Here is a 144,179-nt window from a genome sequence, read left to right as displayed (position 1 = left end):
GGGGCGCCATGAGAGGAGTCGCAGGCAGCGGCACCGCACAGACAGACAGCTTCCTCTCAACTGAAGCCGCCCCTCCTCCCTTAACCTGCCCTGCACAGTGCGCTCCGTCTCCCCCTGTGAATCTGATTCAGCCGTGTTCTCCTGGCTTGAGGCTGAAAGGGAACGGCGTTCCTGCCATGAAAAAAGTGCAGGAACGCCGTTCCCATGCGTTCCCCCTCCACTCGACCCCTGTTTACACTGTGGTGCCTGTAGTGGCTAAAATTGAGTAAAATGAAACAACGTTATTTAGAGTGACTGAAACAAAGGATACCAGAGAAATGGACATGCATTAGCAATTCAGATAGTGAGAAAGCCAACATCTTTTCTTTATAACGTACAGAGAGTTGACATCATTCTTGGCATTTACAGTGGGACTTTTTGTAAAGAATACAACAAAAAGAAGGGTTATATTGGTTGCAACCTTGAAATTTGTGTCTTAGAATAACAGTATCAAATAATATCTTCAATTGCTGAAAAGCGAATTCATGAATAACAACAAGACAAGAGTGAACGGATTCTAAATTAATTAAATTCTTTAAGAATTTCCCTAAGACTTTAGTTTCCAATGGATATACGAGTCCAGTGGCTGTATTGCTGTTTTTTTTTTGTCCATACTTTCAAAAATTACTTAATAAGTCAATCATGGAGTTATGTGTACCATTATGGTGCCATTAAAAAACTTTTACTTGTGCCACAAAAATCAAGCCCTCTTATGACTACATTGAAAAGTAAAAAAAGTTATAGTTTTTGGAATGCGATGATGAAAAAGAGGGACAATAAGGGATTAATTTACAGAGATAGGTTTTAGAGACTGGACAGGAGTTAGTGTGTCATACTGTAACTTAGGATGCCTCAGGCAGGTTGGCATTCAGTTTATTGAGAGTTGCAGCATTTAAAGATTAGTACTCAGTTTATTATTAATGTGAATCACCCAATCATCATTACATTAAGCATTTTTTGTTAAAAACATTTCATAGTTAATTTAAAAAAGTCATAATTTGATAAAAACGTGCTTGCAGCATGACATATTGCTTTTGTGCATCATAATGTACTGTCCATTAGTCCATTTTTTTTTTTAAACAAAAAAAAAAAATTTACAGACCCATTCAAGTTGCCCGTGCATTGGGGACTGCAAATTGCGGTCCCCAATACATGGAATGGCCGCACAATAGCCAGGTACATTAGGTCCAACTTAAATGGGTCTGTGATCCGTCTGCATCGTGGTGTTTCTGTCTGTGCCTCCGCACCGCAAAAAAATAAAACATGTTCTATTATTTTGCGGTGCAGACGGATCACAGACCCATTCAAGTTGGGTCTAATGCCCATGGCCATTGTGCTGCCTTTCCATGCTTTGAGGACCGCAATTTGCAGTCCCCAATGCACGGGCAACTTGAATGGATCTGTGAATGTTTTTTTTTGTAATGGTCAAATGGACAGTACACTATGATGCACAAAAGCAATATGGCACACTGCAAGCACATTTTTATCAAATTATGACTTTTGTAAATTACTATGAAATGTTTTTAACAAAAAATGCTTAATGTAATGATGATTGGGTGATTCACATTAATAATAAACTGAGTACTTCTCTTTAAATGCTGCAACTCTCCATAAACTGAATGCCAACCTGCCTGAGTGAATGGGTCCTCAAGTGAATGGGCCCGAATCCGTAATGCAGGGAGCACACAGCCGGTGCCCGCATATTGCGGACCCTTCTGTTTGCAAACCGCAATACTGCTATGACCAGGCAAAGGCTGTGTGCATGAGGACTGATACAAATGTACCAGGGAATACAACACACATAGACTAACCCACAATATTCTTAACTACAGTTAAAAATGAAACATTATATGATAATAGATGAAGCATAAAGCATTCATGAATATGTACTAACTCATTATCATTCTACGAATTCAAATGGCAAAATGAATAATAATTAGAAAAATTAAAATGCTGTCTTCTCAAGCCATGCGTTCATTCTCATGTATTTTAGGTTTCTTAATAATGGCTTCAAAAGGACAATGCTGAATTTTTAAGTAAAATATTGTATCAGCTCATATTGATACAGTCCAGGGAATGTTTTTTTTTTTAAATGTTTTTGAGACAAAGCCAGAAATTGATTCAAATGGAATGGGAAATATAAATTAAGACCTTATTCTTCTCCTTCTTGCAGGATTTTCTTTTGGTTTAGACAAAATACATGAATAAATCACAGCGGCATAAAAATAAAATAAAACACAAAATGAGATCCCTTTAAGATATTTAGATGATCTGTTACATGATGGTGAAGTCATAGCAGGTTTCATTGCAACATTTGCAATATAATTTTATATGGTATTTTGCATTGGATCATCTAATTTATAAAGAAACACTAAACTAAGAGATGAATGCTAAAAATACAGGTGTTAATTTTGCCTGATTCTATATATGGACGACAGATGGCTTAGGAGGTGGGGGAAGGATTTAATATTCTGTTAGATAGAGCAGAGAGCTATTTCTGAAGTCAGTTCTCTAACAGCAAGACACTAGTTTGTCAGAAGGAGGCACCTGATCTCTTGTAACACATGCCATATAGCACAATTCTTAACTAATTTGTCATCACTTTGATGGCAATAGAAGGAGACAGAATTGGATAAAGGGAGAGCAATATATTAGGAAGGAATTTATGAGATTTTCTTTTAACTGTTTATGTTTTTTCTTTGTATTTTCTTTCATTGTGTTTTACACATTTTCTGAATCCAGTAAGAACTCTCACTTATTGAAGATAAAAAGGATGTAATTTACCTAGATTGGTAAGACCAAATAATCAAATCTAGATCTAGTTAGTACTGGCATGAGATGCACCAAACAGAAGTCCACACCTCATAGATTTCAGAGGTAACTTAAGTAAGTTTTCTGACTCAGGATAAGGGCTCATGCACATGAACGTATTTTTTGTCCATGTTTGTTCAGTTTTGTATGCAGAACCCTGCAGAACCATTCACTTTAATGGGGCTGGAAAAAATGAAAATTACTCTGTGTGCGTTCCATGTCCGTATGTCCATTCCGCAAAAAAATTGATCATATCCTGCTATTGACTGCATTACGGACAAGGACTGTTGTATTATGATCCGGCTGTTCCGTTCTGCAAAATGCAGAATGCATATGGCCAGTATCAATGTTTTGTAGATTGGCAATTTGCGGACTGCAAAACACCAATGGTTGTGTGTATGAGCCCGATATCTGCCAGGCAACTTCTGTCCCACCCATGCCCCATCCAATAATTAAAAAGTGGTGAGTGTGGTATGTGCAGGTAAAAAGTAGTAATGGTAGCAAATATTCGAATCACACATTTTAATTGTGAATATGGCACTACAAAAATTTGCGAATATTTAGAATATAGTGATATATATTCATAATTTTGAAATATTCTAGATTTCTCTTTTCAACAGTAACCCCCCTTTCTTGCTTGTGGGCCAATGAGAAGGCTACAATTTCTTTGTCTGAGTTTAGCAATATCCCTAGCATCCAATAGAAAAGCTGTCTACCCCTTACCATATAAGAACCTCCCCAGCAGCGATTTTATTTAGTTTTTTAAAGTTCTGAGAGAGACAGCAGTGTCATTGCTGTGCTCTGTGCTTTCCACACTACATTAGTCAGTTAGTTAGTTAGGGTACTTTCACACTTGCGGCAGGACGGATCCGACAGGCTGTACACCATGTCGGATCCGTCCTGTGGCTATTTCGCCGTGCCGCCGAACCGCCGCTCCGCCGCTCCGTCCCCATTGACTATAATGGGGACGGGGCGGAGCTCCGGCGCTGCACGGAGAAAGGCCGCCGGACTAAAATTACTGCAGGTCAGGCTTTTTAGTCCGGCGGCTTTCTCCGTGCACCGCCGTGCTGCGCCGGAGCTCCGCCCCCGTCCCCATTATAGTCAATGGGGACGGAGCGGCGGTCCACGGGCATGACGAAATAGCCGCAGGACGGATCCGACAGGGTGAACAGCCTGTCGGATCCGTCCTGCCGCAAGTGTGAAACTAGCCTTAGATAGCTTTTATAATACAGATAGTTAGTGGGAGATAGTCAGTGTAGGTTATATCCTGATATAGTGTAGCTGTTGCAGTGCAGTTTGTTAGGTAGTGTGATAGGTTCTGCTGTCCATATATACAGTGGATATAAAATGTCTACACACCCCTGTAAAAATGTCAGGTTTCTGTGCTGTAAAAAAATGAGACAAAGATAAATCATTTCAGAACTTTTTCCAACTATAATGTGACCTATAAACTGTACCACTCAATTGAAAAACAAACTGAAATCTTTTAGGTGTAGGGAAGAAAACAAAATAAACTGTGCACACCCTCTTAAAACTGGGGATGTAGCTGTGTTCAGAATTAAGCAATCACATTCAAAATGTTAAATAGGAGTCAGCATACACCTGCCATCATTTAAAGTGCCTCTGATTAACCCCAAATAAAGTTCAGCTTCTCTAGTTGGTCTTTTCTGAAATTTTCTAAGTCGCATCCCACAGCAAAAGCCATGGCCCACAAAGAGCTTTAAAAGCATCAGAGGGATCTCATTGTTAAAAGGTGTCAGTCAGGAGAAGGGTACAACATAATTTCCAAGGCATTAGATATAACATGGAACACAGTGAAGACAGTCATCATCAAGTGTAGAAAATATGGCACAACAGTGACATTACCAAGAACTGGACACCCCTCTAAAATTGATGAAAAGTTGAGAAGAAAACTGGTCTGGTAGGCTACCAAGAGGCCTACTGCAACATTAATGGAGCTGCATGAATATCTGGCAAGTACTGGCTGTGTGGTACATATGACAACAATCTCCCATATTCATATGTCTGGGCTATGGGGTAGAGTGGCAAGACGAAAGCCTTTTCTTACGAAGAAAAACATCCAAGCCAGGCTACATTTTGCAAAAACACATCTGAAGTCTCCCAAGCATACATCCAAATCAACAAAGGAATGGCTTCACCAGAAGAAGATTAAAGTTTTGGAATGGCCCAGCCAGAGCCCAGACCTGAATCCGATGTCCTCGCTATCTGACAGATTTGGAGTGTTTTTGCAAAGATGAGTGGGTAAATATTGCCAAGTCAAAATGTGCCATGCTGATAGCCTCATACCCAAAAAGACTGAGTGCTGTAATAAAATCAAAAGGTGCATTAGTTTAAGGTGCAATAAGTTACAATTCGGATTACCAAATGTAATGGTCATGTCTGAAATTTTCCGCAAAGAAACTGCAGGGAACACGATTTTACATGCCAGTAATCATCATCCTATACATTCTATACATACAGGAATCCCTGTAGGAGAATTCCTAAGAGCACGCAGAATATGTAGTACAGATGCAGCGTTTTATAGGTAATGTCGTAATATCCGCTCCCGTCTCAGTCAAACAGGTTACGCGCGATCGATTTTACAGAGAGCTATGAATATAGCATCCAGTAAATCCAGAATAGATTTATTGTTCAAAACGGAATTTCATGGTAGTGCACCACCCAACCAGGTGAGAAAGAGGAGTGTGTTTGGTTCCAGGAAGGGAAACTTCAATATTAGTCAGCCGCAAGCACGAAAAGGGCCCCAATATATTATAAAAAAAAATAAAGAGAACTTACTGACCCTGGTTCTTATGTACAGCCGACAATTCACAGAAATACGGCGCATCATCAATAATTTTTTGCCAATATTATATGATGATGATGTTATATATGACATCTTGAAAGACGGCTGCAGTATTGTTTCCAGGAGTGCTCCTACCATTGCCAATTCATTATCACCTTCCTTGTATCGATCTACCAAAATTACATCAGGTTCTTGACTTCAATACGAGGGTTTCACCAAATGTGGCTCCCATCCTTGCAAAACTTGCAATTTTGTCAATTTTCAAGACATTCCAGCGGATCCTTCTTTCACCTTTCTGATCAAAACATATATAAATTGCGACAGCATTGGTGTTATTTATGTGATTTGCTGCACATTATGCGATTTAATGTATGTTGGCAGCACATCACGTCAATTTAAAAATAGGATTTTAGAGCATTTAAACTATATATCTAAACCTACTATATTGAATATCTCTAGAGCTGCCAAACATTTCATTATTAAACACGATCGCAAGGTTAACTCCTTCCTTGCCTTTGCTATTGAGAAAGTCTCCTCTCATCCCAGGGAAGGCGATCTTAAAAAATCGATTCTTTTAAGGGAAGCTTACTGGATATTTAGACTAAACACTAGAATGCCTTCTGGTCTTAATTTAAAAAGAGAACTTATGCATTTTTACCAATGAATTGTTTTCATGACCTGTTCATGGTAATCATGATTCGGAATCCACTTTGCCATTGTATTTCGATGGACCAATCACAGATTTTAATAGTGTATTTTTTACATTGTCTTTTTATGTGTCTGCTCACACCATGTGGATTTTGTTGCACTAACATAGAAGCACATTATTGCAGACCATGTTTCATGGCATGCTCATCAGTGTTACACCCACATGTGATTGCTATCAGGTGTTCTGATATTGGTGAGACTATTTTCTCCTTTTCCACCCCCACTTAGTGGGAGTGGCATTTTTGAAGGAAGTATTTATTGTCTCACTTTAGTAACAACCTGTGTTACGACTAAGGACTTTGTCCGAAACCCGTCAATGAACTACCGCTTGTGTTTGAATTGTCTGTATGTGGACTTATGTTGCTTCAATAAACTGAAGATTTCTTCTACAAAGCATTTACAGTGCCGGATTCTCTCTTCTTTTTCCTATTAGTTTAAGGGTGTGCACACTTATGCAACCATATTATTTTATTTATATATTTTTTCTTCCCTCTACCTGAAATAATTCAGTTTGTTTTTCAATTGAGTTGTACAGTTTATAGGTCACATTAAAGGTGGAAAAGTTCCGAAATGATTTATCTTTGTCTTAATTTTTTACATCACAGAAACCTGACATTTTAACAGGGGTGTGTAGACTTTTTATATCCACTGTACATGCAGATCTGCTAAAATCTCAAGTTTCATGTATTGCGCTAAAATATTTACATCATTAGTGCCGATTAGCGCAACCGTGAATATATTGGAGCACTCTAACTGCATATAAAGTTATTTTTAATGTTCTGCCATGCCAATCATTTTATCCAGTCTCTACAAACTTATAGCAGCTTGGAAAATGTAGAAAAAAGTGACCCACACCTGTATTTTGCGCACATTAAGAAAATAATCGTGAATTCTCGAATTCGCCCAAATATTTGTGAAATATTGCAAATTGAAATATACCCCCTGACGCACATCACTAGTAAAAAGTCACATATTTTGCAAAAAAAAGGAACTTATTTAAAAACCTGTGATTTTTTGGTCCCATTTTCACTTTTCTGATGCAGGGGGATTGAAAAATCCTCATATCATCATTTGTATTTCAGTTGTATTGTGGTAAATTTACAAGTGAATAAGTGTTTTTAATATAATTAGATAAGACAAGACCTTTGTTGCCAAACTACAACCTATCAAGGTATAGTTTAGCGCAAGTGCAATTTTTCACTTTTCCTCTGTTTTACACAGCTCACACAATTTTTGAAGGGGACATGACCTAGAGATGGCCTTTCAGTTCGCCCGGCGGTCGTTCTGCGGCAAACTTTGCTCGTTCACTGTTCGCCGAACGGGCAAACATATGCCGATATTCGCTCCCGCCATATTCTTTCACATTGTAAAGAACTTTGACCCATGACACATCCATCAGGTGGTACAGGACAGCCAATTGAGACGTTTCAGCACATGGACATACCCACTACCTTATAAATAAACCTGATCTGGGCGCCATTTTACATTCAGTCTTTTGACAGTGTAGGGAGAGGTTGCTGTGTGGAGCAGGGACAGACTATTAGGGCCACAAAATGCTAGCTAATAGGGCCACAAAAGTCGTTTTAAGGACTGGTATAGATTTGCTATCAATAGGTGTGACTTACTGAGGGGTGTAATATACTTAAAAATATACTTTCTAACATAAAAAGTATATTATAGTGCAATTGTATTGTGCAGCAGTTGTGTGCAGTTCTGCTGTGACAAACGCTATTGGAACAAATAATTTCTACTAGTGAGATTTACCAGTCGCCCCCCCCCCCAAAAAAAAACAAAAAAAACTGATTGAGGCAGGGGTGTTATATACAAATAATATACTTTCTATATGGTGCATTTAGGTAGTGCTGCATTTGTTTGCGGTGTTGCTGCATTACTGCATCTACACAGAGTGACAAACGCTATTGGAACATATCATTTCTACTGGTGTGTTTTCACCAGTTGTCCCCCAAAAAAATTGATTGAAGCTGGGGTGTTTTAAACCGATGCTATACTTTCTATATAGTGCATTTAGGTAGTGCAGCATTTGTTTAAAGTTTTGCTGCGTTACCACATCTACACAGAGTGACAAACGCCATTGGAACAAATAATTTCTATTGGTGTGATTTACCAGTTGCCCCCCCCCCCAAAAAAAAATGATTGAAGCAGGGGTGTTATATACCAATAACATACTTTCTATATAGTGCATTTAGGTAGTGCAGCATTTGTTTGCAGTTTTGCTGCTTTACCACATCTATATAGAGGCTCTACTTGTATAAGCCGTGTAAAAGAACAGGTTATGTAGACATCTATGTGGAATCAGCTGACAAGGGTGTAAAAGGCGTGCACTTATTCTTGACACTAACATCGAGCTATAAGGCAGAGTTCATACTTGAGTTATTAGGCCAGGTTTGGCAAATTTAAGTATATTTCTTATAATTTTAATCAAGTTTTGGTTTAATAAAATTCATGTTAAAATATTTACTAAATTTAATAATATAAATTTTATGTTGCGTAAGACAGGAGAGAATCGGCCAGTCTTCTGTTTATTCAATGATGTGGTGTTGTGATAGAGAAAGCATTAAAAAAAAAAAAAATTACTCCAAATCCTGTCAAGATTGATGCAAGTGTGGTATTGGCTGCACATCCAGCAAGATACTTCTGGGGGAACCTGCCTGCCATGCTTAGGCCTCTACTAGCGACAGACAATGAGAAGAAGACAAAGCTTCAAGATTGCTTGGAGCCCGGAAGAGTTGGGAATTTAATCATGATTCAAACCAACCAGGGCCCAGTCTCTTCATCAGGGGTTCCCAGTCATCATGGAATGGAAAGGAGGGCATCCTTATTATAATGAATACATTTATTAATAAAATGTTTAATACATTTTATAATAAAAATTAAATTTTTCCTAACACAGGAGGAAGAGGACATCCTGTGGCGCACAGAGATGGAGACGCATAAAAATGGCCCCTGATTAAAATACATATTTTTTGTGGGAATTTTTGACATTGATCCCCCTCTGGTATGTCACTGTCCATGTTGTGGGATGATTTGTGCACTTCTTGCAATTATTTGGTGGCTGCAAATATGAGCTGAAGGTTTTTCAGGTTCACCTGCCATTAAAGTGAATGGGGCCCACCGCGAACTTGCGGTTCGCGAACATTTGATCACATTCGCAAACCGCCCCGACCGATGTTCATCCATCAATACCTACCGCAGCCCCCCAAAAATTGCAATAATTTACATCAGAATCTGATCATTGCCATAATTGCCATAGATTTTCTTTTCTGGTGGGTAAGCTGCCAGAAGATGTGACAAATGTATCAAAACACCTTTGTCTCTTAAAGAGCATCTGTCAGTAGATTTGTACCTATGAAACCAGTTGACCTATTACATATGTGCTTGACAGCTGAAGATATCTGTGTTGGTCCTATATTCATATGTGCCTGCATTGCTAAGAATTGGTATATCACACCAGTTATAATTATTTTTTCCAATACCATTTGTATTGGAACACTATTTGCAACGGGTGTAATATAGCTGTTGCCCCCCCCCCAAAAAAAAAAAAAAACCTGCTTCCACAAAATACTGATTAAGGGTTTTTTATATACCTGCTTCCAAAAAATATTGATTGAGGGGTGCGATATACCTGCTTCCACCAAATATTGATTATGGGGTTTGATAATATACCTGCTTCCACAAAATATTGATTAAAGGGTGCGATATACCTGCTTCCAAAAAATACTAAATAAGGGGTTTGATATACTTGCTTCCACAAAATACAGATTGAGGGTTGCGATATACCTGCTTCACCAAATATTGATTATGGGGTTCTATATACCTGCTTCCACAATATACTGATTAAGGGGATTGATATACCTGCTTCCACCAAATATTGATTGAGGCCTGCGCTACACCTGCTTCCACAAAATACTGATTAAGAGGATTGATATAACTACTTCCACCAAATATTGATTGAGGCCTGCTATATACCTGCTTTCGTAAAATACTGATTAAGGTGTTTGATATCCCTGCTTCCACAAAATACAGATTAAAGGCTGCGATATACCTGCTTCCACCAAATATTGATTAAGAGGTTCTATATATTTGCTTCCACAAAATACAGATTGAGGGGTGCGATATACCTGCTTCCACAAAATACTAATTAAGGGTAATGACATACCTGCTTCCACAAAATACTTATTAAGGGGCTTGATATACCTGCTTCCACCAAACATTGATTGAGGCCTGAGATACACCTGCTTCCACAAAATATTGATTACGGCGTTTGATATACCTGCTTCCACAAAATATTGATTAAGGGGTTCTATATACCTGCTTCCACAAAACACAGATCGAGGGGGCAATATACATGCTTCCACAAAATACTGATTGAGGGTTTTTTATATACCTGCTTCCATAAAATACTGATTGAGGGGTGCGATATACCTGCGTTTACAAAAAAATGAATAAGGGGTTCTATATACCTGTTTCCAAAAAATACTGATTGAGGGGTGCAATATACCTGCTTCCACAAAATACTGATTAAGGGGTTTGATATACCTGCTTCCACAAAATACAGAGTGAGGGGTGCGATATATTTTCTTCCACCAAATATTGATTAAGGGGTTCTATATACCTACCTCCGCAAAATACTGCTTAAGAGGATTGATATACCTGCTTCCACAAAATACGGATTAAGGGGTTCTATATACCTTCTTCATCAAAATATAGATTGATGGGTACAATATACCTCCTTCCACCAAATATTGATTAAGGGGTTCTATATATCTGCTTCCACAAAATATTGATTAAGGGGATTGATATAACCGGCTTTCACCAAATATAGACTGAGGGGTGCAATACACCTGCTCCCACAAAATACTGATTAAGGGGATTGATATACCTACTTCCACAAAATACTGATTAAGGGGATCGATATACCTGCTTCCACCAAATATAGATGAGGGTTGCGTTACACCTGCTCCCACAAAATGTTGATTAAGGTGATTGATATACCTTTATCATAGAGGTCGGGTGCCGGCTATTTCACTCCGGCACCCACCTCCTGCATTTGTATTAACATTGGTGGCGCAGTGCGCCCCCCCCAGTATAATATACATTGAGTGCGGCCACCCCCCCCCCCCAGTATAATATACATTGAGTGCGGCCACCCCCCCAGTATAATATACATTGAGTGCGGCCAGCCCCCCCCAGTATAATATACATTGAGTGCGGCCACCCCCCCCCCCCAGTATAGTATACATTGAGTGCAGCCCCCTCCCAGTATAATAAACATTGGTGGCGCAGTGGGAAGTGCCAATGAGGGTTAAAAAAATAAATAAAAAATTAACTCACCTCCTCCAATTAATCGCGTAGATGCCGGTCTCCTGTTCTTTCTTTAGGAACTGTGAAAGGACCTGTGGTGACATCACTGTGGTCATCACATGGTACATCATATGATCCATCACCATGGTAATGGACCATGTGATTAGTTCAGTGACGTCACCACAGGTCCTGAAGCAAGAAACAGGAGACCGGCAGCTGCCGATCAATAGGTGGAGGTGAGTTAATTTTTTATTTATTTTTTTAACCCTCATTGGCACTTCCCACTGCGCCACCAATGTTTATTATACTGGGAGGGGGCCGCACTCAATGTATATTATACTGGGGGGGGGTGGCGGCACTCAATGTATATTATACTGGGGGGGGTGGCCGCACTCAATGTATATTATACTGGGGGGGGAGGGGCGCACTCAATGTATATTATACTGGGGGGGTGGCCGCACTCAATGTATATTATACTGGGGGGGCGCACTCAATGTATATTATACTGGGGGGCGCACTAAATGTATATTATACTGGGGGGGGCCGCACTCAATGTTTATTATACTGGGGGGGGCGGGACCTCACATACGGCTCCATGTGGATGACTTATCCACATGAACGAGCTTGCAAGGACTGAGCTCTCAGGGTGAGTCATGAGGAGGCGTGGCCAGCCTTCACTCAACTACAGGAGCCGAACCAGGAAGTTATCAGGACATCTACTGCTGGTAAGATTAAAAAAGCAAAGTGGGACAACCCCTTTAAGGGGATTGATATACCTGTTTCCACCAAATTTTGATTGAGGCCTTCAATACACCTGCTTCCACAAAATACCGATTAATGGGTTCTATATACCTGTTTCCACCAAATATTGATTGATGCCTGTGATATACCTGCTTCTACAAAATACTGCTTAAGGGGTTTGATATACCTGCTTCCATAACATACTGCTTAAGGGTTGTAATATACCTGCTTCCACAAAACATTGATTAAGATGTTCTATATGCCTGTTTCCACAAAATACAGATTGAGGGGAGCGATATACCTGCTTCCACCAAAAATTGTTTAAGGGGTTTTATATGCCTGCTTTCACAAAATACTGATTGAGGTGTGCAATATACCTGCTTCTACAAAATATTAATTAAGGGGATTGATATACCTGCTTCCACATAATACTGATTGAGGCCTACAATATACCTGCTTCCACAAATACTGCTCCTCTCTAGAGACTTTGGCACAGGGTCATTTTGAAAATGACAAGCAGAGGAAGAGGTAGTCCGTTCCGCAGGGGTTGAAGGGGTCAGGCATGTGCACCAGGCTGGAGCCCAAGTGAGAAGTTTTAGACAGTGCGTGCAATTATGTCAAAGGACGCACCAGAGTTGGTTGAGTGGCTCACTTAGCCTTCCGCTTCACTACCCTACTCATCCTCTGTATCTACACCCTCTTCACTGTCTGCTATGTGAACCCCTAAAGACACCACCACCACCATAGCCCCTCCACTCGAGTCAGAGGAATTATTTTCGGAACCATTTAGTTAACACATGGCTCCGCAGTGTGGGATTCTTTTTGTTAACGTGTCAGCTTACAATAGTGTTGCCATCTGCAGCCTGTGCTGTCAATGCATAATTTGCGGTAAGCCCAACACTCACCTAGGGATGACTAGCTTAAGAAGGCACCTGGCCTCCCATCATGAAGCCCAGTGGGAGCAACCCAGAACCCACAAAGCCACACTCCCTGCACTCCACGTCCTGCCTCTTCTCCTTCACCTCTCTACTGCCATTTTACCTCCACTCCACCAAGCCGTCGTTGCGTTCATCTGGCAGAAGGTATGCTTCCGCTGCCCAAATGTTCGAGCTTAAAAAGTTGATGATGCCGTATAACCCTCTTGCGCAATGGCTGACCACCTGCTTGTCGGAACTGCTAGCCCGCCAACTACTGTCATATAAACTGGTGGACTCTGCGGCCTTTAGAAAATGTGTGGCACCGCAATGGAAAGTCCCCGGAAGGAAATAATTATCCCAGAAGGGCATCCCAGAGCTATATGGCCACGTTCAGCGGCAAGTAAATATATCTCTGGCACACAGTGTCGGTGCCAAAATACGTCTGACCACAGACACGGTGGTTTCTTTTCACCGCGCCAGTAGCTGCTCATGCGCGATGCATGCAGACTTCTGCAGCCATTTGATGAGATTACTAAACTTGTCAGTCGCATTCAGGATGCCATCAGTGACATTGTACCTTACGCTTTCATTCTGGAGCGTGCATTGCATTGTGTCATTGATCAAGCCATCGAGAAGCAGGAGCTGGAAAATGAGGAAGTCTCAATGCTGAGTTTCTCAATACTAAGTTAGTAGGAGTGTGAAGAGGAGTCAGAGGAGGATGGGGGATGGGGGAAGGAGGAGGAGTAGGGGTATGAAGAGCAGGCTTTGAGAAGGACTTTAAAATTTTCAGAGATCCCTTGTGTTGTCCGTGGCTGGGGGGAGGAGACCGAGGACGACATTCTCCTGGGCGATGAGCAGGAGAAAGGGCGATCAACCACTTTCAATTTAGTGCAAATGGGGGCCTTCATGCTCCAGTGTTTGAAGAGAGACCCCCGTATGAAAAGCATTTCAGATGGCCTTTCAGATTGCAGCATTTCCAGGCCTTGTTATGAGAGATGCTGCATTCTGCCATAGCGGGCGCTGGCAGAGGAATTTCTACCCACAGAGAAACATGTGCGGGTACCAATCCTACCGCGCTTGCAAGAAAAGGGCTGTTTGAAGATATGTTGATATGAGATTATTCTTGCAACCAACCCATCGAGAGCCGATCTCCGGATCCAGCCTCAGGGAATGCCTAGACCAACAGGTGTCCGACTAAATCGAGTTAACGGATGATCAGGACGCTCTAAGAAGCGAGGAACCCGTGGACTTCAGGGTGTGCAGGCTTGACATGTGACCGGAGATGGCAAAATTTGCCATGGAACTCTTGGCTTGCCCCTCATCGAGTGTCCTGTCCGAAAGGACATTCAGCACAGCAGGGGGGATTGCGACCGATAATAGCACCCGCCTACCTCGCGACAGTGAGGACTGCCTCACATTTCTAAAAATTAATGAGGCATGGATCTTGGAGGAATTCAACACCTGTGATGACCACGTGTAACTGAATTTCCTCATGCCAGCCCACATATATCTGCCACCACCCAGAACAAAGAATGGTCCTTGTCTTTTGTATATACAGCGGCATAAAAGGCCTTTTCTGTCAGATGAATGCCTAATTTTGGGGGCCTATACTCCACTGGCCTACAGTAAAATTGTTATAAAGTGACCGCCTAATGTACCTCCAGCCACATAATCACTTGTTTTTTTTCTGTAAGGTGAATGCCTAATTTTTGGGGCCTGTACAGGCCTAGAGTAAAATTGTTATCCACAGACCATCTAATATACCTCCAGCCACATAATCACTTGTTCTTTTCTGTCAGGTGAATGCCTAATTTTTGGGGCATTTACTCCACTTGCCTACGGTAAAATTGTTATTCAGTGACCACCTAATGTACCTCCAGCTACATAATCACGTATTCGTTTCTGTAAGGTAAATGCCTAATTTTTGGGGCCTGTATGGGCCTACAGTAAAATTGTTATCCACTGACTGTCTAATATACCTCCAGCCACATAATCACTTGTTCTTTTCTGTCAGGTGAATGCCTAATTTTTGGGGCCTGCAATCCACCGGCCTACAGTAAAATTGTTATTCAGTGACCGCCTAATGTACCTCCAGCCACATAATTACTTGTTCTTTTCTGTCAGGTGAATGCCAAATTTTGGGGGCCTGTACTCTCGTGGCCTAAAATAAAATCTTTCTAGGCTCCAGCAGGGCACATTTTTGAGAGTTTCCCTTTAAGACACCTAAAAATGGCTCCTGATTAAAATACATATTTTTTGTGGGAATTTTTGCCATTGATCCCCCTCTGGTATGTCATTGTCCATTTTGTTGGACTATTTGTGCACTTCTACTGACTATTTTCTGGCTGAAAATATGACCTGAAGGTTTTTCAGGTTCGCCTGCTATTAAAGTGAATGGTGCCCTTCGCGAACACACGGTTTGCGAACATTTGATCGCGTATGTGCGTTCGTGAAATGTCCCGGCCGATGTTCGTCCATCACTATTTACAATAATAGGTCCACAAATCTGTGCTTTTAAATTTGTTTGCATGTGTGCTTGGCAGCTGAAGGCACCTGTGTTGGTCCCATGGTCATATGTGCCTAAATTGCTGGGGAAAAAATGAAGTTTAATATCTAGGAGTAATGAGGGTGTTGCCATTACATCTAGAGACTCTGCCCTGTCAATCAAAGTGGAAAAGGCATGGCAATTGCAGAGAGCCTATAGGTTGTAACGGCAATGCCCCCATTGCTCCTAGAGGCTCATATATTACAACATAATTTTTCTCAGCAATGCAGAGACATATGAACATGGGACCAAAACAGATGTCTTCAGCTGCCAAGTACACATGAACAGATCAGCCAGTTTCATATCTACAAATCTGCTCGAGATGCACTTTAAGCTAACAATGCACTTTAGGAATATGTCATCCAAACCCATTGATTTGGCTAGACTGACACACCAGCTGATATGTATGGTGACTATCTAATTCTTTCCTTACAACAGATGTTTCAGGAGTTAAGGTGAAATCCAACTGCATGAGAAGTTCACTGTATACAGATTTACACAGCTCCCAGTGAAGTCAATGATAACTGTTACCCTGGTGGTAAATGCTGAATACTTTAATTATAGGGTGAATTGACACCATAATCCCCCTAGTGCATATCTCTGGGTAAAACTAAATAGCAAAATAATAAGTGCAACCAACAATGATTTTTTCATCTTAAAGGGAACCTGTCACTGGGATTTTGTGTATAGAGCTGAGGACATGGGTTGCTAGATGGCCGCTAGCACATCCACAATATCCAGTCCCCATAGCTCTGTGTGCTTTTATTGTGTAAAAAAAAAACGATTTGATACATATGCAAATTAACCTGAGAAGAGTCCTGTCCCTGACTCATCTCAAGGAAGGGACTCATCTCAGGTTAATTTGCATATGTATCAAATCATTTTTTTTTACCCAATAAAAGCACACAGAGCTATGGGGACTGGGTATTGCGGATGTGCTAGCGGCCGTCTAGCAACCCATGTCCTCAGCTCTATACCCAAAATCCCAGTGACAGGTTCCCTTTAAATATAATCAAACATTAATAACTGACATGCTACCTGGAGACATAACCAGTTGTTACATATGATATCAGCTATAGTATTTCACAGATTTGTCCAATACACCGTACAGTAGTACTAGGTCAAGTACATTCATTTACATTCAACAGTGTGCTGGAATTAATAACAAGGAATTTTCACATTGTTCTTGCAACCTCTTTATTTTTGGATGCTTTTGCATTGCTTTTCATCTATTGCTCTTTATTATGGAAATTTCAGCCTAAGTACAATAAGTAAAAGAAAACAAAGCATAAAACTGCACAAAAGAACAAGGGAACCCATGTGACAGTTCATACTGCACGACTGGTATATTATTTATCAGTTTCCTTTGCACGCTAGTGTTAATGGAGCTAAAGGAAGTATAGAAAATCAGTATAGAACAGTAAGTAGCCTTACAAAGAAAGCCTAGACATATGAGTCTTGAACCTTAGTATATTGTTATTAACTGAATAAGAGGAATAAAAGGATCTATTATTCACATCATATCATGTATTACATATTTGATAACCACATTTACCATTCAGCATCGATCTTTGTACTCTGGCAGAAAAATTTGTCAGGGATAAATATTAAGCTTTTCTTAAAGGCAACGAGTAACTACAGTACTGCATGAATAATATACATGACACTGAGGTCAGATCAGTAATGTTATCTCTATACTCACTCTGGTTTCCCCACTGTGCACCCACACTGCATGTTTTTTACCTAATGCCTTGCTACTGTCACTTGGAATTTCTACTCTTCTGCATTGGCTGTTGCTAATAGCAACTACTTCAAAGGTAGTGACCAGTGGAAAAGTCCATTTTTCCTTGGGGAATTAAAACAGATTACCAGCATTACTGTATTAAGAAATATGATCATGTAGTTGCCTACCTTATGTACAAGTTCTCAATGCATATTATTTTTTTTTTATGTCGACTCTCCTGACCCATTTTCACCATGTAAACAAATCCCTCTGGTTTGTTTCCGGGGCATAGCTATAGAGGGTGCAGCGGTAGCAGTTGCTACCAGGCCCAATAGCCTGATGGGGCCCAAAGATCCTTGTACCACATACAAAGACGTTGGTATTATATAAAGTGCACACTGGGAAGACTCTGTCATAGATTTTGTACTGGGGCCCATAATCTTCAAGTTTCACTTCTGTCTGGAGGAAAGGGGTTGGGTCAATTGGGTCGGTTTAAATTTTTGCCTCAGGTAACAGGAAAACTATATGCTTCCCTGCCCCTGGCCACAAAGCACTGAGGTAAGGGGGCCCAAGCTGAACTATTTCACCAGGGCCCATGATCTTTTAGCTACGTCCCTGATTGTTTCCATCCTGTATGTAGCACTTCCTATTGTTGTATCCAACCAAACCTATGATACACTTCTTATTCTACCACAGCTCCAGCATACTCCTAAAAACACCCAGCTAGTTTATAGTTCCTACCATGCAGCTAGTAACATAGATGCTCCCCTATCAGTGCCCTTGTTTCTTTGACATGCCCATGGACATAGCATCACAGGAAATAAGAAAAAGCTGCATGGACATAGTCATTTTACCACAACCCAGACTAAAATAAAAGAGCAGTAAAGAAAAAATAAATATATTACAAAAATATGTAGCTTATTTCATATATGATTATTTTAAAGGGTACTGATTAGAGATGGAAAAATTGATTTGACACTAAACAAATTCATTTTGAATTTTCCAACAATGCAGATGTCAGCCAAATTCAAGTCTTTTTTGTTTTCATTCAGATGAAACTCTAAAAATGGTGGCCACCATTTACAAATCAGAAAGCAGAAGGCATCTGCCACAAATGTAATACTTTGTACTACTGCTGAAGGTTAATAGATGAAATGAATTAACAGTGTTACAAAAAGTCTAGGTCTACCGGCAGGCTCAGAGTCTGCTGCCTTAAGCCAAATCTGTTACGTGGTTCCACCGCACCAGTAGCTCAATGTTACACCAGGAAACTCAAAACAGCTAAGGACCATAAAATAAGAAAGAAGATCTCGAAACGTTATTTATTCAAAGTTTTCTCATCTTCTTACCGATAAACCAGTGTAGTTTCACATGGTGACATGTGCTTAATTATAATTATGCAGACGGGAAAATGAAACACAACTATTAATTAGCCTTGAATATGATTATTAATTGACACAGCAAGTTAAACTCCTAATTAGATCAAACCAGTTACTTCTACTAGTTATATACAAAGAATGAGTTATCCTCTAATACCTTCAATAATGAAAGTTAATATATGTACTACATTCTCGTTCATTACATGTACTTTAAATTAAAAAAACTTAATTAAAGAAAAAATATATAATGACAGTATTAGCTCTAAATTTACTTGAATTATGTCCTTGGTTAGACACTCAAAACTTTTCAGATTTTAATTGCATTCTTGTAATAAGAAAAGATTTGTATGATAAAGAATAATTACTTGCTGAACAGTCTTGCATTTCAAGGGCCTAGGCTAGGTTCACATCTCTGTTCTGTAAAAGCATGCAGTGGGTTTTTTTTGACAAAAAAATTACTGAATGGAGATATGAACAGGGCAGGGTTCATTTACTAATCTGAAATACACCTAAATTAACAGATGGTTGCACTGCTATCTGCGACTTTTCCTTGCTCATGCCAGGTCTAAAATTGTGGGTGTGGTGTGGGCGGGGAAGTTTACCATTTTCTACCCCTGTTTTAGGCATAGAAAATGTTCTAAATGTAAGATCCACTGCCAGCTATGGGCCTTTATTAAGACCGGGATCTAAAACATACCCCCGAGTCTAGTTTTGTGGCTATACTTTTGGTCTTTATGTTATTGTTTTGTTTTTGTTATTTTTGTGCGGTGTGGGAGGAAATTAATCAAAAATGAAATTAACCTGTATGCTTGTTTGCTAGCATGAAAGCAGTTGACATAGTGAGGCAAATTATGGCAAAGCTGACTCCTACAAAACTCACTGTATAAGTTCACCTCATGATAAATGTCCCCTACTGTGTTAAGGCTAGTGCGTGGCCTGAGGAGGCTTTAACACACATTTTTTATTTAACATAATACTGTGCATCAGATTTCCCTAGTTTGTTGCTATAAATTATATGAACAAAACTTGAAGAATCAAAGTGCAGTCTTGAAAAATACTTATTGCAAAATTTGTACCTTCTTGCTTATTTTTATATTATGTTGATACTAATATAAGAGATGAAAGAATTTTTAAAAAATTTGATTCGGTCTTTTTTTATCGCTATTTCCTGGCTGCAGAGAGCCTTTATAGTGGTGTAGAATAGTGATGAGAGGCAGGGGCTATATTCAAATTTTCTATATTTCCCGAATATTTTGGCGAATATTCGTCATACATTCGCAAATTTGAGATTATTTTCTTGATCACGAAAAATCGGCAATGTAATATTTGCATAATTCACGCAAAATACAGGCGTGGCTCACTTTTGCTAGATTTTCCAAGCTTCTAGAAGTTTCCTGAGACTGGAGAAAATGGTTGGCACGGCAGAACATAAAAAATTGCCTTATTGTCACGACCTTTGGTCATGGTCGTGACTTCTTGTGACCGCATGCAGTTGCCTGCGGTCTAGGTGTGGTTGCCGCTGGCAACATTGGATATGTGGCAGCAGCGCTGCCTGAGCGGTGTTAGGCAGCTTGCTGCGGTAGGCATGCAGTTGCACCTGGCAACCTCTCCTTTAGGTGTGCCTTTTATTGGTGGGCACAGTGTGTTTGTTGTGTGTGGACACTGTTCCTTTTAGTTGCTGTCTTCCCTTCCCTTCTGTGGTGTTGGAAGGGTTAATTCCCTTCCCAGTGTGTCTGTGAGTCACTGGGTGTGTGTGACCGGTGGGTGGGGCCACTTGACCTATAAAGCCTCAGTTCCTGGCTTGGTTCAGTAGGTTGCTCTCAGCCATGCTGGCTGGAGCAGCCTCCTGTTTCCACCATCTACCAGTGGGGACCATCCTTCTGGTCATAAAATCTCTGTTGGGAATTTCTATGTTTTACGGTGTTATCTAGGTGTGTGTGGGGTTTTCTTGTTAGTGCAGCTTATGGTCCTGGGTTCCTGTGTGATGTCTGGTGTGTGCTGTGTTCGTTGGTGTCTGAACTGCAGCACCTGCACATGGGATCCAGGGTTTGTTGTCTGTGGCAGGTGAGTGATGTGTTGGTCCTATTTGCCTGTCACTGCCATAAGTCTGTTATTGTATTCCCCTGTGTTGCTTGGCCGTTGAGACTCCTGCTCCCCCGTGCCTAGGTGGAGCAGGTCGTCTCACTCTGTCCCCTAGTACAGGGCCGACTTGAGGGCTCGTAGGGACTTTAAGGTTCCGGCGTATGAGTCCTCCTACCACCAAGGTCGGCTCATACAGATAGGAGACAGGGTCAGCGTTAGGGACGCAATAGGAGGTGACCTGCTCCCTAACTCTGTGGTACGGCCAAGGGGTAACCCTACCATATCCTGGCACTGCACGGCTGGGGGGTTCCCCCACCGCCAGCCGTGACACTTATATGCAGTTAGTGTGTTCCAATATATTCGCGATTGCGCAAATCGGCACTAATGATGCAAATATTTTGGGACAATACGTGAAACTTCACATTTTAGCAGGTCTGCATATACAGTTGCAAGAAAAAGTATGTGAACCCTTTGGAATGATATGGATTTCTGCAAAAATTGGTTATATAGTGTGATCTGATCTTAATCTAAGTCAAAACAATAAACAATCACAGTCTGCTTAAAATAATGACACAAATAATTAAATGTTACCATGTTTTTATTAAACACACCATGTAAACATTCACAGTGCAGGTGGAAAAAGTATGTGAACCCTTGGATTTAATAACTGATTCAACCTCCTTTGGCAGCACTAACGTCAACCAAACGTTTCCTGTAGTTGCAGATCAGACGTGCAAGAACTGTCAGGAGTAATTCTTGACCATTCCTCTTTACAGAACTGTTTCAGTTCAGCAATATTTTTGGGATGTCTGGTGTGAATCGCTTTCTTGAGGTCATGCCACAGCATCTCAATCGGGTTGAGGTCAAGACTCTGACTGGACCACTCCAGAAGGCATATTTTCTTCTGTTTAAGCCATTCTGTTGTTGATTTACTTCTATGCTTTGGGTCGTTGTCCTGTTGCAACATCCATCTTCTGTTGAGCTTCAGCTGGTGGACAGATGGCCTTAAGTTATCCTGCAAAATGTCTTGATATATTTGAAATATTTTGCCAGTACTGCTGTGGAACATCCAGGTGCTCTTGTGCAAACTGCAAACATGCAGTAATGTATTTTTGGACAGCAGTGGCTTCCTCTGTAACATCCTCCCATGAAATCCATTCTTGTTTAGTGTTTTACGTATTGTCAATTCGCTAACAGGGATGTTCGCATATGCCAGAGACTTTTGTAAGTCTTTAACTGACACTCTAGGATTCTTCTTCACCTCATTGAGCAATCTGTGCTGTGCTCTTGCAGTCATCTTTACAGGACGGCCACTGCTAGGGAGAGTAGCAGCAGTGCTGAACTTTCTCCATTTATAGACAATTTGTTTTACCATGGACTGATGAACAGCAAGGCTTTTGGAGAAACTTTTATAACCCTTACCAGCTTTATGCAAGTCAACAATTCTTAATCGTAGGTCTTTTGAGAGCTCTTTTGTGCGAGGCATCATTCACATCAGGCAATGCTTCTTGTGAAAAGCAAACCCAGAACTGGTGTTTGTTTTTTATAAGGCAGGGCAGCTGTAACCAACACCTCCAATCTGATCTCATTGATTGGACTCCAGTTGGCTGACTCCTCACTTTAATTAGCTCTTGGAGATGTCATTATTCATTAATTCTTTGTGTGTTATTAGTTTAAGAAGACCGTGATTGTCTATTGCTGTGACTTAGATGAATATCAGATCACATTTTATGACCAATTTATGCAGAAATCCATATCATTCCAAAGGGTTCACATACTTTTTCTTGCAACTGTATGTATGGACAGCAGAACCTATCACATTACCTAACACCTTGCACTGCAACAGCTACACTATATCAGGATATAACCTACACTAACTATCTGTAATTTATATATATATATATATATATATATATATATATATAATGAGCCATCTAACTATCTATCTACTGTAGTGTGGAAAGCATAGAACACAGCAATGACACTGCTGTCTCTTAGAACTTTAAAAACACTGTAGAAAATGACTGCTGGGGAGGATCTAATTTTGTAAGGGGTAGGCAGCTTTCCTATTGGTTGCTAGGAAGGTTGGTAAGCTCAAGACATTGCAGCCTTCTCTTTGGCCCACAAGAAAGAAGGGAGGTTACTGATGAAAAAAAAAATAAAAAATACGAATATATCACTATATTCTAAATATTTGCAAATTCTCAAAGTTCCAATATTCACGATTCAAATATTCATGATCAACACTAGTGTAGAACACTGTGCCTTGCAGTAACACGCATAGGGAATCTGCTTTGGTAGTGAAACAATTTTGTGAGTCAGTATGACATGCAGATGACAGGCGTCGCTTCTAGAATCACTGCACATTTAACTTATTTGGGCAGTTACGGGGCCAAAATTGACCGAATAACTCAAGAGTGAGCTCAGCCTTACAGGTCAAATTTAAAGTCAGCTGATTCCACATAGATGTCTACAGAACATGTTCTATTAAACGCTTATACAAGTAGAGCCTCACCAACAGAGTGGAGAGGGTGTCAGCAGTAAGTTTGTGTTAACATCACTGATTATTTTGCCCTTCCTCTGATCCATCAGAACAATAAACCCCAAAAACACAGATCCTGTCTGTGGAGCATCACATCGGTCAGCATTTTCTCAGTAAACCATTAGTATTGCTAAAAAATAAAATAAAACAGGATTGGATCCAAAACAAAGATGACGCGTGAATGTAATATTTTCATGTCTTCTGTGTTTTCTACCCACTCCTGCTTTTGGCTACCAAATCATAAGGCAATTCTGATGCAAAATATGTCATGCAGGCCTTACAGCTGTTACATAGACAGGTTCTGTTATGCGTCTCATTTTTCCTTCCTTCTGACAGATCAGAAGAAGGGTCAAATAAATGATGATATCAGCCAGGCCGAAAGGCAAACTATTGGCCCAGTCATGAAGTGTGGAGGGTGGGAACAGCATAAGAAGACCACAGAGTGGCCCAATGACAGAGTCTGGAAGTGGCAGCAGCATCAGGAAGAGGTAATAGAGTGGCACAATGACAGTGTAAAGGTGGCAGCATCAGGAGGCCACAGAGTGTCACAATGACAATGTGGAGGTGGTGGCAGCAGTAGCATCAGGAAGAGGCCACAGAGTGGCACAATGACAGTGTGTAGGTGATGGCAGCATCAGCATCAGGAGGAGGCCACAGGGTGGCACAATGCAAGTGTGGACATGGCAGCAGCACCAGGAGGCCACAGAGTGGCACAATAATGGATTGTGGAGGTGTCAGCAGCAGCATCAGGAGGAGGCCACAGAGTGGCACAATGACAGTATGGAGGTGGCAGTAGCATCAGGAGGCCACAGAGTGGTACAATTACAAAGTGTGGAGGTGGTGGCAGCAGCAGTATCAGGAGGCCATAGGGTGGCACAATGACATTGTGGAGGTGGCAGCAGCATGAGGAAACCACAGAGTGGCACAATGACAGTGTGGAGGTGGTAGCAGCAGGAGGAGGCCACAAGGTGGTGCAATGACAGAGTGTGGAGGTGGAAGCAGCATCATCAGGAGGCCACAGAGTGGCACAATGACAGAGTGTGGAGGTGGCAGCAGCAGCATCAGGAGGAGGCCACATGGTAGCACAATAACAGTGTGAAGGTGGCAGCAGCAGCATCAGGAGGCCACAGAGTGGCAAGGTGACATAGTGTTAAGGTAGCAGAAGCTTTAGGAGACCACAGAGTGGCAAGGTGGCATAGTGTGGAGGTGGCAGCAGCATCAGGAGACCACACAGTGGCAAGGTGACATAGTGTGGAGATGGCGGCAGCATTAGAAGACCACAGAGTGGCAATGTCATATAATGTGGAGGTGGCAGCAGCATCAGGAGACCACAGAGTAACCCGGTTACATAGTAGGGAGGTGGGTGGCAATACCAGTACCAGCTGAAGATGGTGGGTGAAAGAAGTAGCACTTGGCATCCAATGTGTGACATAAGGCAGGTGGCAGCATCAGAATAGTAGCTGAGGCAGGTAGTCAGAAGAAACCGGTTTCTTTTATCAAAGTGTTGGTGTGGCACCATGGATAATCTAGTCTGATGCATCAGGCATTCGAGGGTAGAAATCCTGGCTGATCCACGCCTGATTCATCCACCTCATCCTGATTCATCCACCTCACCAATATATCATAGAGCCACTCTGGCTGAGCGGGACAGCTTTTCCAGGGCAAACTGTGCCAGTTGCAGCCACAAATCCAGTTTTGCTGCCCAGTAATCCAGTGGATCTTCAATGTGACATGACAGGGTGATGTCCAAGTATGCCACCACCTGCTGGTTCAGATCCTTCTCCAGGTCTAGCTTCTGCTGCTACTGGCGAGTAGTTTCTTCACTAGGCGGAGGAAGAAAGCTGCTCATTAGCGTCTCTAGACTCAAGTTGCTGCTGATGGAACTGGAACTGATCCTACCGCCCCACCCTTTCACAGCAGCCATGGCAGAAGAACATGAGCGCAGAGGGCCCCCCTCGATCAGACCTGCATGAGGATGGACGATGGCACAGATAGGCAATGGCCAACTGACTACATAGGATGCCTGTATAGTAGTTCAGTTTGTCCTCCCTCTCAGCGGGTGTAAAAAAGGCCCCCATTTTGGACCGCTAGCAAGGGTCCAACAAGGTGAAGAGCCAGAAGTCTTACCTCTGTCAAATGTTGACAATTCATCTGTCACTACGCAAGCAAGTGAGCATGCATCAGGCCATTTTTGCAAGTGACTCGGAGGGACTCTCTGCCTCCATCTCCACTGCACACTGCCACAGTGTGTCTGGGTCCTCTCCCTCATCTTCCTCATCACCCTGTAGCTCTTCTGGGTGCTCATGCTTCTCCTCTCTTGTCACCTATGTAGAAAACCACCCATTTTGCTACACATTTCTTGTGCTCCAATGTCCTCCTCCTCCTCAAGTTTAGCCCCCACAGGGATCATGTGGCCATGAGATCTAGGCGCCACGTCTCCAGTCCGCTGACCATCCAGATTTACCAGCATCTGTTCGAGGACATGAAGCAGTGGAATGACGTTGTTTATCTGGCAGTCCTGGCAACTAACAAATAATGTGGCCTCCTCAAAGGGCCTAAAAAAACAGCAGGTGTCACACATGAACTGCCACTGGCTGAAATCAAAGTTACACAGTGGAGTACTCCTGTCCGCTTGGATCATCAAGAAAACGTTTATGGCCTTTCTCTGTTCGTATAGTCGGTCCAACATATGGAGGGTGGAATCCCAACGGGTGGAAACATCGCAAATCAGCCTATGTTGAGGGATGCTGTTCCGCCTCTGCAGTTCAAGGAGGGTGTGCTTTGCAGTGTACTAGTGGCTGAGATGCATTTTAACTTTCCTGGCCATTTTTAGGATGTCTTGCAGATGGGTGGAAAACTTTATGGAACCGCTTGGCAACTAGATTGAATACTTTTGCCATGCAGGGAGCATGGCTCAGCCCTCCTTAACGTAGCGCTGACACCATGTTCTTCCCATTGCGGTCACCATGGTTCTGATTTTCAGTTGTCCAAGAGAAAGCCAGGATTTGATTTCTTGATGAAGGACACAGAGCAGTTCCTCCCCTATGTGACTCCATTCACCCAAGGAAACAAGGTGCAGAACTGCGTGACACCGCCATGTGGGGGGCACTGTGAATTGTCCCTGCAGTGGAGGCTGAGGACACGGTGGAGGATGAGAAGGCAGATGTGGACATTGACGGAAGGACCAACTGCGTGAGAACCTGCAGGCAGTAGCGGAGTCACCTGGCCAAGTTGCTGGTGTTGCTGTGCAAGAACCACATTCACTCAGTGGGCTGTAATCGACATGTATTGTTCTTAAACGTAGTTACAGCTCCACACGTCAGCGCTGCCATGCACTTTGGCAGACACCGACAGGCTCAAGGACTGGCCCACCTTCTGCTCTACATATGTGTGCAGGGCTGGCACTGCCTTTTTGGAAAGGATGGTACTGTAGCACCAGCAACTTGACCAGGAGCACATTCAGCTTCTGCGCCGTCGGATGAGTGTACGCATAATGTTGTCTCTTGGCAATCGCTTCAGTGATCGATTGCTGATGGAATGACTGACGAGGAGTAGGAGGAAGAACAGGAAAATCAGGACCAGCAGATGTTGGGAAGAACAGACAGCTCTCTTCGGCTGAGGTGGTGGAGCCTTGACTGACTGAAATCGGGTGCATGCCACTTGGTGATGCAGCGGTTGCTGCAGCAGGCTTGACCACCACTTTGGAGCCACTTTCTCCCAGGCCACTTTATGGTGACGCTGCATATGTTGATGCAGGGCCGGTGTGCCAACATTGGCACCCTGGACACGCTTCACCTACTGCCCACAGATTCTACAAATAGCCTATTCACCATCTTAACAAAAAACTGCCACATTGCCGAGTAGGTGATTTTACCACGACCACTACACACTGACTGATTGCTACCGCCGCTGCCTCCGTGAACCCCTGCGCCACTACTTCCCGAACACGTTTGGCTCCTGAACTCCCATTGCTGCCACCCTGCTGACTCCCAGCCATGTTAGCAACTTGCTGGCTTCACCGCTGCCTCATGGGCACGCTGCCACCCTTTTCTCTCGATGATGATGAAGCCCCTAATTCACCCGACTCCCAAGTATGATCAGCTACATTATCATCATCGAGTACTGTCTGCACATTACTGATGTCCTCCTCAACGGTCTCTGGGTCAGGAGCCTGACCGCTCTCAAGGCCAGATCCAACACCTTCTCCTCCTCACTACTTGCCCGCCTACCAGAGGAAGCGATGCATATATTGCAGCTAAGCCCACAGCATATAATACTTCTATGGCTGAGGAAACAGAAAAGGACAGAGGCAGGTTGAATATAGGTGACGGCACAGGGTCTGCTCCTAGGTAAAAGGGCTATAATTTACTCACTTCAGCACACAACGGCAAATATTTTTTTGTGCCGCTAATACACGCAAAAAAGGGTTTTAGTACATATAACTGCACCGCTGAACAGCAAATATATATTTTTTTGCCACAAATACATGACAAAAAGGGCTATAATTTTCTAACTTCACCACACAACAGCAAATACTTTTTTTGTGCCACTAATACATGCCAAAAAGGGCTTGAACCTGCACCGCTGAATGGCAAATAGGCTTTTACTTTTTTCCACTTATACACTCCACAAAAGGCTGTAGAATATATAACTGCACTGTTGAACGGCAAATAGACCCTTATTTTTTTCCACTTATACACGACAAAAAGGGCTTTAGAACATATAACTGCACCGCTAAACGGCAAATAGACCCTTATTTTTTTCACTTATACACTCCATAAAAAGCTTTAGAACATATAACTGCACCACTGAACGGCAAATAATATATATTTTTTGCCCCTAATACATGCCAAAAAGGGCTTTAGAACATTTAACTGCACTGCTGAATGGCAAATAATATATCATTTTTGTGCCACTAATAGACGCCAAATAGGACTTTAGAACATATAACTGCACTGATGAACAGCAAAAAATATATATTTTTTTGCCACTAATATACGCCAAAAAGGGCTGTAATTTTCTCACTTCACCTCATAACGGCTAATACGTCCTTCTTTTCCCACTAATACAAGCCAAAAAATGCTTTAGAATATATATAACTGCACCGCACAAGGACAAATAAGACGTAAAAATATTTCCTCGTAATAAACCCTGTTTATGGCTTTATCAAACAGCACTTTCACCCCAATAACAAGAACGGTTTGCTGGAATTATAGAGCTGTATAATGGCAATTTGGATCCGCAGTCAGTGCAGCAAGGTGTAATAGGATTGTTCATATTACCCAGACGGTCTGCTTCAATACTGTGGAATGATTCCTTCGTATCCTTTCCCTGAATTTCTATACAGCAAAATAAAAGATTGGCTGCATGCATGGCATTGAGGGTGATCCCTCATTCCTTGCTCCATGTCCTAACACGTGCAGCAGCCATTTTAGGAAAATATTTGATTCGTTACCACAAAGCGTGAGAAAATTCGGATTCGGTGCAAATCTAATTTTTCCTGAAAATTGGATCGAATTCCACTTCGTCAACTTCGATTTGCTCCTCTCTAACTAATATTAAAGTCTTTTTGGTACTTAAAATTGTCATAGAAAGAAAATCTGGCTTTGAATTACAGCCTTTTGTTTATTTTTTCAATTTTTTAAGGTTGATTGCTTTTTGCACTCCCAATTTTGTTACCTGAGTGCCCCAAAAATAAGTTAACCGCAGTTTGTCCCACTTCTAGGATCCCAGCAATCAGCTATAATTTTGGAGAAAATTTGACAGATGGAATACACCTTTCATTACATTGCCACCACAACAAAAATCAAAGCATTAAATTGTGTCCATTGAAATCAATGAAATGTCTGTGTTATGCATGGGCATGATGGGTCCTCCAGATAAAGAGGCAGTCTTTGAAGCTGCTCTGGCTATGGGCACTGATGTATGGGTCAAATGAAGGACCTATTCTTTAAAGGCTTCTTTCACATCTGTGGTCAGGTGTTCCTGCTGGCAGATCTGGCAGATTTGGCAGATAATGCATGCAACTGTTTTTGTCAGGCTGATTCATTATGGTCAATGAAGTCCGGTGGGAAGGCAGTAATATCTGGTAATGCTAGATCTGAAGAGCTACACAGTCTGTTCTCTACTAGAATGCCCTGCTGGAGTTCCCTGATGCAGAAACAAAGCTAGCCTAACTCAGAATGTCAAAATCTGAAGATAGGTTTTGTAAGACATACAGCCATTTTAAATGATAAAAGGATCAGGAACAATAGGCATGTAATGTAATGATCAGTAAATGCAAACCCACTGTCCCACACAACCAACCTCATTAGAGTTGCTCTCGTTCTTCAAGATACCTCTGACGGTGATAAACTTTCTCGAGTGGTACACCAGGTGATACCTCTGAGGAGGGTTGGAACACAAGGGAATTGAACCTGGGTGCGTACGGTACACCCATAGGGCACTGGGAGGCCAGATGGTGGCAGTATGGCGTAGTCCATAAACGAGATCCGAGGTCATGGCAGGAGGCAATATAGAGAGGTCAATAAACGAGGTACAAGGACAGGGGCAGGCAGCAGACAGGCAGAGATCCAAGTATACAGTAATGGTAAGAATCGTAGCAGCATCTTTGCTGAACAGAAAATAGACTAGGCTAAGAACCAAAGTTGCTCAGGCGTCTTCCTGTAGAAGGAAGAACCTTTAAATACATCCTGCAGACCAGCCATAAGCTGGGGAAGATACATACACCCTATTTTCACACAAGTAACTATGAGCCAGAGAGCAAGCTCTATTTAAAGCCAGGAGGGCGATGCTGGTGGCAGGAGCACAGACCACAGTTAAGAACCCCCCTGCCCACATCTGTCAGCACAGCAAGCAGCAGTGGGGAGGAGTGTGGAAGCCAGGCACCCATACCTGCAAGTGGGGAAAGAATCATAGGGTCTGGGAGCCAAGTAAAGAAGACACTACCAGACAAGCTGTAGATGTAGCATTAGTCTCACAAGAAGGGCCATTCGTCTTGTAAAGTAAAGTAGGCAAAGTCATGTTTTTAAAAATGTGGATTTTATGCTTTTGGTTGTGTCTATTGAGTGACTAACTAGACAAGCACACAAAGGCTAATCCTTGGTATAAATATAGGAGAAATTAGGAAGGTCATATTTAAGGTTTCAATCTTATGGCATAATGCTTTACATTTCTGTACTGAGCTATAATAAGCTGCCATAAAATCATATGAGTACTTCTCCGTACATCTATAAGACTAATTTAAAATCAGTGTCAGAGGCTCCTTTCTGGGCCACCATCACAGATTGTCTTAAAACCAGCTGACAAAAAGAGTCTTGCACGAAGGATTTTTTGTTCCCAAATGGATCTCATTATAGTTGGCACCATTTGGTTCAGTTATGTGCCACATCTGGCAATTTCATTATTTTCATTGTTCTGCCCTTATAACGGAACAGAACAATGGAAATTGATAACACTGGTGTAAACCCAGCATAAGTAGTCAGTTTTATAAGGAAAGTTTTTTTTTTGAATCCATATGAAGATGACTGAAATAGTGGTATGACCTCTCAGATGCTTTATTGCTTTTAGGGCAGAATATACACCAAGCACGAGGGCATTTGTATGGCAGTCAGTGAAAGTAGTATGATGCCTTATCTAAGAGTCCTAAATGGTTCATGCTCTAATTTAGTAGAATCTTCTATTTAAAAAATAATCAGATTTACGCATTTGCAATATCTGCAATAAGATAAAAGGTAGACAGCACAATTTTATATGAATTGAATAGTGCTTTGATAGTGCTTTGTCAATCTATTGACAAATCATACTGTTGAATCATCAATAGATTAAATGTGAAGTTAGGTATGTATGTGATGTACAGTCTAAAGTCTAACAACGTAAACTGTCCTAAACGTGTAAAATATAGATCTCATTTCTGAAATCCATTTAGTATTTAAAATATTTTTACAGTTTATGTTCTTTACATTTTTAAAGGAGAAGCAAGTTCAATCTCATTTATGAAAGACCATAAGATATTTATTAACCCACACCCCAAAGGCATCAGTTAATTAAAATGAAGCAAAATTTAGGGACCCTTTCGACTCACATTAACAAAACATGTTTGAAATCGTCAGACACAAGTCATTATTTGGCTTTTTATTATAATTAAACTATACATTTGAATTACATTCATCTTCTGCATTATCGGCTAAATCAGGAAGCTCAATTAAGACAGGCACACAATGCTTAAGTCTCAGGGGCTACAACTGAATAGAAATATTACAATTCTCAAGAGATTTCTTTCAGTTTTTCTTTTTTTAATAACTTTATTATATTGTGTGTTTCCAAATTCATATTTTATATGAAAGGTTGATATGACATAACATATAATTGCTAGTCATGATAAAAGATTATATTAAGGATGTCTTCCCGACGTACAATGAACCAACATATACCTCTGATGGATTCTATTATATCGACATACAGTGGCATCTCTTGTTCATAGGCTTCCATTGAAAAAAATTATATCATGCATGAAATTTTTTTTTTTTTACAGTTTTTTTTTTACTGCTATTCCATAGCAAAAAAATTTAAATCTACACATATTGTCCCAATGGAGCTCAAAAGGATATTCTTTTTGTGTCAATGGGGGACTATATATATGTTTTATATATACTCTAAGACTTTTTGTGCACTAGGCAAGCAGACACTGCAAAACCCAATGTGAAAGCACCTTTTGCTCATAAAGGTTTTAACCATACTAACTTATAATTGAGTGTATATAGCTGAAAAGAAAGAAAACAAAATAGGGGGTGATCCCTACTGTAGTATGTCAGGATTAAGGATTAGACATACAGCCTTTTATCCCTAACTCTGTGGATGGAGATGCACTAAGTTGATAGAGTTTTGCTAAATTAGCACTACTTTACGTGATGCTTGTAAATACTTATATGTGAGACTTAGTTAAGAGGGCAAATGCTTGAGCAATTCCAAAAAGCAATGTCTGATTCTGATCAGGAACTTCAAATCTATCCAAGATGAGCGATGACAATGGTGGTGAGCAGAGATTAGTTGTAAACACATCAAGAGTATAAAAAAAGACACTTTAGTAATATATAGGCAACACATTTCAGTTAAAAATATAAGTTAAGTATATATATATATATATATATATATATATATATATATACAGTATAGACCAAAAGTTTGGACACACCTTCTCATTCAAAGAGTTTTCTTTATTTTCATGACTATGAAAATTGTAGATTCACACTGAATGCAACAAAACTATGAATTAACACATGTGGAATTATATACATAACAAAAAAGTGTGAAACAACTGAAAATATGTCATATTCTAGGTTCTTCAAAGTAGCCACCTTTTGCTTTGATTACTGCTTTGCACACTCTTGGCATTCTCTTGATGAGCTTCAAGAGGTAGTCACCTGAAATGGTCTTCCAAAAATCTTGAAGGAGTTCCCAGAGATGCACTTGTTGGCCCTTTTGCCTTCACTCTGCGGTCCAGCTCACCGCAAACCATCTCGATTGGGTTCAGGTCCGGTGACTGTGGAGGCCAGGTCATCTGGCACAGCACCCCATCACTCTCCTTCATGGTCAAATAGCCCTTACACAGCCTGGAGGTGTGTTTGGGGTCATTGTCCTGTTGAAAAATAAATGATGGTCCAACTAAACATAAACCGGATGGAATAGCATGCTGCTGCAAGATGCTGTGGTAGCCATGCTGGTTCAGTATGCCTTCAATTTTGAATAAATCCCCAACAGTATCACCAGCAAAGCACCCCCACACCATCATACCTCCTCCTCCATGCTTCACGGTGGGAACCAGGCATGTAGAGTCCATCCGTTCACCTTTTCTGCGTCGCACAAAGACACGGTGGTTGGAACCAAAGATCTCAAATTTGGACTCATCATTTATAAGGCAAGAAATCCCACTTATTAAACCTGACACGGCACACCTGTGAAGTGAAAACCATTTCAGGTGACTACCTCTTGAAGCTCATCAAGAGAATGCCAAGAGTGTTCAAAGCAGTAATCAAAGCAAAAGGTGGCTACTTTGAAGAACCTAGAATATGACATATTTTCAGTTGTGTCACACTTTTTTGTTATGTATATAATTCCACATGTGTTAATTCATAATTTTGATGCCTTCAGTGTGAATCTACAATTTTCATAGTCATGAAAATAAAGAAAACTCTTTGAATGATAAGGTGTGTCCAAACTTTTGGTCTGTACTGTATATATATATATATATATATATATATATATATATATATATTATATCTAAGTTAAGTAGTCATAAATATAAAAATACTTTTCTAGCTAGAATATTATTCACCTGGTAGCCTGTGTCACATGGCCTGTTATAGGTGAGGCTCACAGACTCCTCCTCCCTCTCATTGTATTAGTGATCCTACTATGGAGGTATGTAGGAGTTTGACTTGAGTCGGGACCTTAGCACCTATCAGACTGTGTTCACACCCGATAGGTAGTTTAGCAGTAGGACCCACGCCACACTGAGACACCTTGACAGTGTGCGCAGGGCTCTGATATGTTCCTGACTGGAATATATTGGCTAAAGTCTCAGATTTTAGCATCAGAGGGTCTGGCCAGTATGGTCAATCGCATATTATTATAGTGCACCCTTTTTCAGTGATTTATTTATAATATTTTTACAAACAGTTAATTTGCCAATTTAGAGCTAGTAAAAGAACAAAGGAGACCTCTATAGTATAGTATGCTATGACCTGAAGAAAGCATTGGTATCTTGCTGAAGTATACTGACTTAATGTGTACATGCTCATCTCTGCCAAATACAACTGTCAGTGCCCATCCTGTGAAGAGTTGATATAAATAAGTCATTGCTTTAGGAAAAAGTGTTCTTACTTCACCCTTTCATAAAACATAAGATAGACCTGCTTACCCAGAATATGGAACGCAAAACCCAGACACTTTGCTTTGTTTGTGCTCCTGCCAAGAGATTAAAATTTGATTATTTAAACTGACCTACCTGTGCACAGATCCACCTATGCACTCTTTGATTCACTAAATTACCATATCTAATATTTATAGTGGCTTGGTGGTTAGCACTGTTGTCTTGCAGTGCTTTCAGTCAAAATGTTACCAAGTAAGAGAACCAGTTGATGACCAGCTGACTAGGATCAACACTTTTAGAACACCAACACCTTTGCAACTAAATACACCTAACCCCACCTATTATTATAATCAAGGTTTGCTATATCATACAAGCATGTTACTTAGTATAAGGAAATCTACTTACTGAAATATTCAAACATGAATGATTGTATTTGTAAGCTACTTCAATTAATGTAATTGAAATTGCTGCCAATGGAGGGTGTGTGCCTTCTTACTTCACATAACCATATCATTTAGTGTTGTTGGGTTGTTGAAAAAAAAAAATCTGTGCATTGCTACTGGGAAATAAGGGAATGTATATGTGGTTGGCAATGCATGCCTCAGCATAATTTTCAGATACCATCAAAATGTCCCTATTATAGCAAATCTTCAATACAGAGAAACCATATACAATAATGCCCTTGAAACAAAAGCTGCCTCAAAGGGTTGGTCTGAGTTCAGTAAAAATTTCGGCAACCCCTGTGTATGTGGTAAAATAACAAAACAACTGGTTCCTGTTTTCTACCCATCACTTACAGTGCTAAGTTTCATATTCTTCCTGGCTGCAGCAGTGAGGTTCCATGCATACAGGTGACCACTGCAGCTATTCATTAGTCTCAGCAGTGCTGTCCTGTATACTGTTGAGATCAGTTATTGGCTGCATCATTGACTTATGTGCACATAATGAAAATTCTAGAAAGATATCAGAGGGGAAATGACCACAGTTAAGTGCTGGAGTTTTTGTTTTACTTGGACAACCCCTTTAAATCAGTGTTCCTCAACTCCAGTCCTCAGGGCCCACCTGCCAGTCATGATTTGAGACTATCCCACAGAATGAATACCTATGGTAAGTCCTGATACACTGACTACAATTATATCACCTGCTCAATGCTAAGGAAATCCTGAAAACATGACCGGCAAGTGGATACTGAGAGCTGGAGTTGAGAAACACTGCCTTAATTAGTTATAACATCATATGTACTACCACTGGTTGAAAAACTTGTCTATAGCAAGAGAGGGTTACAGAAAGGTGTTTAAAGTCGAAAATCATAGGAAAGCAAATAACATGTGTACAATAGAGTTGAGCGAACACCTGGATGTTCGGGTTCGAGAAGTTCGGCCGAACATCCCGGAAATGTTCGGGTTCGGGATCCGAACCCGATCCGAACTTCGTCCCGAACCCGAACCCCATTGAAGTCAATGGGGACCCGAACTTTTCGGCACTAAAAAGGCTGTAAAACAGCCCAGGAAAGAGCTAGAGGGCTGCAAAAGGCAGCAACATGTAGGTAAATCCCCTGCAAACAAATGTGGATAGGGAAATGAATTAAAATAAAAATTAAATAAATAAAAATTAACCAAAATCAATTGGAGAGAGGTTCCATAGCAGAGAATCTGGCTTCCCGTCACCCACCACTGGAACAGTCCATTCTCAGATATTTAGGCCCCGGCACCCAGGCAGAGGAGAGAGGTCCCGTAACAGAGAATCTGTCTTCATGTCAGCAGAGAATTAGTCTGCATGTCATAGCAGAGAATGAGGCTTCACGTCAGCCACCACTGCAACAGTCCATTGGCATATATTTAGGCCCAGCACACACACAGGCAGAGGAGAGAGGTCCCGTAACAGAGAATCTGGCTTCATGTCAGCAGAGAATCAGTCTGCATGTCATAGCAGAGAATCAGGCTTCACGTCAGCCACCACTGCAACAGTCCATTGTCATAAATTTAGGCCCAGCACCCAGGCAGAGGAGAGAGGTCCCGTAACAGAGAATCTGGCTTCATGTCAGCAGAGAATCAGTCTTCATATCATAGCAGAGAATCAGGCTTCACGTCACCCACCACTGTAAGAGTCAATTTTCATAAATTTAGGCCCAGAACCCAGGCAGAGGAGAAAGGTCCCGTAACAGACAATCTGGCTTCATGTCAGCAGAGAATCAGTCTTCATATCATAGCAGAGAATCAGGCTTCACGTCACCCACCACTGTAAGAGTCAATTTTCATAAATTTAGGCCCAGAACCCAGGCAGAGGAGAAAGGTCCCGTAACAGACAATCTGGCTTCATGTCAGCAGAGAATCAGTCTTCATATCATAGCAGAGAATCAGGCTTCACGTCACCCACCACTGTAAGAGTCAATTTTCATAAATTTAGGCCCAGAACCCAGGCAGAGGAGAAAGGTCCCGTAACAGACAATCTGGCTTCATGTCAGCAGAGAATCAGTCTTCATATCATAGCAGAGAATCAGGCTTCACGTCAGCCACCACTGTAAGAGTCAATTTTCATAAATTTAGGCCCAGAACCCAGGCAGAGGAGAAAGGTCCCGTAACAGACAATCTGGCTTCATGTCAGCAGAGAATCAGTCTTCATATCATAGCAGAGAATCAGGCTTCACGTCACCCACCACTGTAAGAGTCAATTTTCATAAATTTAGGCCCAGAACCCAGGCAGAGGAGAAAGGTCCCGTAACAGACAATCTGGCTTCATGTCAGCAGAGAATCAGTCTTCATATCATAGCAGAGAATCAGGCTTCACGTCACCCACCACTGTAAGAGTCAATTTTCATAAATTTAGGCCCAGAACCCAGGCAGAGGAGAAAGGTCCCGTAACAGACAATCTGGCTTCATGTCAGCAGAGAATCAGTCTTCATATCATAGCAGAGAATCAGGCTTCACGTCACCCACCACTGTAAGAGTCAATTTTCATAAATTTAGGCCCAGAACCCAGGTAGAGGAGAAAGGTCCCGTAACAGACAATCTGGCTTCATGACAGCAGAGAATCAGTCTGCATGTCATAGCAGAGAATCAGGCTTCACGTCACCCACCACTGCAACAGTCCATTGTCATAAATTTAGGCCCAGCACCCAGGCAGAGGAGAGAGGTCCCGTAAAAGAGGATCTGGCTTCATGTCAGCAGAGAATCAGTCTGCATGTCATAGCAGAGAATCAGGCTTCACGTCAGCCACCACTGCAACAGTCCATTGTCATAAATTTAGGCCCAGCACCCAGGCAGAGGAGAGAGGTCCCGTAACAGAGGATCTGGCTTCATGTCAGCAGAGAATCAGTCTGCATGTCATAGCAGAGAATCAGGCTTCACGTCAGCCACCACTGCAACAGTCCATTGTCATAAATTTAGGCCCAGCACCCAGGCAGAGGAGAGAGGTCCCGTAACAGACAATCTGGCTTCATGTCAGCAGAGAATTAGTCTGCATGTCATAGCAGAGAATCAGGCTTCATGTCAGCCACCACTGCAACAGTCCATTGGCATATATTTAGGCCTAGCACACAGGCAGAGGAGAGGTTCATTCAACTTTGGGTAGCATCGCAATATAATGGTAAAATGAAAATAAAAATAGGATTGAATGAGGAAGTGCCCTGGAGTCCAATAATATATGGTTATGGGGAGGTAGTTAATGTCTAATCTGGACAAGGGACGGACAGGTCCTGTGGGATCCATGCCTGGTTCATTTTTATGAACGTCAGCTTGTCCACATTGGCTGTAGACAGGCGGCTGCGTTTGTCTGTAATGACGCCCCCTGCCGTGCTGAATACACGTTCAGACAAAACGCTGGCTGCCGGGCAGGCCAGCACCTCCAAGGCATAAAAGGCTAGCTCTGGCCACGTGGACAATTTAGAGACCCAGAAGTTGAATGGGGCCGAACCATCAGTCAGTACGTGGAGGGGTGTGCACACGTACTGTTCCACCATGTTAGTGAAATGTTGCCTCCTGCTAACACGTTGCGTATCAGGTGGTGGTGCAGTTAGCTGTGGCGTGTTGACAAAAGTTTTCCACATCTCTGCCATGCTAACCCTGCCCTCAGAGGAGCTGGCCGTGACACAGCTGCCTTGGCGACCTCTTGCTCCTCCTCTGCCTTGGCCTTGGGCTTCCACTTGTTCCCCTGTGACATTTGGGAATGCTCTCAGTAGCGCGTCTACCAACGTGCGCTTGTACTCGCGCATCTTCCTATCACGCTCCAGTGCAGGAAGTAAGGTGGGCACATTGTCTTTGTAGCGTGGATCCAGCAGGGTGGCAACCCAGTAGTCCGCACAGGTTAAAATGTGGGCAACTCTGCTGTCGTTGCGCAGGCACTGCAGCATGTAGTCGCTCATGTGTGCCAGGCTGCCCAGGGGTAAGGACAAGCTGTCCTCTGTGGGAGGCGTATCGTCATCGTCCTGCCTTTCCCCCCAGCCACGCACCAGTGATGGACCCGAGCTGCGTTGGGTGCCACCCCGCTGTGACCATGCTTCATCCTCATCCTCCTCCACCTCCTCCTCATCCTCGTCCTCCTCGTCCTCCAGTAGTGGGCCCTGGCTGGCCACATTTGTACCTGGCCTCTGCTGTTGCAAAAAACCTCCCTCTGAGTCGAAGAGACTGGCCTGAAAGTGCTAAAAATGACCCCTCTTCCTCATCCTCCTCCTCCTCCTCCTGGGCCACCTCCTGTTCCATCATCGCCCTAAGTGTTTTCTCAAGGAGACATAGAAGTGGTATTGTAACGCTGATAACGGTGTCATCGCCACTGGCCATGTTGGTGGAGTACTCGAAACAGCGCAACAGGGCACACAGGTCTCGCATGGAGGCCCAGTCATTGGTGGTGAAGTGGTGCTGTTCTGTAGTGCGACTGACCCGTGCGTGCTGCAGCTGAAACTCCACTATGGCCTGCTGCTGCTCGCACAGTCTGTCCAGCATGTGCAAGGTGGAGTTCCACCTGGTGGGCACGTCGCATATGAGGCGGTGAGCGGGAAGGCCGAAGTTACGCTGTAGCGCAGACAGGCGAGCAGCGGCAGGATGTGAACGCCGGAAGCGCGAACAGACGGCCCGCACTTTATGCAGCAGCTCTGACATGTCGGGGTAGTTGTGAATGAACTTCTGCACCACCAAATTCAGCACATGCGCCAAGCAAGGGATGTGCGTCAAATTGGCTAGTCCCAGAGCTGCAACGAGATTTCGCCCATTATCACACACCACCAGGCCGGGCTTGAGGCTCACCGGCAGCAACCACTCGTTGGTCTGTTGTTCAATACCCCGCCACAACTCCTGTGCGGTGTGGGGCCTGTCCCCCAAACATATGAGTTTCAGAATGGCCTGCTGACGTTTACCCCGGGCTGTGCTGAAGTTGGTGGTGAAGGTGTGTGGCTGACTGGATGAGCAGGTGGAAGAAGAGGAGGAGGAAGCCGAGAAGGAGGAGGTGGCAACAGGAGGCAAAGAATGTTGCCCTGCGATCCTTGGCGGCGGCAGGACGTGCGCCAAACAGCTCTCCGCCTGGGGCCCAGCTGCCACTACATTTACCCAGTGTGCAGTTAGGGAGATATAGCGTCCCTGGCCGTGCTTACTGGTCCACGTATCTGTGGTTAGGTGGACCTTGCTACAGATGGCGTTGCGCAGTGCACACTTGATTTTATCGGATACTTGGTTGTGCAGGGAAGGCACGGCTCTCTTGGAGAAGTAGTGCCGGCTGGGAACAACATACTGTGGGACAGCAAGCGACATGAGCTGTTTGAAGCTGTCTGTGTCCACCAGCCTAAATGACAGCATTTCATAGGCCAGTAGTTTAGAAATGCTGGCATTCAGGGCCAGGGATCGAGGGTGGCTAGGTGGGAATTTACGCTTTCTATCAAATGTTTGTGAGATGGAGAGCTGAACGCTGGCGTGTGACATGGTTGAGACGCTTGGTGACGGAGGTGGTGGTGGTGGTGTTGGTGGTACATCCCCTGTTTGCTGGGCGGCAGGTGCCAACGTTCCTCCAGAGGCGGAGGAAGAGGCCGAGGCGGCAGCAGCAGAATAGGCCGAGGCGGCAGCAGCAGAAGAGGTAGCAGGGGGAGCCTGAGTGACTTCCTTGGTTTTAAGGTGTTTACTCCACTGCAGTTCATGCTTTGCATGCAGGTGCCTGGTCATGCAGGTTGTGCTCAGGTTCAGAACGTTAATGCCTCGCTTCAGGCTCTGATGGCACAGCGTGCAAACCACTCGGGTCTTGTCGTCAGCACATTGTTTGAAGAAGTGCCATGCCAGGGAACTCCTTGAAGCTGCCTTTGGGGTGCTCGGTCCCAGATGGCGGCGGTCAGTAGCAGGCGGAGTCTCTTGGCGGCGGGTGTTCTGCTTTTGCCCACTGCTCCCTCTTTTGCTACGCTGTTGGCTCGGTCTCACCACTGCCTCTTCCTCCGAACTGTGAAAGTCAGTGGCACGACCTTCATTCCATGTGGGGTCTAGGACCTCATCGTCCCCTGCATCGTCTTCCACCCAGTCTTGATCCCTGACCTCCTGTTCAGTCTGCACACTGCAGAAAGACGCAGCAGTTGGCACCTGTGTTTCGTCATCATCAGAGACATGCTGAGGTGGTATTCCCATGTCCTCATCATCAGGAAACATAAGTGGTTGTGCGTCAGTGCATTCTATGTCTTTCACCGCTGGGGAAGGGCTAGGTGGATGCCCTTGGGAAACCCTGCCAGCGGAGTCTTCAAACAGCATAAGAGACTGCTGCATAACTTGAGGCTGAGACAGTTTCCCTGGTATGCATGGGGGTGATGTGACAGACTGATGGGGTTGGTTTTCAGGCGCCATCTGTGCGCTTTCTGCAGAAGACTGGGTGGGAGATAATGTGAACGTGCTGGATCCACTGTCGGCCACCCAATTGACTAATGCCTGTACCTGCTCAGGCCTTACCATCCTTAGAACGGCATTGGGCCCCACCATATATCGCTGTAAATTCTGGCGGCTACTGGGACCTGAGGTAGTTGGTACACTAGGACGTGTGGATGTGGCAGAACGGCCACGTCCTCTCCCAGCACCAGAGGGTCCACTAACACCACCACGACCATGTCCACGTCCGCGTCCCTTACTAGATGTTTTTCTCATTGTTATGGTTCACCACAACAACAAATATATTATTTGGCCCAATGTATTGTATTCAAATTCAGCGGGATATAAATTTGAGGCCTAGTATTTAGGCGCTGGGTGACCGGTATGGATTTAGTGACAGAATTAGACTTGGAAATGCACAGAAGCGTGTGTGTGAAGTTATTCTGAATGACCCAATGTGCACCTTGAATATTATATACCCTTTTTGGGATAGATTTCAAATAGCTCTGATATAGCAGAAACCACTAAATTATGAAATTGCTAAATTGGGAATTGTACTTCAACCCAGAACAAAAAATGTGCTTTGACGGACACTAAATAACTTTCCCAGCTACAACAGGACAGCGGTAACGAGAGATTTAGAGGGATTTAAATTTGAGGCCTAGTATTTAGGCGCTGGGTGACAGGTATGGGTTTAGTGACAGAATTAGACTTGGAAATACACAGTAGCGGGTGTGTGTGAAGTTATTCTGAATGGCCCAATGTGCACCTTCAATATTATATACCCTTTTTGGGATAGATTTCAAATAGCTCTGATATAGCAGGAACCACTAAATTATGAAATTGCTAAATTGGGAATTGTACTTCAACCCAGAACAAAAAATGTGCTTTGACGGACACTAAATATCTTGCCCAGCAACAACAGTACAGCGGTAACGAGAGATTTAGCGGGATATAAATTTGAGGCCTAGTATTTAGGCGCTGGGTCACCGGTATGGATTTAGTGACAGAATTAGACTTGGAAATGCACAGAAGCGTGTGTGTGAAGTTATTCTGAATGACCCTATGTGCACCTTCAATATTATATACCCTTTTAGGGATAGATTTCAAATAGCTCTGATATAGCAGAAACCACTAAATTATGAAATTGCTAAATTGGGAATTGTACTTCAACCCAGAACAAAAAATGTGCTTTGACGGACACTAAATATCTTGCCCAGCAACAACAGTACAGCGGTGGGTAACGAGAGATTTAGAGGGATTTAAATTTGAGGCCTAGTATTTAGGCGCTGGGTCACCGGTATGGATTTAGTGACAGAATTAGACTTGGAAATGCACAGAAGCGTGTGTGTGAAGTTATTCTGAATGACCCTATGTGCACCTTCAATATTATATACCCTTTTAGGGATAGATTTCAAATAGCTCTGATATAGCAGAAACCACTAAATTATGAAATTGCTAAATTGGGAATTGTACTTCAACCCAGAACAAAAAATGTGCTTTGACGGACACTAAATATCTTGCCCAGCAACAACAGTACAGCGGTGGGTAACGAGAGATTTAGAGGGATTTAAATTTGAGGCCTAGTATTTAGGCGCTGGGTCACCGGTATGGATTTAGTGACAGAATTAGACTTGGAAATGCACAGAAGCGTGTGTGTGAAGTTATTCTGAATGACCCAATGTGCACCTTCAATATTATATACCCTTTTAGGGATAGATTTCAAATAGCTCTGATATAGCAGAAACCACTAAATTATGAAATTGCTAAATTGGGAATTGTACTTCAACCCAGAACAAAAAATGTGCTTTGACGGACACTAAATATCTTGCCCAGCAACAACAGTACAGCGGTAACGAGAGATTTAGAGGGATTTAAATTTGAGGCCTAGTATTTAGGCGCTGGGTGACAGGTATGGGTTTAGTGACAGAATTAGACTTGGAAATACACAGTAGCGGGTGTGTGTGAAGTTATTCTGAATGACCCAATGTGCACCTTCAATATTATATACCCTTTTTGGGATAGATTTCAAATAGCTCTGATATAGCAGGAACCACTAAATTATGAAATTGCTAAATTGGGAATTGTACTTCAACCCAGAACAAAAAATATGCTTTGACGGACACTAAATATCTTGCCCAGCAACAACAGTACAGCGGTAACGAGAGATTTAGCGGGATATAAATTTGAGGCCTAGTATTTAGGCGCTGGGTCACCGGTATGGATTTAGTGACAGAATTAGACTTGGAAATGCACAGAAGCGTGTGTGTGAAGTTATTCTGAATGACCCTATGTGCACCTTCAATATTATATACCCTTTTAGGGATAGATTTCAAATAGCTCTGATATAGCAGAAACCACTAAATTATGAAATTGCTAAATTGGGAATTGTACTTCAACCCAGAACAAAAAATGTGCTTTGACGGACACTAAATATCTTGCCCAGCAACAACAGTACAGCGGTAACGAGAGATTTAGAGGGATTTAAATTTGAGGCCTAGTATTTAGGCGCTGGGTGACAGGTATGGGTTTAGTGACAGAATTAGACTTGGAAATACACAGTAGCGGGTGTGTGTGAAGTTATTCTGAATGACCCAATGTGCACCTTCAATATTATATACCCTTTTAGGGATAGATTCCAAATAGCTCTGATATAGCAGGAACCACTAAATTATGAAATTGCTAAATTGGGAATTGTACTTCAACCCAGAACAAAAAATGTGCTTTGACGGACACTAAATATCTTGCCCAGCAACAACAGTACAGCGGTAACGAGAGATTTAGAGGGATTTAAATTTGAGGCCTAGTATTTAGGCGCTGGGTGACAGGTATGGGTTTAGTGACAGAATTAGACTTGGAAATACACAGTAGCGGGTGTGTGTGAAGTTATTCTGAATGACCCAATGTGCACCTTCAATATTATATACCCTTTTAGGGATAGATTCCAAATAGCTCTGATATAGCAGGAACCACTAAATTATGAAATTGCTAAATTGGGAATTGTACTTCAACCCAGAACAAAAAATGTGCTTTGACGGACACTAAATATCTTGCCCAGCAACAACAGTACAGCGGTAACGAGAGATTTAGAGGGATTTAAATTTGAGGCCTAGTATTTAGGCGCTGGGTGACAGGTATGGGTTTAGTGACAGAATTAGACTTGGAAATACACAGTAGCGGGTGTGTGTGAAGTTATTCTGAATGACCCAATGTGCACCTTCAATATTATATACCCTTTTTGGGATAGATTTCAAATAGCTCTGATATAGCAGGAACCACTAAATTATGAAATTGCTAAATTGGGAATTGTATTTCAACCCAGAACAAGAAATGTGCTTGAACGGACACTAAATAACTCGCCCAGCTACAGCACTAGGGACAGATTTAGCTGGATATAAATTTGAGGCCTAGTATTTAGGCGCTGGGTGACCGGTATGGATTTAGTGACAGAATTAGACTGGGATATGGCCAAAAAATAAACAGACTATTGCTGGTTAAATGCACTTGGTGTGACAGCTTCACCCTGATGTAGGCTTTAGCCAAAAAACAACCACACCATTGAGGGTTAAATGCACTTGGTGACAGGCGCAGCTTGCCCCTGATTTTGTATATGGCCAAAAAATGAACAGACTATTGCTGGTTAAATGCACTTGGTGTGACAGCTTCACCCTGATGTAGGCTTTAGCCAAAAAACAACCACACCATTGAGGGTTAAATGCACTTGGTGACAGGCGCAGCTTGCCCCTGATTTTGTATATGGCCAAAAAATGAACAGACTATTGCTGGTTAAATGCACTTGGTGTCACAGCTTCACCCTGATGTAGGCTTTAGCCAAAAAACAACCACACCATTGAGGGTTAAATGCACTTGGTGACAGGCGCAGCTTGCCCCTGATTTTGTATATGGCCAAAAAATGAACAGACTATTGCTGGTTAAATGCACTTGGTGTGACAGCTTCACCCTGATGTAGGCTTTAGCCAAAAAACAACCACACCATTGAGGGTTAAATGCACTTGGTCGCAGCTTGTGCTGGCGCACCACAAGACACAAAATGGCCGCCGATCACCCCAGAAAAATGAGACTGACAAACGGTCTGTGCAGCCTAAAAACAGTGAGCAATTGAGGATCAGCAGCTCAATGATCCACAGCTGCAGATCGATCAGTTAATCAAGTCCTTTGGAGGAGTTAATCTGCCTAATCTCGCCCTACTGTCGCAGCCGCAACCTCTCCCTACGCTAATCAGAGCAGAGTGACGGGCGGCGCTATGTGACTCCAGCTTAAATAGAGGCTGGGTCACATGGTGCTCTGGCCAATCACAGCCATGCCAATAGTAGGCATGGCTGTGATGGCCTCTTGGGGCAAGTAGTATGACGCTTGTTGATTGGCTGCTTTGCAGCCTTTCAAAAAGCGCCAAGAAAGCGTCACAAAAGCGCCAAGAAAGCGACGAACACCGAACCCGAACCCGGACTTTTACGAAAATGTCCGGGTTCGGGTCCGTGTCACGGACACCCCAAAATTCGGTACGAACCCGAACTATACAGTTCGAGTTCGCTCATCCCTAGTGTACAATAAAAAATACAAATACAAATATAGAAAGTGATGAAAAAGAAAAAAAATATAGCTGAATAAGTATTCTAAAGGTCTGTTATTTTATTTTGTATGATTTGTATTTTCTGTACATGTAAAAATGGAATTCAGTCAGCGCAGCTACATTCATTCCCTACAGAATGCTTGTGACCAGTAATAAATCTGTGTCAAGGTAATAGTTTTTATTTAAAGCTTACATTGAACAATACCACATTCTATAGGGAATGCACAGTGTATAACCCTTTCTGTTTTGGCTACGGCTTATATTTCAAAATGTCCAAGTTACCTGTGAATAATAATAGGTCATATTAAACACTGTATTTTATAGAAGGATGGCAACTTTAACCAACTGAACTAGAATACTCTATAAGGCTCTTGACTGAACTGAAATTATTAGCACATCTACTGAACAGACATGTAAATTTTTCTCTATTTTCTCATTATTGGCCATATGCACTTTACAGTGTTGGGGTTCACCTTGGAATTTTTGACTAATCTAAGGGAAAGTAATTACATAGTATGCTTTTTACAAGTGCTAAAACTAAAGCATGCAGGGCATTTGTGCTGAGAGGGTTGGGTGCCAGGAAGTTCACCTTTACCAGGGATTTTAAAAGCAATCCTCTGACAGCTACCTTACCCTTTGCTCCAAATGAAGGAAAGCCTGACTATGTGATGAAAGGTAGATGGTAATGTGTTGGAGAAGACACCAATAGGTTACATCACCAATATGTTACATAGTTAATACTGTTGAAAAAAGAAATATGTCCATCAAGTTCAACCAAGGGATAGGTGAGGATGCAAATCCCAAAAGGAATATAGATTAGAGATGGCCTTGCAGTTTGCCCGATGTTTTTTTGCGGTAAACTTTGCTTGTTCGCGGTTCGCCGAACGGGCGAACATATGGCGTTGTCCGCTGGCACCATATTCTTTTACATTGTGAAGAACTTTGACCCATGACACATCCATCAGGTGGTACAGGAGATCCAATTCAGACATTTCAGCACATGGACACACACCCTACCTTATAAATAAACCCGATCTGGTCGCCATTTTACATTCATTTTTTTTGCCAGTGTAGGGAGGGTTGCTGTTAGAGACACCAAATGCTAGCTAATAGGGCCACAAAAGTCCTTTTAAGGACTGGTATAGGAGTGCTGTCGATGGGTGTGACTTACTGAGGTGTGCAATATACTTATAATATACTTTCTAACATAGAAAGTATATTATAGTGCATTTGTATTGTGCAGCAGTTGTGTGCGTTTCTGCTGTGATACTGCAGCTATACAGAGGGGCAAACTCTCTTGGAACAAATAATTTTAACTGGTGTGATATACTAGTTGCCCCCCCTAAAAAAAGTGATTGAGGCATGGGTGTGATATACCTATCATATACTTTCTATATAGATAGTGCATTTGGGTAGTGCATCATTTGTTTGAGGTTCTTCTGCATTACCGCAGCAACACAGAGTGGCAAACACTATTGGAACAAATAATTTTTACTGGTGTGATATACCAGTTGCCCCCTCCCCCAAAATAAAATTGGGGCTGATTGAGGCAGGGGTGTGATATATATTCTTTTCCACAAATATTGTTCTTCTTTAGGGACTTTGTCACAGGGTAATTTTTTTAATTAAAGGCACTGGAAGAGACAGGCCATTCTGCAGGGATGGAATGGTTCGGGCAGGTGCACCAGGCCGGAACCTAAGTGGGAAGTTGCAGATGGTGCGTGCGATTATGTCAAAGGACGCACCAGAGTTGGTTGAGTGGCTCACTCAGCCTTCCGCTTCTACACCCTCCTCATCCTCTCTATCTGCACCCTCTTTACTCTCTGCTGCGTGTACCCCCAAGTACACCACCACCACCATATCCCCTCTGCTTAAATCAGAGGAATTATTTTCCCATCGATTCCAAGACCTTACCGATGCGCAGCCATTCTTGGCATCGGATCAGGATAAGGAGGTATCAACGGTCGACACCCAGCGGTCTGACGACAGTACCCAGATCAGCCCAAGGAGGGTGGTCCCCGCTGTCGCTGCCTACTCCGAGATCTCTAATGTCAGTGTTGGTGAAGGTGACGATGATGACGTGTTAATGGACATCACGTGGGTGCCCACAGGAGAGGAAGATGAGGGGAATTCAGAGCGAGAGAGCAGCAGATAGGGAGGAGAAGGAGCAGAAGCCGGCAGAACTCGCAGTGCACAGGAGGTTCGTGAACATTTGATCATGATTGCGTTCGCGAACCGTCCCGGACGATGTTTGTTCATTACTAATTGAGACTCGGATTTCTACACATTTTCATAAGCATTCATGTTTTTTACCATTAATAATTCGTCTAAACCCTTTTTGAAACTGTCTACTGTTCCTGCTGTGACCATGTCTTGAGAAAGTCTTTTCCACAGCTTCACAGTTCTTACAGTAGAGAAGCTTTGACGCTTCCGGAGACTGAACTTTTTCCTCTCCAATCGGAGGCAGTGCCCCCTTGTCTTTTGAGCACATTTTACATGGAACAGATTTTCACTGTATTTTTTATATGGCCCATTTATATATTTGTATAGGTTAATCATGTCCCCCCTTAGACGTCTCCTCTCAAGACTAAATAAATTGCATATTCCAGATGAGGCCACACCAATGCTTTGTAAAGTGCTACTATTACATCCCTGCCCTGCGAGTCCATGCCTTGTTTAATGCATGACATTATCATTATCCTGGTGGCCTTAGAAGCAGCTGATTGACATTGTATGCTGTAATTTAATCTACCATCCACAAGGATACCAAATCCTGCTCTATAAGTGACTCTCCCAGTGCTAAATCACCCAGGAAATATGAAGCACAGAGATAATTACTACCAAGATGCATAACTTTACATTTGTCCACATTGAACCTCATTTGCCAAGTTGATGCCCAATCACTCAGAGTGTTCAAGTCAGCTTGTAGTTTATGGACATCTCCCATAGACTGTACAGTTCTACACAGCTTAGTGTAATCAGCAAAAATATATATGGTGCTTTTAATCCCATCCTCAATATCATTAATACATACATTTAATAATACAGGGCACTGAAACGTTGGGTACACCACTTATAACCTGGGACTATTCTAAATAGGAATCATTGACCACAACTCTCTGGACACAGTCCCTCAGCCAGTTTTCAATCCAATTACAAAGTATACTTTACAAGCCTATAGACCTTACTTTACCTATTAAGCATCTATGAGGGACAGTATCAAAAGCCTTTGAAAAAAACAGATACACTACATCCATAGATGCCCCTGTGTCCAAGCTACTGCTTACCTCCTCACAAAAACAAAGCAGGTTAGTCTGACAACTTTTGTCCTTGCTGGTTATCACTTATCATATTATTTATAAACACATACTCCTGTATATAGTCCCTTAAGAGTCCTTCAAACATTTTTCCCACAACAAAAGTTAAACTAACTGGTCTATAATTACCTGTGGAGGACCATGATCCATTTTTGAATATGGGCACCACGTTTGCCTTGCACCAATCACTTGGCACTGTACTAGTCCCTAGAGAATCTAAAAAATATATAAACAGGGGCACAGCAATGACTGACCTGAGCTATTTAAGCACTCTTGGGTGTAATCCATCTGGACCCGGAGCATTGTTCACATTTACCCTATTTAACTTCTCTTGGACCATATCTACAGTTAGCCAATCAAGTATATCACTGGATGTACTAACAGCCCCGGCGCCAAAGAAATCTGCTCCTTTCTCTTCTTTTGTATATACAGAGCTAAAAAACGAAAATCCCTCTCTGAGATGATACTGAGAAAGGCCACGGTCCATATAGGACTGAACTTTTTTTTTCAGATGGTACATTTCCATTTGCTGATTTGTGTCAGCCTGGTGCACCACATGAAAAACTGTTCAATCATGTTCATGAGACTTAACTGGCTGCTGCCACAGATTCTGTGTGCGGCAAGCTGCATGCACAGCGTATTCTGGTAATACTGGAATTTGACCTCCCTTTCAGCAACAGGAAAACATTAACCCATTTTGCTTTTATATTGAGGGTCTAAAAGCATTGCTATCAGTTAACATTAGATTGCTTGATGCTAATGATATGCCTTTCAGTATGTAAGAAAGCAAGCTTTCTCTTTTGGCCAGCGTTCCCGAGGACCCAGTTCTTTTCAGATTCAACTGCCACTGTGATGACTGGTCATCATGGTCATTATTGTCATCAGCATCAGCCTCGTGCTCCTTCAGAACCTCCAGTGTTAGTATCTCTTCCTCCACTTTCTTTTTTACACTGACCAAAAATATAAACGCAACACTTTTGGTTTTGCTCCAATTTTGCATAAGATAAACTCAAAGATCTGAAACATTTTCTACATGCACAAAATACCCATTACTCTCAAATATTGTTCACAAATCTGTCTAAATCTGTTAGTGAGCACTTCTCCTTTGCCGAGATAATCCATCCCACCTCATGGCATATCAAGGTGCTGATAAGACAGCATGAATATTGCACAGGTGTGCCTTAGACTGCCCACAATAAAAGTCCAATCTGAAATGTGCAGTTTGATCACACAGCACAATGCCACAGATGTCGCAACGTTTGAAGAGGCATGCAATTGGCATGCTGACTGCAGGAATGTCTACCAGAGCTGTTGCCCATGCAATGAATGTTCATTTCTCTACCATAAGCTGTCTCCAAAGGCGGAGAATTTGGCAGTACATTCAACCGGCCTCACAACCGCAGACCACGTGTAACCACACCAGCCCAGGACCTCCATATCCAGCATGTTCACCTCCATGATCGCTAACAATGCTGGCGGCAGAGTACGTAGTTTCTTGGCCAACGGAGGAGGGGAGACAAGAGGAACACACATCAGTTCCAACAGAGGCATGGCAACACTCTCCAAGGCCTGGGACAGTTTTATGACACCCCGCCAGCACCCTCAACCCGATGAGGGACAAATTTTGGAAGATGGTGAAGGAGTTTGTGGCAGACCGTGTCAGCGTCCTCAGTGATCCCTGTGTATCTTACAACTATTTGATGTCCAAGTTGGATACGTGGCACAAACTGACGCTCTACGCCTTGAAGGTGCTGGCCTGCCCTGCCACCAGCGTTTTGTCACAGCGTGTATTTAGTGCTTCTGGGAGCATAATATCTGATAAGCGCATCCACCTGTCAACTGAAAATGCTGAACGGTTGACTCTTATAAAAATGATTAAAGCCTGAATTGGCCCTGACTTCTCTACTCCACCAGAGAAAAGCAGCTGAACATAAAGGCACTCTTAATGTGGCTTTTATGGTGTATTTAATACACTGTATTCCCATGCACCCCTTCCACCACTAAAAAGGGTATATGGTTCAATCTCCATTTTCTGGTCCTCCTCCTCCATCATATTAACATGTTTATTAGGCTGACCTCGCTCCTAATGTTTTAGAGGGTCAGCTCAGCAGCGGGCTCTCACCAATAATGTTTTAGAGGGTCATCAGCAGGCCCTCACACATAATGTTTTTGAGGGTCACCTGTAGGCCCTCAACCATACTATTTTAGAGGGTCAGCTCAGCAGCAGACCCTCACCCCTAAATTTTTAGATGGTCAGCTCGGCAGCAGGCCCTCGCCCACAACATTTTTTAGATGGTCAGCTTGGCAGCAGGCCCTCACCCACAACATTTTTTTGATAGTCAGCTCGGCAACAGGCTCTTACCTACAAATTTCTTTAGATAGTCAGCTCGGAAGCAGGCCCTCGTCCATAATTTTTTAGATGGTCAGCTCGGCAACAGGCCCTCACCCACAACATTTTTTTAGATGGTCAGCTCGGCAACAGGCCCTCACCCACAAAATTTTTAGATGGCCAGCTCAGCAGCAGGCCCTCACCCCTAATGTTTTAGAGGGTCACCAGCAGGCCATCAATCATAATGTTTCAAGGGTGTGTATGATGCCCTCCTTTATGTACCGGTTCCTTGCAAATTTTGGCAGCTCTTTCCCTTAGTGCATAGGCTTTATGAGTGTAGGAGTCTTACTACCTGAACAATTGTACCTCAATGTCAATGAGGCCCTTCTTTATTTGATATGCGGTGTGCCTCTTCCTTGGAATTTCTGGCAGCACTTGCACTTTATATACAAGTAAATATGCAGGAAAGAATGTTTCCTAACAATTTTTCCTCTAAAATTGATTTTATCTTCGGTTTGGTGCGTATTATTGTCAGTCTGTAAAACTGGCGTACTATTCGGACAACATCGTTCCCAGCAACGACCTGGGAGTCCAAGATGCATACAGATATCCTCCCCATGCTGTTTCCAAACCATTTAAGTGGTGTTTCAATCAATTTCTGACCTTTTTCTATGAACCAGATACCCTCCCCTCTTTAGAGAAGGGGGTGCCTGGTTTAATGCTTCGGTCCTCCCATTGACTTCCATTGTGCTCGATAGAGCACCCAAGCATCCCAAGGACCTCTACTCAAGCACCCAAGCACTTTGGGGCTCTACCAACACTAATACTTACATTTAATATGCCTTTAAAGAAAAACACTTGAGCATTAGTGATTGGCGCAAATATTTTTAATCGCGAATATCGGTACTTCGAGAATTCGCGAATATTTAGAATATAGTGATATACTGTATATTCATAATTTTCAAATATTCTAGATATATTTTTTTTATTTAAACCCATGATTCCTCCCTGCTTCTTGCTTGTGGGCCAATGAGAAGGCAGCAATGTCTTTGTCTGAGCTTAGCAACATCCCTACCAACCAATAGGAAAGTTGCCTACCCCTTACTATATACAAACCTCCCCAGCAGCCATTTTATGCAGTATTTTGCAGATCTGAGAGAGACAGCAGTGTTATTGCTATGCTCTCTTCTTTCCTCTGTCATTACATTAGATAGTTAGTTATCTTTTATATATATATATATATATATATATATATATTACAGATAGTTAGTGGGAGATAGTGTAGGTTAGATAGTGATATAGTGTAGCTGCTGTCCATATATACATGCTACATAAATAGTGCTGTATGTATGTTACATACATACATACATAGTGCTGTGATGTCACAAGTTCACAACAATACTTAGTGCACCAATCACTAATATGCAGTCAGACCTGTTAAAATGTAAAGTTGCTTGTAATGCGCCAAAATATTTGCTTTATTAATGCCGATTTCGCTATCGAAAATATATTGGAGCACTCTATCTGCATATAAAGCTATTGTAATGTTCTATCGTGCCAACCATTTTCTCCAGTCTCATGAAAATTCTAGCAGCTTGAAAAATGTAGCTATAGTGACCCACGCCAGTGTTGCGCACACATTACGCGCATATTTCATTTCCGGTTTTCGCAATCAAGACCATATTTGCGAATTCTACCAAATATTCACAAAATATTGCAAATTTGAATATTGCCCCTGCCGCTCATCACTATTGAGCATATGAATAATTATGTAGGATAGTATGTTTCTTGGTCTAGTTAGCAATTCCACAGGTATTGTCTGAAACTTTTGTTTCCAAGCAAAATAGTACTACATCATTAAGCATTTCACAGCATAAATTATAATAGATTATGCTTCAACAATCTTTTTATGTTGTAATTCTGATTTCCCTTGGGAAATGCAGAGCATTTGCTATCAATCCTAAAGAAACCTTGTTCTTCCACGTACAATATATATCTAAAGCTTACATTTGCACTTAAAAAGCAATTAAAAGAAACGTTCCAGAAAAAAAAAATATATATATTTTTTTTTTTCATAAGGAGGCTTAGTTGAAGGGTAATTTATTTAGAACTAGCGGGTTTTGTGCTTTGATTACATATTCACATGGATGAGTACTGCTTTCTTTCTCATCATTTATATAACCCCATCGTATTTCATACTGATATACACCATTTATTTAAAATAGTACCATATATTGTATGTACAGTATGTATGTACATATATGTTGTTAAAAAACATCTCACTTTCCCAAGTTCTGACGTAAATATTGCAAATAATGTTATAACACTTTCCCATATACCATAAAGTTACTTATCAGAATCTTACTATATGGCATATTTCAGTAGCTATTTGTTTCTCAGATCATTCGGATAGTATGAAGTTATCACTAAATGCATTTTGAAAATATTGCTTTGTCTTTTATGTCATCTGTTTGTCAAAGCCAAGAATGGCTACTAGAGATGGTCTTGCGGTTCGCCCTACGGTCGTTTTGCGGCTAACTTTACTCGTCCGCTGTTCGCCGAACAGGAGAACATATGGCGATGTCTGCCGGTGTCATATTCTTTGCGTTGTGCAGAACTATGACTCTTGACACTTCCATCAGGTGGGACAGGACAGCCAATTGAGACGTTTTAGCACATGGACACACCCCCTACACTATAAATAAACCCAATCTGGCAGCCATTTTACATTCAGTTTTTTTGCCAGTGTTGGGAGAGGTTGTTTTGTGGAGCAGGGACAGGCTGTTAGGGACACCAAACGCTAGCTAATAGGGCCACAAAAGTCCTTTTAAGGACTAGTATAGGTGTGCTATCGATGGGTGAGACAAACTTAGGGGTGTAATATACTTATAATATACTTTCTAACATAGAAAGTATATTATAGTGCATTTGTATTGTGCAGCAGTTGTGTGCGGTTCTGCTGAGATACCGCAGCTATACAGAGGGAAAAACATCATTGGAACAACTAATTGCCACTAGTGTGATATACCAGTTGCCCTAAAAAAAATCTGATTGCGGCAGGGGTGCGATATACCTAGAATATAATTTCTATATAGTGCATTTGTATTGTGCAGCATTTGTGTGCGGTTCTGCTGAGATACCGCAGCAGTACAAAGGGAAAAATGCCATTGGAACAACTAATTGCAACTGATGTGATATACCAGTTGCCCCCCAAAAAATGTAATTGAGGCAGGGGTGCAATATACCTATAATATAATTTCTATATAGTGCATTTGTATTGTGCAGCTCTTGTGTGCGGTTCTGCTGAGATATTGCAGCTATACAGATGGACAAACGCCATTCAAACAACTAATTGCAACTGGTGTGATATAACAGTTGCCCCCAAAAAATCTGATTGAAGCAGGGGTGCAATATACCTAGAATATAATTTCTATATAGTGCCTTTGTATTGTGCAGCATTTGTGTACGGTTCTGCTGAGACACCGCAGCTATACAGACAGACAAACGCAATTTTAACTAATTGCAACTGGCGTGATATACCAGTTGTCCCCCAAAAATCTGATTGAGGTAGGGGTATGATATACCTATAATATAATTTCTATATAGTGCATTTGCATAGTGCAGCATTTGTGTGTGGTTCTGCTAAGATATCGCAGTTATACAGAGGGACAAACGCCATTGGAATAACTAATTGCAATTGGTGTGATATACCAGTTGCCCCCCAAAAAATCTGATTGAGGCAGGGGTGTTATATACCTATAATATCATTTCTATTTAGTGTATTTATATAGTGCAGCATTTGTGTGCGGTTCTGCTGAGATCCCACAGCTATACAGAGGGACAAACGCTATTGGAAGAACTAATTGCAACTGGCGTGATATACCAGTTCCCCCCCCCAAAAAAAAGAAAATGAGTAAGGGGTTATATATACCTGCTTCCACAAATACTGTTCTTCTCTAGGGACTTTGGCACAGGGTCATTTTGAAAATGACAGGCAGAGAAAGAGGTAAGCAATTCCACAGGGGTGGTAGGGGTCGGGCAGGTGCACCAGGCCAGAGCTTAAGTGGGAAGTTGGAAAAGGTGCGTGCAATTATGTCAAAGGACGCACCATAGTTGGTTGAGTGGCTCACTCAACCTTCCGCTTCTGCACCCTCCTCATTCTCTGTATCAGCACCCTCCTCACTCTCTGCTGTGTGCACCTGCCCAAAGACACCACCACCACAGCCCCTCCACTTGAGTAAGAGGAATTATTTTCCCATCAATTTCAAGACCTTACCGATGTGCAGCCATTCTTGGCATCGGATGAGGAAGAGGAGATAGCAACAGCCACCACCAAGCAGTCTGACAACAGTACCCAGATCAGCCCAAGGAGGGTGGTCACAGCTGTTGCTGCCTACTCCGAGATCTCTAATGTCAAAATGAGAGATGTAGCCGCAGATAGCGAGGAGAAGCAGGCAGAACTGTATCTGGAGCGAGCCATCCACCATGCACGGTCACATCTTGCGCTCCCAGGATGCCGGCACTTGGCTCTGCAGTGTGTGCTTTTTTAACATGTCAGCTGCTGATAATAGTGTTGCCATCTGCAGCCTGTGCTGTGTCAATGCATAAGTCGCGGTAAGCCCAACACTCTCTTAGGGACGACCGCCTTTGAAGGCACCTGGCCTCCCATCACCGAGCCCAGTGGGAGCAACGCCGTCTGAACCCACAAAGCCACACTTATGGTGCTCCATGTCCTGCCTTTTCTCCTCCACTCTCCTCCCACTCTACCTTCCACCGTGCCATTGTCATGTTCATCTGGCACAAGGCAGGCTTCTGTGGCCCAAATGTTTGAGCGTAAAAAAAATTATGACGCCGGATAATCCTTTTGCTCAACATCTGACTGCTGGCCTGTCGGAACTGCTAGCCCGCCAACTACTGCCATATAAATTGGTGGACTCAGAGGCCATTAAAAAATTTGTGGCCATTGGCACACCGCAATGGAAGGTCCCCAGAAGGAAATATTTCTCCCAGAAGGGCATCCCTGAACTATATGGCCACGTTCAGCGGCAAGTTATTATATCTCTGGCACACAGTGTCAGTGCCATGATACATCTGACCAAAGACACGTGGTCTAGCAAACACAGGCAGGGAAGGTACATAACTTTTACTGCCCACTGTGTGAACCTTCTGACAGCTGTCAAGTATTTAACCCGTGGTACCCGTGTGGATTTGATGTTACCGTCACGGATTGCATGCAGGCCTGCCTCTTCTTCTCCTCCTTCTCCTACTCTTACTCCATCCTCTGTCTCTTCCTCGGCTGACTCCTCCTTTTCAACTGCTACCGCCTCTTCCACTGCACCCCTCAAGCTCACCACAACCTATTCTACGTCACAGGTGAGACGTTGCCATGCTGTGCTGCGGCTCTTGTGCCTGGAAGCCAATAGCCACACCGGTCCTGCACTCCTTTCAGCTCTGCGGTCACAGGCCAATCAGTGGCTAACCCCGCTCAATTTGACAGTTGGTAAAGTGGTGTGCGACAACGGTGCCAATCTGCAGAGCATGCTGAACCAGGCCAAAATGACACACGTGCCGTGAATGACTCACGTCCTTAACTTATTCGTGCAGTGATTCGTTGACAAATACCCCGGGGTCCAGGACGTATTGCGGCAGGCCAAAAAATCTCTGGTCTTTTTAGAAGATCTTACACTGCTATGGCTCATCTTGCTGACGTTCAGCGGCGACACCACTTGCCCTTCAGACATCTGACTTTTGACTGCCTGACGCGCTGAAACTCCACCTTGTATATGCTTGATAGGCTTCTCCAGCAGAAACGTGCCGTTAACGATTACCTGTACGAACTCTGCAGCAGGACAGATTCAAGGGAGCTTGTTTTTTTTTCACCACACCAGTGGCTGCTCATGCGTGACGCATGCAGACTTCTGCGGCCATTAGATAAGATCACCAAACTGGTATGTCGCAGCCATGGCACCATCAGTGACATCATACCTTATGACTTTGGAGCGTGCATTTTGTCATGTCATTGATCAAGCCGTCAAGGAGCAGGAGCAGGAAGGAAGATGAGGAAGTCGCAATGCTGAATGAATTCCCAGAGGCTACTCCATCTGAGACAAGTCAGCAGGAGTCTGAAGAGGAGTCAGAGGAGAATGGTGACTTTGGGGAGGAGGAGAAGGCGGAGCAAGATGAGCAGGCTTTAAACTATTCTGGGATCCCTGGTGTTGACTGTGGATGGGGGAGGAGACCGAGTATGACATTCTCTTGGATGATGAGCAGGAGCCAGGCTGCTCCACCACTTCCAATTTCTAGCAAATGGGGGCCTTCATGCTCCAGTGTTTGAAGAGGGACCCCGTATAAAAAGCATAAAGGGCAAAGACCACTACTGGGTGGCAACGTACTTAGACCCCCGGTATGAACACAAAATGGCAGACATGTTACCAGCTTCACAGAGGGCTGTCAGAATGCAGCATTACCAGGTCTTGCATTACCATTCTGTTGTTGCGGATGTTAGCAGAGGAATTTCCACCCACAGAGGAACAGTTGCGAGTACCAATCCTACAGCGCATGAAAGAAGAGAGCGGTTTGTAGATGTGTTGGTCACTTCGGATCTGAGATAATTCTTGCATCCAACCCATCGACAGCCGCCCTCCGGATCCAGCTCAGGGAACGCCTAGACCGACAGGTGTCCGAATACATTGGCCAATGTGGACGCTATGAGAAGCAAGGAACCCCTTGACTACTGGGTCTGCAGGCTTGACCTGTGGCCAGAGCTGGCACAATTTGCCATGGAACTCTTGGCTTGCCCCTCATCGAGCGTCCTGTCCAAAAGGATGTTCAGCGCAGCAGGGGGGGATCATGACCGATAAGCACACTCGCCTAGCTCACGACAGTGTGGACTACCTCACAATTCTAAAAAAGAATGAAGCATGGATCTCATAGGAATTAAACACCTGTGATGACTACGTTTAATTGAAATTCCTCATGACAGCCCACAAATATCCGCCACCACCCAGAACAAATAATGGTCCCTGTGTTAGGTAAATACAGCGGCAGAAAAGGCCTTTTCTGTACATTGAATGCCTATTGTTTGGGATCTCATATGAATTAAACACCTGTGACGACCACGTGTTATTGGTGTTCAATTATTATCATTTGTTTTTTTTTCAAGAAGGGGAATTTCGTTAGCCATGTTTTTACTCCAATTTTATATTTTTTGTTCTTTTAAACATATGTATTTGATACTGGCCTGCAGTAAAATTGATATCCAATGACCGTCTACTGTACCTCCAACCACATAATTACTTGTTCTTTTCTGTTCGGTGAATGCTTAATGTTTGGGGCCTGTACTACACTGGCCTGCAGTAAAATTGATATTGAATGGCCGTCTAATATACCTCCAGCCACATAATCACTTGATCATTTATGTATGGTGAATGCATCATTTTTGGGTCTGTAATCTAACTGGCCAACAGTAACATTGTTATACTGTGACTGCCTAATGTAACTACAGCCACATTATCAATTGTTATTTCTGTACGGTGATTAATAATTTTTGTGGCCTGTATTCCACTGGCCTACAGTAAAATTGATATCCAATGACTGTCTAATATACCTCCAGCCACAACATAATTACTTTTTTCTTTCTGTTTGGTGAATGCCTAATGTTTAGGGCCTGTAGTCCACTGGCCTGCAGTAAAATTGATATCCAATAACCATCTAATATACCTTCAGCCACATAATTAATTGTTTATTTCTGTCCGGTGAATGCCTAATGTTTGGTGCCTATACTGCAGAGGCTTACATAAAAATTTGTATTAATTGACCACATAATGTACCTCGAGCCACATAATCACAATTTATTTTATGTCAGGTGAATGGCTAATTTTAAAGGACCGTACTCACGTGGCCTAAAATAATTTTTTTTCTAGGCTCCAGCAGGGCACATTTCTGAGAATTTCCCTTTAAGACACATAAAATGGCCACTGATTAAAATACATATTTTTGGGGGGAATTTTTGCCACTGATTCCCCTCTGGTATGTCACTGTCCATGTTGTGGGATGATTTGTGACTTCTTGTAAGTATTTAGTGGCTGCAATAATCACCTCAATGTTTTTCCAGGTTTTCCTGCCGTTAAAGTGAATGGGGCCCGCCGTGAACTTGCGGTTCGCAAACATTCGATCACGTTCGATCGATCGCGTTCGTGAATCATCCCGGCCGATGTTCGTCCATCACTAGTGGCTACAATAAATATCTCTCAATCTGGAGGATCTGCGTTATATGGACAGACCTTTAATTTGAATATAAATTATAAGATATATGGAAAGACATCTAAAGGGGTATATATGCCCGTGATGAGAACATAGTCCTGACACTTTACAAATTACTAGTCAGGCCACACATGGAGTACTATGTACAGTTCTGGGCTCCTGTAAACAAGGCAGACATAGCAAAGCTGGAGAGGATTCAGAGAAGGGCAACAAAAGTAATAACTGGAATGGGTGGACTATAGTACCCTGAAAGATTATCAAAATTCGGCTTCATCACTTTAGAAAAAAGACCACTAGGGGACATCTAATAACAATGTATAAATATATCTGGGGTCAGTACAGAGATTTCTCCCATCATCTATTTATCCCCAGGACTATGATTGTGACAAGGGGACATCCTCTGTGTCTGGAGGAAAGAAGGTTTGTACACAAACATAAAATAGGATTTTTTACGGTAAGAGCATTGAGACTATGGAACTCTCTGCCTGAGGAGGTGGTAATGATGAATTCACTAAAAGAGTTTAAGAGTGGCCTGGATGTATTTCTGGAGTGTAGTAATATTATAGGTTATAGTTACTAGAAATCTGGAGAAGGGTCATTGGTTCATTGAGTAATTCTGATTGCCTGATTGGAGTCAGGAATTAATTTTTTTTCCTATAGATGAGGAAAATTATTATTTTTGTATTTTTGCCTTCCTCTGAATCAACTTTGCAGGATAATAGGTCGAACTGACTAGACATATGTTTTTTTCAGCCTCACAAACTGTGGGCAAGATTTGTGTTAAAAAGTTGCATACCCCGAGTTTGTGAGTTTTTAAATGCCATATGTGTAAATTTTATTTGCACAAGTGGCATTTTACTGTCACCCTCACCACTTTTAAAACAGGAGTGTGATAGGGCCATGGTGTGGGCAGGGAAATAGACTTAGGAATATTTGTCATCATTTCCATCAGTTCCCTGTCATATAATGGACTGAAATGTCCACCATGTACACTAATCTACAGCTATGAGCTAGCGCATATTTCATTCCAGACGTTCAGGGGAGAAAATGTTGGTCTTCATAAACCTGCCCTTATTTTGCTGTGTAATGCTTTATTTCCCCCATGGTGACACTGCAGGAGAATACAGAACTTGCTGCTTGGTTTCCCTTTAGATTACAGTTCATTGCTGGGGTTCCAGTAGGGAGAACTGATCAGCTTCTTGTTAATGAATCAAAGTAAGATTTTTTAAAGTGACGATGAGATGCCTCTTCGGCAATATTTTATGTAGGAGATGAGATGGCACTGTCAGCTGGTTCTTAGAAAATCAGATGATAACATTTATATGTATTTTCTCACCACAGTTGCTTTTAGACATCTCAGTGGTCAATTGAATAATAAAGTCATTTAAACAATTGCAGTTACAAGTTGACCAAGTGACTACATTTGTAGGCTCAGATTTCTTAACCATTAGTCTCCATGCTAAAGACATTAAACTGAAAGTAATGCTTTAGGTATCATGCCTGAAAACCAACTTAATATAGGTAAGGGCCATTGTTACACATGAAAGCCAAGTATATCCCCAAAGTGTCTATAAAAAATAGACATGCTTCCAACATGTATCTTATCGAGTATCTTATGTCTCAAGTTTATTTATTGCATATTATAGAGGTTTTCCAAAAAATAGGACATTTTCACCAAAGCCACAGGATTGATGATAAATGTCTGCACACTGGTGGGTGCCACTGCTGGGACCCCAACACGCCTACCTTCCACCTCGCTGCATTATTATAGTGCACATAGCAATGCCAGCTGTTAACAAGACTGCAGAGCTGGATTTCACCTATAGCACTTTCCTTTATCAAAGTACTAACTGTGGCTCATGTTACTAACATACTCCAAGGACATACAGTAGGGCTCAACTGCAAGATTTATATATTAATACTGGCAATTAAATACACCGCAATAATTTACCAATAAATGATAGAACCCAAAGATGATAGTCAGGGATGGAGATGATGGGAGTCTGGCAACGAAGTAGATGGTGAAGGGTAATGCCATACATGTTGAAACTGGATTAATGACAGTGAATAGAAATAAAGATACATTGTTCTGGGCTTGCTCTAAAAAAATAATCCAGCAAGATTACTTAGATAAACTAAAAACAAACTCAGCAAAAAATGTATAGCTACCTAGCTAACTAGAAGTGCAAAGTGGATAGATGATAGATAGATAAATAAATAGATATGATATGGATACATAGATAGATAATAAGTAAATTGGATTAGATAGATAGATAATATACAGTATGAAATACAGATATAAAACAGATAATAGATATAATTTAAAATCTGTCTACATCTTCACACATTGTGTAACATAAATATATGCAGTCTAAAATTACTTTCCCTGCAAGATCACAAAAAGTTAACCTACCATCCATTATGTTGAAACTTTGCATCATAAATATGCAATTACTATTCAGATTAAGATATTGGAACTCATAAATTAGAAGGAACAGAGGCAAATAAAATCGCATTTGCAAAATCTTTTTAGATCTTACATTTTAGACGCGTTTCTACCAAGTTTGCAAAAGTACAAATGGAATGTCAACAGAGCTTTCTTTCAGCAGACGAATGACTGATCAGCTGCAGTGTTTCAAGCTGTTAGCTTTGATTTCACATCCTGAAGGTAGCTGTACAAATCACCATAGTGGCATATAATTGCAAGGAATTGCTTGGTTGAATTGAGAACCGCTAAGCCATTTCCAATTTTCATGTCCTTGATACGTGTGGTATGTAAGGAAAAACAGTAAGACATTATGTTTGACTTTGTATACAGGATTTACTTGCAAATGGGAGGGTTATTGTAGTAATTGATGACTCATTTATTGATAGGTTAATATAACACAATTGCTTTCTGAATAGCAACAATTACAGGAAAACTATCTTTTTTTCCTCTTGAATTTTTAATTTGAATGCTGTATATTCTTATAGTATGTGTAAACAACTTTATAGCTTAACCCTAAATGGGCACTAACTTTTCAAACAAGTTCTTCTCAAAGGTAACTTTAGGTGAACCTGAACAAATCTGTAAATCACTTTGATTTAACATTTGCATGTTATTAACCTTAAAAACACTTCTACCAATAGTGGTCTCCCTTCCGACAATTTTGCAGAGGCCCCTTCCCCAACCAGGGATCAGTGCTTGAACACTGCAGAATGCTCAGCATCTCAGATTTTTCTGTGTATAGACAGCCACGTCTTTCCTCTAGTACTTAGTAAGTACATTTCTTACTGAGGTCAAAATATAATTTGTTGGTTTTAGCTTATTTATCAGTCCGTATCCCTCAATAGACTGACTCTGGATCAGCTTACATAGATCTTGCCCCATCTGTCCTATAATCAATGTGTCTCTGTGTTCTGGAACATTTCCCTCGTTAACTCTCCCCCATAAACTGTCTTCTGTGACCTGAAATTATCCCCCCCCCTTATGATGTCATGATAATGTGTATTCTGAGTCCTAGATATGTGTGCTATAAGCATAAACCATCTTTCACACACCAAGTATGTTGAGGATATGGGTAAGTATTAGGATAGGGCTCACTGGTGATTGACCTAGAAGTGTGGGAAAGTCTAGACTAGTATAGTACTGGCAGACTATCTGTATTTAAACATACCCCCAGGCTTATGGAGAACTGCTATATGCTGGAGTAGCACACTGGGGCCAGCTAGAAGTCAATATTAGCAGACCAGAGCACTGGGAGAAGCTGAAATAGATCCTCACACTGTCCCCAGCAAAAGCAGAAATTAATTTCTTAGAAGCTCTAAAAATTAGTTGGGGCATTTCAGGATTATGTTATTAATAGTCTATCCTTAGGATATCAATATCTAATTGGCGAGGTCTAATACCCTGCAACCCCACTGATCAGTTGTTTCAATGTAGCTCTGGCACCAGAATTAGGTGTGTGGGCAGGAGGAAATCAATGGAATCACTGCTGCAGTATCCAGCTCTATCCACTACACAGTGGACAGAGCTAAGTACAGTATTTATGGCACCTACACTGTAACAGCTGATTGGCAGGGGTGCAAGGTATCAGAGGATAAGCCATCAAAAACAAAATACTGGAATTCTCCTTTAACTTTAACAATTTAAACCCACCACACAGACACGCACACACACACACACACACACACACACACACACACACTTTTAACTACCTATTCCAGGTTTCCAATGACAAAAGCCATGTGTTCATATTCAGGTAAACAATGGCACCTCAGCAGTGTCTTTTATTTTTTGCCTTTGCTTTGTTTCTTTCTGTTTTTGAACTACCGATATAGATAGAATACATACAGTCTATTTAGTGAACTATTTAAAAACATCCAAAGAGAAGCTGAATATTAGAATTAGAGTGGCTTTTTTCATTAAGGCAACCCTTTTCACAAGTCTTACTTCTGGAACCAACAGGAAACAGATGATACATATGTCCCTGTACTAACTTTCCCTCAAACTTAGGTTCTAGTGTTTAGCGAGCATGCTCGGCAGAAAAGCTGTTCGGCTTGAGCATCGCTATGCTCTGCCGAATACTGCAGGTGCTTGAGTACAATTTTATACAATGAAAGTCAATGGAAGACCAGAGCATCAAACCAGGCACCCCTGCTCTGAAGAAGAAAGGGTGTCTGCCTGTCTGGTTCACAAAAAAAGGTTAGAAATTGATGGAAACCCCATCAAAATGATTTGGAAACAGCATTAAGAGGATGGCTGGATGTTTCTTGGACTCCTATTATCTATGACATACAATAGACAACCACACAAAGGCTATATGCCAAAAGCCATGTATGTGCAAGCTATCAATCTATCCATGAGACAGATAACAGGCTTAGTCAGCATACCTTACAATGGTAGCCTTGTGCACTATGAGACATTTCAAACCAGCTCTCATCTGACTGAGAGACAGTAAGCCTCAAAGTTACTTTAGATCTGTTGGATGGCTTGGGTGGACCTGCACACCTAGATCAATATCAATAGGGGGGCAAAAAGTTTTCTGATTGTCCTAACATAATATTCAATAACCTTTCTATACAGTTTTGTCATGTAAAAACTCATTTGCATAAACATGGGTATATGGAAAAGACATGCAAATGAGCAGAATCTAAAAAAAACATTTGCATGGAAAATTTGCTATCTGCACGACTCATGAACAGAGCCATTTATTGGTGTCATAGTCTTATGACAAGAGTAAGTCTTGTCATGAACAGCGCCATCTATTGGTTTCATAGTCTTATGACAAGACAATTACTCTTGTCATAAGACTATAAAACCAATAGATGGTGCTGTTCATCTTGTTGGGGCGCTAGTAACTAGAGTTCACACACCGGGTAGCACTCAGCCTATAATGGCCTGCGCTAACACTGAGGTGTATATCAGATTGCTGCTATCATTCACACATCTTCTAGCACTTTATCTGCAGTAATATAATCTTGTTAGGGAGTATCTGAGGACTATTGCCCTGCTTGTAATGACTCATGAACAGCGCCATCTATTGGTTTCATAGTCTTATGACAAGACTATGAATCCAATAGATGGCGCTGTTCATGAGTAATGTAGATTGCAAATATTCTAATAGTGAATTTTTATTGTGAATTTTCCATGCAAAAGGCTACACTAATAATCTTGTCATAAGACTATGAAACCAATAGATGGTGCTGTTCATGATTCATGAATAGCACCATCTATTGGTTTCATAGTTTGACAAGACTATTACTCTTGTCATAAGACTATGAAACCAATAGATGGCGCTGTTCATGAGCAGTGTAGATCAAGAATTTCCACGCAAATGTTTTTTTAGCTGAAATAGGACCACAATATCATATGTTTTTTTCAAATCTGGTCATCTCACTCCCCACACCTTGCAATATGTCAAGCTAAATCTCCAGTAATATTCCAGCATTGTTATTTGGCCCATCCCAGTTCAATGCATCCATGCATTTTGAACTACCTTATGAATAGCTGTTTCATGTGATCCCATGCTGACCACCAGTTCAGAGCATTTCTTCTTGTTTAGACAGGAAATCCGTCTCTGTGTTTAGCTCTCTCTTACATTATTCCTTATCATGCTGATTTCCCCCTGCCTCCTGCTTTAAATTGATAGATTTCTTCCTGTCATCTCTTATAAGGAAGAGGCAGGAGACAGGAATGTGAAAGTGCATCTTATCGAATACACTGGAGATTCTGCTTTATTAAGGATACAATTTATAAGTAAAGAACAGAAGTCATTGTTTTTTTTTTCTGTTTGATAGGATTTAGAGCAGAGTAAGTGCAAAGCAATAAGGCTATGTCCTTCTACTTCTAAAAAGCCAGAGGCAATAATCTGAAACATAGGCTACAAGGTTGTATTTGTGACTCCAAAGGAAGAGCAACATCAGAGGAGAAGAAGGAGCCAAAATAACAGACATTTCATATATTGATTATCAATTAGAACAGGTATACCCAAGATATACACAAGAGCCTCTATTATATAGACAAAAAATAGCACCATGTGTGCTCCTTTAAATGTCGCTTTATTAGGCTATGTTCAAACTAATATCAATGAAAAGAATCAGAACCAGCGCATACCTCTGGTTGTGTTTTAACTGTGCCATGACAAGAATGACAGACTGGTTTTTAGATGAATTCTAATAGACACCACTGACATCATGATTACTGAATTTTTTACAGTAAAAAGAGATTTGCATACTATGTCATACTTATCATGACAATAGTGAAAATCCTGACAGCAAACATAAGACACAAGTGTGAACAGTGCTTTTTTTTTTTTTTTTTTTTTTTTTCTAAATGTATTTTACCGTTATATTTTTCCGTCATTTTTATTATTTTAACAGTGATTTATTATACCTATTTGAGTATCAAAATTTGCCTTATGGCTGCATTCATCACTGGTCAGTTTCCATACTAAGCAATTTTACAAGCAGGATTTTGTGTTTCACAATAAAGAGTGCATTGAAACAAGGATAACACCACTAACACCGAAAAGTGTTCTATTCAGCACATTGACTTACTATTTAAAATCCTTCATATAATATGTAGGTCAAGTGAGAGAGGTTGACTAATGACTGAGCCAGAGTGATTAGAAAAATGAACTTGCCTGCTGCTGTCGCTATCATTAAACCAAATCTCTAATATAAGTCATTAACAAAACAATCAGAATTACTAATTCAGTATTCATATAATGACTTTGATCATACAAAAAAAAATTAATAAAGAAAGATAAGAAGCTCACTTCCTTTGTAGAATATGCAAATATGAAGCTAAAGAACAAGTACATTTTAACCCTCTTTATTCAAAAAAGATAATGTACTGTACATAATATGCAAGTGGCTTACTACCCACTACTAGGACAACATTACATTAATATGTATTACACAAGGAGTAAACCTCCCTAGACAGGTTCTGTCTCCTCAGATGGCTCTCTCTCTCTCTCTCTAGTGCATATCTTGCACACTTTATTAGCCAAGTAATTAGCTGGACTGTGTTACAAAGAACACTTGGACTGTTCAGGAATCGAATATTAAAAAACTTTATTGAGATTTTAGCTTCCAGGTTCTAAGTAAATTATTTTTTCATGAAATGGTAAAATGTCTCATTTTCAACATCTGATATGTGTTCTATGATCTATTGTGTATAAAATATGGGTCTATGAGATTATAAAATCATTGCTTTCTACTTTTATTTGCACATTACTTTTTGGAATTGGGATATACACTCACCTAAAGAATTATTAGGAACACCTGTTCTATTTCTCATTAATGCGATTATCTAGTCAACCAATCACATGGCAGTTGCTTCAATGCATGTAGGGTTGTGGTCCTGGTCAAGACAATCTCCTGAATTCCAAACTGAATGTCAGAATGGGAAAGAAAGGTGATTTTAGCAATTTTGAGCGTGGCATGGTTGTTGGTGCCAGACGGGCCGGTCTAAGTATCTCACAATCTGCTCAGTTACTGGGATTTTCACACACAACCATTTCTAGGGTTTACAAAGGATGGTGTGAAAAGGGAAAAACATCCAGTATGCGGCAGTCCTGTGGGCAAAAATGCCTTGTTGATGCTAGAGGTCAGAGGAGAATGGGCCGACTGATTCAAGCTGATAGAAGAGTAACGTTGACTGAAATAACCACTCGTTACAACCGAGGTATGCAGCAAAGCATTTGTAAAGCCACAACACGCACACAACCTTGAGGCGGATGGGCTACAAAAGCAGAATACCCCACCGGGTGCCACTCATCTCCACTACAAATAGGAAAAAGAGGCTACAATTTGCACAAGCTCACCAAAATTGGACTGTTGAAGACTGGAAAAATGTTGCCTGTTTCTGTTGAGACATTCAAATGGTAGAGTCCGAATTTGGCTTAAACAGAATGAAAACATGTATCCATCATGCCTTATTACCACTGTGCAGGCTGGTGGTGATGTAATGGTGTGGGGGATGTTTTCTGGGCACACTTTAGGCCCCTTAGTGCCAATTGGCCATCATTTAAATGCCACAGGCTACCTGAGCATTGTTTCTGACCATGTCCATCCCTTCATGACCACCATGTACCCATCCTCTGATGGCTACTTCCAGCAGGATAATGCACCATGTCACAAAGCTCGAATCATTTCAAATTGGTTTCTTGAACACGACAATGAGTTCACTGTACTAAAATGGCCCCCACAGTCACCAGATCTCAACCCAATAGAGCATTTTTGGGATGTGGTGGAACAGGAGCTTCGTGCCCTGGATGTGCATCCCTCAAATCTCCATCAACTGCAAGATGGTATCCTATCAATATGGGCCAACATTTCTAAAGAATGCTATCAGCACCTTGTTGAATCAATGCCATGTAGAATTAGGGCAGTTCTGAAGGCAAAAGGGGGTCCAACACCGTATTAGTATGGTGTTCCTAATAATTATTTAGGTGTATATATATATATATATATATATATAAAAAACTGCTAACAAGTTGACTGTTTTGTGCTTTGGACTTTCCTTTGGGTGAACGAACACTAAGACTGAAAAATGTTGCTTTGTTTTTTCCTCCTGTGTGAATAAACACTGAAGTTTTGTTTTACAAACTGTTTCTTTTGCCTCTGTTCTGCGTCTACTTACTCTGCCTACCAGAGCAAATCCTCACAATTGGAGCGGGCACGCGCAGTAAGGCTGGCGTAAACGCCAAAATATTTTGGGGGGAACGGCTGGATGTCCTGGATAAAACCAGCTAAATTTAAACCTGTGTCACGTGACAAAATGGAGGCTGTAATGAAAACTCTTGTGGAGGCTAATCAACACAAGCAAGAAACAAACCAGCTGCTGTTACAACACGTGATGGCCTTACAGACGGCAGGAGCGTCCCAGAGTGTCCATGATGTCCGGAAAGCAGTCCATGCAGAGATCCCCAAGATGACACTCTTTAGATGACATCAAAACCTACCTGACGATGTATGAGAAGGCGGCCACAAGGGAGAATCTACCCCAAGATCAGTGGGCTGAGGTCGTTGCTCCGTTCCTGACATCCGATTCCCGGCGGGTGTATTTCGACTTGCCGGACGATCAAGCAGCCGACTACCAGAAAGTCAAGGATGAGATTCTGGCAAGACTGGGGTGAATGTGATCGTCCGGGCCCAGCGGGTGCCTCAGTGGGGGTTTAAGTCAGCTGAGCCTGTGAGACCCCAGTATTATAACTTGCTTAACCTCTTGCAAAAATGTCTGCAGCCTGACTGTGCTGAGCCCAACTGCTATGCTGAACCGTCTGTTGGCTGATATTTTCTGGAGGGCTTTGCCACCCCTTCTCCAGCAATGGATCAGCCAGGTCTCTCCAGGTAATGCTCTCGAGATGGTCGACCTGGTGGAGCGCTATGAGACTACCCGGAAACTACAGGGGGGTTATTTTGGGAGGGAGGTAGTCAAAACCCGTAACTCTACACCCCAGACCTGGAGATTTGGGCCCACCAAACCCACCTAGGATGTACCCCCTGTGGACCCAGCTCCGATAGTCTGTTGGTGGTGTCAGGAGCCTGAGCATGTATGAGATGACTGTCCAATCAGGTAGAACCCATGGACACGAACTATTGCTTCCGTCAGTCGTTATATGCTAGGAAGCTGTGTGCAGCGGGTGCCCCAGAGACTCTGAATCACCTATGCCAGGTGGAGGTGGGAGACACTCCAGCGGAGGCTCTGTTGGACTCAGAGAGTCTGGTGACCCTGATATACTCCACTGAGTATACTGGCCAGAAAGTTGGGGTCATGTGAATTCATGGAGACTTGAAAGACTACCCTACTGCTATGGTGTCTCTATCCACGGTTGCCGGCAGGTGGACCCGCGAGGTGGCTGTCGCCACCAATCTACACTGCAAACTTATAATAGGGAGAGACTTCCCGGGCTTCCCGGCACTGTGACCTGCTAAGAGAGTGACTGATACCCATCAGACAGGGGTAACCCTTGCAGAGTGGCCCGGCTCAGGTGGGAAACCAGAACCCTGGGAGTCTGAAGGGACAGCAGTAGAGGTGACCACCACTTTGGTGAAAGAGGGGGAGACAACCCTGCTAAGTGTGATGGTGGGAGACACGGAGGACTTGCCGCCGGGTCCTGAGCTGGCAGACCTCAATGTCTCCGGGGATAATTTTGGTACCACCCAACACTGGGACCCAACCCTATCCCGAGCCTGGGAAAATGTATTAATAGTAGATGGTGAACCACAACAACCAGGAGCAGAGTCAATGTTCCCCCGTTTTGTGGTTCATCAGGGTATGTTGAACTGGGTAAACCAGCTGCGAGGTGCTTCCATTGAGCAGTTGGTGGTGACCCAGGCTTATTGCAAACTTGTGTTAGAGTTAGCCCACCAGCATGTTCTCGGGGGTTATCTGGGAATGCAGAAGACAAAGGACCGGATACTACAACGGTTTTACTGGCCCAGTATGTTTAACCCCTTAAGGACACAGCCTTATTACACCTTAGGACCAGGCCATTTTTTGCAAATCTGACCAGTGTCACTTTAAGTGCTCATAACTTTAAAACGCTTTGACTTATCAGGCAGACAGGCCGTTCTGACATTGTTTTTTCATCACATATTGTACTTCATGACACTAGTAAAATTAAGTCAAAAAAATTATTTTTTTTGCACCAAAAAATACCTAATTTAACAAAAATTTGGAATAATTAGCAAATTTAAAAGTTTCAGTTTCTCTACTGTAATACATAGTAATACCCCCAAAAATTGTGATGACTTTACATTCCCCATATGTCTACTTCATGTTTGAATTATTTTGGGAATGATATTTTATTTTTTGGGGATGTTATAAGGCTTAGAAGTTTAGAAGCAAATCTTGAAATTTTTCTGAAATTTACAAAAACTCAATATTTAGGGACCAGTTCAGGTCTGAAGTCGCTTTGCGAGGCTTACATAATAGAAACAACCCAAAAATGACCCCATCTAAGAAACTACACCCCTCAAGGTATTCAAAACTGATTTTACATACATTGTTAACCCTTTAGGTGTTGCACAAGAGTTATTGGCAAATGGGGATGAAATTTGAGAATTTCATTTTTTTGTCTAATATTTCATTTTTACCCATTTTTTCCACTAACAAATCAAGGGTTAACAGCCAAACAAGACTGTATCTTTATTGCCCTGACTCTGCCGTTTACAGAAACACCCAATATGTGGCCGTAAACTACTGTACGGCCATACAGCGGGGCGTAGAGTGAAAGGTGCGCCGTATGGTTTTTGGAAGGCTGATTTTTATGGACCGGTTTATTTACACCATGTCCCATTTGAAGCCCCCTGATGCACCCCTGGAGTAGAAACTCCCTAAAAGTGACCCCATCTAAGAAACTACACTCCTCAAGGTATTCAAAACTGATTTTACATTCGTCGTTAACCCTTTAGGTGTTGCACAAGAGTTATTGGCCAATGGGGATGAAATTAGAAAATTTATTTTTTTGCCTTATTTTCCATTTTAACCCATGTTTTCCACTAACAAATCAAGGGTTAACAGCCAAACAAGGCTGTATCTTTATTTCCCTGACTCTGCCGTTTACAGAAACACCCAATATGTGGCCGTAAACTACTGTACGGCCACACAGCAGGGCGTAGAGTGAAAGGTGCGCCGTTTGGTTTTTGGAGGGCTGATTTTTATGGACCGGTTTATTTACACCGCGTCCTGTTTCAACCCCCCTGATGCACCCCTGGAGTCGAAACTCCCTAAAAGTGACCCCATCTAAGAAACTACACCCCTCAAGGTATTCAAAACTGATTTTACATACGTCGTTAACCCTTTAGGTGTTGCACAAGAGTTATTGACCAATGGGGATGAAATTTGAAAATTTAATTTTTTTGCCTTATTTTCCATTTTAACCCATGTTTTCCACTAACAAATCAAGGGTTAACAGCCAAACAAGACTGTATCTTTATTGCCCTGACTCTGCCGTTTACAGAAACACCCAATATGTGGCCGTACACTACTGTACGGCCACACAGCGGGGCGTAGAGTGAAAGGTGCGCCATTTGGTTTTTGGAGGGCTCATTTTTATCGACTGGTTTATTTACACAGTGTCCTGTTTCAACCCCCCTGATGCACCCCTGGAGTCGAAACTCCCTAAAAGTGACCCCATTTTGGAAACTACGGGATAAGGTGGCATTTTTTGGGGGAGTATTTTTAGGGTAAATATGATTTTTGGTTGCTCTATATTACATTTTTGTGAGGCAAGGTTACCAAAAATTGAAATTCTGATATTTCATCTCCATTTGCCATTAACTGTTGAGGAACACCTAAAGGGTTAATAAAGTTTGTATAATCAGTTTTGAATACCTTGAGGGGTGTAGTTTCTTAGATGGGGTCACTTTTAGGGAGTTTTTACTCTAGGGGGGCATCAGGGGGGCTTCAAAAGGGATATGGTGTCAATAAAAAAGGCCATCAAAATCGGCCTTCCAGAAACCATGTCGGTCCTTTCCTTTTGCGAGGAGGCCCCTTTTACTGATACAGCAGTTTACGACCACAAATGTGGCGTTTCTGTAAACTGCAGTATCAGGGTAATAAATTTTAACTTTTGTTTGGTTGTTAACCCTTGTTTGGTTACCGGAAAAAACGGACTGAAATGGAAAAGTGCCAAAAATAGCGGTTTTGGCACCGTTTTTCTTTTTTATAACCGTGTTAATCTGGGTAGTTAGGTCATGGGATATTGTTATAGAGGAGATTCTTATGGACGCGGCAATATCTAATAAGTGTACTTTTTCTTTACAATTATTTAGGTTTTTGACTATATTATCTTTTTGGATACAAATTTTTTTGGGGGGTATCTCTAAAGTCTAAGTGTCATATATTTTTTTTTTCTTTTATCCAATTATCTTATGTGCGGGATGAGCGGACGGTTTTATTGGCACTATTTTGGGGGCTATATGACTTTTTGATCGCTTGCTATTAAACTTTTTGTTATGTAAGGTGACCAAAAAAATATTTTTTTGCACCTATTTTTTTTTTTTTTGGACTGTGTTAATCTGGGGGGTTGGGTCATGGGGTATTTTTTTAGAGGAGATTCTTACGGACGCGGCGATACCTAATAAGTCTACTTTTAATAAATTATTTTAGTTTTTTGGGTGTCTCAAGTCTGAGAACCAGTTTTTTTTTATCCGATGTCAGTGCTAAATTGGGATATAAATTTGGTACTCCATGGAAGTGTGATGCTCCCTGAAGCAACCGTCAATGCAGAGGCCCGGATTATCGGGGCATGTGTCGCACTGAGTAGTCGTGTCCTTCCGTATCCCCCTCCTGCGACACACTCTGCACTTTTTTTGGGTTCGTCCCTTCTTTCCAGTATGGGGGACCACACCTTTTCCGCAGTCCCTTGGTAGCTCTCCCGATCATCGAGGTGATGCTTGAGCGAGTCGCTATGGACCTGGTACCGAAGTCCGCTAGAGGACACCAACACATCTTGGTCGTCCTGGACTAAGCCACTCTGTACCCAGAGGCAGTTCCATACATCGGCAAAGCTTTTAGCTAAGGAGCTAATGGAGTTGTTCTCCTGAGTGGGGCTACCTAAAGAGGTTCTGACTGACCATGGGATCCCTTTTATGGCCAAGGTCATGAGGGAACTCTGTAAGTTGCTGCATATCAGACAGTTACGGGCGTCCGTGTACCATCAGCAAACGGATAGTCTGGTTGAAAGGTTTAAAAAAAACTCTAAAAACTATGTTAAAAAGTATGGTGTCTAAAGATGTGAAGGATTGCGATCTTCTTTTGCCCTCTCTCATGTTTGCTGTGTGAGAGGTACCCCAGGCCTCTACTGGGTTCTCGCCCTTTGAATTTCTTTATGGCAGACATCCTAGTGGTCTGTTGGACGTGGCCAAAGAGGCATCGAAACAGCAACCCACTATGCATAAAAGTGTCCTGGAGTATGTAATCAAGATGCAACAGCGGATAGAGACTGTTTTGCCTCTTGTCATGGGGCATATGGAGGCCGTTCAGCGAGCCCAGAGTCGAATCTATAATTGGCAGGCTCAGGTTTGGATTTTGGTTCTGATACCGACTGTGGACAGTAAGTTCCTAGCTAGATGGCAGGGGCCCTACAATGTACTCGAGAAAGTTGGAGAGGTAAATAACAAGGTACACCAGCCAGGGGCAGCGGAAGACGGAGCAGGTTAACCATGTTAATTTACTTAAACCTTGGAAAGATAGGGAGACCTGTACTGAAGACAGCCCCCGGCCGGGTTTTCTAGGGAAATAGGTTCCGGCTCCTATGTCTGAGGCAAGGGAAGTGGTTGTCACAGTAAAAATTGCTGACAGCCTCTCCTCTAAACAGGCTCAGTAGACCAGGGAGTTCATTAGTCGGAACATAGATGTGTTCTCGGACCTTCCTGGACCCACTTCCACAATCCAGCATGACATTGTCACTGAGCCTCAGGCAAAAGTCTGGTTAAAACCATACCGAGTACCCAAGGCTCAGCGACAAGCCATCTCGGAGGAAGTGCAGCTCATGCTGCAGCTAGACGTTATTGAGGAGTCTAAAAGTGAGTGGGCCAGTCCAATAGTCTTAATAACAAAGTCGGATGGGACGTTACAGTTTTGTAACGATTTTCATAAGCCAAACAAAATATCTAAATTCGATGCATATCCCATGCCTCGGGTGGATAAACTCATTGAAAGGTTAGGCCGAGCCAAGTATTTTTCTGTTTCGGAGCTCACCAAAGGATACTAGCAGGAACCCTTGATGGAGGCTGCCAAGGAGAAAACTGCCTTTATTACACCAGAGGGGCTGTACCAATATAAGGTGCTACCCTTTGGTGCGCATGGCGCCCCTGCCACTTTTCAACGTCTAATGGACATTGTGTTTCGTCCACATCGGCGATACACCTCAGCTTATCTGGATGATATTGTCATTCACAGTACCGACTGGGAAAGTCACCTGCCCAAAGTAGAGGCTGCAGTGGACTCCCTTTGAAAGGCTGGTCTAGCAGCTAACCCCAAAAAATGTACGATAGGGTTAGAGAAGACAAAATACCTAGGGTATATCATTGGGCGCGGAGTCATCAAACCCTAAGTAAACAAAACAGAGGCGATAAGGAATTGGCCCCGACCTGTGCCCTCTAGGCAAATAAAGTAGTTCCTGGGAATGGTGGGCAATTATATGAGGTTTGTTCCCCATTTAGACACTTTAGCAGCTCCATTAACAGGGCTCTTGAAGTGACGGAAGTCCATGATGGTCCGCTAGAATGACCAGGCGGAAGAAGCTTTCCCCGCTTTGAAGCCGGTCTTTTGTGGTTCCCCGGTTTTGGTGACGCCCAACTTCAAAAGGGAGTTTATAGTACAAATGGATGCCTCCGAAGTGGGCCTCGGTGCTGTACTGTCTCAGGAAGTCAACGGGGAGGAAAATCCCATTGTCTTCCTCAGCCATAAGCTCACTCCAGCCGAAACCTGGTACAGTATAGTGGAGAGAGAGTGCCTGGCCATCAAGTGAGCACTCAAGTCTCTTCTGTATTATCTGTTGGGGAGAAAGTTCTGTCTGGTTACCGACCACTCCCCTCTGAAGTGGATGAGCCAGGCCAAAGAGAGGAATACTCGGGTCACCAGATGGCTCTTGTCCTTTCCAAAACTTGTCCTGGGTACACTGTCTGGTGTGTATTCACCCCCTCAGGGTTGAAGAAAGGGGGTATGTGACATAGCAAAGTTTATTTTTTGCAAAAGCAGGTATTTTCCTCCCAACATGGGCGGTTGGGCTGATTTCCAGCCAGGTAATATCAAATACCTGGGCTGAGAGCCGCATGCAGCGAAACAGGCCCCCTATAGCCTGTTGTGGACCACTGAAAAAACCTGCTAACAAGGTGACTGTTTTGTGCTTTGGACTTTCTTTTGTGTGAACGAACACTAAGACTGAAAAATGTTGCTTTGTTTTTCCCTCCTGTGTGAATAAATACTGACGAAGAGTGCCGTTGCACTTGAAACACGTAGGACCTGGACACAGAAATATGTTTATAGCGGTCTGCTAATCACGTGATAAGGAGGAAGGCGCTCTGTGTAGTTCTTTGGTTTTAGTCGCACTATAGCGCGCGGTGTTACACTATTTTATACAAATACTGAAGTTTTGTTTTACAAACTGTTTCTTTTGCCTCTGTTCTGCGTCTGCTTACCCTGCCTACCAGAGCGAATCCTCACTACATATATATAATCAGTATAAGGGTCCATTCACACGTCCGTTGTTTCTTTCCTGATCTGTTCCGTTTTTTGCGGAACAGATCTGGACCAGATCTGGACCCATTCATTTTCAATGGGTCCTGAAAAAAATCGGACAGCACAATGTCTGATTTTTTTTCAGGACCCATTGAAAATGAATGGGTCCAGATCTGTTCCGCAAAAAACGGAACAGATCAGGAAAGAAACAATGGACGCGTGAATGGACGCTAAAGGAGGCACAGGGACTGGTGAGCCTCATCTTGCACTGGTTGTAGTCACCTTTCCCTGGTCTTCGTCAAGGAGTCACACTGGATTTGTCCTGCTTCGTACAGTGTCCGGATTTAGTCTTCATAGGTGCACACTATGACCTGACGCTGTGTGACGTCAGGTCACAATGCAGCGCTAGGCTGACAGAAGAAAAGGGAGTGGTGAGTGTCAGCACAGAGCAAAAGAGGAAAGGAGGAATTTTTTGGATCTGATTTCTTGGTGTTATTGAAAATACTTGGTTAGGATCCAGAGATGATTGTTTGGTCTACTTTTTTAACACTGACAGGTAAAATCCAGAGATGAAGCTTTATTTTGATTATCAGGCTCATATAAAGCAAGTTCTTATAATGAATGAACCTACTATTACCCAGAATGATGTTACCTCAGTTCATTCCCACTTTAGCCTCCTTTATTCCTCTACCACCTAAATTTATTCCTACCTAATCTCTCCTCATCCTTCCTTCTTATACCATTTTTACCCATTGACTAACATATGGCAGACATCTAATTATCTAGCACAAAATTGTAAACCCAAACATGCATGTCCATTAGTATTTTTAAAACTTAACATCCATGCTGATTGTTTGATTTTGTAGTATTGTTTAAGTGATGGCCATTGCACATTTGGAATGCAAAGGGTAAATGACTTGCCCTGGGTGGCGCTACAGTGTATGCCTAGGTCACTTACAGACAATAAATCTAATGGAAATAATGGTTCTTCTGGACAGAAAATGCTATCCATTTTTATAACAGCCAGGGAGACTCCGTTTGGCCTAGCAATCCCTGAGGTCTTAATATTTGCATTTGATTTAAACAAAAAAAAAATCTTATTTCTTTTCTGCTCACCTCTGCACATCAACCAGGAGTTGTAAAGTGTTCTTCACAAAGCCTCTGATTGTAACTATTAATTCCCCCTCACTAAATGCCCTCCAATGTTAGATCAATGTAACGGCAATGTATGAACATCATGTATAATACATATATAAATGTAAATAGTTTACCAATATTTGGTAGCCTGATCTAAGGTCTGAGGAGGAACGGGGGTATGAACTAGGTCTGATCTGAGGTTTGAAGAGTGAAAGGGATGAGACAGGAGTTTGATAGAGATATCTGATGCAGTTTAAGGGTCTGATACAGAGGTCTGAAACAGCTTAGGGGTCTGATCTGAGTTCTGAGCAGTAATGAGGGTCTGATGGTGGTCCAATCTAAGGTCTAAGGAGGAATGGGGTTTGCTAGAAGTGTGATACAAAGGTGTGATTGAACTTCAGGGTCTGAGCTGAGGTCTCAAGAAGCTTGGAGGTCTGATGGGAGTCTGATCTGAGGGCTGACAGAGCTTGCAGTCTGAATGGGGTCTGATCTGAGGTCTGATGAAAAACATTTTTATTCTTAGTTTCCATCTCTATTTCCTGGGTGCATCTTATGGAGTGAAAAATACGGTATCTAGTTCCATTGTAGAAATTTTGAAAAAAATTTGATGTTAATGCATACCCAGAAGTTTAATGGGGCAGACAAATCAGTCAGTACATGTAGGAGTGTGCACATCTACTGTTCCACCATGTTGCTGAAATGCTGCCTCCTGCTAAGACGTTCTGTACCAGCTGGTGGTGCTGACAAAGCTTTTCCACATTTCGGCCATGATAACCCTCCTTTCTGAAGTGCTGGCGGTGCCCCAGCTACGTTGGCAACTTTTTCCTCCTCCTCCGCCTTTGCCTTGTGCATCCAACTAGCCCCCGCTGTCAGGTGGGAATGCTATCAGCAGCGTGTCTACCAGCGTGCGCTTTTACTCCCGCATCTTCCGATCACACTCCAGTGACGGAATTAAGGATGGTACATTGTCCTTATAACGGTGATCCAGCAGGGTGGCCACCCAGTAATCAGCACTGGTTAGAATGTGGGCAACTCAGTGGTCGTTGCGCCAGCACTGCAGCATGTAGTCGCTCATGTGTGCCAGGCTGCCCAGAGGCAACGACAAGCTGTCCTCTGTGGGAGGTGTATCGTCTGTGTTCTCTGTATCCTTCCAGCCACTCTCCAGTGATGTCCATAAGCTGCTTTTGGTGCCACCCTGCTGTGAGAATGGTTCCTCCTCATCATCATCATCCTCCTCATCCTCCAGAACTGTGTCCTGGCTGGACAGTTGTGTTCCTAGCCTCTGTTGGTGCAGGAACCCACCCTCCGAGCCACTTGTTAAATTACTGGCCTGATAACCATGGAAATAATCCCTCTTCCTCCTCCTCTGCCTCCTGTGCCACATACTCTTCCATGATCGTCCAATGCAATTTTTCAAGGAGATATAGAAGTGGGATAGTAAAGCTGAGGACAGTGTCATCGGCACTGGCCATGTTGGTGGAGTACAAAAAACAGCGCAACACAGCACACACGTCCCGCATGGAGGCCCAGTCATTGGTGGTGAAGTGGTGCTGTTCCGCAGAGCGACTCACCCGTGCATGCTGAAGCTGAAACTCCACTATCGCCTGCTGCTGCCCGCACAGTCTCTACAGCATGTGCAAGATGGATTTCACCCAGTAATCAGCACTGGTTAGAATGTGGGCAACTAGGTGGTCATTGCGCAGGCACTGCAGCCTGTAGTCGCTTATGTGTGCCAGGCTGCCCAGAGGCAACGACAAACTGTCCTCTGTGGGAGGTGTATCATCTGTGTACTCTGTATCCTCTCAGCCACCCTCCAGTGATGTCTATAAGCTGCTTTTGGTGCCACCCTGCTGTGAGAATGGTTCCTCCTCATCATTATCATCCTCCTCCTCATCCTCCAGAACTGTGTCCTGGCTGGACAGTTGTGTTCCTGGCCTCTGTTGGTACAGGAACCCACCCTCTGAGCCACTTGTTAATGACTGGCCTGATAACCGTGGCAATTATCCCTCTTCCTACTCCTCTGCCTCCCGTGTCACATCCTCTTTCATGATTTTCCAATGCGTTTTTTCAAGGAGATATAGAAGTGGGATAAGTAAAGCTGAGGATGGCGTCATCGGCACTGGCTATGTTGGTGGAGTACTAAAAACAGCGCAACACAGCACACACGTCCTGCATGGAGGCCCACTCATTGGTGGTGAAGTGGTGCTGTTCCGCAGAGCGACTGACCCGTGTGTGCTGCAGCTGAAACTCCACTATCGCCTGCTGCTGCTCTACAGCATGTGCAAGGTGGAGTTCCACCTTGTGGGTACGTCGCATATGAGGCAGTGAGCAGGAAGGCCAAAGTTACGTTGCAGCACAGACAGGCGAGCAGCAGCAGGGTGAGAATTCCAAAAGTGCACACAGACGGCCCACACTTTCTGCAGCAGCTCTGACAAATTGGGGTAATTTTTCAGGGACCTCTGCACCACCAAATTCAGCACATGCACCAGGGATGTGCGTCAAACCGGCTAGGCCGAGAGCTGCTACGAGATTACACCCGTTATCGCACACCACCAGGCCAGGCTTGAGGATCAGTGGCACTAACCACTCATCGGTCTGTTGTTCCATACCTGTGCACAGCTCCTGCATGGTGTGGGGTTTTTTCCCCAAACAAATGATTTTCAAGACAGCCTGCTCTTGTTTCCCCCTGGCAAGGCTAAAGTTGCTGGTGCAGGTGTTACGCTGATGGGAATAGGAGGCATTAAAGGAGGAAGCAGAGTAGGAGGAGGGAGCAACAGGAGGCAATGAAAAATGTCCTCGGTGGCGGAAGGACATGCGGCAAACTGTTATCCGCCTCAGGCCAAGCCGCCACTGCATTTACCCAGTGTGCAGTTAGGGAGATATAATGTCCATGCCCCTGCTTACTGGTCCACATATCGGTGGTTATGTGGACCTTGCCATAGGTTATGTGGACATTGCCATAGGTGGCGTTGCGCAGTGCACACCTGACTTTGGCCACCACTTGGTTGAGCAGGGCAGGGATGGCTCGCCTGGAAAAGTAGTGGCGGGTGGGAATGTACTGTGGGACAGCCATCTCCATAAGGTTTTTAAAAGTCTTTGTCTCCATCAGATAGAATACCAGCATTTCAAACTTGAGACCTGTAGGTAGACAACTTGTACATGATCTTTATGCCATACTGCTTAGGGACACCCCCCCCCCCCCCTTAACTGGTAGCACCCAGCTGGACCTTCATTGCAAACTGCCAGTAATTTATTCATACATACCTTCTAGCAGGAATAATAAAGGAATGGCACAATATAGAGTCTTAATTGTGAATTGCTAATATATAGGGAATTAAAAAAGTTGCTAAACCAGACAAGTGAGGAGAGGTTACAGGTCCTCTTTTAAGGGGTTCTCTGGGAATTATTTAAACTGGCCAAGAGCAACCTGTTCTAGAATATGAGTAGGATTGGTTGCCACCAATTAAAAAGATGCCTAGGGAGGCAAGGAGGCAGGTCTTCACTGTACACCACACTTCTCTACAGTAGATAGTAATGATATGATCCTGGCTATGATATTTATCTTTCCAGACCAGACTACATGGTGCAGATAATCGCCAATAGGATAGAGAAAGGCACTAATAGAGTGAATAAAGTCAGCAAATCAAATTTCTAATAAAATAAATGGTTTGCTCACCTATTGTGGTTGCATCAATTGGATGCAACTGCAATGGAGGTCAAGTGTAGATGAGTAACTGTTGGTGCAGCCTAGATTCGTCCGGTAACAGTATGAAGGAAAGTACGCTAGACCTTAGGTTGAGCGTATACACCACAGAGGGCTCACAAAACAACCGGTCATAGGCAATATTTTGGTTTCAGCAGTGTTCCATTTATTCGTGAGACTCACAAATAAATGGAACACTGCTGAAACCAAAATATTGCCTATGACCGGTTGTTTTGTGCGCCCTCTGTGGTCCATACGCTCTACCTAAGGTCTAGCGTACTTTTCTTCAGACTACATGGTGGTCAGACAAGATCACTGTCTGGACACGTTATATTGATGACATCTTTCTGGTCTAGAGGAGTGGGTCAGATGAATTCAGTAAGTTTATAACTGAGCTCAATGACAACCATATTGACCTCCAATTCACATTTGAAATTGACCCTAAGACGATCGCCTTTCTGGATGTCCGTGTCACTAAGGACGGTGACAAATTAACTACCGACATCCATAGAAAGGCGACTGCCACAAATTCCCTTTTACACTGGGAGAGCCATCATCCCCCTTAAGCGGGGGATTCCGAGGGGACAATAGAAAATAGGACAATCAGACCTTCTATAATGAGGCGAGGAAGCTCCAAACGAGTTTTAGATAGAGGGGATACCCTCAGAAACATCTTAAAGAAGCCTTTAAAAATGCAGCACATCAAGATCGTACTAGTCTCCTAGTTCCCAAACATAGAGGTGATGAAAAAAGTCAACCCCCACGGATCATATCTACTTTCGACTCAGCTAATGAACAAGTCATGATGACACATGATGAAAGAGATATGGGTCCATACTTCAGATAAACCCTGATTTATGTGACATCTTGACAAAGAAACCGAGCGTGAGCTATAAATGTGGTAAGAGTATTAAGGACCGCCTTGTCCAAAGCCATTATACCCCCCCATTAGGGAGGGTACTTGGCTTGATCGTAAACCTTCAGGCATGTTTAGGTGCTGATCATGCAAAGCGTGTAATTATATATCAACTTCGAAGACAGTGACATGTGCGGTCACAGGACAAATTTTCAAAGTTAGGGATTTCTGCAACTGTCGCAGCAAGGGGGTAATCTATATCTGTCAGTGTCCTTGTCACAAGGACTATATAGGCAAGACAATTAGAGAAGTATGTGAATGATGAACATGTGAATGATGTCATTAAAAAGAACATCACACCAGTAGCTTCACATGTTAATGAAATCCACGGGGGGACCCTAGATGCCTGAAATTTTCTGTCCTGGAACTTGTTCCACCATCACCAAGGGGCGGGGACTGGGACAAAAAAATTCTACAAAAATAATGCACATGGATCTATCGTTTTAGATCACACGCTCCATTGGGCATAAATTAGAAACTAACCTTTTCCTGTTTTTTTGTACTACCTACTGTACCTGTAATGCCTCTATTTGTTTGTTAGTGGCCCAGCTTCACAGTGAATTTTTTAAGTGTTCTAAAATTGGGCCTGATGCGTGAAGCATCTAATTTTGATGTATCAGAATGGACATTAGCAACATACACTATGTCGCTGTCTATAGACGCCCATTGACTGCGGACCGTTTTCTGAAGAATTCTGTAATTGTGTTTTTATTTTATTTTACGCTACCTTAAAATAAAATAGCCACATTTAAGTATTATATGATTCTAAAACTGCCTGGTTAACATACCTTTTACTAATTGGGTGACTAACATGTTTAATCGATGCCGCGCAGAATGTTAAAACAGTATGGCATAGGCCCGCCTTACGATTTATTAACTATGTTAATTACCCATCGTACGATTCGTACATGACTGTGTACCTCCTGCACCAGAATATGCGGTTTAACATCTGTGGAACGCAGGGAGCAGGAAGTAAGTGATCCCTTTGCGTTTCACCAGCAGGAAACCTGGCAGGTTACGTGATTGAACATCGGGGCGCTTGGGTGGATGTCTCTGGGCACCAGAAACCATGCACTGGAACGCTATGCGTTCCACAGCCCGGAAACTGACATCAATACCGGAAGTCCCGCTGTCCACCAACGCTATCTGTGGCGCTTTAATTGATAGCAGTTTAAATATGGAAGGGGCACACAAGCATTTTGCTTGTACGTGGAGCGCTGAACATGAGGAGGCTTGGATAATGTGAATTAAACTGATCATCTATATCTAGTGAATTGATATTTATCTGTCACTGATTTTTGGTGATCTCTTTTGATCACAGTTTGGGCTTTATCAAGGCCATCTGCATTGGGGTGACAGTGACGTTTTTGATCCAGGTGCATCAGACCTTCAGCTGTGAGTGTTTGCTACACTATTGCCTTTTGATATATATCATTAGGTATACCTCTCTGATATCATTGTATTATTATTTCTGTCCAACAGGATGTGGAACACAATTTCTCTGGCCTTCGATACCTACGGCTTCAGCACTGATATTAGTGCCACTTTTGATACCTTTGGTTAACCTGCAACGGTGCTGTATCCTAAGCTAATTAGTTTTATACCTGCTCTCCACTGCTATAATATGCATAGCGGTTATTTGATTATCTAACCTGGTGTAGCCCCAGTATATATTTTGCTACATCAGTGTTTGACAAATTATCATTTTATACTATACTGAATTTATATATTTACCTCCTGATGATCCCATAGTGTTAACTAGGGGGAAACGCGTCAAGGTCTATTTTGGTAGTTGACCATTTGGTATGGCACTAAATAAATGTGTAATTACAAAAAAAAAAAAAATATATATATATATATATATATATATATATATATATATAAAAAGAAAAAAGAAAAAAATGGCAGTACCGTCACAAATGGAAAAATGGATGAAGGGTGCAAAAGCCCAATATGGATATAAGCCAATCCAGTTGAATGCAAAACTTAAAAAACGGGCAGCATTCCAGCGGATAAAAATGAAAACTAACTTTATTTACCCATAAGGCTAATGCGACGTTTCGGCTCTACACAGGAGCCTTCCTCAGCACTGCTTGAGGAAAGCTCCTGTGTAGAGCCGAAACGTCGCATCAGCCTTATGGGTAAATAAAGTTAGTTTTCATTTTTATCCGCTGGAGTGCTTCCCGTTTTTTACATTTTATATACATATATATATATATATATATATATATATATATACAGTGGGATGCGAAAGTTTGGGCAACCTTGTTAATCGTCATGATTTTCCTGTATAAATTGTTGGTTGTTACGATAAAAAATATCAGTTAAATATATCATATAGGAGACACACACAGTGATATTTGAGAAGTGAAATGAAGTTTATTGGATTTACCAAACGTGTGCTATAATTGTTTAAACAAAATTAGGCAGGTGCATAAATTTGGGCACCACAAAATAGAAATGAAATCAATATTTAGTAGATCCTCCTTTTGCAGAAATTACAGCCTCTAAACGCTTCCTGTAGGTTCCAATGAGAGTCTGGATTCTGGTTGAAGGTATTTTGGACCATTCCTCTATACAAAACATCTTTAGTTCATTCAGGTTTGATGGCTTCCGAGCATGGACAGCTCTCTTTAAGTCACACCACAGATTTTCAATTAAATTCAGGTCTGGGGACTGAGATGGCCATTCCAGAACGTTGTACTTGTTCCTCTGCATAAATGCCTTAGTGGATTTTGAGCAGTGTTTAGGGTCGTTGTCTTGTTGAAAGATCCAGCCCCGGCGCAGCTTCAGCTTTGTCACTGATTCCTGGATATTGGTCTCCAGAATCTTCTGATACTGAGTGCAATCCATGCGTCCCTCAACTTTGACAAGATTCCCAGTCCCTGCACTGGCCACACAGCCCCACAGCATGATGGAACCACCACCATATTTTACTGTAGGTAGCAGGTGTTTTTCTTGGAATGCTGTGTTATTTTTACTCCATGCATAACGCCCCTTGTTATGGCCAAATAACTCAATTTTAGTTTCATCAGTCCACAGAACCTTATTCCAAAATAAAGCTGGCTTGTCCAAATGTGCCTTAGCCCACCTCAAGCGGCACTTTTGGTGCTGTGGGGCGGAGAAAAGGCTTCCTCTGCATCACTCTCGCCTACAGCATCTCCTTGTGTAAAGTGCACCGAATGGTTGAACGATGCACAGTGACTCCATCTGCAGCAAGATGATGTTGTAGGTCTTTGGTGCTGGTCTGTGGGTTGACTCTGACTGTTCTCACCATTCGTCGCTTCTGTCTATCCGAGATTTTTCTTGGTCTGCCACTTCGAGCCTTAACTTGAACTGAGCCTGTGGTCTTCCATTTCCTCAATATGTTCCTAACCGTGGAAACAGACAGCTGAAATCTCTGAGACAGCTTTCTGTATCCTTCCCCTAAACCATGATGGTGAACAATCTTTGTCTTCAGGTCATTTGAGAGTTGTTTTGAGACCCCCATGTTGCTACTCTTCAGAGAAATGTAAAAGAGGAGGGAAACTTACAATTGACCCCCTTAAATACTCTTTCTCATAATTGGATTCACCTGTGTATGTAGGTCAGGGGTCGCTGAGATTACCAAGCCAATTTGAGTTCCAATAATTAGTTCTAAAGGTTTTGGAATCAATAAAATGACAACAGTGCCCAAATTTATGCACCTGCCTAATTTTGTTTAAACAATTCTAGCACACTTTCTATAAATCCAATAAACTTCGTGTGTGTCTCCTATATGATATATTTAACTGACATTTTTTATTGTAACAACCAACGATTTATACAGGAAAATCATGACGATTAACAAGGTTGCCCAAACTTTCGCATACCACTGTATATATATATATATATATATATATATACAGTACAGACCAAAAGTTTGGACACACCTTCTCATTCAAAGAGTTTTCTTTCTTTTCATGACTATGAAAATTGTAGAGTCACGCGGAAGGCATCAAAACTATGAATTAACACATGTGGAATTATATACATAAGTGTGAAACAGCTGAAAATATGTCATATTCTAGGTTCTTCAAAGTAGCCACCTTTTGCTTTGATTACTGCTTTGCACAATCTTGGCATTCTCTTGATGAGCTTCAAGAGGTAGTTACCTGAAATGGTTTTCACTTCACAGGTGTGCCCTGTCAGGTTTAATAAGTGGGATTTCTTGCCTTATAAATGGGGTTGGGACCATCAGTTGCGTTGTGGAGAAGTCAGGTGGATACACAGCTGATAGCCCTACTGAATAGACTGTAAGAATTTGTATTATGGCAAGAAAAAAGCATCTAAGTAAAGAAAAACTAGTGGACATCATTACTTTAAGAAATGAAGGTCAGTCAGTCCGAAAAATTGGGAAAACTTTGAAAGTGTCCCCAAGTGCAGTCACAAAAACCATCAAGCGCTACAAAGAAACTGGCTCACATGTGGACCGCCCCAGGAAAGGAAGACCAAGAGTCACCTCTGCTGCGGAGGATAAGTTCATCCGAGTCACCAGCCTCAGAAATCGCAGGTTAACAGCAGCTTAGATTAGAGACCAGGTCAATGCCACACAGAGTTCTAGCAGCAGACACATCTCTAGAACAACTGTTAAAAGGAGACTGTGTGAATCAGGCCTTCATGGTAGAATATCTGCTAGGAAACCACTGCTAAAGACAGGCAACAAGTAGAAGAGACTTGTTTGGGCTAAAGAACACAAGGAATGGACATTAGACCAGTGGAAATCTGTGCTTTGGTCTGATGAGTCCAAATTTGAGATCTTTGGTTCCAACCACCGTGTCTTTGTGCGACGCAGAAAAGGTGAACGGATGGACTCTACATGCCTTGTTCCCACCGTGAAGCATGGAGGAGGAGGTGTGATGGTGTGGGGGTGCTTTGCTGGTGACACTGTTGGGGATTTATTCAAAATTAAAGGCATACTGAACCAGCATGGCTACCACAGCATCTTGCAGCAGCATGCTATTCCATCCGGTTTGCGTTTAGTTGCACCATCATTTATTTTTCAACAGGACAATGACCCCAAACACACCTCCAGGCTGTGTAAGGGCTATTTGACCATGAAGGAGAGTGATGGGGTGCTGCGCCAGATGACCTGGCCTCCACAGTCACCGGACCTGAACCCAATCGAGATGGTTTGGGGTGAGCTGGACCGCAGAGTGAAGTCAAAAGGGCCAACAAGTGCTAAGCATATCTGGGAACTCCTTCAAGACTGTTGGAAGACCATTTCAGGTGACTACCTCTTGAAGCTCATCAAGAGAATGCCAAGAGTGTGCAAAGCAGTGATCAAAGCAAAAGGTGGCTACTTTGAAGAACCTAGAATATGACATATTTTCAGTTGTTTCACACTTTTTTGTTATGTATATAATTCCACATGTCTTAATTCATAGTTTTGATGCCTTCAGTGTGAATCTACAATTTTCATAGTCATGAAAATAAAGAAAACTCTTTGAATGAGAAGGTGTGTCCAAACTTTTGGTCTGTACTGTATATATATTAATATTTCTGATATATATGAATGCATAATATGTGGGAAACTACTACTGATGTTTTTAGCCATAATATATTTACATATATTATAATATATTATATATTCTAAATATATAATAATGTATGTAAATATATTATGGCTAAAAACCTCATAGTAGTTTCTGATGTAGTGAGTAACACTCACTACATCAGAAGTGTACCTTGTATGAAAAATAAGACGCAACTATTATTTTTCTCTTTTTAAAATAAGTGAGACAGTATAAATTAATGTACACTCTTCCTTCATAGAAGGGACTATATTATAGTTGGCCCTATTGAGTTATCCTGTATTTGCAGGGGGATCACCTAACAGGACTCTCTTTGATTGGAGGGCTTCCCAAACCTCAGCCTAAGTCACACGGCTTGCTGACCTCTATCAATTGGTCTATAGTGGGGAAAGGCTAACAGGCTGTAGTCGGAGCACTCGCCCTGAAAAGGGCGACCCCCAGCCGCTGGAACCTCCGGCCTAAACTAGAAGTCCCTCTAGCACCATCCGACTCATTTCGCCATGTATGATGGCTCATCAGGGAGATTTTGTTCTACAAAAAGCATCTGTGCAGTGGAAGCGCTTCAGTCTTTAAAAAGGCAGTGGCAACCTTTGGTTTGAATTTGCCCCCTTTTTTTAATCCCCAGACCTCACCCCCCCCCCAATTGGCATTTAGCCAACCCTAGGGCAGTGGGGAAGGTCTTTTTTTTAGCTCTTTGTCTTCGCTATCTTTAAATAATACACCCCCTCAAGCAGGGTTCACCAATCCTAGGCGAGAGGGGCAGGTCCAGAAACGCAGCGCTCAGCTGTCCCGCCCTGCCCCCACTCGCTCTGCATTCTGGAGATGGTGCGATATGGGAGTGGATTCGTTTCCATGGGGACCTGTAGACGCATCCCCGGCTGAAGTCTTCACTGCTTGCTTCATATTAATACTGCGCTGACACACTCATTACCAAGTGGCAGACGATCGCCACTATCTTAATGATTGCAAGCTCCTAGTAGTTTTTACTTGTCAATGTCATGTTATGTAGTACAAGGATCTGTTTATACTAATTTCTAGCATAATTTCTAACATAAGAATCTACTTGGCGTGGCAATCTTAAGTTGTTGTTTTTTTAGCTAGCTAAATAGCAGGGTAACTGTTTTAAGTGTCCCATTGCTAAAATGATGATATACACCTAATGTTTCTCTCTGCTGCTCATACAGTCAGCGATCCCCCTGGAGGGAGGTGGGTGTTGCAGGCTAAGAAGAGGTCAGTTTAGACCATCTACCTCATATCGTGTATACAGAGATAGCTGTCAGTCACTGATAGCTGTACACAGGGAAGGTGTTATCAGTGATTGATAGTATTCTCTGTGTAAGTGTGTATACATAGATAACTGTCAGTCACTGATAGTTGTACATGGGGAGATGTTATCAGTGATTGATAGCATTCTCTATGTCAGTGTGTATACATAGATAGCTGTCAGTCACTGATAGTTGTACACAGGGAGGTGTTATCAGTGATTCATATCATTTTCTGTGTAAGTGTATATACATAGATAGCTGTCAGTCTCTGATAGTTGTAAACAGGGAGATGTTTTATTAGTGATTGATAGAATTCTCTGTGTAAACGTGTATACAGGGATAGTTGTCAGTCACCTATAGTTGTAAATAGGGGAGGTGTTATCAGTGATGATAGTAATATTTGTGTAAGTGTCTATACATAGATAGTTGTCAGTCACTGATAGTGGTACATGAGGGAGGTGTTATCAGTGATTGATAGCATTCTGTAAGTGTGTATACATAGATAGCTGTCAGACTCTGGACAAAAACTAGTATACATAAAGTGACTTCAAAAGCATGCGTGTTGGACCTGCATTCCCTGGATTGGAGGCTATTATGGCACCAAAAGTGGTGAAAGGCAGAGTGGACCCAGCATGCATGTGGAACCTAAACTCACAGAATCTTATGGTGGCCAGTATGGCAAATAACAGGTAGTTATTAGTGTAAGGATCCCGTCTCATAGAGATCGCCTTGATGCTGGCAAGTAATTTTTTACAAAATGTATTTGCCAAGAATCTCAAATTTACAAAATAAGCATAGCATAGCACCAGAATATATTCTACAACTATGGCAGTATTGTACTTTAGTTGTGCTTGCAGAGTGCTGCTGCATTGTGTTCTTTTTCTTTGTGTTTCTAGCCATGATGATCTGCACCTCTGCATTGGGATGTTCTTACTGGCCCCCTTTTTTATTTGCGACTTTAAAAAGTTTATACAGAATACATCAACCAAATTTTTATTAAAAAAAAAAAAAAAACCTGAAAGAATATTCATAATTAAGTAGTTATTATGTGATTTAAAAAATAAATAAAAAATTATTACAGTATCCCTTTAAATCCGCTGCAACTGGCTGTATCACTGACTATTTATTAACCTAAGTTTTTGGAGTCTACATGGTTTACAATAAAAAAAATATATATATATATTTTATCCATACACTGAATACATCCATTACAGTTGGGATGCTGAACGTAGCACACAAACAGGACTGCAACACATTGAAATAAGTTTACAAAATTAAATATACTAAGATGTAGATACAGTATGTAATGACGCAAAGAACATGCTACAGAGAGGAAAATAACTCCAATGTACAGTATATGAAAGTCTTACCAAGAAATGAGGCCGACGTCTGGGAGGTTAAATATTGATAACTGCTCTGAAGGTTTCCCTGAAAAACATGTTAAAATGTAAATGTTAATTACCTATTTTTACAAATACACCCCATCATTGAGGTCATTTTTTAATGTAAAGTATCAAAATGTTTGCTAGTTACTTTCTGTTACAGAAATGCTCTAGTTATTTTCTTTACTTCATTATAATGGCACCACCTGTTTAATCTGAATAGAAAGGTCCACGTCTACCTACTGGGGTGCTCGTACATGCTCAATTACATCCACATTCCACCATCCATATCCATTGTTAGAAAGTGTTACAGTTATTGGGCGAGAGCTACAGCAGAAAGGACACACTCCCTGAGTAAGGAAATGTCCCCTGAGCAGCCAGCCTAAAGAGAATCTAGCAAAGCAATTGGTTCAAGTTATGGATCCATGTAAGGTACTAGGTTGGTTCTAGCTTTGTTAGAAAGAGTAAAGTATTATGTGATGTCTGACTTTCATTTTTTACATCAATTATGGCTTAAGCCCTTTTAGTATAAATAACTAATATAGACTATATCAAATTGGTTGTGCCATGTAAAATATTCTACATTTTTCAAACCAGCACCTGGATCTAAACACTTTTGTAATTGCCTGTAATTAAACCACTGAGCTCTTCAACAAAATGTATCTGTATTGCACCACCTGCTGTTTGTTCATTTTCTTATTTCTTGTCCACCTCACTCATGTCGTCGCATACGCTCAGTTTAAATCTTTAACAGTCATCAGCCATATCTTCTGTTAGAAGCTGTGGCAGTTTCAGGGAAAGAGCTACAGCAGAAATGACACATCCCCTGGGAAAGGAAACACTCACTAAGCTACAAACCTGAAATATATCTAGCAGAACAATTAAAGCAATCAATGGGAGATCTCTGGTTCTTTGTGAAGTCCAGGGCTAGTTTTAGCGTTGTTAGAAGGGTTTTGTCATGTACTGTGTCTGATTTTCATTTTTTACATCAATCATGGCATAGCCCCTTTAAGTAAACAACTTATTGAACAATGTTATCCTAAAAAGATGGTAGCTTAGTTTCTAAACACATGACAATAAGCACAAAAGGTATAGCAAGTGACAGAGCATTACACTGCCTCTGGCATATCTCCTAGGTGTTAATGAGGCGCTGACTTAAGTTATTTCCCCATCCTGTCACTGCTTTCTTGAGGCTAATTAAAGAAAATAATGGAGCAAATTTACTGTGTAACAGCTACTTTACGGTAATAGCTAGTTTTCCTGACTAGCCAAAGTTAAGGGTATTGCACTGTGAAGCCAATATTCTTGATAAGATTAAATACATTCATTTTATCCTTAGTGAGAATTGGCTGTTATGTATACCGGTAATCTTTTATGGTTGCCATGCTTCAATGACAGATATAATAGAGTCCAATGTAAATTCCTTTTCTGTATAAATGTGGCGTTAAATGGGGTTTCAGGGTTCAGGATATTGATGGCCTAATCTCAAGATCCTCCATTAGCCCCTTCCCACCACAGTCACTCATTTTTGTGTTTTCATTTTTTTTTACTGCCTTCTAATAACTATATTTTTGAATTTCTCCATTCACATACACATATGAAAGCTTTTTTTTATTTTTTTTATTTTTTCTGAAGACAATTTTCAACCTTTGTAGGAAGCAAAGCAGGCAAAAAAAAAAAATCACTAGCCGGGCATTTAGATTTTTATGTTACAGTGTTCATTTTAGAGGATAAATACTTGTATGTTTTAATAGTTCTGGTATTTTTATCTATAAAATGCGGAAGGGTGGTGAATTGACTTAAAAAAAAAACCAAAAAAAAACTTTATTCTACTGTTTCACATTTTTAGCCCCATCATGGTGCTTTAACAAGTGATCACTGAATGGCTTACCCCACAGACTTCCCCAAAAAATTGTTTACACCAAAAACATTATGGGGGTCAATTATAATTGGATATATTCCTGTAGTGCAATATATTTTAATGTGAGTGCTATACTGACATTCACCAGCATGCTGCTGGGACACTCTGGAGGCAGGTCTGGGACTTTGTGTGGGTTGATGAGAGATAGAGGGATTCTGATGTGAACCATGAAGCGCTCTAAGAGGTTAAATGTCCACGATTAAACATAACTTGCTATAGAACAAGCTCTGATCCTGAGCCGCTCCTGACATGTGCAGCGAATGTTGGGAAGGGACTAATATAAGATTTTTTTCTATAGCCTTGAATGGCCTGAACGAGCCACATTTCATTCATTTAGCCTCTAAAAATAATAATAGAAAAAACAGAGAAACATTAGCAAGGTGAAATCTACAAGCCAGTGCCAAAACAATCGAACACAAATACTGTAGATCGAAAGCCAGAAAAGAGGCATCCAAGCCACTTGACATTAAATGCTGGCTGCACATGGTTGGATCTCATCTGAGTGGAATAATCCACTTCCAATCTGCATTCTCAAGTTGAAAACTGCAAGTAACCAGCCAAAAAGCTCTTGACTCAGAATATAATGTATGAGGATTTGTTCATCAACAGCTGGAGAAATTATTACCTGGAGTTTATGACCTTTTTAGTGTTTGACCGTTGCTTGGAGTGTCCAGTGATAATATCAAGAGACTCTATGGACACCATTGGCGAGATATCTCATATAGTCAATTTAACTCTAAAGTAAAAAACACCTGACTCTGCCTTCATTAGCATCCACAAACAATGACGAGTGTATATACCATACATGTACCATTTACCATACTCTTACTTTGATGTTCTCAGAATTAGAAATATATAGTGCATGCTGGAAGTTGTGTTTCACCATAGCTAGAGTGCCAGTGGTCGCTTACCCATGCCAACAGTGGGTGCACTACTAAAGGCTGCAACTCTCAAACCTCAGACTTTACCTAACTCCATTTCTCTGTGCACTAGGGGGTGATTTAAACTTTTAATATATTGTTGTTGTTTTTTTTTTTACTTTTTTCACAATTTTTTTAAACTATTAGCCCCTTAGGGGCCTAGTACATGGGATATTTGGATATTTAGATCCTTTCTCTTATTCAACGTAACATAAATTGATTATGGTGAATAGGATTTTCACACTGTCCATTCTGAGCTATGCCTCATGCATAGCTCAGTATGGAGAAAGCCATGGCAGGCCTGGAGCACTTCAGAAGCATTCAAGCAGCCATTGCAACTGATCTAGGCCCCACAATTTCACTGCAGAGCTCTGATTTGAAGGCAGACATAGCCGCATCCCTCTGCCTTCACTCACAGGTGTTGATCACAGCACCTGAGGGGTCAAATGACAGTGGCGGCACGATCTCCACCTCCTGTCAGTGCGGGTGGGTGATGCCTGTATGATGCAACCATTACCCCCGTGTATACAGTGCAGAGGCCCACTCCATACATCCCTTCACACATTATGACGTACAGTTAAGTCATAATGCGTGAAGGGGTTAAGGACTATAATAAAAAAAAGAAAAAAAAATCATATTTGCCCTCATCCATTTGATCATGAAGAGCCAGCCGCCACCTTGATTGAAGATCCAGTGTAAAATTTTGTGTGGCGTGTGATGACGTCATACATCACCACACACAAGATTTTGCTAGGGATTTTCAATCAATATGGCGGCGGCAGGCTCTTCGCTTTCAATCGGATGAGGTGAGTATGATTTATTTTTTACCCTATTTCAGGGGAAATCGATTCGTTACGACAAAGCACAAGGAAATTCAGCTTCACAGCAAATCAAATTTTCTCTGAAATTCGGATCAAAGTTCACTTCGGACACTTCGATTTGCTTTACACTACAGATTACCTGTGGAACTGCAGCAAAAAAATAAATAAAATGCAGGTATGGATTATACTAAATAATAATAATAATAAATTAGTAGCATACTCATGTATTTATCTACTGCAGGTGTACTGGCCCCCAGCAATGACATGGAGTGTCCATACATGATCTCTGCAGCCTGTAGCTTTCACATGTGTTGGCATATTATTGCTGGAGCTGGGTGTACAGAGTCTTCACTGATTGGTGCAAATCTGTCTTTAGGGCTTTCTTACCCACCAATTTTTGGATATTCTGCAGAATTATGCACTGCACATTTGACCATTCTAGACCATTAAACTAAAATCAAGATACGGTAGCTTTTCTCTATTACAGATGTAGATGTAGCAGGCAGCATCGTATGGCTTTATAATATTGGCATCTATTTGTTGTATGTACAGGTATAAAGCCTAGAAATACAGTCTACAGTCTATAAATTAGACACTAGCTTGGATATAATTGTATCTAGAAAATCATTCCACTCAGTGTCCTTTACGTTTCTACACTAAGCATGCTGGACCTTTCTGTCATCTAGATGGAGCTCTGGCTCTGCACAATGGAAAAGCCTCAGTTTCATTCAGAGAATCCCATATTATGATTGAGAAACTGCAAAAACTGAGACTACAGTTACAATAATATTTTCCAGAATTAAGTCAGTTGTTAAATCATAGTAATATAAAATCTATTTATAAGAAATAAACGCTCTCCTAAAGGAACAGGCATTTTATACTGTATGTCATGTCTACAAACAAGAGCAGTCACTGTCAGAAGAAATGCATACTAACAGAATTAGCTTTCCGTATCAGATAGGAAAATACTAGATAGATATATACATAGATAATTGATAAATAGATAATAGATACAAAGTTAGAAGATAGATCGATAGATAGATAGATAATAGATAAATAAATAATAGATGCAAAAGTAGAAGATTAGATAGATAGATTATATATATATATATATATATATACAGACGTGGACAAAATTGTTGGTACCCTTTGGTCAATGAAAGAAAAAGTCACAATGGTCACAGAAATAACTTTAATCTGACAAAAGTAATAATAAATTAAAATTCTATAAATGTTAACCAATGAAAGTCAGACATTGTTTTTCAACCATGCTTCAACAGAATTATGTAAAAAAATAAACTCATGAAACAGGCATGGACAAAAATGATGGTACCCCTAGAAAACACAGAACATAATGTGACCAAAGGGACATGTTAATTCAAGGTGTGTCCACTAATTAGCATCACAGGTGTCTACAACCTTGTAATCAGCCATTGGGCCTATATATATGGCTCCAGGTAATCACTGTGTTGTTTGGTGATATGGTGTGTACCACACTCGACATGGACCAGAGGAAGCAAAGGAAAGAGCTGTCTCAAGAGATCAGAAAGAAAATTATAGACAAGCATGTTAAAGGTAAAGGCTATAAGACCATCTCCAAGCAACTAGATGTTCCTGTGAGTACAGTTGCACATATTATTCATAAGTTTAAGATCCATGGGACTGTAGCCAACCTCCCTGGACGTGGCCGCAGGAGGAAAATTGATGACAAATCTAAGAGACGGATAATCCGAATGGTAACAAAAGAGCCTAGAAAGACTTCTAAAGAGATTCAAGGTGAACTTCATGCTCAAGGAACATCAGTGTCAGATCGCACCATCCGTCGTTGTTTGAGCCAAAGTGGACTACATGGGAGACGACCAAGGAGGACACCATTGTTGAAAACGAATCATAAAAAAGCAAGACTGGAATATGCCAAACTACATGTTGACAAGCCACAAAGCTTCTGGGAGAATGTCCTGTGGACAGATGAGACAAAAATCGAAGTTTTTGCCAAGGCACATCAGCTGTATGTTCACAGACGAAAAAATGAAGCATATCAAGAAAAGAACACTGTCCCTACTGTGAAACATGGAGGAGGCTCTGTTATGTTCTGGGGCTGCTTTGCTGCGTCTGGCACAGGGTGTCTTGAATCTGTGCAGGGTACAATGAAATCTCAAGACTATCAAGGAATTCTAGAGAGAAATGTACTAGCCAGTGTCAGAAAGCTTGGTCTCAGTCGCAGGTCATGGGTCTTGCAACAGGACAATGACCCAAAACACACCGCTAAAAACACCCAAGAATGGCTAAGAGGAAAAAATTGGACTATTCTAAAGTGGCCTTCTATGAGCCCTGACCTCAATCCTATTGAGCATCTTTGGAAGGAGCTGAAACATGCAGTCTGGAAAAGGCACCCTTCAAACCGGACACAACTGGAGCAGTTTGCTCATGAGGAGTGGGCCAAAATACCTGCTGAGAGGTGCAGATGTCTCATTGACAGTTACAGGAAGCGTTTGATTGCAGTGATTGCCTCAAAAGGTTGCGCAACAAAATATTAAGTTAGGGGTACCATCATTTTTGTCCATGCCTGTTTCATGAGTTTATTTTTTTACATAATTCTGTTGAAGCATGGTTGAAAAACAATGTCTGACTTTCATTGGTTAACATTTATAGAATTTTAATTTATTATTACTTTTGTCAGATTAAAGTTATTTCTGTGACCATTGTGACTTTTTCTTTCATTGACCAAAGGGTACCAACAATTTTGTCCACGTCTGTATATATATATATATATTAGATACATCATAGCAGAAGTAAACATTTTTACTCAATTTCTTCATACTTTAGCAATACATTTCATGTGAACCTACTACAATATCTGACATAATGGTTCTGTATGTATAGTGGCAGTATATACCATCAACTAAAAATCTACATAATGGACAAGTGTGATCTAATACCTTATTGATTTTATCCATGCAGCCTGATTTGATAAAGTCAAAATGATGTATTCATTGATGACACAAGGGACTTTTAAGTCCACTTAGATGCTTCTTGCTGACATTTTAGACACCCAAATGGTAGTCCGTTGACAAACCAAGTACTGACTGAGTGCAGATTACTTGGCTTAATTCACTGATGAGACTGAGTGATAATGCTAGATAAAATATCCTCCATCTGAGGCACAGAATATTTCATCAGCATTTAACCAATAGCCATAATAAAGAACAAGAATCAGCTACTTCACTTTTCAAGATCTTTTTTACATCTGGTGAAAGTAAGGCAGGGTTTAGACAATGGATTAGAATTGCACCCAAGTCTGAACTGGTTTATTATGCCTATTCATCTACAGTTTTTTGCAGGTGTGATACCTTTTAATGGCTAAGAAAAATAGAAGCAATGATGGTAGGCTAGTTTCACACTAGCGTAACTTCAGAGCTCTCTGGATCCAGCATTGCCGGAGGTTGCCTGAATGCCTGCCGGCCACATTAACTGCAAATCATGGAATTGGATGCTACAAAGATGTTAATTTCATTCTGTTCTGGCTATAAAAAGGAAAAATATAATACAAATAAAACATTATCCCAGCCCTAACTCATCTCTTCAACCTATCACTAACCTCTGGTGTCTTCCCCTCTCGTTTTAAACATGCTACTATTACACCCATCCTCAAAAAGCCTTTACTTGACTCATCTTCTTTTTCCAGTTATCGCCCCATATCACTTCTTCCATATGCCGCAAAGCAACTTGAGCAATATGTCCATTGTGAACTGTCCTCTCACCTCTCCTTCTGCTCCCTTTTTGACTGGATACAATCAGGGCCGTCATTAACATTGGGCAAAAGGGGCAGCTGCCCTGGGCCCAGTTGCTCCTAGGGGGCCCAAGGCAGCTGCCTCTTGGGCCCCGCTGGCCACTGGTGATGTGGGGGGTGGCGGCAGGGCACAGGAAGATGAGCGCCTGCATTGCATCGCTGCCAGCCTGGTGAAGGGGGCACCTGTTACTAACACATGATTGGGGGCAACTATGATGGCACTTGTTACTGGCACATGATTTGGGGGCATCTATGGGGGCACTTTTTACTGGCACATGATTGGGGGCATCTATAGGGGTACTTGTTACTGGCACATGATTGGAGGGCATCTATGGGGGTACTTGTTACAGGCACATGATTGCGGGGCATCTATTGGTGTACTTGTTACTGGCACATGATTGGGGGTCATCTATGGGGGTACTTGTTACTGGCACATGATTGGTGGGCATCTATGGGGGTACTTGTTACTGGCACATGATTGGTGGCTATCTATGGGGTACTTGTTACTGGCACATGATTGGGGGCATCTATGGGGGTACTTGTTACTGACCAATGATTGGGGGACATCTATAAGGGCACTTGTTGCTGGCACATGATTGGTGGGCATCTATGGGGGTACTTATTACTGTCCAATAATTGGGGGGCATCTATGAGGGCACTTGTTGCTGGCACATGATTGGTGGGCATCAATGGGGGTACTTGTTACTGGCACATGATTGGTGGCCATCTATGGGGGTACTTGTTACTGGCACATGATTGGGGGCATCTATGGGGGTACTTGTTACTGGCCAATGATTGGGGGCATCTATGAGGGTACTTGTTGCTGGCACATGATTGGTGGGCATCTATGGGGGTACTTGTTACTGGCACATGATTGGGGGCATCTATAGGGGCACTTGTTACTGGCACATGATTGGGGGTCATCAAGGGGGCACTTACTGGCACATTATTGGGGGGAATCTATGGGGCACTTGTTACTGGCACATGATTTGGGGGCATCTATGGGGGCACTTGTTACTGGCGCATGATTGGGGGCATCTATGGGGGCACTTGTTACTGGCACATGATTGGGGGGCATCTATGGGGCACTTGTTACTGGCATATGATTGGGAGGCATCTATGGGGGTACTTGTTACTGGCACATGATTGGTGGGCATCTATGGGGGTACTTGTTACTGGCACATTATTAGGGGGCATCTATGGCGGCATTTGTTACTGGCACATGATTGGGGGGCATCTATAGGAGCACTTGTTACTGGCACATTATTGGTGGGAATCTACGGGGCACTTGTTATTGGCACATTATTGGGGGGCACTTTTTACTGCCACATTGTTGGGTGGCACTATGGGGGAATCTATAGGGGCACGTCTTACCGGCACATTATTGGAGGCTCTATGGGGGCCTCTACCGGAGCTACAAAGAAGGGGTATTTTATATAGGGGAAGGGGGGAGAGTAACACTATGAGTGCTTCTACTGAGGCCACAAAGAAGGGGTATTTTATACGGGGGGCTCTGTATAGGGGTATTTTATACTTGGGCACATTATGGTGGGTACTATGGGGAAGGGGAGAGAGGAGTACTATGGGCTCATCTATGAGGGGCACTAAGAAGGGGTATTTTATACTTGTAAAATATGGGGGACACTGAGGGCATCTCCTAGGGCACTATGTATGGGGATTTTTATATTGATACATTATGGGGGGCACTAGGAAGAAGGGGGACTGGAGCACTAAGGGGCATTTACTGGGGGCAGTATATAGGGGTATTTTATGCTGGCACATTATGGAGATACTATGGGGACATTAGCTCAACTTGGGGCATTAAAAGGGGGTATTTTTTGCACTGGCACATTATAAGGAGAATCATTACTACAGGGGGGCATTATGATGGGCTTTATTACTACTGGGGGTCTATGTGGAACATGATTACTAGTATGGACACTATGGGAGCATTATTATGTCTGGGGCACAGTGGGGACATGTTTGGGGCACTGTATGAGCAATATTACTACCATGTGTGCTCTAGCAGAGAATTATTTTTATTGGGACTTTTGGGAGCACTATTACTGTGGGGGCACCTTGGCACAGTATCAGCTTACCACAATTATTTTTGGGGGACGTTATGTTTACACTATTAGTGTCAGGGGCACAATTTTCTAGGCGCAGTTATTTTAGGGCACTGTATGCCAATAATTATTGAAGGGCACTATCTTCGTGGTACTACTATTATCAAGGGGTTTATCTGTTTCTGCAGTATAGTATTGGCAGTGGCACAGTATTGGGGGTGGTAGGATGATTTGTCCAGAAAATGGACGGATGATGGAAAAGTAGTAAACTAAGATTTAACTGGTGGTCTGGTCTGAAGGTCTGAAAGGAGAAGATAAGGAAAGAGAACATCTAGATCAAAGATACATCACTGGATGTAAGAGGTATGTCGTGCTTTATTACCCTGCATGTAGGGGTGGATGGATGCAGTACTATCTGCACATTGTAAAAAAAAAAGGAATCTGCAAAATACTATATATTTGTGTTAGAAGTTGTGCTTTTTTAATTTTTAGAATAATGATACGGCCATTTTTTTGATACTTTTGTGCTGATTCTTCCCCCCCCCCCCCTCTATATTAAGGGACACTATAGTCACCAGAACCACAATAGCTAAACATAGTAGCATGTCTTTGCAAGCTTTTTAATGTAAACACTGCCTTTTCAGAAAAAAGGCAGTATTTACATTACTGCCAAGGAACACCTCTAGTGGCCACTCATCATTATTAAAGTTTACTACTCTACCAGGTGTGGGGATCTTTTGTGTGTGTGTGTGTGTGTGTGTGTGTGTGTGTGTGTGTGCTGTGGTGGAGGACATGATTGCATGCTAGGGTGTGGTAAGACGGGATCCAGCGGGCCCAAGTACATTTTTGACCAGGGTCCAATAAATATTAATGACGGCCCTTGCTACAATCTGGCTTCCGACCCCACCACTCAACTGAGACTGCACTTATCATTAAATGACCTACTAACAGATAAAAACAAAAAAAACATTACTCTTTACTCCTTGACCTGTCCTCTGCCTTTGACACAGTAGACCACTCTCGTCTGTTACAAACTCACTCATCTCTTGGCATCATTGACCTGGCCCTCCCCTGGATCACATCATACCTCACAGAGCAGATATTTAGCGTCTCCCACACCACGTCCTTGTCTCATTCCATCTCTGTTGCTGTCCCGCAAGGCCCTGTCCTAGGGCCCCTGCTGTTCTCTATCTACACTTTCGGCCTGGGACAGCTCAGAGAATCCCATTGATTTCAGTATCACTTTTACGCTGACGACACACACATTTACCTTTCTTGTCCAGACATCACCACCTTACTATCCAGAATCCCACAATGCCTATCTTCCATATCCTCCTTTTTCTCCTCTTGCTTTCTAAAACTTAACATGGATAAAACAAAATTCATCATCTTTCCCCCATCTTGCTCAATTCCACCAACAGACCTATCTATTACGATAAATGGCTGCACACTCTCCCCAGTCAACCGAGTCCACTGCCTTGGAGTGACCTTGGATTCTGCCCTCTCCTTCTGAACACACACATCTAAGCCCTTTCCCCCACCTGCCGCCTCCAACTCAAAAACATCTCCCGCATCCGCGTTTTCCTCAAATTGAGTCTGTGAAAATGCTTGTACATTCCCTCATCATCTCCCGCCTAGACTACTGCAACATTCTCCTCTGTGGCCTTCCATCTTGCACTCTCACACCCCTGCAATCTATCCTCAACTCTGATATCCAACTAATCCACCTCTCAACATGTTACTCCTCTGCCTCTCCCCTATGCCAATCCCTTCACTTGATCCACATTGCCCAGCGAATTCAGTTCAAAATACTAACAAATACATACAAGGCCGTCCACAACCTGTCCCCTCCCTACATCTCTGAGCTACTTTCCCAATACATCCCCACATGCAATCTCCAATTCTCTCAAGACATTCTTCTCTCCTCTCCTCTTATCACCTCTTCTCACAACAGCCTCCAAGATTTCTCCCGTGTATCCCCTATACTCTGGAATTCGCTACCCCAACAAATCAGACTCTCACCTACAGTGGAATCCTTCAAAAGAAACCTAAAAACCCACCTCTTCAGACAAGCTTACAACGTGACCCTGCTTCCTCTGACCGCCATGACCTACTGTACCCTCTCCTATTGTGTTCTTCTCCCATACCATGTAGATTGTAAGCCCCTCACGGGCAGGGCCCTCTCTCCTTTTGTACCAGTTTGTAACTCATCTTGTTCATGCTTAGTGCAATTGCCTGTATTATGTATGTATACCCCTTATCATATGTACAGCGCTATGGAATAAATGGCACTTTAATAATAAATATTAATAGTAATAAAATGTATGTAACTAAAATATAAACTTGCATCTATGCCTACATTATTCTTAAAAATAAATAAAATAAGAAAATAAAAATAAAACAATGCATAGTAATAACATATAACATAAGTATATAACACATGGTTTAAGATTTCAAATCTAATGCTAAAAAGTAATAAATATAATAGTAAAATAATACTGTAAGGATTTGCTAAAGTGTCCAGAATCAAAGAAAAAGAGCAAACTTCATATTTATATTCTGAATATTTCATGTTTTGCTACAATCCTTAATATTTTTTAATTTCAGTCCACAATGTAGTGATGGAAAAATCTAATAAATAATACATAAAAGAATACATAAGAATTGTCCCTATCCATATAACACATAACTGATACTTTACCTCATGCCACTAGTCTGTGCTGTTGCTTAAGATTTGGAGCCATTCGTGACTGCTGAATATACTTCATTTCACTTGGCTTTATGTGTTATACCGATGCATGATATCTATGTATTCATTTAGTTCTTAAATGTATATCTACTTTAATTTCCTTGCAAAATGATAGCAATCAAATTCCTTGTTAAATACATTTGTATCATTAAGGTTTAAATACTAATTGTTAGGAAATTAACAATTTCCTTGTTCTGCCCTTTCAACAGTCACCTACTCCCATACAGAGACTGCTTAGACAATAATATATCCTATGTGATTCTTCTTCTTTTTTTTTTTTTCATTACAAATGCATGCTTCAGTGTACATGACAGATGTGTGATTATATTATGGGAATAATTATGGCATTTTACATAAACTAAGAAAAATAAGTGATTAATTCATTTTTCAACTGTTTCAGAATTTTTTCCTACCTTATGTTCTTAATTCGGAGCAGCTAACATGGAATTCATTAAATATTATATTAAACATAGATTTTTCCTAATGACAAATGTTATAAAATGTCTCTTTGATATGCCAAAATTTGATTTCAATAGAGGTTTAGCTGCACTTTAAAGCATAGATGTGATAACTAATTCAAATGTAAGATAAAATGAAAGGAGAAGGGATGATAAATATATTTGCTTTAGAAAAGGTCATTACCTCAAGGCTAGGTGAATGTAAAACTGTCATTTTCCAGACATCTGGATAAGTTACTAAGTAGAGTAGAATTTAACGGGTGTGTCAATCAAGAGTAGTGCACCCTGGGAGACGGGGTGACCTTTGTTCTGTTCAGCACTATCCATGAAGCTGAGTGCATAGCTCCAGCTCCAGTAAGAGACAGGTGCACCCTACTTATTACCGATTCACTTACTAGTACTGGAAATACATGCCTGCCACGACAATATACAGGTGCATCAAAGTTTAGCTAATATATAACCTTAAAGAAAATGCCCACTAATGAACTTGAATACAATTCAAGATTGATTCCACACTGGAAAAAACTTTTTTCCAGTGTGGGATGGAAGGTTCATGTGGGTAGCAGTTGGGCTGTCAACAACCACGAAAATAATCTATTGACTTGAGTTATTCTAGTGTTTCATTATATTCTGCATACTAAAATTGTTAAATTAATACAGTGACCTATACTGGAATAAAATCCTCATAGTATAATGTCTCTTTATTGCTAAGAAGATGATCTATTAGGCAAAAAACACAATAAACTACATATAATGGAAACAACTAATAAAAAAAAAATACTTAACCACTAACATTAATGTATATATTGAAATAGTGTACAAAGACCATAAAGGGCTTCTACAACCAGAAATACTGTTATATAGCTGACTGACATTAGAGATGCGCTAATGTCAGCACTACATAACAGTATGTTTTTAACATTTGTCCCTACAGCCATTTTTTGTAAAAAAAAGCACTTTTTTATATGCTAATGAGCCTCTAGGTGCTATGTGGGCATAAAATCAGCACCTAGAGGCTCCGTCTACTCACCCTTTATCCCGCCCAGGTCCACTGTTCTGCCCGACCAGCTCCTCTTGATTGATGGCACGGTCCACCGCATCGTTGATGAAATCCCGCGCCTGCGCCGTTCACTTCTGTCTTCGGCGCAGGCACAGTGAGTAAAGGCCGCTCTCCTGATGCTGACTTCCTCACTGTGACGTAGTCGGCGCAGGCGCAGTGAGGAATCCGGCACCAGGAGCACATCATTCACTCACTGCGCCAGCGCCGAAGACAGAAGTGAACGGCGCAGGCGCAGGATTTTGTCAACGTTGCGGTGGACCACGGCATCAATCAAGAGGAGCGGGGCGGCCAGAACAGGGGACCTGGGCGGGATAAAGCGTGAGTGGACGGAGCCTCTAGGTGCTGATTTTACGTCCACATAGCACCTAGAGGCTCATTAGCATATAATAAAAGTGCTTTTTTTACAAAAACGTCTGCAGGGACTAATGTTAGAAACATGCTGTTATTTAGTGCTGACATTAGCACATCGCTAATGTCAGTCAGCTACATAACGGTATTTCTGGTGGTAGAAACCCTTTAACTTAACTTATGCATAATACACTTAGTGGGCATTTATAATTTGTGGTTGTTTTTGTGTCAGTTTTAAGTCTGTCTTTGCTTTGTGTGACTGAGACAAATGTATTAAATGGTGGACCTTAATAATAGTGCAATGTGGTTTACACCTTTAGGTATAAAAGTACATCAGGGGATTGCCTGGCATAGGTTGGAACTTTAGCAATAGTTGCACATAGTAAATGAGCCATAATCCAGGTCTAATCTCACTTTTAGCGTCTAAACATTGATAGACCACTTTAAAAAGCAGCGCAGAACACCAAATGTTGCAAAATATGACCAAATGGGGCAGAAATTGGTATGATGTGCAACATTTTAAGCCACAAAGCTGACATGTCTGGTTTGATAAATGTCCTCCTTAATCTATAATTAAAGGTACATTGCTAAAATACTAGCAACTAAATATAAAACAATTCACATCACCTTGTGTTTATAAATTGGGTATATATTTTGGTAAATACTCTCAACTTAATGTTTTAAAAAAAAAATATTTTAGAATATTCTGTCAAATTAACAATATATACAAAATATATATAAAGAAAAGTCAATCCTGAGTCCCAACAAGGACAGGTACTTGCGCTGCTGGTCCCGATAAGGTGTGGTAGGTAGTTCACACTGAATGATCAAGGAATAATGGTTTTGGAACCGCGCTGCTCGAGGCTATGTAGTCCGTTTTGCCAGTGGATATAGCAGGGCACCCGCTTCTCTCCTCTTCACCTAAAGGGGATCCAATCCTTCACAGACCGCCTCCTCTACAGGGTCAAGAAGATTTCGCAAGATAGTGAAGTACCCTCTATTACGTTGGTTTAAAAGGTTTTATTGTACTCACAAGAGTTTGCAGAAAACAGGCATAAAACACAAAAGAACCGTCACGTTCCCGAACGTGACGGTTCTTTTGTGTTTTATGCCTGTTTTCTGCAAACTCTTGTGAGTACAATAAAACCTTTTAAACCAACGTAATAGAGGGTACTTCACTATCTTGCGAAATCTTCTTGACCCTGTAGAGGAGGCGGTCTGTGAAGGATTAGAATATTCCTGCTGTCAAACATGTTTTTAAGGCCCCATGCACACGGCCGTGTTTCACGGCCGTGTGCGGGCCGTGGAACCGCGGCCTGGATCCCTCCTGAGAGCAGGAGCGCATGGTGTCACTGATTGCTATGACGCCGTGCGCTCCCTGCTGCCGCCGCAATACAGTAATACACTGGTATGATCTATACCAGTGTATTACTGTACTGTGCCGGCAGCAGGAAGCGCACGGCGTCATAGCAATCAGTGACGCCGTGCGCTCCTGCTCTCAGGAGGGATCCAGGCCGCGGTTCCACGGCCCGCACACGGCTGTGAAACACGGCCGTGTGCATGGGGCCTAAATCCTGAAAAAAAACATTTAATGAGAAAAATGGTACACAGTGGTATAGTTTCACTTATCCTATCATATTGGATGTGTTTTAAAAAAATAAGCTAGTGTGAACTTCATTTATATGTAATAGTTTAGTAGTTTTTCTACTTTTACAACTTTCATTAGCCTACCACTCCCATAGCACTAATTTTTCTTGTTCCATGAACTTGCCCCTTTCTCAGAATATTGTATGTAGGGGTATATATATATGTACATTTTATATTGCCAAGCTGGATAAAACTGAGGAAAGCTGAATCACTAGGGTTGAGAATTTTCCAGTTTCAATTGGAATATCAACATTTTTAAAATAAAAAAAAATTACTTTATAAACATATTGGTCTTTAAATGTAATAAAACTGGATGCAATATGCTGTTACAGTATTGACAAGTCAAACTGGTGACATAAACCATAGCTCCTGTCTATGTTAGGTGTCTCCTTTCTTAGATAATTTTTATTTCTAGAGCTAGGAAATTTTAAATGGTTTAAAAAAAATACTCTGTATGTTATTAGCAAAGTTAATCATGCTAATTAGTATTGCCAGTGAGTCAATGACTATATATATTTACATGTTAATCACTTGATGATGTAGGTTGAGTATGCTCACCCTGAGCGGCAGCCAGTTGTCGTACTGCTTGCTGTATCCATGTAATTTTAATCAGAAAAATGACTGTAATACACAGCTACTACCTCACTCTAACAATGGAGATTGGAGGAACCTCTGCTACCTGAAGTTTAACCCTTTGAATGTCATGATCAATAGTGATAGCAATATTCAAGGAAAGATAGTGAAGCAGACATGTATGAGCAGACAATGTGTATGGCCAATTTAAGGCTAGTCTATTTATGATGCTTTGTTCATAACTGTGTATGTGTATTTATTTGGGAGAGATGATAAAGATGCTGACAGATACCTATGATGGCAGCTAATCTCCAAGGACAGCAATGTGATTAGGTGAAAATATTCACTTCATCCGATCCTTTTCTCCCCCAACATCATCTCTTCGGGGAGAGTTAGTAGTAGTGATGAGGGGCATAGGCAATATTGGAATTTGTGATATTTTGCAAATTTTTGGCCGGATATTCACCATAAATTCGCAAATTCAAGAATTCGTGATCTCCTCATTATTTACTTGATTGTGAAAATCGGCAATGTAATATATTTGCGATAAAATTTAGTGATTAGTATATTCGCGATCAACACTAAGGGGTAGGCGACTTTCATATTGGTTGCTAGAGATGTTGCTAATTGCCGATATTTGCGATAAATTCACGATAAATTTGATATTAGAATATTTGCGATCAGCACTATTCACTAAAACGAATATATAGCACTATATTCTAAATATTTGCAAATTCTCGAAGTGGCGATATTCGCGATTAAAATTAGAGATTTCAATATTCGCGTTCAGAGCTAGTTAGTAGCTCTTCATGCACATTAAACTGTTAGTCAAGCCTGTGGATTCTCAGTGAGCTTGGCCATTGTGGGGATTCGCTCTGGTAGTTAGGATAAGCGGACGCAGTACAGAGGCAAAATAAAAGTTCGGAATTCATACTTCAGTGTTTATTCACACATGATGCCAAAAACAAAACATCACTTTTGCAGTGTTGATGTTACTTCACACCCAATGGCAAGTTAATATAACAAAAAGTCACCTTGGTGGCAGTTCTGCCTCAGAAAGTCCAAATACAGGCTTTAGGCAGCCTGTTCCCCTGACACACGGGTCTCATCTCTCCAGCCCAGCTCAGGCCTCAGATTCCAGCACACAGACATAGCCCAGCTGCCTATTTAAGGACAGCCAGGTGCTGCCAAAACCCAGACAGGCACTTAGGTATTTGAACTGACCCGGCTGTAAATCAGCCCAGTAGCACATGCTGGGAGGAAAATACCTGTTTTCCCAGACCAAACCTCTCACTTTGTCACACCATCAATATATTAAGGTGCATGGGGGCCTTAAGTCTATGAGTTGGAGCTTGTAAACTAGATTACTAGAGAGTATATTGATTAATCACATTTGCTGTTATTTAGTAATGAATTTGAGATCACAAGACAAATATCTGGTGTCACGGTAGGGAGAAGTGAATCCTGAACTCGTCTGTCCCAGTGTCTCTACCTACTTGTACAATCCACCTTAAACAGCACCCCACAATTGGTCAACAGTCCCTTCCTAAATTAGTGCAATGGTATAATGGAAGGGAAGAACAGGAGAAAAATAGTAAACTAGTGACAGATCGGCAGCCATATAAATAGGAATAAGTGGAAGCAGACAATTTGGGCCATACCAAGAGAGACGAAACTAAACCGAGTAAGGAACCATAAATCAGAGTCAGAACCACACCAAAGTCATTACCAGAAGAGCAGACAGGGTTAAACCAGAAGTAGACAAATCAGATACAACACCAAGCTAGGGTCAAAACCAGGAAGAAACATCAGGGTCCAAACTGTCAGACTAGAGTCAAGGTCAGGGTTCAAATCAGAGGTCAAGCATCCAGTAGAGAAACACACAGTAGAAGACTAGTAAGGTGATCCAGTAGAACAATACCAATCACAGAGAATATGGCCTACAGAATGCTGGTTTATATAGACAGCTCTTCCTGGTCACATGAAATGCCTGACATTACATTACCAGTGATGTCAGTGCATTGGATGTGCTGGAGCAAACTCTGATTGGCTAGCGCTCCTGCACAGGGAGCAAATAGAAAAAGTTAATAATAATCACTAAATTGTTTTCCAGCTGCTCTCAAAAAATTAGAACTGGATCCTGACTGCCTGTTATGGACAACTCCTCCATTTTTATTATTCACCAGTTTTGATAAACATTCAGCAAGTATTCCTTTATTATTGCTTTCCATTAACCTTAATTTACTAGAAACTGAATGACCCTTTCAGGGAATGGAAGAGAATAACACACATTTGGAACTTTTACCAAAATAAATAAGTGAAAGTAAAATGGAAACTGTAAATCCTTGTATTTTCACCTACTGGGAAGCAAAGGGAAGCATAGGCTTCCAGTGAACATCTGTTTGACTAGCTGAACAGGGAGTTTTCATTCCCTGTACCACCTGGGTGTCATGACTTAAGAGCATTGGGTGAAATGTTATGTCATGGTTTCCTACGATGTTCTCTGCAAACTGGGCTAAATTAATTCTGGATAAACAAAATAGTCACTAAAGTTATAAAATACTGATAAAATAAATTTTTAACGTCTAAGGTTAACAATATGTCATTATGTAAGGATATTATGAATGATGTGTGAACATGATGGATTATAGCTTTTTTATATAATATTGTTTTATTTTATACATTTAAAATAATGGAACAGTAAAGTAAGTTAGCTTTCTATTACTGATTATCTCACATATCAAGATTTTTTGTTATAATTTTTGGCAATAAAAGAGGTAAATTAATAGAAACATGCCACATATTTAAGATATTTAAGAAGTTTGCCAACTTGAGTGTTTTACACTGGTGAAATTGATTAAATGTTATTATTATACCATGACTCAAATATAATATTAATAAACTGTTACTTATCATGAAGCAAAAATCAAAATTCACTGAATATGGTCAACTATGTCATGTCATGTTTTTCAGTTTCCGTCTGATCTTTATTTAGGTTTGTCTATTTCTGAACAAGTCTATGCAGTGGGACTTGTAGACTTCTCAAGTACCAGTAATAACATAACATATTCACTGTTTTAATGATAGTGATCCATGCCCACTGGCATCTCCCGTATACTAGCTTGCACAACCACTGCAATACACACCCCTCCTGCCACTGTGTTATGACAGCAGTCTCTGTTTACTGCCAGTTCCCCCCTCTCGGGAGGCAAAGCTGCCGGAGTACACGTCCTGGAAGCTGTTAGATGATTCAGACTGATTGTGCCTGTCCACTTCTCCTGCCTCCTGATGCACATTCCTTTAGGGCACAGTTGCACTCTTCCTGGCTCTTAAATGGCCAGCACAAATGGACTAATCAGTACCCAGCCAATAGCTAATTTCCCTTGGTTATGTAAGGCACCTTTCCCTATAGGTGTCTGAGGAACAAGGATACTATCTTATATAGTCCATGAAAGGGTATTGTCATTTCTTCTGAATTGTTGTGCTGGACTGCCTATAACTGTATTGATCCCATTCACCCACCCTGACTGCTGCCTGATCTAGGTATTGACCCTGTACCACCTGCCATGACTTATTGCCTGTTTACCAGGATGAACAAACTATTCCTGTCCTGATCACATCTTGTCCTTTGATATTGGTTTTGCCTGTTCCCTTAGTGCAACGCACTGTTGTCTCTTAACCTCCTAGGTTCAGCTGTCACTAAACAGAGACTACTTCAATATCATGGAAAATATCTGCATGAAGTTAGTATATTCTCCATGAGTTTCAATTGGTTTTCTCCAGGTATTCTGGTGTCCTCCCACACTCCAAAGATATATTTATAGGGAGTCTACATTGTGAGCCCCATTGGGGTAAGCAAGTGATGACATGTCTGTAATGTGCTGTGGAATATATTGGAGCTATATAAGTCAGTAAAATAAATAAAACACGCAGTAACAATAACATTATTTATAAATCAACTAATAAGAAAAAAGGCCCTAGCTACAAGAAATGGGTTCTAACATAAGCTCCACTTGGGGTTGTATTCTGGGGCCCATTGCTATATCAGAGCTCATAACAAGATACTCAGTTACTCTGTGGGTCACATATAACCCTTATGAAGAATCATTTTCTTTTAGTAAAATATATGAAATCCTTGAATATAACAATGAAAGATATTAGAAGGTAATATGCATCAAAGTATGTTTATTATCATCATTCTAAGATTATTGGTAAGATCAAATGGCAAGTCCATTTTGATCAAAGGTCCTCACTAAATCATATGAGCTGCATTTTACAAGCCTTGACAATATTTAAGGTTGTTTTAGTTTGTAATTTGAGGTAATATGAATTATGTTGTATTTTATGCTTAATACATAATTGCCTTTAGCAGCATAAACTGACATCCTTAGCAAATAGTTAGCAAATCCCCAGATATTTGCTTGGGAATTTGTGCTTATTACCAACAATACACTAGGTTTCTATTTCCATATCTTCTTGTTCTATATTCCTGGCATTTTTGTATTCAGATTAGTATTCACAATAGTATTAATATGTATCATTCCAATAATCTTTATGAAATCATAATCCCTCATTCAACCATTAGCCTCAGTTCACCACATTGTGTTAAGTGATATGATTCACATAAATTATGGATGTTTTCTGATCAACTTTGGACAAATTACCATTTACAAGCCCTCCTGAGATATTTTAACATTATTCTGTAATTACTTACTCGCTCAATATTTTACAATGAATGAAATTTACATGACTGGTGGTGAAGTGGGAGGATTGGAAAAAAACAAGTTTCCAAGCCATAAATATGTGTATTACAGAGTCCTAAAATTAGCACAGCCCCTTTACTGGGAGAAGAGTATGTTCCCAGGTATATGAAAGACATAAGCATCTTATTCATAACAAAGGTACAAAATGTTCAATTTTCTCCAGGACTTAAAAATGCCAAGTATCTCAGGAAGGTTTGTTTTTTTCAAGCCATTTCTTTATTTAAGAATCCTTTATAAAAAATAAAAAAACACATCTCTAAATCATAATTAGTAAATCAGTGTTTTTACATTAAGCCTTTAGTTTAATCTTGTTAAATCCCTAGTCTATAGTCTTACTGAAATACACGACACAATTTTTCCTACGTTATTTTCTCTTCTAATTGGTTCTTTAAGTGTAGTGTAGTTCCAGATATGCACTAAATTTCCAGCCTTCTCATGAGTTCTTCATCTCCCCACTACAATTAGAGTTGTGAATCTGATTGATCCATGCAATATTTGTTCAAATTGGCCAGGCACAGTTCAGTCCAAATTCTTCAGAATAAGAACTGCTTGACATTGTGAAGTGTGCTTTTATTTAGCCTTAAGATCATTTCAGTCCTCCATATTTATTATTGCAAAAATGAAACCAATTCAGAATGTTGCCAGATAGCAAAGGAGAAAAAGATCCATTAAAGTAAACTCACTCCCATTTTGGAACCAATAAATGTGGCACATTATAGATTTATAAAAGCTTTTATGCCCCTCATACTATAACAAAGGCACACAATATTGCAACGGCTATACCTGCACCATAATTTGTGACTTGTGCTTCCTGCTACTATTTAAACCTCCAGAGGAAATAGGTGTGGCAATACAGAAATTGTCTCCCGTGGCCTTCCCAATTTACAATTATTTACACCAAAAACTCATATGGTTCCTAAGAATTTAAAGGTGGTATAGCTAATGTGACCAACAGTAACCTTGCAACAATCATTATTACGCCTATCACAGTTATTACAGGGATGCCAGCCTTATAAGCATTATCCTGAAAGTATATCCCAAGTTAATATTTTTATTTTTTTGTTGGGTCAGCATATCTCAGGATGTACAGTGTGAGATGATCAGCTATGCAAAAAAAATTTGCAAATTAAAAAATAAAATAAAAAATAAAACTGAAGTTTTTAACAAAATCTAAGGAAAGATAAAAGTGTACAGTTCCTGACCTCTGTCACCTTGGTGTACCCAAAACAAAATTTTCTTCCCTTGATAACCCATCACCAACAGTAAAAAAATAAAATGAAAATAAAAAACTCAACTGTATTATGTTTATAATATAATATATAATTTACGGCATTATCTTGGCACCATGCACAAATCCCATATAAACATATAAAACTAGTGTCTTTTGTGCAGAATGCATTTGGAGGTGTGGCTGCTTCTATCTTTGTCTTGTACCCCTAACTGACCCATCCCTTCCACAGGCAACAGCATCATTAGGACGCCACAGCATCATGAGAAGGCATGACGACGAGAGATTGGGGAGTTGGCAGCAGCATGAGGGGGCTAGAAAGTGGCACGACAACGAGAGATCGTGGAGGTGGCAGTAGCATTAGGAGGCCACACAGTTGCTGCTTCATCTAATCATTTATAGGGAATATGGAACAGAACAGAAGGTTAAAATTTCTTAACTTTATAAAGTGTTGCTTAAAACACAATTTAATAATATACGTTCTCCAGTCCAGAACAAATGGTTTAGCAAATTGATTGTCAGTGAATTTCCCTCGAAAATTGGGATAATATATTGGCAGAATTAAGTTTACTTTCTTATAATTTTAATACATTATTGGTTCAATTTAATATTCAGTATTTAATAAATGTAATATTAAAGATGTTGCCTAAGAGAGGAGAGAATCTGCCAGTCTTCCGTTTATTCAACGACGTGGTTATGATGGAGAAATCATTCAAAAAAAAACTATTAATCTCCACCTGGAAACGAATCCTGTCAAGATTGATGCAAGTGCAGTATCAGCTGCTCACCAACCCAGATACTTCTGGGGGAACCTGCCTGGCATGTATAGGCCTCTAGTAGCTACAGACAATGAGCCCAGAAGAGTTGCAACGTTCATCAAGATACGTCACTAAAGATTTTAACGCAAATAACTGCAGCGCTGAGCGCTGAAAATTTTTTATATTTCGACCAAAATACTTTAATAAAGATTTTACCGCATATAACTGCAGCGCTGACCACCGAATAAATTAAGTTTTTCAACCTAAATACTTCAATAAAGATTTTATAGCATATAACTGCAGCGCTGAACGCTGAATAAATTATTATTTTTTGAAGATATATTTTTCTTGTTTGAAAAGATATAAGACACTAAAGGATTTTCAACATAACACTTGCACCCCAAAAACAAATTGCTGGAATTACAGAGCTGACGTCTCTCCCTGCACTAAGATGCTGTGAAATGATTCCTCCCTATCCTTTCCCTTCACTTGTTAATCACTTTTATGGCACTGTTCCTAGCGCTTTCTGACGTCTCTACCTGCACTAAGATGCTGTGAAATGATTCCTCCCTATCCTTTTCCTGCACTTGTTAATCACTTTTATGGCACTGTTCCTAGTGTTTTCTGACGTCCCTCCCTGTACTAAGATGATGTGAAATGATTCCTCCCTATCCCTTCCCTGCACTTATAAATTGTTTTTTTCAGGGGTTTTTAACAATGAGGTTTTTCCAATTACTGTCCCTAGCGCCTTCTCATGTCTGTCCCTGCACTCAGAATGCTTGAAAATGTCTGATTCTAAGATGGCCGCTGTATTTATAGGGCTGTGACATCACAGGGCTGGCTGCTAATTGGTTGCATGCATGGCATATGGGTCAGCCCACCTTCCCAGAGTTCCTTTCCCCATATTTTTACACGTGTAGCCGCCATTTTACGAAAAAATGGCAATTCGTTACCAGGAAGCACAAGGAAATTCTCATTCGTTGCAAATCAAATTTTTCCTCAAATTTGGATCGAATTCCACTTTGTTTGATCACTTATAATAATAATAATAATAATAATAATAATAATACAAAATGCATTCACTTCCTTTTCAGTGCCAGAAGGGGAGTAAAACAGCTATCTAAAGCAAGCAGACTTCTGCTGCCCTAAAAATATCTATACAATCCAAATCATCATTAAAATAATCTAATTGTTTTTAATAGATTTTAATATATGAAATATTACATGTATTGTATATTTTTCTGGTGTTTGATTTGTTATGTTGCATATGTCATTTATTGTACTTATGATGCAACTAATTTACCTGAAAGAAAATGATCAAGGCAAAATGTACAGAATGAAAAAGCTTATGCCAATATGAACTGATGCTAATAAACATGTTGCTTTTCAGACTGACTGTAATGTTAATTATATTTATCCATTGAAATAGGACATAGGAAAAACAGCATTGCCGATGGATGATAAATTCAATGGTCACATAGAAATAGTATGACATATAATATAGTAGCTTGACGTTGCACTACTAAACCATTTAGAACACGTAAATAATTGTGTCATATGGTATTGCTGTGCTGTTGAAGTTCCATTACCTGGAAGCAAAATCTGCCCTGTTTGCATTCTTCCCACTAGAATCAGGGACAGTAATCTGTCTTTTGTAGGTGTTCTTTAATCCTTCTTCTGCAGTATTAGAAGGATAGTAATATTTCATCACCTACATACAAGACACAAGCATTTTTCTTCTACATCAAGGGACTTTGCAGATTATACTCTACTCCTACGGTATGTCAGGGATTCCATTACTTGAAATTCTACATAAAGTTCCATCAACTCGATCTTTGTCCCATCTATAGTCCATGTCTCATCCAAATGCATATTTAGATATTCAGGTCAACCATATATGATAATGCTCTAGAGTCACCAAGTAGATATGAAGATTAATTTGCATATTAATAGGCATTTTGTTTGCATTTTTAATGACACAAAGTACTCCCAGGAATAATTAAACTGGAATGGCAAGACCCTGCTTAACATCTGCTTATCTCTGTTGCGTCTTTTGATTTATTACCCGTTGAAAGGATGTGACCATGTATATTAAAGTATACACTATAGAATAAGATAAGCATTGAGTTCTTCTGTAAGCAAATAATGTTTGATTACAATTTGCAGTCCACCGATATATATGGGGTCATTTATCAAACTGGTGTAAAGCAGAACTGGCTTAGTTGCCTGTAGCAATCGATTAGATTCCACCTTTCATTTTCCAAAGGATCTGTTAATTATGAAAGGTAGAATCTGATTGGCTACGGGCAACTAAGCCAATTTAATTCAATACCAGTTTGATAAATCTCCCCCATAGTGCTAGTTCAAGAACACCCATAACTTGGAGATACTTAATATATGAAGGGGTCATTTTTTCAAAAGAAAAAGAAGGCTAGGATTTAATCTGGTTATATGCATTAGATTAATGTAGAGTACAGAACTATCTAATGCATATGGGATCCTCTCCCCTCTTTACCAATGGCAGATTTAGGAGGAGGCTAGGATTGGCCAACTGGATTTAAATATTCTTGATTAGTTGTCTGCCCATTCAAAAGTCATACATGCCTGGCTGAGCTGAGCTTGCATGGGTGGGTCAGAAAGGGCAACTGTCAGCTGACCAGAAGCTATTTAAATGTAAGGCCAGTCTTAGGTTGGACTATATTATATTTGAAATGAAAACTTTAAAGTGAAAGCTAAAGTTTTAATCTACAATTAAAGCGATATGTTCATACCTAGGGTTTGTTCTGGATAGACGTTTGAACTTAATTAAATCTTTCCAATTTTACTATATTGTTCATACATAACAATGTCAGTCATGACTAGTACAGAGCTAAATTTTTATAAATTCAGTTTGGCTGCTTTGCCGAATAAAAAATAAAATAAAATTGCTTCTTGACAATTTACTTCATCATGAACCCATTATTGTACCCCTCAGAAGCTGTGTTCATAGATGATTGTGGCATCTGAATTTGATATTACAGTGTGACATAAAAAATTAATTTAAAAAACTCATACTTACCTCATCCATTTGCTCGCGAAAAAGAGCCGGCCGCTGCCATCTACATTAAAAATCTAGCGCAAAATCTCACATCGTCAGTGATGACATCATCACGCTGGCCAGCTTGCTGACCTTATATGTCACAGTGAACATGATTTTGTGCCAAATCATCAATCAAGATGGCGGCAGCAGGCTCTTAACAGGAGATGAGTATGTTTTTGTTTTTGTTTTACCCCATTTCAGGTAAAATAGATTAGCTACCTCAAAGGACAAGGAAATTTGGCTTTGTGGCGAATCAAATTTTACCTGAAATTCGTATCGAATTCGCTCAACACTAGTCATAACCTATGTTCAGCAGATATTAATCTTCAAGCTTTAGAGGATATATACATGCTTTACCTAAACTTACTTTCATCAGGCAAACCAAGGATAAACAGACATTAAGAAGAAATCAAGTTCACAATTCAGGGTACCAATGAAAATAAGGATAAACACATCTAAACAGACACTTGATTTATTTCTGTATTTAATACTTGCAAAATAAAAAATTACATGTAATTAGTGGCCATAAAAAATGTTGCTGTTGATAGTTTCAAACACCTTATGAATTTAAATGTACCATATGTACTTGGTTTTTGGACAGGAGTTTATATGATGACAGAATAGGGGGGAGAACATTAGCCCCTTAACCCACAAATGTACCTGAGTGTCATAATAGTTAAGGGGAACTATGGAGTGGGCTCACACACTGAGCTCACCCATACACGGCAGGTGCCAGCTATATAACACAGCAGGCAACTGCTGATAGTGATCAGTCTCAGAGATAACATAATAGGTGTCACACATCCAAAAGTATCTGAACTATTAAAATATAACAGTATTAATCATGTGCACTGAATGCTGTAATGGAAAAAAATAGCCAATTTGCTATTTTGGTAATATTTGCCCTCTCCCAAATTTAATAAAATGTGATCAAAAAGTTATATGTACCCAAAATGGTACTAATAAAAATTATAGCACATGCCACAAAAAATATGCCCTGACATAGGTCCGTAGTAAAACAAAGGAGGAGGAAAAGGCAAAAATGCAAACACAAAAATTGGCCCTATCCGGTCTTTAGGAGCTAACAAACTAACAATATCTTGAAGGCTACACTTTTTTTTACTGATGACCTATCCTCTAGGTCATCAGTATCTGAACTGTGGGGATACAACACCTGGGACCCCCACCAATCAGCTGTTTAAGAAGGCAGCAGTGCTCCTGTGAGTGCAGCTGCCTTCTCTCTGCTCACCAAACACAGCACCGTACATTGTATAGCAGCTGTGCTTGGCATCGAAGCTCAGCCCCATTCACTTCCCTAGCTGTGCCTAGGCAATGTAACTGATGAACGTGACGTCACATGGGCTAGAGAAAGCTGTGAGAAGGTGGCAGCCCTACTGCGAGCACCGGTGCCTTCTAAAACAGCTGATCAGCAGGGGTCCCAGGGGTCGGACCCACACTGATCAGATACTGATGACCTATCCTGAGGATAGTCTCAAAACACCTTTTTAACCCTTTCATGACCAAGGGTCATTGATGCCCCAATGTCCAGGTCAAAATTTTCAAATCTGACATGCGTCACTTTATGTGGTAATAGCTTCTGAACACTTTTACTTATCCATGCCATTCTGAGATTGTTTTCTCGTGACACATTGTACTTCATGACAGTCATATATTTGAGTCAATATATTTCATCTTTATTTATGAAAAAATCCCAAATTTACCAAAAATTTTGAAAAATTCTCAATTTTCCAAATTTTTATTTCTGTGCTTCTAAAACAGAAAGTCATACCTAATAAAATATTTATTACTTAACATTCCCCATATGTCTACTTTATGTTGGCATCATTTTGGAAATGTAATTTTATTTTTTTAGGACGTTAGAAGGTTTAGAAGTTTAGAAGCAATTCTTACAATTTTTAAGAAAATTTCCAAAACCCACTTTTTAAGGACCAGTTCAGGTCTGAAGTCACTTTGTGGGGCTTACATAGTGGAAACCCCCCATAAATGACCCCATTGTAGAAACTACACCCCTCAAGTTACTCAAAACTGATTTTAAAAACTTTGTTAACCCTTTAGGCGTTCCACAAGAATTAAAGGAACATGGAGATGAAATTTCAAATTTTCACTTTTTTGGCAGATTTTCCATTTTATAATTTTTTTTTCTTTAACACTTTGAGAGTTAACAACCAAACAAAACTCAATATTTATTACCCTGATTCCGCGGTTTACATAAACACCCCACATATGGTCGTAAACTGCTGTACGGGCACACGGCAGGGCGCAGAAGGAAAGGAATGTCATACGGTTTTGTCACGACTGTAAGTGAGCAACAAGAGCCTACACAGTGAATAGCAACTGACCGGACCCAAACTAGGGAGGATAAAGGGTGACCCCTGTCAGACCCTAAAAGCTCTCCCTAAGCTGCTAAGCACATGTCCAGATCCAGATGGTGGATCGAGACATGCCCGCGTACCTAAGGCTGATGACCACTGAAAATAGTGGAAGGGGCACGGCCACCGGTGCCCTGCTCAGTATATGGACAGAACCGGGGTAAACACTTAACTGAACACTTAACTGAAGGAGCTGCAGTGAAAACAGATCCAAAGTCAGCAGACAATATCCAAAGTACTTGCTTCAGCAGAACACAGATCCAGTGAACAGATATCACACAGGTGAAGATACTCAAGCGAGAGATACAGCTCAAATGAAAAGTATAATCCGCACCTCTACAAAGGAGGAGGGGTGATTTAAAGGCAGTGAAATCAAACAAAGGAGGGACAGCTGGGAGGAAGGAAACTGAAAGTAAAGACCTCATCACAGGGGCAGAGAAACAGGGCAGAGGGAACTCCTCCAAGCTCTAGTAGTGACATCATCACAGGGGTGGAGAAACAGAGCAGTCAGAACGTCTCAAAGCTCTGGTAGTGACAGGTTTTTGGAAGGTAGATTGTGCTGGATTGGATTTCTGAACGCCATATGTTTTTTATTTTTGTGCCGATCGTATTGTGCAGGGGCTCATTTTTTGCAGAAAGTGTTGAGGTTTTTATTGGTACCATTTTTGGGTACATAGGATTTTTTGATCATTTATTATTACACTTTTTGGTGCAAGGTGACCCAGAAATTGGCTGTTTTGGAACAGTTTTCATTTATTTATTTTTACAGCGTTCATCTGAGAAGTTAGGTCATGTGATAGTTTCATAGAGAAGATCGTTACGGACGTGGCAATACCCAATATGTATACTTTTTCTTATTTATTTAAGTTTTACACAATAATAGCATTTTTGAAACCCAAAAAATGATGTTTTAGTGTCTCTATAGTCTGAGAGCCATAGCTTTTTAATTTTTTTGGGCGATTGTCTTAAATAGGGTATCATTTTTTGCGGGACAAGGTGACGGTTTGATTGGTACTATTTTGGGGGTCATAAGCCTTTTTGATCGCTTGCTGTTGCACTTTTTGTGATGTAAGGCGACAAAAATAGCTTTTTTGGCACTGTTTTTTTATTTTATTTTTATGGTGTTTATCGGACGGGGTCTATCATGCTATATATTTATAGAGATGGTTGTTACGGACTGCGGTGACACCTAATATGTGTATTTTATTTTATTTTTTCATTTTTTTATAGGAAAAGGCAATTTCTTTTTTCTAATTTACATTTTTATTTATTTATTTTTACTTTTATTATTTTCACTTTTTTTTTATCAGTTCCCTCTTGGATCTTGAAGATCCAGTGGGGCTGATAGTTGTACTATACTTTGCAATGCTCTTGCATTCCAAAGTATAGTACTTCCAGATTGCCTGTAGGTGGCAGCACTGGACGCCTTTGCCATGGCAACCAGACGCTTTTGCAAAGCGTCCAGTTGCCATGGCAACCATCGGGTGCTGCAATCACAGCGATGCAGCCCCGATGGTGGAGAGAGGGAGCTCCCTCCCTCTGTTAACCCCATGGATGCCGCCCCATGGATCTGTAGGGGTTACAGGAGAGTGTCAGCATAGAGCTGACACTCTCTGCTGATGGCGGCGGCTCAGGAATGGAGCTGCCGCCATCGCACACAGCAGGGGGATCGGGGGGTCAGCGCTGGAAGGGGGGGGTCGGGAGGCTGCCCACAATATCGAGGGAGGCTGGGGCAGGAGGGGCGGCTAGAAAATTAATGCAGGGGGCGGGGAGGAGGCGGACCGCATGCCATCAGCACAGGAGAGGGGCACAGATCGGCGGGGCACAGAGGGGCACTAAGGGCTTGGAGGGGCACAGATCGGGGGGGCATGAGTTACACTATAGGCTTTTAGTCTGGAAGGGGGGGTCGGGAGGCTGCCCACAATATCGAGGGAGGCTGGGGCAGGAGGTGCGGCTAGAAAGTTAATGCAGGGGGCGGGGAGGAGGTGGACCGCATGCCATCAGCGCAGGAGAGGGGCACAGATCGGCGGGGCACAGAGGGGCACTAAGGGCTTGGAGGGCCACAGATTGGGGGGCATGAGTTACACTATCGGCTTTCAGGCTCTGATCCGCAGAGCGCAGATCAGAGCCTGAAACCGGCATTTTAACACTGCCGCGATCCGATTGGTTAGTCTGCACAGACTAACCAATCGGATCGATTGCCGGCAAGAGGCCACTCTGATTGGTCCCTTGCCAGCATTACTGAACTGTATGCTGTCCGTGACAGCATACAGGGCAGGGGCAGAAGCTTTAATCCAAGTGCTTTGCAGCGCTTGGATTAAAGAGCTGCCAGAACGTATATATATGTGGTAGCTGCACAGGGTATGTGCAGCTATCATGTATATAGATTGCAGTCGTGAAGGGGTTAATAACAAAGGATCCTTTTTTTTCCCAAAAAAATTGTCAAACGGCTTTGTCTGGTATTGCAGTTCTTTCTGCTCATGCAAATAAGGCTAAGCTGCAAAACCAGGCACCCTATGGACATGAGTGGCACTACAGTATATCTTGATGAAAGCGGCCCTAACAACCTCGTAACAAACAATGATACTGTTGATGAATGAGACTATAGCAAAAACATCTGTAATGTTTAACCTAGTTATTTCTAAATCTTAAACTGGCTGTCTGTAATACAGATATATCCTTTTCATTCTGTGCAAAGTCTTTGTAGTTCTTTGAGGTATAACTTGCCTGCAGTTTTATTGTTACAGCACAGTATCAACTAAAAATAGAATGTGGAAAACATCTGCTATCAGGACTAATACAGAAAAATCTCACCAGCAGCAATGGCTACAGTTCTGTGGAATATATTGCCAGAACCTTTATTTTATTAATGTAGCAGCAAAAACAAAAAGCAAACCTCACAGATAACAGAAAATAATATATGCAATACTGCTGTATTTTATAGCTGATCGGCCTATATTTCTAAATTACATGCTCAGAGAGAATTCTTTTGAAACAAAATAGATGACCTTTAGTGTTATTCAAGGCAACTAGCACTGTTTCCAAAGCATTCAGCTTTTCTTGCTGGAAATTGAGAAATGAAGAATGGTAAAATGGATGCGTTCCAAGAATTGTTCGATACAGTGGCCAAATATCTGCAGAAAGCATTACCCCTGTAGAGATATATCATATAATACATGTAGATAATAATGAGAATCCCAGAATCATTTGGCAACTAGAGACTTTAATGATTAAAAATATTGTCTGGTCAAAAAATAATTTGTCTGTAGAACAAAATGAGAGAGATTTACATTTGTAACAATACTTCCAAATGTTGATTCCCAGGATGAGTTTTGTGCCTCTGCCAACATCCATTCAATTTTGTTCTCCCATCAGTTCGTTGGAACTATTTAAACGTTTTCTCCAGGATAACGCAAAAATGGTTGACTATAAATGAAATAGCAGCAAAAGAATGTTATAGTTTCCAGCAATAAAGGAAACGGGGGCTACTTATGGGGGTTGTGACTCCATTCAGTGACATTTTAATAGAATTCAGCAAAAAAAACTAACAAAACAAAAACACACAGTTACTTTTGTAATTTAATGTCTGTTACAAAAATGTTCCAGTTGTGAGATAGTCCCCTAACTTTATTATAATGGCACCCCTGGTGTTGAATCTTTATAGTAAAGTTCACATTCATCTACTGAAGTGGTCGCACATACTCAGTTCCATACTTTAACTGCCACCAGCCATTTCTACTCTTAGAAGCTATGACAGCTACAGGGAGAGAGCAGCAGAAAGGATATACCCCATGAGCTGTGATAGGGAGAGATCAGTAACAGAAATGACCTCCTCCCATTAAAGGACACACCCCTGACTTGCTAGTTCAGAGAATCTAGAGAAGCATCTGAAGCAATGTATGAGGAGATCTCTGGACCCATGTGAGGTACAAGGCTGGTTCTAGCTATGATAGAAAATAATTGTCATATACTATATGATGTCTATTTTTCTTTTTTCACATTAATCATGTTATATCCACTTGAACGTACATATCATCAAAGGATGATGAATAATATACACCTCCCTAAAATGTGTAATATAAATGTTAAGGAACTCATTTTTAAAAGATATTCAAAATAACATGACCCAGACTCTGTTACTTAGTTAACTCAGGAAATGTAGAGTCTTTTTGTAGTCCAATACTCCAATTTTTACCAGTGAGAGATGATTGAAGTCTAGGAAAATTCACTTTATGGATTGCTGTGACCTCAATATGATGCGTGACAACAACATGGGATTATAGTCAGGTTAAAAAAAGGGCACAGGTTGATCAAATACATATAATCCTGAAGAAAACAAAAGACCTTGATGAGGTAGTTTCCAATTGGGAGTAAGATCCATAAATCTCTGGATCAATGACCAATATCCAGCAATCTAATATTAGTATATATTTCAAGAAATGAATACACACCTTCAACACTTTCAATAAAATAATCATCACAACTTCCTGTGGCAAAGAATTACTTAGTCCCACTAATCTTACAAAGGATGGAGAGTCCGTGGAACTACAAGTTACAGGCAGTATTTTACATCAGTGCATAAATGATCTGTGCTACTTGCATTTACCTCAAGTGAAGATAAGTGACTTTCTCACCAGTTATCTAAGATACTTGTTCAAAAGCATTTAGAGAACATAAATTTGTTGGACCTTTCAGTTGTTTTTTTTTTTTGCTTTTAGACTAGTTCTGAGTGGTGATATTTAATTAAGTAGTTGTGGTGGGGGTGTCCAACCAGATGTCACGGAATGTGTACAGGTAACAAGGCAAAGCAACATGTATAAACGACTCGCTGGATCCAAAAACTAAGGAACCAAGGGAGACCCCTGCAGAAGACCTGGCACTTTCCCTGGCTGCTCAGCCTATGCAAAGATCCTAATGGTGGAGGTTTGCATATCCACGAACCTTGACTATAAAGCCCTGAGCACCCTACAATAGTGAGGGGACACGACCACCGGCTCCCTACACAAGACACGGAGGGAGTCAGGGTCATCTGGGATCCAGCAAACAGATATAAACATATAAAAGTACACTTAGCTTTGAAGCAAAGAGGAGGACAGATCAGCGTGCACACACACTCCAGGAGGAAATATAAGCCGCTCAGAAAAGCATTCTGAGGAGGCATTTAAAGGGAAGCAATTAAGACATGACAGCTGAGAGAGGCTGACGAGAGGAGGAGCTGAATACCACAACACAGAAATTCAAGGAGGAGGTTCTGAAAGGCCTCTGTCAGAGCTTCTCAGCTGTCTGGTTGTGACAGTACCCCTCCCTCTACGAGTGGACTCCGGACACTCAGAGCCCACCTTCTCAGGATGGGACCTATGGAATGCCCTGATGAGACGAGAGGCCTTAATGTCCGTCACTGGGACCCACATCCTCTCCTCAGGACCATACCCCTCCCACTGAACAAGGTACTGAAGAGAACCGCGGACAAGACGAGAATCCACAATCCTAGAGACCTGGAATTCAAGATTCCCATCAACCATAATCGGAGGAGGAGGCAAAGGCGAGGGTACAATGGGTTGAACATAAGGTTTCAATAAGGACTTATGAAAAACATTATGGATCTTCCAAGTCTGAGGAAGATCAAGACGGTATGCAACAGGATTGATGACAGACAGGATTTTGTAAGGCCCAATAAACCTAGGACCCAACTTCCAGGAGGGAACCTTCAATTTGATATTCTTGGTAGACAACCACACCAGATCACCAACATTCAGGTCCGGACCAAGCACACGTCTCTTATCAGCCACACGCTTATATCTCTCACTCATGCTCTTTAGATTCTCTTGAATCTTTTGCCAAATAGATGACAAAGACGAGGAGAATCTGTCCTCATCAGGTAAACCAGAAGACCCCTCTCCCGAGAAAGTCCCAAACTGTGGATGAAACCCATATGCACCAAAAAATGGTGACTTATCAGAGGACTCCTGACGACGGTTATTTAAAGCAAACTCAGCAAGGGACAAAAAAGAACACCAATCCTCTTGATTCTCCGCCACAAAACAACGCAGATATGTCTCCAGATTCTGATTGACGCGCTCTGTCTGGCCATTCGACTGCGGGTGGAAAGCAGAAGAGAATGACAACCGAACCCCCAAGCGAGAACAGAAAGCCTTCCAGAATCTGGAAACAAACTGCGTGCCCCTATCAGAGACTATGTCTGAAGGAATACCGTGCAACTTGACAATGTGATCAACAAATGCCTGCGCCAGCGTCTTAGCATTGGGCAAACCAGGAAAAGGGATGAAATGCACCATTTTGCTAAAACGGTCCACCACCACCAGAATCACAGTCTTCCCCGAGGAACGAGGCAGGTCCGTGATAAAGTCCATGGACAGATGTGTCCAAGGACGGGAAGGAATGGGTAAGGGAAGGAGAGGACCTGATGGCCGTGAATGAGGGACCTTGGCACGAGCGCAAGTCTCGCAGGCTGCCACAAAACCCTCAACCGACTTACGAAGCGCAGGCCACCAGAATCTCCGAGCGATGAGATCCAGTGTGGCTCTTACCCCCGGGTGCCCAGCAAGGACCGTATCGTGGTGTTCTTTAAAAATCTTGTGTCTTAAAGCGAGAGGCACAAACAACCTCCCAGGAGGACAAAGATCAGGAGCCTCTGACTGGGCTGCCTGCACCTCTGCCTCCAATTCAGGAAAAAGAGCAGAGACCACCACACCTTCAGCCAAAATGGGACCCGGGTCTTCAAAATTCCCGCCTCCCGGAAAACAACGTGACAGGGCATCTGCCTTCACATTCTTAACTCCAGGGCGGAACGTGACAACAAAATTAAACCTAGAAAAGAACAACGACCATCTGGCCTGTCTCGGGTTCAGACGCTTGGCTGACTCCAAGTAGGCCAGATTTTTATGGTCAGTAAATACGGTAATAGGGTGTCTGGCCCCCTCTAGCCAATGGCGCCATTCCTCAAAAGCCAACTTGATGGCCAACAATTCCCTATCTCCCACATCGTAATTTCTCTCTGCGGAGGAGAGTTTTCTTGAGAAAAAGGCACACGGTCGCCAATTGGCAGGAGAGGAACCCTGAGACAAGACCGCCCCCACACCCACCTCAGAAGCATCAACCTCAACTATGAAGGGTAATGAAACATCAGGTTGCACCAAGATGGGAGCGGAAGCAAAACTCTCCTTGATATCAGAAAAGGCCTTACGCGCCTCTACTGACCAAGAAGAAAAATCTACCCCCTTTCTGGTCATATCAGTGAGTGGTTTAACAATAGAAGAATAATTCAAAATGAACTTCCTGTAATAATTGGCAAAGCCCAAAAAACGCATCAGCGCCTTTTGATTCTCAGGAAGCTCCCACTCAAGCACAGCGCGGACCTTCTCGGGGTCCATGCGAAAACCAGAAGCGGAGAGAAGAAACCCCAGAAATTGAATTTCTGGAACCGCAAACACACATTTTTCCAGTTTCGCATATAGTTTATTCTCCCGCAGGATGAGCAAGACCTGACGTAAATGTTCCTTATGAGTTTTGAAATCGGGAGAAAAAATCAAAATGTCATCCAAATACACCAATACAAATTTTCCCATCAAATGATAAAAAATGCTGTTCACGAAATGCTGAAAAACGGCTGGGGCATTCATCAACCCAAAAGGCATAACCAAATTCTCAAAATGGCCCTCAGGGGTATTGAAGGCCGTCTTCCATTCGTCCCCTTCTCTGACCCTGACCAGGTTGTATGCCCCTCTTAAATCTAATTTGGAAAAGACTTTAGCCCCAACAACCTGGTTAAACAGGTCCGGGATCAGAGGAAGCGGATAAGGGTCACGAATTGTGATATTGTTCAGCTCCCTGAAATCCAGACAAGGTCTTAAAGAACCATCTTTTTTCTTAACAAAGAAAAAACCAGCGGCAACAGGTGACTTTGAGGGTCGTATGTGTCCCTTTCTCAGACTCTCAGAGATATAAGTACGCATAGCGATCCTCTCAGGTTGGGAAAGATTGTATAAACGAGATTTAGGCAGCTTGGCGTCTGGGATGAGATTAATAGGGCAATCGTACTCCCTGTGCGGGGGCAAATCCTGAACTCCACTCTCAGAGAAGACATCCGAAAATTCAGAGAGAAAAGATGGTACAGTCTTAGTAGCAACCTCAGAAACAGATGTCGTGAGGCAATTCTCTCTGCAAAAGTCACTCCAACCATTTATTTGCCTTGCTTGCCAATCAATGGTGGGGTTATGTTTAGTGAGCCAGGGTAGCCCCAACACTAGAGGAGTCGGCAAACCGCTAAGGACGAAACATGACACATCCTCAACATGAGCATCACTCACAATTAAACGGATATTGTGAACTATGCCCTTTAATGACTTCTGAGAAAGTGGAGCGGAATCGATAGAAAACACAGGAATATCCTTTCTCAAAGCGCACACCTGGAAACCATGAGTTATCGCAAAGTGATTATCAATGAGATTAACCGCTGCTCCACTATCCACAAAAATCTCACAAAAAATGTTCTTGCTCTCTAGCGCCACCCTAGCCGGCAGGACAAAACGGGAACTACAAGCAAACGGAAAATCTTCAATTTCCGCCTCAATCCTGCCAATAGTAACAGACGGAACATTTTTCAAAGATTTTTTCCTCTTTGTTTCTTTATTATACCCAGAGAACTGCCTGAATCTCCTAGAGGGACAAATATTTGCCAAATGATTAATACCTCCACAACAAAAACAAACCCTCTCATGCGGGCTGAATCTTCTATTGTCAGAAGCAATCAACCCCAGCTGCATGGGCTCCTGCTCAGAAGGGGCTGACAGCGACTGAGACCCCTGCGCAGAGAATGGGACCGCTGCACAGTCCTGGGACCGAGTATGACAGGAAGGAGAGATCTCTCCTCTCTCTCTAAGACGCCTGTCAATACGAACGGCCTGAGACATAGCAGAGTCCAAAGAAATAGGCCTTTCATGAAAGGCAAATGCATCTTTCAATCCCTCTGAAAGACCATGGCAAAATTGACTTCGGAGTGCAGCATCATTCCAACCAGTATCAGCTGCCCAACTCCGAAATTCTGAGCAGTATATTTCTGCGGATTGTTTACCCTGGCATAGGAGACGTAGTCTAGACTCCGCCAGAGCAATACGATCCGGATCATCATATATCTGACCCAGGGCTAAAAAGAATTCATCCACTGAACGGAGGGGCCGTGCCCCCTCCGGCAGCGAAAAGGCCCAGGACTGAGCGTTACCCCTGAGCAGCGATATAATGATCCCCACCCTCCGTTCCTCATCTCCAGAGGAAAGGGGAAGAAGGCGAAAATGGAGTTTGCAAGCCTCTCTAAAACGCACAAAATTCTCACTACCCCCGGAGAACGTATCCGGGAGCGAGATCTTAGGCTCAGAACAAGCTCCATGAACGCAAGCTGAACCGGTCACTTGAAGCTGAGACAAAGTCTTACGGAGGTCAGCTACCTCCAATGAAAGACCCTGGAAGCGTTCAGCCAAAAGTGAAACCGGATCCATGCTTAAGACGGTTTTGGCGGCTTATAATGTCACGGAATGTGTACAGGTAACAAGGCAAAGCAACATGTATAAACGACTCGCTGGATCCAAAAACTAAGGAACCAAGGGAGACCCCTGCAGAAGACCTGGCACTTTCCCTGGCTGCTCAGCCTATGCAAAGATCCTAATGGTGGAGGTTTGCATATCCACGAACCTTGACTATAAAGCCCTGAGCACCCTACAATAGTGAGGGGACACGACCACCGGCTCCCTACACAAGACACGGAGGGAGTCAGGGTCATCTGGGATCCAGCAAACAGATATAAACATATAAAAGTACACTTAGCTTTGAAGCAAAGAGGAGGACAGATCAGCGTGCACACACACTCCAGGAGGAAATATAAGCCGCTCAGAAAAGCATTCTGAGGAGGCATTTAAAGGGAAGCAATTAAGACATGACAGCTGAGAGAGGCTGACGAGAGGAGGAGCTGAATACCACAACACAGAAATTCAAGGAGGAGGTTCTGAAAGGCCTCTGTCAGAGCTTCTCAGCTGTCTGGTTGTGACACCAGAACAACCTCCACCATTCATAAAGCAAAATGACAGAGGTCCCTTTGGCATGATCTTTGATGATCTTTGTATGCTATCGCTAGCTTTCAAATACTGGGCATAGAACCACATTTCCATCCCTTTCAAATGAATGGGTCCTGAATGTGTAGTTGCCATCTTTGGAAGCTATGGATAGCACAGTTTGTTTATATTGTTTCCGATGGACATGGCTTCTCTGTGTGGGCTAAGGTAAGCTCTAAAGCAATGGCTGTTTTATGCAATTTCCCTCACATTTTTTTACCTTACTCATAAAGTGGAGCTCGCCCTGTATCAAAGCCTGTGTATCCGGTCAATCAATGCTAATTAGAGCCACCATTTTTTAGAAAATATTTTAGGTGTACAACGTTATCTATATTCAATTTAACAAAACTTCTAAACTTCTACATTTATCTAGTCTTAGTTGCAGATGTTCTTCTAGGATTGTATCACTGTTTATAATATTGGACCCATATGTATATATTTTTTTATACATACAATTGCCATTTGTATCAAACTTTTTCAATTTCACATAATACAATTAAATTGATGTTTATGAACCAACTTGCAATAAAATTATACTCAGCTTTATGAGGAGCCAAGTCTAAAATCAAACTCAAAATTCATGCATTTGGATACTAAGTTTTATGAGCATAGATCTAGTTCTATGCCTATTGTCCACCAATATAAAGGAATAAAAACAAAACACTATATCCATTTTCACATAAAAATGGATATTGTTTTGGAAGGATTAACTCTTTCTTTACTCACATAGGGATTTGAAACAATAGACACCAATGCTGAAGAAGCTATTTATCTGTTAAGCATAAACTGATAGCTCAAATAAATAACAATTCGCCACTGCTGCCATATGCTACGGTGCCCAATTAAACACATGCTTTACAATTAAAGCCTTCATTTTCAATAAAGGCAAACCGGGATACAGAATGGTTTCCAGCCACTAAAGCCAAGAAATGAGAAAATGCTTTGCCTAAAAGCCTTACTTACACTGTGGCTATATTCAGGATAACGGTAAATGAATATCTGTGAATATTTGTGAATGCAAATTTCTACTCAGTCTCTGAGCTTTTAGCTTTGATGATCCAAAGTGAACACATTGATTGGGATTTTATGTAGGATGCAAGTGTTTCTAGGAAATGAAAATGCAGCGGACAGCTATTTACTTCAAGTGTATTTAACTTCAAAAGTCTTACGTTTGAGATATGATAAAATGCACACTTCATACTTCTCTTCTTATTAGAAGCTTAGATTTACAATTTGTCTTAAAGCAAATGAAGTGTTCTTTGGGATCCCATCCGCTCCTATTATATTAAATGGTGGTTCCTAAATATCTATACAACATGCTATGTTTTATATGTCTAATAGGTTGGAGTCCAATTGCTAGAAACACCACTTTGCCCCCTTTGGCTTCTGTCAAGACACCTGACTTCATTCAAGAGTTCCAAGCTGGACATATTACAGTTTTATATCAAGATTTGGAATATGATTAGTAGTTGCTTGTACAAGGACACTATGTGCAAGGGTCCAGTAGTGACTTGTTATGTAAAAAAGATGTTTTTTCAACCAACATCAAGTTATTTGATGGCTGATAATAGCAACAGTTTGTCTTATGCCATCCAAGGCCCCTAGCCATGCATTATTACAAAGGATTATAATAATGTTTGCATCTGAAGCTAAAATGTTAAGCAGATGATGACTTCAGGGCACTGTAATCTTGTTCTGTGGGCTTTACAAGCTCATAGTCTCATAGCTTGACATTACATGGCCAGCAGTCTATTATGTTCCAGAATAGTTCACTGAAGTGGTGCTTGCTTGAATGCTAACAAATCTATAGATGTAAAATCTCTTGAGCTGTTTATATAGAGACTTCTATCTATGTTTCTCTTAGTTTTCTAGCTTTTATGTACCTGAATATGGCTTAATGTTTGCATCTTCAATGGAACTGTTATGACAAACTAAACAAAGATAATGCTTAAAGGGGTATTCCCAGTTTAGACAATGGCGGCATATCGCTAGGATATGCCCCCAATGTCTGACCCGCACCTATATCGAGAATGGAGCGGGGAGCGCTGTGGCTGGAGGATCCCAGATTTCCCGGGGTCCGTCCACCACCAAGCGCTAATCCCTGCCTCTCACATAGAAGTGAATGGGAGCATGCCATGCATGCGCGGCCCATGCTCCCATTCATTTTTATGGGGTAAACGGCAATAGCCGAGCCAGCGCTCTGCTATTTTCGGCAGCCCCATAGAAATAAATGGAGGGCGGCTGCGCATGCGCAGTGCACTCTTCTTCACTTTCGGGTCTCCGTTCTCGATATAGGTGCATGTCCCAGCGGTGGGACCCGCACCTATAAGACAATGGGGGCATATCCTAGCGATATGCCCCCATTGTCTGAGTCGAGAAAACCCCTTTAAGGAGGCTATGCGTATTATAGGTGTATCTAAATAAATTATCAAGACAAGGATGACAAACACCAGACCCAACAATGCTTCCATAAGACCTCAGCAGTGTCATGGGCTGATCTACTCCATGCAACACTACACTGATGCAGTAATTTATACAAAATAAGCCCTGACCAAGTATTAAGTACATACACTGTACATACTTTTCAGTAAATTAACATTTCTGTATTAAAAATATTTTTTAATTGGTCTTTTATAATATTTTAATTTTCTGAGATACTAACTTTTGGGTTTACATTAAATAAATCTTTGAATTAGATCACTCTGTGTGTAATGAAAATATAGAATATATGAGTTTCACTTTTTGAATTGAATTATTGAAATAAATTAACTTTTTGATATTGTAATGATATTCTAATTCAATGGACTACGATGCGTATGGCCGTGTTCACAAAATTATTACTTCTCCGATGTTTAACTGCTGTTCAACCATCAACCAACTTATATCTAATGTGTATGGCCACCTTTAGACTGTGAACCAGTGGACATTCACTTCAAAGGCCCCTGAAGACAAAAGGGGGCTAGTCGTATTATGAAGTTTACTAATTGGTATATGTGTATTAAATAATAACATTGTCAATAAGCATTATGGGGGTCATTTATTAAGATCAGCGTTTTAGACAATGGTCATAACTCCTATATCTGGCGGTGGATCTGCCGAAGTCATTAAGAGGCGCACACCTCTACATAACTTAGGCGCATACAGTGCCAGTTCTTAATGTAAGACAGCTTCCGAGCATTTCTATGCCTAAAACAGGCGTAGTAAATGATGAATGAGACGGACCTGCCAGCCCGGCCCTTTCCATGCTCACTTTTTTTAGCTCTGGCATGAGCGCGAAAAAGTCAATCTGTGTTAGAAATATGCCTAATATTCGACCATAATGCCTCATGTTGTAGGCGGGTCCAACTTGACAGAAGGCAGGATAAAAGATGTAGGCACGGCCAGCAATTCCGTAGAGCAGGACAAAATACTGCCCCAGCAGAACCCAATACCATATTACAGTCCAAAAACTGCCCCTGCAAAACCAAATAGCACGAAGCAGCACAAAAAACTGTATCATTGTCAAGACAGCAATACAGTTGAATTCAAAAGGGTATCTGTGGCTGCTGGCCAGGTGAATAACTACCAGATGTTCCTACATTACTTACTGCTGAGAGCATCAGATCGTTATGTACCTGGCTGGTGGCTATGAGGCGGGCTTCAGCGGCCCTCAGGGCATTGGCCCACCGGGAAATTTGGCCAATCTGTCTATGGACAGTTGGATGTTTGAATGTCTGGTTCTACTTACATAATTGTTGTACCTAAAGGTTTGGATGTTGACCTATAGGATAGCTATCTTCCAACAGGTTGTACTAGAGGCACAAGTTTCCTATTTTCGAGATAGCTAATTTGCATATTGTTTTCCCATTGGAGCATTGCATGGTCTATAAGGCTTTTTACACTTTCATTATAATCTCCCTAAGGAGAAACAGCAAAGGCTGATAGAAAGCAGTAAGGCTTCTCTAAAATGTCAAACCATGAACTAATACTATAGTGTGGTGATTTATCTAAACATGTATCACTGTAATTCTACGATTGTAGCTGATATTGCTCCCCGTAATAGCAGTTATTGAGAATAGATATTGAATCTATTTATATGTACGGCCAAAATAGCAGGCCACTAAGGTTTGTTCACCAAGACTGTACAGACTTTAAACCGAATGATCTGTGGCTTTGTTTTGTGCCACTTTGGATTTCTATGGCACCATTTGACTTTACTCAGGAGACACGAGGTTGGCCTACGGACTGTAATGGGTTGTGTCTGCTGATTAGGTTGAGCATTATATCATTGTGCATTGCTATTGCATGATAATACAATAGATCATAACTCAAATATGGTGATGTGCATCCTCCACCCTTTACATAGCTGAAAAATGGTTTATGGTACTAAAATTGCATATATTGCTTTTATCCTCTTCAGATGAGCAAGGCATGAAATATATATTAGTGCGTTGCCATGCTTTATTTGTGTGTTTTCACTGTCTATTCATTTCCTGAACTCTGGGAGTCACTGCGAGCATAAGATTTTAAAAATGGGCAAGGAGAAGGCTATTTTTAGATAACATAGTTATTGCGATGCAGGTGCAGAGCCCGAGTACAGTGACAGCACTGCAGAAATGAGCTCGCATCAGCTTGCTGCTGAAACTGGTTAATGACTTGGGAATGGACTGCGTTCTGTAGTTTTAAACAACCTACTTATTTGTCTAGATACAGCGAGAAGAGCAATTTATCTGTAACACATCTCTGTAAATACTAAACCTGCGAGTGAATAGTTTTAGCACTTGAACATCCATGTCCACTAGTATTCATGGCCACTAATGAACTATGTGCGCTGCTTCTGTCACATATTTGGAAATACTCTATAGGAGATTGATGTCACTTTCCGTGTCACATTCACAGCAAGTATGATGGCACCAAATTGCTTGGTTGTGTTTTCCTGGCTCACAATAACCATTGCCCCTTCCTTACGAATTATAGCAAATGGATTTAGTCTTTTTTTTAAGGAAATATAGCAGCCATTTTCACATTGTAGTCCGTTCAGTTTTGGGACTTGAGTCAATCATTAATCTAATAATTCAGCAGAAATTTGTGGCATAATCGAGGCCTCCAGCATTACAATTACTAATGAATTTATAGGGTGTATTCTTCTTTGTTTTGGACAAGTAGATGTCTTCCTAAAAGTGTGGAAAAAGTGGACAACATAATTGGATTTCTAAATATTCCTAATGTTGGCTCCTGCTTGTGGTCTTGTCCTAAATATTCTTGAATTTTTATTTTACTGTCAATGAAACTAAATAAAGTATTTTCTCTACATCCTATAAGCCAAAACAGAGTAGGCCCTGGATATATGTGAATTACATGACCGACATTCATTTAAATGGTCGTCATGCAATGCCACGTTTCCACTGGAGCTGCCATTACAGGAGAAGAGTGGACAGATTCGGTATTCAATATCAGCTGATCACAGGAGGCATTAGAGGAGCTACACCATCTGGCTTACTAATCATTTTAAATTAGATGCCCCTAATGTCCTAATAAGTTTTTCTAACATACTTTATTAATGGATTTTGTATTTTTATTACACTTTTCCCTACCTAAAGTGCATCACTCCCTGTACACTTAAAATGGACATTTCTGTACACCACGGCCTGCTCAGCAGTGTAAGGAGTATGGGCTGTAGACATTTTTATGAATGGGGCCACAGCACAGTGAGTTCGGGTAGGAGCGCATATTGCTGCTCTTGCCCATGCTCCCCGGTGGATTATTAACTCCTGACATAGCAAATGGATACTTTGTAACCATGTACTATGCCAGGATTAGCTGAGCGGAGTGGGCTCCTGCTTCTGCCTGCTTCGCTAAGAGAACTGCATGTCAGCTCTTAGCTTAGGGGAGCAGGCAGAAGCAGGGGCCCTCTCCGCTCAGCTATTCCTGGATACCCATGTACTATTCCAAGAGTTAATAAACCTCCGGGGGGGAAATATGTGCTCCTGCCTATATGCACTGTTGCTGTGGCCCAATTCATGAAGTGTCTACAACCCATACTCCGTACACCGCTGAGTAGTCAGTGGTGTATAGAAATGTCTGTTTTAAGTGCACAGGGAATTGTGCGCTTTAGGTAGGGAAAAGTGTGATAAAATACAAAATCCATTAATAAAGTATATTTTATTAGGGCATTAGGGATATCTTAATAAAAGTTTACTCAAAGGTTTAGTTACGCTTTAATTTAATAGATAATGGTGTAATTAAAATGTATCAAACACTTCATTCAAAAAATCTGCCTACATCCTCTGGAAAAAGAAAATCTGTAAAATCATGGTCACTAGGGATTTTACCTAACTTGCAGTCCACTGCCTATTGTTAAGCTAGATCCATCTCTAGTAACAGAAACAGTTTACATGAAATAGGGGTGGGGTGTCAGAGCTAGCTAAGCTCCTGGGCCTGATAGAAGCACCGCCTACTGGAAGATTCCAGAGAAGGTAGACACTCACTGCTTGTGAGAGAAATACATCTAGCTGTTCCACTAAAACAGGGAATAATATGGCTGAGGAAGACATTAAACAAGCCTAAAAACTCAGGTATGCTTTAAGGAATTTTATAGCAATTCCTATCACTGCATCAGTGGTATCTAAATGCCTACTGTATTAAAAAGTCATCAAGATACATAGGCATCTTTAAATTTTATATAATACTTTTTAATACTAATTTATTTTAGTTGCATCCATCTCTATCATGCTATATTAATGTTTAGTTTGGCCATACTGGCCCATGTTCAATTCAATCTATATACCTATGCAATAAACGATGTAAAGACCCGGAGCACAACAGGTAAAGCTAAAAATCCCAGCACACCACTCTTAGCATAAATTTAAAAGGTCTCTACATTGGTAGTAAGGGTCAGTAGTGCAGTCAATGTAAAAACACCTGTTTTACTCCAAAGTAGCAATATTCTCACCAACAGTGCAGGAACTGTCTCCTTAATGGTCTCCTTGTCGACTATCCCCCCTATAGGCTTGTATAGATCACCACAAGTTGCTTTAGATGGCCACACTGCAGCCCCTCACACTTTCAAATCATTGTTTGTCAGCTGGAGCTGCGTGTCTTGGATCACGATCCTAAAGCAGTCAGCAATATGGAGACACAAAAAGACAGAGCCTTGTGCAGGATTTTAAAAAATAAAACAGCCGGTATATTAGTTGAGAATACTCACAAGATGAACATCTTGTATAAAACATATAAAATAGCAGAAATCATACCAGGATGGAGATCATTAGTAGTGATGAGCGGCAGGGGTCATATTTGAATTCGCGATATTTCGCAAAATATTTTGTAGAATATTCGTTGAATATTCGCAAATTTGAATATTCGTTATATTCTACGATTTTTTTACTCAAAAAATCGGCAAGGTAATGATTGTGTAATATGCAAATTTTCGTAATTCAAATTTTTTATTGCGAATTTTTCAACTTACAACTATTGGACTATTTCCCATCACTTTATACACTGTTCGTTTCCATGGTTACGGCTACCATGTAATCTATCAGCGGAGGCCGTGCTTGCATACTATAGAAAAAAGCACCACCCTATGTGTGTTCCCATATTCCTTACTACCAGAGAGGCCAAAACTTTTTCCTATAGTATGCAAGCACGACCACCGCTGATGGATTGCAGGGTGGTTGTAACCATGGAAATTAAAAGTTTATAATGAGATGGAAAAATTATTCCAACCAGCAAAGGAAGCAATATGGACAATCACAATACATTATTAAGTGGCTTGTATTGATTTATGCCATGATTAATGTCACATGCTGAAGTGACACAACCCTTTTAAAGGAAATGTGTCACCAAAAATGTTTTCTGTCAGTTAAAGGAAATCTGTCACTAGGAATAATCGCTATTGAAGTAAATTCATGGCCTAATAGCACTTAGTACCATATTTCTAGATGTGCCTTTGTTCCAGCAATAGATGTTTTTTTATCCTCTAAAAAATCCAGTTTATTTGGTATGCAAATTATCTAGTATGCAGGAAGAAGCCCAGGCATGCCTCCTACCTCAATGTGTCCACCCACCCCTCCTACATCACATTCAAGCCATAACTCTGCCCCCTTTTCCCTGCTACCAGCATTAGGGCATGCCTGGGCTCGTTCCTGTAAGAGTGACGCCCCTAATGTCCTAATCTTCATACAATTTCTGCTTAGGCCATATTTACATGTGGTAGACATGTTACAAATACCATGTACCATGAAATTGCAGTAAACCTGCAAGCACATTACAGGTGCAGCAAAGTCAATTTACACTGTTGATATCCACATCAGATTTCACCTTTTGTGAAACCTGCAACAAATCTACTTGTGCATTTTATTGCAGATTTGTTGTGGATTAACTTCAGTTAATGTCCAGTGTGGACATAACTTTAAATAGTTTTTTTTTATTGGGTGATGTCAACGAATGTTTATATCTAGAGTTGAGCGGACACCTGGATGTTCGGGTTCGACGGGTTCACAAAAAAGTTCTAGTTCGGGACCCGAGCTTGACCCCAAACCCGGACCCCTTTGAAGTCAATGGGGACCCGAACTTTTGAGCACAAACATGGCTCTAAAAAAGTCATGTAAAGGGCTAGAGGGCTTCAAATGGCAGCAACATGTGGTTAAGAGCATGACAAGTGCTCTGCAAACAATTGTGGATAGTTTTTGTTTTTTGTTTTTTTATTTATTTATTTTTTGTTTAAATTTGGGTACACCCCAAAACATTGGGAAATATAACCTGTGATAACCCCCTCCAGCCATGCTAAACAAATGTTCAGAAAATACACTGGCTGCAGGGCAGCCCAGCACCTCCAAGGCGTAAAGGGCAAGCTCAGGCCATGTGCCCAATTTGGAGACCCAGAAGTTGAAGGGAGACCCATCAGTCAGTACGTGTAGGTGTGTGCACACATACTGCTCCACCATATCGCATGCCCCGTGATGTCTACGATCCAATTGAATATCTGCTCTATCAACTTTCGATGTTCTTTTCTGTGCCTACTCTGTTGATCACGGTTAGCGGCGAATCAGGGTTCCACACCGGAGAGGGAGCTTTAGAAAAGGGATAGCACATCAAAGGGAGGCCAATGTATGAAAAAAAATGTGATCGAGCGGGAATTTGGGCCAAATTATTGAAACAGAAGCTTCCAAGTAAAGGAGGGGGCGCGCGGCAATTACCCACTCCCGACTCGGAGATGTAGTGACGATAAATAACAATACAGGACTCTTAAGATTCCCTATTACTGGAATGATTAATAAAAAAAATTATAGGTATTGTCACTGGGGTATTTTGGATTTGGAAACGTTAGCCAGGAGAGGCCCTGTGGTCGCTTTGATGATTTTAGATAACTTCTGCCCGATGTCCACGATCCAATTGGATATCTTCTCTATCAACTTTTGATGTTCTTTTATGCGCCTACCATGTTGATCACAGTGGCAAATCAGGGTTCCACACCGGAGAGGGAGCGTGAAAAAGGGACACCACATCCAAGGGAGGTCAATAGCTGAAATGTGATCGAGCGGAAATGTGGGACAAGTTGTTAAAGCGGAAGGATCGAATAAAAGGAGGGGGCGCGCGTCAATTAAAGATTAATTTAAAAAATTTAAGTCCCTGCCACCTATGCAGAGCAGGAGTTTTTCATTGGCAAAAATGGGTTAATGTCACCCACCAATGGAACAGACAATTTTTAAAAATGTTGGTCCTTGTCAACTATGCAGAGCAGGGGTTTATTAACGGCAAAACTGTGCTCATGTCACCCACCAATTGAACAGACGATTTTACAAAAATTAGGTCCCTGTCACCTGTGCAGAGCAGGGGTTTGTTTACGGCAAAATTGGTAAAATGTCACCTGACAATATAACAGATGATTTTTTGAATTTTTGTTACCTATGCAGAGCAGACCTTGATTCCATGTGGGGGTCTATTATCTCATCATCCACATCATCTTCCACCCACTCTTTACCACTGCCCTCCTTGTTGGTCTGCGGACTGCAGAAAGCCCATGTACTCATCCTGAAACATACGTGGATGGGCATCGGTGTACTTAATCTCTTTCACTTCTGGTGCAGGGCTAGGTGGATGGCCCTGGGAAACCCTGCTAGCAGAGTCATTAAAAAGAAGAAGAGACTGCTCCATGACTTGGGGCTCAGACTGCTTGGCTGATTTGCAAGAGAGTGAGGAGAAAGACTGATGGACATGGGCTGCAGGTGCCAACTCTGATCTTTCAGTAGGAAACTGGGTGGTAGACAATGTGAAGGATCAACCACGTCCTCTTCTTGCAACAGGAGCTCCACCAGCAGCACCACGACCGGGGCCACATCCCTTTTTTGACCCTCTCCTCATTCTTTGCGTTCACCCACCAAACTAACAGATGGTTTATGTCAGGCAACAATGTAACAGCCAATAGTCAACAATTAAGTTCACTGAGAGTAAGGCAGTGCTGGTGTCATAAAGAGGAAACATTTCTTGAGGTCACACAATAGTGTGACAGTTGAATTTTATACAATTACTTCACGGTCACAAAAATTTTTAATTTGTCAACCAACAATGTAACTTCAGTATTGACTGGTTGTATTTGACTGTGACAGCAAAAGGCCCAAAATGTAGGGTCTTGCCCAAAATGGGCGTTTTTTTTTAAAACCAGAATATAACAGCAGTATAAAACGCTAGTATTTTACTGTGACAAATCCAAGAAAAGCCGCAAATGTATTATCTTGCCCAAATTAGACTGTCAGAAATGGAGCAAAGGCCGCAAATGTATTATCTTGCCCAAAATTTAAGTTTTTTTTAAAACCAGAATATAACAGCAGTATTTAACGCTTTTATTGGACTGTCAGAAATGCAGCAAAGTACACAAATGTATTATCTTGCCCAAAATGGGTGTTTTTTTTAAACCAGAATAAAACAGCAGTATCTAACACTTGTATTGGACTGTCAGAAATGCAGCAAAGGTCGCAAATGTATTATATTGCTCAAAATGGGTGCTTTTTAAAAACAAGAATATAACAGCAGTATCTAACGCTTGTATTGGACTGTCAGAAATGCTTCAAAGGCCCCAGATGTAGGGTCTTGCAAACAATTGGTGTTTAAAGTGTATTTAAAGTTTGTATTTGACTGTCACAAATGCAACAAAGGCCGCAAATGTATTATGTTGCCCAAAATGTGTGTTTTTTTAAAACCAGAATATAACAGCAGTATCTAACAATTAAATTGGACTGTCAGAAATGCAGCAAAGGTTGCAAATGTATTATCTTGCCAAAAATAGTTTTTTTTTTTTAAACCAGAATATAACAGCAGTATCTAACACTTGTATTGGACTGTCAAAAATGCAGCAAAGGCCCCAGATGTAGGGTCTTGCCAAAAATGGGTGTTTTTTTAAACCCAGAATATAACTGCAGTATTTAAAGCTTGTATTTCACTGTGACAAATGCAGCAAAGGTCCCAGATGTAGGGTATTGAAAAAAAATGTGTGTCTTTTTTTAACCGCCTCCGGACTGCCTAATGCAGGATTGCGGTCTAGAGGTGGTCGATTCATTCTTCCTTGACGCGCCGGCGCGTCATCTTGTGAGACGCGAGATTTCCTGTGAACACACGCGCACAGAGAAGCGCGCGGTCACAGGAACTGGAGGAAAACTAGTTCATCTACAGCCTGCCAGCGGCGATCATTCGCTGGCAGGCTGAATATGCGATTTTTTTAACCCTTGACAGGTATATCAGTTTTGTTAACAGCGTCTGATATACCTGCTACCTGGTCCTCTGGTGGTCCCTTTTGCTTGGATTGACCGCCAGAGGACACAGGTAGCTCTGTAAGTAGCACCAAACACCACTACACTACAGCCCCCACCCCCCTGTCACTTATTAATCCCTGATCACCCCATATAGACAACCTGATCACCCCCCTGTCATTGATCACCCCCCTGTAAGGCTCCATTCAGACGTCCGTATGTGTTTTGCGGATCCACGGATCTGCAAAACACATACGGACGTCTGAATGGAGCCTTACAGGGGGGTGATCAATGACAGGGGGGTGATCACCCCATATTAGACTCCCTGATCACCCCGCTGTCATTGATCACCCCTCTGTAAGGCTCCATTCAGACATCCGTATGTGTTTTGCGGATCCGTGGATCCGCAAAACACATATGGACATCTGAATGGAGCCTTACAGAGGGGTGATCACCCCATATAGACTCCCTGATCACCCCCCCTGTCATTGATCACCCCCCAGTAAGGTTCCATTCAGACGTCCGCATGTTTTTTGCGGATCCGTGAATCCACGGATCCGCAAAACACATACGGACGTCTGAATGGAGCCTTACAGGGGGGTGATCAATGACAGGGGGTGATCACCCCATATAGACTCCCTGATCACCCCCCTGTCATTGATCACACCCCCTGTAAGGCTCCATTCAGACATCTGTATGTGTTTTGCGGATCCACAGATCCGCGGATCTGCAAAACACGGAGACCGCGGATCTGCAAAACACGGACACCGGCAATGTGCTTTCCGCATTTTGCAGATCCGCACATTGCCAGAACTATATAGAAAATGCCTTTTCTTGTCCGCATTCGCATTTGCGGACAAGAATAGGACATGTTCTATAGGCTCTACAAAAAACTGCAGTGTTCGCCCGATCAGGCCTGATCTTGTGCGCACACTTGCGTTCAGTCCGCCCCACCGCAGTGACCGAATTTTTTTTTCTGATCACTGCAAAAACACCGTAAAATCGCTGCGGCGCTATAAAAAGATTACTTTTGAGGGGCATAGCGAATTCATAGAAGATTTTTTTTTTCTGGCACAAGTTAGAGGAAATTGATATTTTTTTTGTTTTTTCTTACAAAGTCTCATATTCCACTAACCTGTGACAAAAAAAAAAATCTCACATATACTCACCATACCCCTCTCGGAATCCAAATGCATAAATTGTTTTTGACATTTTTATTCCAGACTTCTTCTCACGCTTTAGGGCCCCTAAAATGCCAGGGCAGTATAAATACCTCACATGTGACCCCATTTTGGAAAGAAGACACCCCAAGGTATACCGTGAGGGGCATGGCGAGTTCCTAGAATATTTTAATTTTTTTTGGCACAAGTTAGCGGAAAATGATTATTATTATTTTTTTTTCTCTTACAAAATCATTTGCCACTAACTTGTGCCAAAAAATATATATTCTAGGAACTCGCCATGCCGCTCACGGAATACCTTGGGGTGTCTTCTTTCCAAAATGGGGTCACTTGTGGGGTATTTATACTGCCCTGGCATTTTAGGGGCCCTAAAGTGTGAGAAGAAGTCTGGAATCCAAATGCCTAAAAATGCCCCCCTAAAAGGTACTCATTGTAATTTGGGCCCCTTTGCCCACCTAGGCTGCAAAAAAGTGTCACACATGTGGTATCTCCGTACTCAGGAGAAGTAGGGCAATGTGTTTTGGGGTGTATTTTAACATATACCCATGCTGGGTGAAAGAAATATCTCTGTCAAATGACAACTTTTTATAAAAAAAAATGGGACAAGTTGTCTTTTAGAGAGATATTTCTCTCACCCAGCATGGGTATATGTAAAAATACACCCCAAAACACATCGCCCTACTTCTTCTGAGTACGGCGATACCACATGTGTGACACTTTTTTGCAGCCTATGTGCACAAAGGGGCTCAAATTCTAAAGAGTATCTTTACGATTTCACAGGGCATTTTTTACGCATTTGGATTCCAAACTTCTTCTCACGCTTTAGGTCCCCTAAAATGCCAGAGCAGTAAAACTACCCCACAAGTGACCCCATTTTGGAAAGAAAACACCCCAAGGTATACCGTGAGGGGTATGGTGAGTTCATGTAAAATAAAAAATGTTGTCACAAGTTAGTGGAATATGAGACTTTGTAAGAAGAAAAAAAATAAAATAAAATCATTTTCCGCTAACTTGTGACAAAAAATAAAAACTTCCATGAACTCACTATGCCCATCAGTGAATACCTTAGGGTGTCTACTTTCCGAAATGGGGTCATTTGTGGGGTGGTTCTACTGTCTGGGCATTGTAGAACCTAAGGAAACCTGACAGGTGCTCAGAAAGTCAGAGCTGCTTCAAATTGCGGAAATTCACATTTTTGGACCATAGTTTGTAAACACTATAACTTTTACCCAAACCAATAAATATACACTTATTGCATTTTTTTTTTATCAAAGACATGTAGAACAATAAATTTAGAGAAAAATTTATATAGAAATGTAGTTTTATTTGAAAATTTTTACAAGCGAAAGTGAAAAATTTAATTTTTTTGCAAAAATTTCGGAAAATTTCGATTAATATCAAAAAAAGTTTAAATGTCAGCAGCAATGAAATACCACCAAATGAAAACTCTATTAGTGAGAAGAAAAGGAGGTACAATTCATTTGGTTGGTAAGTTGCATGACCAAGCAATAAACTGTGAAAGTAGTGTAGTGCAGAAATGTAAAAAGTGGTCTGGTCATTAAGGTGGTTTAAGCTAGGGGGGCTGAGGTGGTTAAAACCAGAATATAACTGCAGTATTTAAAGTTTGTATTTGACTGTCACAAATTCAGCAAAGGACCCAAAATATATTATCTTGCAAAAAATTTATGTTTTTTTTTTAAACACTGAATATAACTGCAGTAATTTAACCTTGTATTTGACACATATGCTTTGCTGGTGCACTGAACTTGCACAAAATGGCTGCCAACACCCACCTAGCTAACAGACGGATAAAAGTTATTTTACTGTGTCACTGGGCTCAGGGCAAAAAAAAAATGGTGCACTGCACCCACAAAATAAAATCTATGTAGATCGCTGTGTTAACCAGCACTTACGATAACAGATTATTTCCTATTCTCTCCCTCACAGCAGCAGCATCCTATCCCTAAAGTAGTAAGAGCAGAGTGACGTGCAGCGCTATGTGACTCCATCTTATATAGAGGCTGGGTCACATGCTGCACTGGCTAATCACAGCCATGCCATTAGTAGGCATGGCTGTGGTGGCTTCTAAGGGCACACAAGTTAAACGCTTGTTGATTGACTGCTCTGCAAAAAGCGTCATTA

Source organism: Bufo gargarizans, chromosome 1 (genome assembly GCF_014858855.1).
Source record: "Bufo gargarizans isolate SCDJY-AF-19 chromosome 1, ASM1485885v1, whole genome shotgun sequence".
Taxonomy (NCBI): domain Eukaryota; kingdom Metazoa; phylum Chordata; class Amphibia; order Anura; family Bufonidae; genus Bufo; species Bufo gargarizans.
The sequence above is the reverse complement of the archived record's forward strand: the minus strand, read 5'-3'. Positions refer to the sequence as shown.